This window comes from Accipiter gentilis, chromosome 3 (genome assembly GCF_929443795.1).
Source record: "Accipiter gentilis chromosome 3, bAccGen1.1, whole genome shotgun sequence".
Classification (NCBI taxonomy): Eukaryota; Metazoa; Chordata; class Aves; order Accipitriformes; family Accipitridae; genus Astur; species Astur gentilis.
The window spans coordinates 39921857-40066035 of NC_064882.1; the positions used below are offsets into that span (position 1 = coordinate 39921857).

Consider the following 144179-nt stretch of genomic DNA (forward strand, 5'->3'; position numbering starts at 1 on the left):
AAAATATTACCCCCTCCTCCCTAAGCCACAAGCAAACACTGCTGCAGGTGAAGGCCAGCAGAGGAAGAATGACATCATGAAACCCAAGAGGGAAAGCAAACATCACGCCAGCTCCATGCGCGGGTCAGCCACGGCGCCGGGACAGAGACTTGCCTCTTTGTGACTTTGACTTCTGTGCTCTCTGTGTGCTAGGAGGACTTTTTTGGGGGGGTGGCTGTAAAGCACAGGTATGCTACACACCACAGCTAACTGCAGAACGATCAATCCCTCTCCCGCTTTTCAAGTCCCGGTGGCAAATGGTGCACAACATCCTCACCACCCTGCCACGATGAAGCCATTTCCACGCGAGCCAGCAAGAGGCCATTTAGCTGCGCTCCGACTGCAGCCCGGCATGGCCAGGGACTGTCCCCTTGTCCCCTCACTCCTGCTGGGACAGGGCTTGGGGCTGGCCATCAAAGTGCATCCTTAAAGCATGAAACAATTCATTCCAGGTAGCAAGACTTCTCCTCCCACAATGCGATGCATCTGAGTAGTGCTCAAAGAATGTTCTTTTCTTACAACCACAGGAAATGACCTAAACCCCACTATTTTATTTTTTTTTAATTCTAACAGCGGTGGTGCCAGTCCCAGCGTTGCAGATGTAACCTGCTCAGACACATGCACTCCCATGCCCAGCTACTTAAAACTACAAATGCCTGCTGCTGTAGGCAGGCTGTATGTAGGTAGATAAACAAACGTGCACGCAGAAATCGAGGTGTCTGCGATGCAGTTCAACAGGATCACTTGTAAGAATCCATTAATATTATATGGAAGTGCTGGTAGGATTAGCCCAATGTTTCCCAACCTGCAAGATCCCCCTGCATCATCTGCTACCAGCAAAGCAAGGATCTCCTGAGCTCCCTTGCTCAGCCTCCCCAAAGCCAAACTTGGGTTCCCCTTGCTCCTTGGGAGCCGGGCAGGATGAGGTCCCTCGTGCCCATCCCACCTGGCGCTGGGTGCCCGCTCTCATGCACCCACCTTCTCCCTTTCCTAGCGGTGGGCTCCTCTCGCGGACCTCGCGCCTCCAGCAGCATCTGCAGGGCTGAACGCAACGGGAGACATCCTGGTCTGGATGAAATCCGTAACACGGGCTTAACGAGCAATTCCTGCCCTTGTGCGATTGCCATACGCTTAATCCTGTATGAGAGCGGGGGTTAAATACCTGCATGCACACAATGGCTTGTGGGGATATAAACATACCCACTAAGAAAGAAATAATACTGCTCTTAATCCAAAATTGTTATAAATTTATTATGCATATAAAACCTGTGCTGGCCAGGACTCACAAAGCAGCACTGTAAAAAATACCCCCTCCTGGCACTACAAATCCCAGAGACTAGAAGACTTATTTTTGCAAAGGACCCTCACAACTGGGAATAAATCCCAAAATTTAACAACTTGTTTATTTCTTTTTTTTTTTTTTTTTTTTTTTTGGTAAAAGTAAGTTTGCCATGTTAACAAAAGCAGAATAGTTTTATTTAGTGTTCATCTCACACCTTCGACAGCTGCAGCTGTCAGGCACAGAAATACAGTATTAAAATAAACTGAACAGAGTTGCTCATTGAAAAAAATCACACTATGCAAACCTGTGGATTGTAACATCAACAGTATAAAATGTAACAAAATTGGAATTTTTAATTTTTTTAAGCTTTTAAAGATAATAGTCCAGGCTATAAAACTATATAAGCATTGAATAAGAAATGTTAAAGTCAACAAGTCTACAACAGATACATCTTGTAAAAACTCAATAAATTATATATATATTTATAATATCTAGTAACATTTGAAATCATGCACAGTTTTGTACATTTTCTTTTTTCAGTACAGGAAAACTCAATTCTTCGAGTACTTGGAATGTACACAATTAGCAGACATTTGTAAGAAAATACCAAAAAATTCTTTTTTATTCCAACAAAACAAAACAAAAAATCTATAGAAATCTACCTTCTCAAACTTCCATTGAAGTAACCTCAAACTATAAATTATTTATTTTAGGATAAGGATTTTGTGGCTCTAAAAAGAAAAAAAAAAAAGTCTTAAAATGAGATGCTGTCATCCTGTTATTCTGAAACATTGATATGTAATATGCACCAGAGAAAAATGGAAAGAAAGAATTCAGGATGAAATTTGCCTTTCCTCTTCGTGGTAGTAGAAAAAGTCTTCCGGACAAAAAAAAACCCCAAACACCCAAAACCAACAACCCACCCACAAAAAAACCCCCAGCCCAAATCTCCCCCCTTGTCAGCTTGATCCACTCTAAAATTCCCCAGTTCATTCCTGTGCTTTTAAACAGCTGTCTGACATCGAGGAACAAAACAGCACAGCATTTTGAACACAGAAAATCAGGCATCACTGGCATTTTCCAATGTGTTAGATGCAAAAGAAAGACGCAGTCGTTGCACCTCTCCCGCAAACAGTGTCACTCTTCTTCCTATTTTGCTCACATGGCATTTCTGAAGCCCAAAATACAACGGTACTGGCAAAGGGGAAAAAAAAATTACCCCGCATCATCCAAAGTCAACATTTTGCTTTGCTGCATACTTGTTATTAAATTGACCACAAAGAATACCTTCATTTGAAAATAGAAAAATAAACACCCACGCCCCCTTAATGCACAGTGGTTAAACTGATGGAAGAATTCTTGGCCCTGTTTTTCTGAAATATGTAAAAATCATCTCTCTGCTGCTATTTGTTTGGTTTAACCACTGGTGATGTATTGAAAAATAAACTTACCTTTGCTCACTGCAATCCAGGATAAACTAATAATTTTTAATGAATACATATATATATATATTTATAACATTAAATGTAATTTGTTAAAGTACTGTACATCTATACATTCTTTCAATATTTCCCATAAACACAAAAGAAAAACTTGATTAATATATTTTTTCTCCATTTTTAATAAGTTAAAAAAACACCCTTAAGCTCGGTGAAATTTAAAGTTTACAGTAACGCTACGCTATTTAAACCGATGAACAGATATGTTAATGTCTATAAATAACTTTACAAATATACATGTTAAGGTACAATTTTTAAAACAAAACTGTGAAGATATAAAACAAACAAACAAACAAATCTTTTCTTTTGCCCAGATCAGTATATCCTAGATTGCAATGCTCGTATTTTGAGACTCTCTCAGTACTGCTTTAGGTTGCATTAGTATTATACATTCTTTTTTTTTTTAATATATTTATTTATATATATACAGGATATATTTATAGATATATACACAGATTCTCTGGAATAAACCTTTTTGATATAAGTTAAAGGCTCTTGCCTACAGGTACCCGTAACTTCTTTCTCCGAGTCACTGCACGTAGATGGAGCCAAACCGCTGGCGTCGAGGGGTGGACAGAGGAGCTGCTCCCCTCCCACTCACCCTTGGCAAGCAAAAAATATGCAAACCCCCAAAAGCAAGATTTTTATTTTCCCCAAAACGGCTGTTCCCAAAGGTCGGGATGTGGCTTGAGATGCTGTGTGGGCACGCAGGAGCCAGGTCCCCTGCCGCCCTCGGGTGGGTGACGCTCTCTTCCCTGGGGTCCCCCACGGCCACCGCTGGGTCTCTGCCTGTCCCTGGGGTCTGCTCCCACCTCGGCACGGCCCCATCGCTCCCAGCCCAGTGCAAGGGCCGGTGGCTGCCGAGCCCGGCCAAAGCACTGCCGTTTCAGATGACTTGACTGTCTCTTTTTTTTTTTTTTTTTTTTTTTTTTTTTTCCTTTCTCCATGACGATTTGCATTTTACTTAATTTTTTTTTTTTCTTCTTCCAAAAAGGATTCCTTCCATGTAGCTGGGTAGTATGATCATGAAGTTATAAAAATGACGACAACAAAAATATAGATATTTTTATAAATATATGAATCCCTGCAGGCAACGTGGCTTTTCAGCTCCACCAAAAAGGTTCATGTACAGATTGCATAAGCAAAGAATTTCTACATTCTTTACACTTTTTTTTTGTTTGTGTTTTTTTTTAAAAAAAAGGAAGATTTTTTTTTCTCTTCTTCGTATTGCAGGCACAGAACGGCTACTCTGGCACTCGAAATGCAAGCGCGGAGGCTGGGAGGTCAGCACCCCCCAGGTTCAACATTCTGCTTAGTAAAAAAACACCAAAACAAACAAACAAAAAATGAAAAATAAACAAAAAAAAATCATATATGATAGATCATCTTGGCAAGAGATTAGTTCCTTCAGGCCAAACAGTGCTTCTTGACTTTTTATACAGCAAACTGGAAAAAAAAACAACCAAAAAAACCAACCAAAAAAAAAAAAAAAAAGTTAAAATTTCATTTTTTTCTTTTTACCCTGAACAGCTCGACAACACAAATCTCCAGGCACCACCACGCAGTTCCACTGGAAGATCCTTCACTACGGTTTCGTCCTTGGTGCCCCACATTCGCGCCTCCATGGGCATGCTGCCCACCCGTCCGTCCGTCCGTCCATCTGTCCGGGGAGGGGTCCTCACGTCCGGATGACGCCATTGCAGGGCGGGTGCTTGGGCAGGCAGGGCTCATCAGGCAGCAGGTCATGTGCAAAGACCGAGTCGTCCCCCGAGGAGCAGGTGCTGTGGGTGTCCTGGCCGGCCGGCGAGTACTGCTCGAAGGGCACCGAGAGGTCCAGGTACTCCTGCCAGGGCGACAGACCCATCAACGTTGGGTGCCACCCGCCGGGGACCAAGCCACCCCTCCCTGCGCCCACCGCCCCACCACACTCACGTCGGTGGACGTCACGGTGAGGACCCTGTCCAGGTCTTCCACCAGCTGCTTGAAGGTCGGCCGCTGCGAGGGGACGGCGTGCCAGCACTCCCGCATGATCATGTACCTGCGTGAGGGGAGAGGGGACCGTCACCCATGGTGGGGGCTAAGCGGCACCCACCCACCTGCCCACCCACCCCCAAATCGCCTGAGAGAACAGCTATGGCCAACGCAACTTCAACCATGGTGGCCTTGGTGCATGGCCAGCTGGGGGAGGCAGGAGGAGGAGGGATTTGTGGAGCCACGCTCCTCGTTACCGATCATCTCATGCGTTACTGATCACCTCATGCGTGTCTGAGCTCTCAAAGCAGGAGGAGGCCCTGTCCTAAAGGTGACACACTAGAGCTACACCCCCAACTGCCGCCCACCAAACAAGGGCAGGCATGTTACGTCGCTCGGCAGTCATGAGCTGAGCCGACATGAGTTGGGCTGGGTGAGCCTACCTGGAGATGGCCACACAATCTCACAGCGGGGATGCCCCAACAGCCCAACCCACGGCCTGGGGTGGTATTTGGCCGCAGAAGGAAGGGGGAGCGGGGTGAGGAGGTCACCCCCCACCACACACTCACAGATCGTGGGTGCAGTTTGCGGGTTTGTCCATCCGATGGCCTTCCTTCAAGAGTTTGAAGAGTTCCTCAACAGGAATTCCCGGGTATGGAGACCCTCCCAAAGTGAAGATCTCCCATAGTAGCACTCCAAAAGACCAGCTGGAAACCAAAGAAAGATCTTTAAAATTCAATGAGGTTTTTTTCCAATCCCCCCCATATCCCCTCCCCACCCCGCTCGGCTTTATTTCTGTGCAGCCATGCATAGCTAACAAAGTCATCAATAGCATGACTAATTGCCTAGGCCATTTTTACTAGTTACTTGGAGATCTCTGCTGATCCAACTCAATAGCAAAGAAATCCCAGGCACCAAGTCTGAAATTGAAATGAGCATTTAATCAGATAGGTGACAGCCCATCTATCACCCCCAGCTCTTTGTTAGGTCTTCCACCAGCTCCACTGAATGGAACAAATCAAATTATTCATGCACAGCTTCACTGAATTGCAGGCTTGGAACCACAGGCCACTAATTGTGCAAGCTGATACCAAAACTTGCTTGTTACAACACTCATTTCACTGGCCAAGCTGGGAGAAAAATACCCCAACAAAAATCAGCAGAGCACTAATGTTACACGCTCCAGTCTCACAGCTGTGCTCTGGTTAAAAGTCCTCTTTTTCAAAAATATCTTTTGCCTTCTTCATTTTCTTTTTAAAAACAGGGATTATCTGTCTCTGTTTTGCTTTCATGCACGCTCGCTCTCCCGTTCTCTAGCTTTGATTTATCTGTCATGCCTGCTGCAGCATTACCTAAGCATGGAAACTATGATTTAAGATCAATAAAAGCCAAAGTATGTGAAAAATACAGAAATAGAAAAGATTAATTTGTCCAATTGCAAGCGGCAAGCCTTGGGGAGCCGGCAGGCTGGCTGCTGAATTACTGTAAAAATGCCATTATCAACCAAATATTGAAATAAAAAAGCCGATGTGCATGCTGGGCTACTTCAGCCCTTGCAAAGTTCAGACGGGATACAGATTTACCACCTAACGCGGGCTCTGCTCTTTGCTTACCGTGCAGAGGCACCAAAACTGACAAGACAGGATTAAGAAAAATAAAGGCAAATAAATGAAGTGGTGAAATTAATCTGTGAATATATTTGTTGAATAGTCTCTGATCAGCTACTAATGGTGGACAGAATATTTCAAGCTCATCCCACGTACTCAACTGAAGCGTTAACTGTCTGGGGCAAAGTGTGGAGGAAGCTGAGGGTAATTTTTTTTTGCGTGGAGTTTTTTTTTTGCACAAATTTTTTTTACTGCAGCATGAATCACCTCATCTATAAATTGGACAACAAATACCTGCCTGCCTTCCAATAACTTCTCAGCAGCTCACTAGAGATCCTCGGATGAAAGCAACTGGATAACCATAAAATAAAACCGCATGTGCAAAGCTTCAGCTTGGAATCGATTGCTTTGCTTTTGCATCCCCAGGCACCCCAGCATCGAATGAACCCTGCACGTGCTTAGCAGTACGTTTGTCTTTAAGATATTATAGGTGTTGATTTCCCTGTCATTTTATTTTTTTAAAAAGTGTAGGTATGCTTACACATCGCTCTGGTGAGTATAGACCCGGTCAAACAACGCTTCTGGAGCCATCCATTTCACAGGCAGCCGACCCTGTAATTAGGAAGACAATGGGAACATCCCATCAGCATATTCCCCCAGCCACAACGGCACCATCTGAATCTTCTTTTCTAATCCAGTTTGAAACATTTTCATTAACAACTGCATCTGCCTTCCCGGTCACTGGGCAAAGCAGTAGTGGCCACATATAAACAGATTAGAGCATTTGATCCCTGGATCTTTGCTGACAATCTTTGCAGTAAATGCTCTCTATCGAGGACTGTACTTCAATGCCAAGGCAGGTTTAACGTATCAGAGCATCTAAATCTTTGCATGGGAACAGTATCCATTGCTCATAAATGCAGCGAGCTCTGCAGCAGAGCATGGGACAACACTTTCCATCTCTTTGGTTGGAAGAAGCAGGTTGACTTCAAGTCCAAACCTGGCTCAGGCTGAACTTGAAGGGCAAGTTCCAAGAGTGAAGGCGGCAAGGACCAAATCCTGTAAGAAACAAATCCTTATCCTGCTGGAGGCTAAAGGAGGAGGCCTCATCCCAGGTTTCCAGGGGAACATCCTACATCAGGGTCATAAACATGGGCTGTCACATATGAGAAATATGAGATTAGAAAGACTAGATTAGTCGTAATTCTTTTGGGCTTTGTTTGGCCCCTGGAGGGAGTGAGAAAAGGACTGTTTCGTCTTTGAGGCATAATTTGGCTATGGGAGGGCTTTGTCCTCTTCTGACCCACTGCCTCACTGGGGGAGACAACTAGAGATGGGACATAGGCAGGATGCATAAATGGGATTATGCTCTCAGCTGTCCAACACAGCTTAAACAGGGAAAATCCATATGATTTACAATTAAAATTCCCAAGAATTTTTATTGATTTATGATTAAGAAATCCTGGCAATTAAGAGAGATTTCTGATATGATATTGGAAAGGCTCAGTATGGGCACGGTAGGCTTTGTAGGACTGCTTGGACATTTAGACCCCTTGCTCTTTCAAGACCGGCAGGTTCTGTAATACCCTCAACCTCTTCCACTGCCATCTCCACACGATGTTGTAGTTGCGGCTTTTGCTCTTCTGCTGCAGAGCACTGGGACGTGCTTTGTTCCCTGCAGTGTGGTGGTGATGGGGAGGATGTCCCATGGACTTGCTCAGAGCTCAGCATCTGCTGCAGGGCTTTGAATCATGATACAAGTTGTCTCTCTAGCCCTTCGTTCCTAAATTAATCTCTACAGAAAATACAAATGGCTCCAGGACTCAGCTGTCGGCTGGGACCCTCTTCTCACCCTTGGCAGTAGAGTCAAGGAGCTCAGTTGTAAAAAAGGGAGAAATGCACGAAAGCCAGGTAGCTCCAGGAATACACATAGTGACATTCCTCTGTCAAGGGCTCTGGTGGGACCAGAGGTTGGCTCCTTGGGAACTTTATGAACCGTAGTGGAGCAGACTGGAAAGGGCTCCATTCCTTTTTGGTAAAACCCTTGGTTTCTCTTAGTCTAAAGCCTTCTGGCCAGAGCTGAAACCTCACGAGAGCTGCTAGCAGCGGCAGTATCTGTGAGGAAGAAAACGGATGGTGGGTGGACTCCTGGGACCAGCCTAACTACAGTCCTTCACTAGGTGAGGCCACCGGCAGATTTCTTCCTCCTAAGCCCTTCTAGAAAGGGAGATATAGGACAACGGCCACTTGCTGTAGGGATGGCCGAATTCCCTGCCAGAAGGAGAACTGCATGTGCTTGGCCGCTCTGTACTTACATTGGTGGTTTTCTTGTAATAGTCGATGTTGTGAACGTCTCTAGCGAGGCCAAAATCAGCTATTTTCATCACATTGTCTTCAGTGACTAACACATTCCTGGCTGCCAAGTCACGATGAATGCACTGTGAAAGGTGAGCAAGTCAATAAATAAGGGCTTGTTAGTTGCTCGTGCCTGGAACCAACAGCACCGTGTAGTTTATGAGCTGCCGTTTCATTGACTCCCAAGCTCATAAAGCTGTGGGCACTGCTTAACTCCTCGCTTTCTGTGTCACTGCTCCATCATGCATGCTCAGTGGGAGCCACCTCTTAGCAACACCTAATCGGTAGCCTCAGCGCTGACACAGCCACGCATCTTTTCTCTCCAAAGGGGATGCACAGATGAGAAAGCCAACCCTTCTCTTCTGCGGGTGCTTACTGGGATGTGAAACTGTCTTTCTGTCCTGCTTTTTCCAGGAAGAGGAGTGCAGGTTGATGTTTGAAGGAAAAAAATCCTCAGATTAAGACATCCCCAAATACATCCGAAATACATAGACTCCTACACTGGTTTGGGTTGGAAGGGACCTTTAAAGGTCACCTAGTCCAACCCCCAACATCATAGCTGTTAGCTGAGAAAGAAGCTAAATTAGCCTGCACTGTGCAGAAAGGGAGTTCAAAGCCACCACGAACCATCCACCCTGAACCGCAGCCACAGGATGAACACATCTGAGATCTGAAGCTGAACCGGCTCTTGCCGTAGTGCTCCCTGCCTGCAAAAAGAGGTCACGCCGGCTGGTGCACAGCTTCGTGAACCCAAAGCCCGATTCTCCACTTGCTGATGTCAGGGTAAATCAGGACTAATCCCAGGGTATGATGGAAGTGGAAGCAGCAGCCGGCGCAGTGCCAGCAAAGTGCTCCCCCAGGGAGCATACTGGGCACAGCCATGCATCGAGCCAAATCCACTGTCAGCTCCACTCCCACCGAGCCTACGCGTGCTGGTGACAGCCGCAAGCATGGAGCTACACCCAGCATCCCAGGTTCCTCGTGAGTGCTCTGCATCTTTAGTGATCTCAGAAGGGAGATGGGGGGACAGGGGTGAACACGGCTCCCGACTGTTGCCCATCGTAACGTCTCCCACAGTGGAAGCTCACAACTCGGTGTGATGCTCACGACCTGACCACTGCTGCCCAAGCCTCAGGACTGCCCGTCTGAAAGACAGTTATGGACAGGGACCGAGGTCCGGGTTGCTTGTGCTTTTATATGCATTTGGGGGATGCTAATGGGCCTGCAGTGAGGGCTGTGCAGCTGCATGGTTCATGGATGCAGCCAGCATATGGGAACTTCTGCACACGGATGAAGCCTCCAGCAAAAAACACAAGGTACTTCATAGGGAAAAATCTGATCTCCAAAGAGAGAAGCCTGCAATGCTTTGCCTGAGATTGTCCTACACACACAGCATTGCATGCCTTCGAACACAGCGGACTGACCGACGCTTCTACCAAATGAGGTTTCTCAACTCACTTTCTGAGATGCCAAGTACTCCATGCCTCGGGCCACCTGGTAGGCACAGGAAACCAGGTCTTTAAATGTCAGCTGCTCCTCGGGCAGCTTGCAGGTGTCGAAGGAATAGTCCATGCCAGGTGGGCGACGTGCCCTGAGGTATTCCCGCAAGTTCCCCTTTGACGCATATTCCACCAACACGTAGAGCGGTCCTGCAAGCAAGAGCGCATCAGCATCCAGCGGAGGAACGGCTGACCACTGAAATCTCATCTGGGACATTTTGGGCAGCCAGTGAGTAATTGCACAGAAGGGACTGTCAAACCTGAGGCTCCCATGGCCCTGCGAGCACCAGGCTGCTTTGCTACGTACCATCCTGCGTGCAGGCACCGAGGAGGTTAATAATGTTTTTATGCTTCCCAATCATTTTCATCATTTCCATCTCAGAGACCAGGTCAGAAAGGTCCTTGTCTGTGGCATCATCTGGAGAAAGCAAGAGAGGAAAGCAAAGAAATGTCAGGAAGAAAATAAGTGTTTTGGGAAGCAGTTAATACAACTGCTGCGTAGCCATGTGGGGCTTTGATGGGGAAACAGTACTCAAAATATGGCAGTATTTGTTTTTATTCTACTTTGGGAAGAATCAAAATGAAAACCTACTACAACAAAAAGATAAAAAACCAAATGGAGATAAATGTTCATATGGAAATCAATAAAGCCTTTCATCTTCTCTTTCATCCTGGTCAGTATTAAAGAAAAAAAAGTCAGTTTTGGTACCTGGGATCATTTTGCTTTTCTTATTTGTTTCCCTCCCTCATCTCCAGGGGCAAAACATTAAGGATGGTGGAAGGTCAGAGCTGGGAGAGGGGCTACAGGAAGGAATGGGGTTTTTGCGTGGAAAGCTGCAGTTTTTCTACAGAAGTAGAAAAATGGGGGAAAACCTCCCCAGATTAATGTTTTTGGTTTGGAAAGATGGACATGTTCCTGCTTCCAAAACCAACTTCAGAATGGACTGAAGGAAATGTAAATTAAACAAATCCTTTTCTGATAAGAAATCTATTTATTTTTAAAGATGTCACCCCATGTAACCTCAGCCCCAGGCTGCTCACTGCTAGAGCACCTGCCCTATTTGCTCCTGCTGAACGTCTCAGGGTGAGTTTGTCTGTGTGTTGTCTGTGGTTACCACGCAGGGGGGAAGTATGGGAAACAGAGACTCACCTGGAGACACCCAGTGACTTCCCCATTTTTGGCCTCCATTTAACCTCTCAGGAGTTTGGGATCAAGTTTCTTCAATAAAGAAACTCCTCAAGAAGGGGTTTGTCAACTGCATTTCTCCAAACTCCACCTGAGCTTGTTGCATAAGCTTTTGCTAGAACAGGCAGCGCTGGTTATGGAAGGAGTAAGGAGTGGGCTGATTCACAGAGCTGGCTAGAAGGGAAGGGGGTTCCCCTTCTTCTCAGGGATGTTATTACCCCTTGGCAGAGAACTGGGTTAATTCTCAGTCCCTCTTCCTGATGGGATTTGCACTTTTACTTGCTCTCCAAGGAGACAGCCCTCACCCGCAGGCTGTGTGGGTGAAGGGGAAGAAAGGCTGTTCTTGCTTTCTTCTATTGTGTCTGTTTGTATAAAAGACTTAAAAGACAGGGAACGAGAGGAAACCCCAGTGCAATATGCTGTTCTGCCCTTCGTGGGCTCCCCATACCTTTTAGCATCTTGACAGCAACCGTGATGGCCTTGTTTGGCTTGTCCTTATCGATCCCAATTGCTTCTGCCATCACCACTTGGCCAAAACACCCCTCGCCGAGCGGCTTCCCCAAGGTCAGGCTGGAGAGAGGGACAAGCAGGCACATTAGTGGGTACTGGGGTGGTGACACTACCAGCAGGCACAGGGACCCCGACCCGTGGGTTGACTGACCGAGAGCGTGCCAATTCCCACTTGGGATCGGGAGGCAGTTCCAGCTCAGAGACGTTGGCCAGCATCGGCCCGTCGCTGGAGGAGAGACGCGTGATCCGGACCAGGGGCGTGTTGGAATTCATGGAAGAGTTGGACTCCAACGACACCTGCTTGGGTAGAGCAAATGAAGTGTTATTGCCAACTGTATTCCTAGGGAAGGCAGTGCCTGAGATGGATCACTGAGGGGGTTTGAGCCATCTTTGCCCACTGGCAGCTTTCTGGTAATTTCTAAATGGGAAATCCCCACTCCCACCCTCCGCTTCTCCCCCCATCCTTGCAGAAATGCACTGATCTAGGCACCTGAGGTCAGGTTTTTAGCTGGTGGAAAGGAGGGACAAGTCAGCCAGTGCCCTCCAGCAGGTATATTCTGTTCATTTTTTCTGCCTGCATCTCCATAGCACATACAGGCTCTGGAGTGACTTCTGTTCTGGCACTGTAAATGCCCACCATGAGCTTGCAGCCAAAGCCGTGAAATCCGTATCCATCACTACGTGGTTTTAAACGGTGCCTTTTGCTCCTGCCCCTCTGCAATGACACGTGGCAGAGCATCTCTAACTGCAAGGAGAAAGAGGACCCTCTCCCACCTCCATGAGAACTGGGTCAAATCACCAGCGACCTCTGCGAAAGCAGGACCGAGCACAACTGAACGTGCTCTTGCTCCCCAAATCCCCACTCCACCGGGGAGCCTGGACTAAACTGTTCCCCTGCAAGATGTGCTTTTTGTGGCATCCATGGCTGCACTGCCAGGCCCTCTTGGACAAGGGCGACAGAAACACGGCTGTTTGGGAGCTGCTCATGAACCAGAGTCAGCTGCCACCAGCTACTGCTCCACTGGAACAGAAACAAATGAATAAAAGGGGTTAAACTCATAGACTGCAGCCAGCTATGTCCCTCTTGGGCAATGTTTTTCTGGTAGAGCTTCTCACCTAGAGAGAAAATTTCAAGGAGGGGAGAAAAAAAAAAGAGGGATGACCATAGGGGGGAATAGGAATCTTGTATCTACTTTCTGTTACCTGTCTCTTAAGTGGAAATTTGGAGACTTTCTGCACAGTGGGGGTGTTCATGGCCTTTTTGTTTGGCATTTTCATCCTGCAGATAATCACAATGACCAGCACCAGGATGAAGAGAACAAAGCCAGTGCCGTAACTGAGAATGCCAGCGTACACTGAGCCTGAATCATCCATCTCCACGAGCTCCTCCGCTGCGGGGTGACAAGAGACGGCAGTGAGGACGGGGCGGGCAGCTGCCCGCACGCAACTACACACATGCAGCATGAAGAATTCGGGGAGGACTTGCTCATCTATGCCAATTTGCTGAGTCACTTCAGTGAGGGAACTCTCCTAGGCCAGTGGTTTTCCACCTGTGGCTGTTGCTAAAACATTAGTTTGGTTTGTCTATTTTGGGGTCGTTTTACTGCCCTTTGATGCAGTCCCAGGGTTTCTAAGAGCCTTCAGCCCACAGGCTGAAAACCACTGCTCTAGGCTGAAGGCGTCTTCACGTGTCTGTGCTGTCCCTCTGACCCAAACCTTGTTTTCCCTGCACATCCACACCACATAGCTGGATGCCTTGGATGTGCGGGTTTGCTGCACTTTGCTGATTTGGCTTCTCCAGCAAAGATTTCCACTGGACCGGTGCCTGCCCTGAGGGACCAAGGGGCTCAAAGGGCACCCAGGGTTAAGGCATCACACAAGGAAAAAGCCTCATGAGAGCAATCTGCACAACTTTTTCATAAAAACTTAGTTCTGCTGGGAAGAGGCTGGAAGGCCTGTCCCAGAGAGGTGGCTGAGCCGGGAGGGTGATGGCATGAGCCCATCAGCAGTGGCTACCTGCTAGCAAGACATTTTTGGGACCAGCAAAGCTCAGCTGTGTTTTTCCCCTTGTTCCTTTCAGGACAGGCACATAGACCAGTCCCCAGTGGGACTGGTTTTCTGTCCCCCAAAGGTGTGCTGGCATCAGAGGAACAGTCAGCAGTGGGAAACTTTATAATGAAGTCATGCCAGCGTGGTTAGCTCGCTAACGGCTCGTGTACATCACTGCCGCCCCAAAGCAGCAGGAGCTTTCCCCTGGCAGCAGCAGGCTCCACGCCAGGTCTTCGGTGGCTGGGTCCAGGGGGACATGGGGAAAGGGCTGTCGGTGACGTTGGGGGCTGCACCAGCCTGTGTGCCAGCTGTGCAGGGTCTGATCCTGCCAAGCGGCAATCTCCTCCTGCGAGAAAGGGTTACCAGATCTCCCAGGATCAGGCACTATGGTCGGTGCCACAGCTCTGCTGCCTTGGCTCACACCGTCTCGCCCTCCGCTCCACGTCTCTCCTCCCGTAGCGTGGCCAGGGTTTTACAAGGAGAGGTTCCCCAGGCAGGCTGTATCCTGCACCCTCTCTGCGGGTAGCACTTCGGGGCCTGCTGCTGCACGGACGGCTGCCCTTCACTGTGTCTGACTTCAATATAAAGTTCCGCTTCAGGTTTTTTGGTGGGTTTTCTCCTGCTTATTCTTTGCTTAAATACAAGGCGAGAGACGTTGTAAAACCAGCATAACAGCCGGAGGAGACTGTATCAGAAGATTCTCAAAATAACAGAGACATTAGTCTTCTAACCAAAGGAAACAATTTCTCATCCAGTGGATGGCAGAAGCAGAAACAGGATCAGATCAGCTATTATAGAGCTGGCAAATAAACAGAGAAAAGACCCCAGGGAGCAGATCCCACCAGCAGCAGGGTCGGGCACCGAGGAGACCCTGAGCCCCGGTAAAAGCAATTACATCCGAATCATCCGCACAGATAAAGTCAAGATTAGAAATGCCAAAGTTTCTGGTTCCTAAACACATCTCGAGATGGATGTGTTGTGAGATGAACCCCAATGTGGTCTATGATGGGGTGAGCCAAAGTGGGGTGTACAGGATTTTGGGTGCCCTTTCAGTAAGGGTCTGCTGAACACACTCCAGGTCTGTTCCAGCACCCTCTGCAAGGCACAGCACCCATGAGATTCAACATGAATATTGCTGGTGCTTTTGTGGACCATGCTCAAGCCTGCCCCATAGCCGCAGGCAGATTCTGCAGGTGAAGGGACAGCACAGTCTCATTCCCCTCTTTTGGAGAGCAGGCTCCTCTGTTGCATATTCTGCGCTGGCTTCATTGTCAGCGAGAGCTTTGCATGGGAAAGGACCACAAAATGGAGGTCGCTCTGGCCTCGGGTTTCAAGCCCACTGCAGCTTTCATCGATCCCAGCTGGAGCAGGCAGCATGCAATGCCCCTGGGAGCCAGGACTCCTGGGCTCTCTCTACAGATGACTCTCCTCGACCTTCTGTTTGAGATTGCTGTCTTGGCCTGTTCATCCGTGAAGTGGAAATAATGCTACAGGCGGGGAAGGGTGTACTCACACCAACCACTTATGCATCCAATTTTAGGTTAAGACACGAGGTTGGACAGAAAGGTTCATTCATAAGATGATCCGCAGTCCTTGTCCAATTTAGGTGCCATGGACCATCTGATGGGGAGGTTTCCTTCTCCCACTGGCAGTGTAAGAAGACAAAGGTCCTAACTTTGGCACTTAACAGTCTCCTAACAAAGAGGCTGTGAACACCTCCCTGTTAACCAGGTCAAAAAAGATAGTGGGCATTTTATATTACTACTGCAATAATAATTTAAGTCTTGAGATGCAATGCAAAAAGTGTCAGCTGTGAGTATGCAACAGGGGTCTGCAGCGAATTCCAGAGGAGAGCCCTCCCTGGATAACACCCCCTCTTCCAAGCAAGGGGCGGTCTGCAGGAACTTGGCATTTCTAAAGCAAAACGTCAAGGCACCCTGGAGAGGAAAGAGAGGCCAGCACAGAAGGAAATACCTGGTAGCACCGTCAGCCAAGCAGAGTGATGTGAGAACCCAATAGAATTCCCTGCGAGACAAGTATATTCCCCAGCATCCTCAAAAGTAACATTTCGCAAGTACAGAATCTCTAGCTCCTTATCCGTTGTGTTAACACCTGCCGTCTACGGGGAAAAAAAACACACACATATAGAAAGAGGGAAAACAGAGAATAAGCCACATTCCCAGCAAGTGTGAGGACACCACAGGCAAATTTCAAAAGCAATTAAGGTGGGTTGTTTGGGTTTGTTTTTTTCCAATGGCCCATCTTCCACATTTATTTATTCATTCCCCTCTGCAACCTGTAGTCAAAAGCAAAAAAAGTTCCCTTCACCAGGTTCTTACTCTGTCCCACTAAAGAAGCATGCAAGCAAAAGCATCCAAATGAAAAATTGCCCCCACAATATGACTGACTGTGGGTTAGTAGGGTGAGTACAGGGGTGGGGAAAGAAAGATGGTAAAAGGGGAGAGGAAGGACAGAAAGAAAGGAGAAAGGAGGGGAGATGTAGTGGGGTAAGACTCAAGTGCTGATCAGAGGAACATACAAACATTTTGGTTCATTAGGTAATTGAAAAATATAGAATTTTAGGATTTTTTTAGAATTTTTTCAGACTGGGCATCTCAAAGCCGTGTATTGATTACACAGCCCTTGATACTGTAGTATAACTGGCCGATAACAAGAAGGTACCTGTGAGGAACTTTCCTGCAGTGGCACTGAGCAACACAGCAGCCAGACCCTCCAGGCTGGAGTCAAACCCCAGCGCCCGCGAGATTGCTGCTCTCTCTATTTAACATGTCTGCTTGTATGAGCCAATGTTGATATTTATTTCTCCATTACTTCTCCAAGGGACAGAACTGATTATATCAGTTTTACAGGTGAAAATCTTGAAACAGCTTGGTTTTCCAGAGCTTTGAACATCACAGGTCATTAACATGCAATTCTGTTATCAGCACTCAATTGTAAGGAAGGGAAAGGAATAAAAGCATGAAGAGTTGATAGCAAAATTTGACAGTCATTTTATTGTGGGAATTTTTCCATGGCAATTGCTGTATAGGCGTTACATTCTTGTAAAAAAAAAAAAAATTAGCAAGAAAATAAGATAAAGCCATTCAGCGTCAGTTGACAGGGTATAATACAAAATGAATAGTAATTTTAATCACTAGCTTCTTAAAAATGTTATAGCTCATTCTTGCAGTTGCCAGGGCCTTGGGACAGAGTCTGTGGTTTACCTGGTTTTGGTTTGCGAATGTGGAGCCAAAATGGTTTTTCGGCTATGCCTACGAAATTGTTGGCTCTACACAGATATTCTCCTTCATCTTGTTCTGTCACATTGAACAGATTTAGGTTAGCATCGGCTTCAGCGTTTTTACTGATCCAAGACTGCAGGAATAGACAGAAACCTGAACTTCAGTAAACCAAACAATACCTCCATCACACCTACATTAGCTAGGATTGACTGTTCATGGCTATTTTCTTTTTGGCTGTGGCAACATCCCCAGCTCACCCTGTGGTGAGAGACCTAACCCAGGACCTGGGTGAAGAAGAGAAGTTGCGTTTGGCCCCCAAACCACATGCAAGTGAACTCCCTTCCCTTCACTAGCGGCACACATGCGATTCATTTTTTAAAACAGACCAATTTCCCACTTCTCCATCTGACAACAGTCAAAGGCCCTACGGTTTCTTAACAACTCTGCAGACAGGAGCACCAGAGAAAGGGCTTAAGCAGATATTTGTGTTTGCAACCCGGCTCAGCAAATACTGTTTCAATTATCAGATTCCAAAATAGAATTTGGAAACAAAATATAAGCAGTGGCGGTCTGAAACTCGCTGCTGACTTTGCCTTTCAGAAATTAGCTGTAATTTTTTCCACTGCTTATAGGAGCCTCTTCTTTACTAAATAAAGTGGTGCATATAAATCAAACAAACTTCAGACTCTTAAGCAATCTCTTATATCTCTTCTTCCATGCTGCCACAGCAGCACATCAGTTTTTTCCCTAAACAGTTGTTTTTATTTTGGTTGAAAATGCACAACTGTTTTTGGGTGGCCTCAGAAGTAGCCTAGGGAAAGTCTAGAAAAAATATCAGCTTCGGTTCTGGAAATGAAAATAAAACAATTGCTCCTCTCATTTTTGGTCTTAGGCTCTCCAGCCCAGTCTCAGTGCCTTCAATTTCAAGGCCCGATCCTGCCAATATGACTTGCAGCCCATTAAAATCAACAGGGCTGCCAGATCTGACAGGTTATTGGGAACTGAACCCAGAGGTGGCATCAGAGAGGAGCCCCTGTGTCCATGTCTGATGACAAACACCACCGGTTTTGACCTGATCTCATCTCTAAGGCTTATGTGCTGGGAAATTTGTCTGTCCCAACTACTGGGGAAACATGCCTGCCTGCTGTTGCTGCCTTGTTTATCATTAAACCGGGCATGTTTCAATGCAGAACATACAATTTAGGCTTTAACAAAGCTCGGGCACAGTGTTGCTACACCCCCCCCCCCCCCCCCCCCCCGGTAACTGGAATGCATTTAGTGCTCTTCTGCAAAGAAAAAGGGGTTTCCTTTGATCACAAATTAGCCCAGGCTTTGAGGAACCGATGCAGGTGATGGCTTGGTTTTGTCAAGCTGTTTAAAAAATGGGTTGAAAGTATGGCATTCAATTTATCCATCTGGACATTCCCCCCCCCATTTAGATGTGAGGGGGGAATTCCATGTGCTGAGCACCTCTCTGTCCCCCTCGCTCCGATGGAGACCAGGATACTCCCCTATATACAAACTGCCCCATAGCAGCTCCTATGCTCCACAAAATCTCCTGAAAGCAGGAGGGGAGGGCAGGCTGATAAAAAAGCCTTATCTCCCTGCAGGCACCACAGCACTGGGCAGGAGAGAGCCTTTTCTAAAGCAGCTGTGGGCAGGGAAGGGCTGTTAACAGCACCCTGCTCCAGCAGCACGGCCAGGATGCTGGGTCAAAGCGACAGCACTGCGTGGAACGAGCCCCTAAAGCCAACGGAGCGGCCCCAAGATGACAGTGAGATCATTTTATCAGATCTTTATTTTTAAAAAATAAGCAAACACACGTTAAAAAAAAAAATATATCCCTGCAAAGCTGGGCCTGACACAGCTCCACGGAGCCCCATACTGGCGCACAAAAGATGCATCCCAAAATGGAAATGCTCCGTGCCCCAGTGCTGATGCTGGCATTAATACAATTCAAAGCATTCCTGATTAACCAGAAGTAGTAAATAGACGTGTGCTGGTCCTATTCAGCAAAAACATAAAACCAAACAAAACTTGTGCTTTCAAACGCCTGCCTGTGCTCCCCTTCGAGGAATGCGGAGCCTTTGCCGTCCACAGAAGAGAAGGTATTTGGCAATTCTAATTACCTAGCCACCCCGGTGCCGCTTCAACTTAATTTTAAAACACTATTTATACGGACTATTTATATGTTCTTTGCCACAGCAAAATGGGAGCTTGTGCTTGTGACACAAGGCACTGTTCGCAGCGGCTCTGCAAACTTCCAAAAGGTAGCACTTTATCCCACGGGGACCACACACGGAGCATGGAGACTATACTAGATGGCATGTGACACAGCCAGCTATTCAGAGCTTGGTACTGGGCTGTGAAACCAGGGGGAAATTCAAATATGCATAATTCAAACACATTTGGACAGACAGCGAGAAAATAAAAAGTTTTATCAACTCGCAAGAAGCGCGTGTTGCCAATCCTGAAGAACTGTCTCCAACCATTTCTTCCAACCAATCTGTTATTTCAATCTGGGTAATTATTTCCAGGGTCTCTGGCTTTTATTATCACGTATCTGGCTGAGTTACAGTTTTGTTGATGCTGTCTGGTAAGTGTTTTTTTTTTTAAAACTTCATACAAGGAGAAGTAGGATGTGTGCAGCAGGATGGGCACGGGGAATGTCCATGTACAGGACAACCTCAGCTTGAAACTGCAGGGGCAAAATCTACTTTCAGCTATAACGGCAGAGCCAGAAAAACTCCGTTTGGCCCTATATATTCTAATAAACATCAACACAGGATGCCTTTATTATTAAAAGAAAAATAAAAATCCAATGTACTTTTCACTCTCTATTCTCTACTTTTTATATTTACATAGTTTAAGGGGAAACCAGACCTGCTGGCTTTGTTCTGGCTGTAATCTGGAAGTTCCCTTTCAAGAAAGCATTTTAGCAAAGTAGAGTTTTACTTAGTGAGTTTTTGCTCAATAAAAAAAAAAAAAAAGCTTTCCTGAGCATGGATAATAGCAATGTTCACAAATGTTAGTGGCTGGAATAAGACTATCTTCGCTCTCAGGTGCTGGTAGTTCAGCATTATTTAGTATGTGCACGCTGCAGTATGTTTACTTGGGAAAGGAAAGAATGTGTTTTAGTTGGGAGCCTTTTATTTTAATAAGCCCCAAAAATACTGCTATTGATGCTGTAAAAAAAGGTTGTTTTTACAATTTAGGTCAAATGCAATCTGACAGCTTTTCTTTTATTATGCTGCATTTCTCACAGTTGCCTCAGCTCTTACAATTACTTTGCTTATTCATGCCACTACAGTAGTTGTGTTATCTCTGGCAAACAGAAGAGTCCAGAACATAGACTTTTAGGACATTTTTGCTGTACCCCCTCCAAAAAGCAGAGTATTCCACTGCACAGGCTTAAAAGAAAGAGCAATCCCAACAGCTGTCCTTGGCTTATTCTCATGGTTTTTTTCTTATAGACACAAAACAGTTACAGAAAATGAGACCTCGAGCTCCCAAAAATCTGATTTAAATAATGATTACCCTTGCAGGAACTGTGTCATTGAACATATTCTGTGGAGAGTTTCTGGTTCACATTGAACTGCTAGTCTAAGGCTTATTTATATACATGTAAATGAAGTTAATGGCTTCCATTGATGGCAAACACCTTTACTCAGTGCTGATCTCTCTTGCCGTGTCTACGGCAGTGGGTTTCTTTGAGGAGCATCCCCACAATATAGCTGCCATCTCTGTGACACTGAGACCAAGGCAGAGGAAGGACTGCCCCAAGGGTAAGAAGAAGGAGCATGTACCAACCTTCAACACCGTGACATAGGGCGTCCCATCGGGCCCATATTTGCTGCCGTTGACTTCCACGTGTTTTAACCACTGGATGTGAGGCTGGGCATCGCTGTAGACCTTGCAGTGAAACTCCACATTGCTCCCTACCACCACAGTCTGGTTGGCAGGGAGCCCTGCTTGCAGGATTGGTCGGTGGGGTGACCTTTCTGAAAAACAGAAGAGAGGGAAATCCTAATTTACTTGTCCTTCTTCCAGCAAGGATTCTCCTCTGAACCCTTCATCTCCTGGCTTTTCAGCAGAAAGGGTGCAGACTGGGATTGTCCCCGCTACGTGTCCTGGCCACCGTTCTACCCAGTGCTTCTCAAGCCAAACAGGGAAGAACCACCTGGGAACGGAGGAGGCATCTCAGCCCTGCCATTCCTTCTCTGGCCCCTCTGCAGACCAGCTAAGTGATTTATTGGTCACAGATCTGAGGCTGAATTGTTGGCCAAAAGGAAGCTTGTTGTTGGTTTTAGAATACACATGATCCAGCACTTTGGGAAAGAAACCAAGCTTCTGCTTCCCATATCCCATCACATGCCTGTTCAGCATCACCACAGATGAGCTGTTGAGGGAAAACAGTGAAATCTCACCTAATACATCAAGCTGGTACGTGTGCCTAATGTTGCCATATTTGTTCTCCACAACACAGGTGTAATTTCCTCGATCTGACGGCACAACACTCTCCATGACCAAGCTCCACTGCTGGTGTCGCAACTAGAGGAAGAAATCAAACTGTCAAGCTCTTGGTCAAGTACCATCATCACCAGACTATTCAAATCAGCAATCAGTCAGCTTCTACACGCTTGGCCAGCATAATAGACCCCAGAATAGGCCTGAACATCACAAGGACCCGTTTCAAGGGTCATTAAAGCCTTAATGTGAAAAGGAATTAAGACCAATGCAGGAACAGTGCAACACAATTTAACACACTGAGATTGCAATGGGGACTTGGATGCTTCCACAATAATGACAATAATGAAACCAGCTGACAGGTGAATGTGGCACCTCTCATTAGAATAACGACTTCAGAAGGCATCAACTAAGATAACTCCAATCCGCTGGTCCCCTCTGCCAGACCACTCTGGTCCAGAGACTCTGTCGGCTCAAAATATTGTACTCTCATCTGCAGACCTTTACCAACTGCTACATATAACCCCCAAGATAACTATAAACAATACAAATTGTATTTCTCAACCCATCTATAATATACATCAAAGATGTGTGCTATGGAGGCAACAGGTCATGGCATCTGTCTGAACAGAAACGGGTGTCTACAACAGAGTTAGTCCCCTAAATTCCCTGTAAAAAACAGGAGAAAACATGCCTAGCCTCAAGTCTGGTCCATAGGATGCTTGGTCAGCCCCTCTCCTTTGGCACCAAGTTTTATACTAGTTGGTTTTCTGGATGTGGCTCCTGTCCAGAGCTGTTGGCTGTTCAGTAGCAGAAGGCAAAGCACAACCCATGTCTCCACCCTGACCTGTTGCTCCGTGATCCCAGCTAAAACGTTTGTTTCTAATGAGTATAAAGGAAATAATGGATATGGAAAGCAAATCTTGAATTAATACAGAAAGCAACTGACGGTAACAAAGATGACTTCAGGATGCATAGTGTATGAAAGCTCTCCAAATCTCTGGGTATTAATTTGATGCCTTCTGCCGCTCAGAGCAGAACATTTAACTTTATTAAACATTTTGAATGTGACTCCAAGGACACAGAAGCAAGAGATTACAATAACGCTGTGCCACAGAATGTCAAGGGCTGATGGAAAAAACAAGGGCGTAATTGCTCCTGGAGGTTTCTTGCTGCAGCAGGTGAACTCAAATATGAAGTCATTTAACCTCCTTTGCTACACATAAATTGCATCCACATGCTTTCCTTTAAAGGGCCAAGTTACAATTAAAGCCAGAATTTTGCAAAGAGAAGATTTAAAGTCATAGGACTAGACAGCTTAGTTACAAGATAAGCAAGCAAAAGTCAAAGCTTTGTAGATCTCTGCATCCCTGAGAACAGCACTGCTGAGAACCCTGCTTTTCAGAGACCACTGAAATTCCTTTCATTTCAGGTTACAGGTAAGGGAAGGCTGTGGCTAAAGAGTCTGTACAGAAATCTTAGTCATTGCAGATGTCTGGTCAGGTCTGACTGCACCCTCTGCCCACCCAGGACAGCACAGATGGAGCTCAAGGCAGAACCAATATCACACCTTTTGTAAAGCAACATCCTACTTGGTGCATGTCTGTAAGATCACGGCAACTACACTGTTAGAGGAGCTCTGAGAACAGAGAGCCTGGACCCTGAGTTCGCAGCTGAACATACCAGACCGTCAAGGAAGTTTCAATGCAAATTTGTGGCTGCTCAGTGGCTCGTTTCCATGCTGGCTTGTCTCATAGTTGTGTCTAAAGACTTCTTTTAATCCACTTTTCAGCATTGCAAAGTATTTGGGTCTGGAAGCCCTCGGAGCTACTCCAAGGAAATGGGGCTCCAGTTATATGGACTCCCTAGTCTGACCTGTATTATAAAATCAGGTCCAAATTAGGTGTTTTACTTAGGATGCACTTTCAAAGACGCTTTTATGACACTTTCAAAGAACTTCTCTTCATCAGGTTTGTGTCGGGGACTTTGGACTCTGAACAGAGAGGATAACCTGGGGGGCACAAATTCATGGGGCAGAACTTGTTTGGAAACTCTTCTAGAAGAAACAAGATTATTTTTATATTTTTTTTAGGTTAAGACTGGCATCTAGATACAATAAAAAGGGACATTCTCAAGTTAGGATAGTCGCTGCACTCCATAAAACACTAGAAACACGAAGTGACTTAGTGCAGGCATTAATCAAGTGGGTGAGATCCTGGAAAGCCCTCTTGTTTATTTGGTGTTGTCATTCTTGGCTCTCTGTGAAACAAACATTTGCAGACACACTTGGAACCTCAGTCCATGTTTGCCAGACTGGTATGCAAGTCAGTGCAATGGTCTGGGGAAGGGATAATCCTCTATCTCCCCTCCCCTCAATCTTCCCTTCTAGGGTCATTTAACACACACAGGCTTACGATATTAGAGATTCCAACAAGGATTTAACCATTAATGCTCTTTGGGAAATTTCATATGATAAGTCATATGAATTTCTTTTCTTTACCAGTTAAGGATGAACTGTAACAAAACGAGGTTAGCCTGCGCTTCCTCTTTTCAACACTTGCCCTTCTCTCGTGCAGGCTTTACATCGGGCAACCACACGGGATCTAAACACCATTTACAAACGGCAGAAGTGGCAGAGTGGTCAGCTTTCATCTGCTGACCACAGACCTTTCACTATCAACATCTAAACTCTTCCACACACTGAAAACAAATGAGAACATTCCCAGCTCAAGGATTTCTGGGTTAAGACCAGATCTTGAGGTGAAATAAGCCAACCAAACTCTGCCAGATCTGGATCTTGCCCATTCTTTTCAAGCTGCTTAATCCTGTTATGAAGTTAAGTTGTAACAGGGAATTTAAATCTTAAATACATGAAATACTGAGCAGGTTTTCAATCTCTTTTTCTGGTTCAAATCTCAGCTGATATCTATCCGTATATTTATACTGGATGAGATTTACATTAGACTACTTACATCTAACCGCAGCTCAAGAGCAAAAGCGAGCAAATAAGGGAAGGAAAATTACAGAGAGAGAAAGATGTCTTTATATCAAGAAAGGGACAAAGAACTACACCTAGACAGATAGAGAGCTTAAACCAATCTTGCTGTAATTGGCCTGACATTGCCTTCAATAGCTCTTTTAAGCATCGGCTTGTTGCTGAAGGTGCCCCTAGAGAAACAAAGCACAGTGATGCCAAAGACTCGCTACCGTGTTGCAGAGGATGAAACGTGTCAATTTAAACTCAAGGATAGATTAAAACCACTGGGAAGTGGGTAGGGGAATTGCCTTCAGCTTCAGATTTTATTCTGCAAGCATAATTTAGTGCAGCTGATGTCACATAGTTTTGTAAAAAGCCATTCGAACGGCGCACGCAAGCCTGAAAACACTTCATGATGATCCTTACAGCCTGCAATTAGTAAAAGATGCTTGTGCTTTGTGAATGTTATCTGCCAAAAGGCTGTTTACCCACAGGAGTTGCTTCCCCACTTCTTTTCCCTCCTTAATTTTTCAGAAGATCCAAACCCAAACGTGTCCTCAGCCTTGTCCAGGCTGGAGCAGGGACAGGACTGAGGAGGGAGCTTCAAAGGCTTCACTGGAGCAATCACAAAAGGCTCTTTCAGGAACGGGTCTGAGCTAACAGGAAAGAAACAGCCCAAAACTGCAGGAAGGGAAGACTTCTTTGAATCATTTTCTGGTTTCTGGAGCCCAGAAACTGTGCATGCCTAGCCCCCTTTCAAGAAGTGGCAGGCACCAGCACAGAGCTATTCAGAGTACTGATGAAGGTGCCTTCCTAAAAATCACCTTCTCTCCTTAGCAGTAGCCCAGGGATATGCCAGGGCTGGCAGAGTGCAGGCAAAAATTGTTGCTCAGGAGTCCTTCCTGCTACACTGATTTTGTTATAATCAGCTGCTGCCAGTTTTATTCTCCCCAAATAAAACCACAAAAGGAGTCTTACTGTGACCTTAAGGGGACAAAGTAATAACAACAAAATCAGAGCAGCTGATTTTCCTGTTAAAATCCTGCCACAGTTCGTCATATACAGTAGCGCAGAAACTTCAGGCTAATTAAATCATTTGAGTGCAGTGGGGTTTTTTGTCCCTTAGCTCTATCTACAAACACAAACCAGAGCATTTTCCAGAACACCTCATGGTAGAAAGGAAGGAGGGAGAAGAAAGCAGCCAAGGAGCAGATGCTATTACTCTGGCTACAAGGGAATCCAACGCTTGACCAAGGGTCAGTGATTTATACCACAAGAATGTTAATGACCACCAGCATGACGATCCAGCTCTTTGGTGAGGTTCTTGCTACACCTTCAAAGGATGCCGAGTCGGTTTTCCTTGAAAGCTGGGAGTAGCTACGGCTCGGTCTAACACATCTCAACGCACTGGGCTGATCTCCAGAAATTAGGACAGACGTTTCTGCTCCTGCTTTCTCATCGCTGTCCGCAACGTAACCATAAACCCAGCCTCATTTTTACCTACTCCCTGAAAGGCCACTGTAGACAAAGCCAGAGGGAATTATCCCTCGATCCCAAGGGACAGCAGCCCTTTTTAACACTTTGGTGTTGAGCAACTGCTACGGCTGCGAGAAACACCCCCATTCCCACGCAGGCGGGACTGTGCTCTTACACGCACCAAAGTCAATCACTGTGAAATACAACTGTCTACAGCCAGTAGAAAACGGATAAAAACAGAGATCCAAACCAAGGCCTTACCTTGATGCCCCCAATCCTATGCTCTCCCTTGAACTCCTTGCCGTTTTTCAGCCAGTAGATGGAAGGAGTTGGGTTTCCACCCGCCGGACATCGGAAGCGAACGGTGTTGGCGGCAGGAACAGCCAGCAGCTTCTTCTCCATCTTATCTGGCCGGGTCCAGAAGGGGACACCTGAGAAAGGAAAGGCCAAGTTGAACAGGCCCATTTCTGCCGCAGAGGCTATCAGCTGGCGAGCAGATGCATTTGAAGAGGCTTTGGCATGTGCGGAGTGACAGTTAAATTGCTACCTGCTGTAGTTAAGATAAATGACACAGAAATGCTTTCCAGCTAAATGACTCTCATAGACGTAGACAGGGTGTTTGCATTTTAGGTTTGTGATGAAAGGTTCACGACCAGGTTCTTGTCTGGGTAATGCCAGTATAAATCTAGAGTAGCTGCTTTTAAATCAACAGGGAGAGTTATCCCAGATCAGGATGAGAATCTGGCCTCAGCGTGTAAAACGATACAGATGTATCTTTGGGACAATAGTAGCCAAGAAGCAGGAACAGAAGAAAGATGTTGGAACTGTAGAAAAAAGTTGATGGGCCAGCAAGGGAGCAGAGAAAAAGTGTTAGCTAAGTGCACTGGAAAATTTTGCTTCTCAGCGAGCACAAATGTAGTGTAGCCTCCTTAAGGGAAGGAAAGAAAAAAAAAGCCAGTGCCAAACTGGTTTATCATGTTTATGTTCTTTAAGTACAAGTGATTTTAGTTTTAAAGATTCATGTTACCTTTGAACAGGGATAAGTTTTAAAACACCAGTGTTAGCATGAGATACTTTTTATAATCTGCCTCAAGTACAGCGATGTTTCTTGGCTGTGTTACAAACATTACATATTAACTCCAAATTAAGGCAGCAGCACCAGCAAACTCATTATACTGGGAAGAAAGAAAGAGAAAGTTTTTAAAAAAAGCTTCCCAGGCTTTCATTTCTGCTTAAGGAAACACTGCAGAGCTGCATGTGGGGTGTTCCCCCCACCACGCTGGGGGCCACATCCAGCTCCCCGGGTCCGTGCTCCACACCGAGGCCAAAGGGAGATGGGGGCAGACAGTGTTTGGGCTGCAAAATAGCCAAGAAGGGGCCAAGGAGTGTAACCGGCACCTTCTCTGGATGGGAAGGAAGCACCCAGAGACACAGAGTACCCAAAGCCACCGGTCACAGGGACCTGTATGCTTCTGGCCAACCCAAACTGCCCAAGCTGGTCCTTCAAGAACTGCCTTGGACAACACGATAGCTGGCAAAGCTGTTGGGAAAGCATCGCTGCTGGCCTCTCCTGCAGCGGTGACAATGCTCAGAAACACCACCCAGCACCACAGCCCCACCTCAGGGCTACTCCGAAGCCTCTGCATCCCCTTCCCCATATTGAAAAGGACGTACAAAGTTTCCACTCTTGTTGCATCCCTCTGAGACGCACCCGAGCTGCTCCCTTTCTCCAGTGCTGCCCGATATACTTAGCCCTGATGTGTTTGGCTCCACGAGACCCATCCCGTTGCAATTCCAGAGAAGTCAGTGATGACCCCACCTCGGTCGAAGGGCCCAGTGTCTCCCACGCAGGCTCCCTGCTGCATTTCAGCTCCAATGATTTTGCAGGCAGGGTCACATAGCCCAGCCAAGGCAATCCATGCACCCACCAAGTTTTAGCACCTGCTAACGCTCTCCACATGGTCCCCTCTCCCCAGGGCTTCTTGCGAAGCCCACCTGGCCATGAGGAATTGGATATCAGGAGCTACATCCAGGAGGCCCTCCATTCGCTGGAGATTCCCAGATTCTTCCATTCCCCACTGGGCACATTGCTCTCATGTCTCATCTGCTTTCACACCTCTGCAGCCAGGCGGCTGGATGTAGGTGCCTCAGTAATGCTGTACCAGGGAGGGAAATCCAGTACTGAGGGCTTGCATCTGCCCTCAGACTGCCTTGCACAACGCACTGTGATGCTTATCAGAGTCAGCTCCACGTATCAGAGGGATCTGGTGCTCACCCCTGCCACGCACGCCTCAATTTTTTAAACAACGAAACTGCTTAAGGCCCTTTTCTTGCCAGGATGGCACCGGAGCAGGAGTACAGCTGGCACAAACAAAAGCAAAAGGAGGAATCCCTGCAATTCCCGTGCTCCTGCAAAATCCCAGCTACAAACTTTGCTGTAAACACACGGCACATCCAGGAGAGGCCTAAAATGCTACATGATAACATGGGCTAAAGTGGGACATCACGTAGCCATCTACCTTCCAACATGCGAGCTTAGAAAAATGGTAGAACTGCACAAAAAAGGGAAATATTCCAAAAACTGTTAGAAAAGTGCATGCAACCCCCTAAAGGCAGTGTAGGCCTTGATGGTAAGGGAAGATGCTGCTATCACATACATTGGGAAGGGCAGAAACCAAGCAAAGGCCGGGCAAAAGCCCAGGCAGCAGCAGGGGGGGTGAGTCTGGAGGAGGACAGTTGGGGTGGTGTTGGGAAGGCTGAAGAGGAGGGAGCTGCAGAAACCATGTTGGGAGACATCTGGTCCTTGGTTTCCGAAGCACAGGCTATTTTCTGGCCAAATGCTTCCTTTTGGCAATGCACCCTGATTTCCCGGAGACTTTACAGAAGGTTAACGAGGCTATGGGGTAAAGTTCAGGGAAAGGCCAACCACAGATGGAGAAGTCCCCCTTCACCACCACTAAGAAGGGCAGCTGAATAACCTGCTGTTTGTTGTTTGATTAACATATCTGCCTACAATAAATCCAATTTTGTGGCATCGGTGACACTCACCCGGCTGCCCCCCCAGGACTGGGCTCCTCCTTGCGCTGTGATTTTTTGGGGGGGTTCACCTTTCCACACTGGCTGGGCTTCCTGCAGGGAGACGTTTCACCACATTTTCTCACTCAAAAGATGAGTTTGAATCTCACAGGTTGCAAATTTTGCCACTGAAGCCAAGGGGATTTTGCCATCGGACATCAGAGAGGAGCAAGACAGGGCCCAGGAAAGTTTCAAGCTGGGGATATTCTCCATATCGAGCAAAGGCAGGATCCGCTCCTCCCTCCTGCAATTAGACATGGCTTCTCCCCGAGTGCCTTCCTTCCATTTAGGTGCTCTTCCATGCGATTCGCGGCTTGCCAGGGCTGGGCATCACTGGATTAATGTGCCAAGATTCAAACAAACAGGGCATCGCTCTCAAGTCAAACTGGAACTGGAAGAAAGTGTCTACGCATTGAAAATGGTGCCTTTGTTCTCACTCGCAGGAGCAGCGAACAAAACCTCACTGCTTTCGGTTTGCTGTGCCCCCGGAGTCCTTTCATTACTGCTTTTTAAGGGGTGAAAATGTTGCTAACTCTTCTTTTCAAGCAAAACTTGCAAAGATCCAGAGAGTTTCGTGAACGAGAAAGGGAGAAGGATGAAAGACAGGAAAAAATTCTAGACCCACTCTCTCTAATTACGAGCAATGGTTTTGCATGTGCAGGTGTGAAAAAAAAAAACCCAGGGACCCGCAAACATTATCACCAGCCCTTTCCCATCATCAAACGCTAGGCCCGACGGTCCGTTTTGTTTGTCAAAGACACCGGCCACCCATTGGACTGGAATGACCAATTAAAAAAACCCGAGAGCGATACTTGGAATAATTAATACGGCCAAGCGCTCATTTAGCAATTAGGAGCTGCCACAAAATTCTGCGGCAGACAGAATCAACCCTAATTGTGTAATTTCCCCAGCTGACGCCTCTGAGTACACAGCCAGATTTAATTGGAGATTATAGGGGCTCTTTGAAGGTGCTGGGGCTACGCAGCAGGGTCTCCAAACAAACAGATACAGAGGGGTAGGGAGCACTGGGGCAGAAGAGCAGTGTGTGAAAAGGGAGTTTTGTTTTTGTTTCAGGGCCAGGAAAAACAGCTGTAGAGAACAGAGGTATTGGAAAGCCTCTTTTTGCAAAGGCGGATCGCGGTTTGTGACAAGGCTGCAACAAACGGGCCAATGATTTGAAGCTGCTGAAGTTCCTCTTTCTTCTTTTCCACTGCCCATCCCTAAGGCAAGCCCTGTTTCTGTATGCCCTTCAGAGAGGATGCTTAAAGGAGGGTGAGCAGAGGAGAGCTCTCCACGTGGAGGGCTTGTCTCCGTGCTCTCCAAGAGTTTTTGCACCAAATATTCATTTATTTTAGGACAGATTTCCTCTTGTTCTCTTGCTTTGGTATTTCCAGCTCCCATCGTTCAGCAATTTTGAGTCAAAACCCCCAAATTAACAAGATTGGCTTCAAACTCCTGATGCTATTGGAATCAGCTCTCCAAGCTCTTCTCTATAAATGCGAGGATAAGAAACTCTCTTGAACACCTCAATTATGCCAGAAAATTTTCTTTATCAACGCAAGAGGCCGAGACAAGGGTCTTATTCAGTGACTTGCAATATGGGACCACACAGTGAGCCAGTCCTGGATGGATTACCTCCCTCTAAATATGAATAACTATTGGTTATATTTTTCTTTTGCATGAAAGTGTTTATTGCCTTTACTCCTCTAACTACTGACCATGGCTATGTCTGATGGCCAAGCAGGGGCTCATACACCTCATTAGTAGGGTATCTTTTTGTCACAAGAGATGGAGGACACAGGTCTTTGGGCTGTCCATAGGACATGGCAATGGCTACACCCACGTATCCCCCTGTCCGGGATGGTCCTGTAGTCCCTGTCCCCAGTGGGATGTCCCAGCGATGGTGTTGCCAGGGTTAACAACGTGGCTCCCCCAGACTCAAGAGACGATCTGTGAAGGTTAAGCGGAGGGTCTGACATCAAACAAAGCAAGGTGAAGAACATCCACGTCACGACACACCATGAAGTTTCACCATGCTGGCATGTTAAGCTAATCAACCGTTTTTAAAGCAGAAGAGAATCCAACTTTTTATAACAAGACCTTTAAGGAAAGCCAGTCATTACCTTCTGGTCTAAAAAAAGAGACAGCCTTGAAGTCAAGAAGACCCAGAATACAGGCTATAAATACATGCGGTGAAACGTGTGTTTTCCTTTTCAGCGAAGAACAACATGTCTTTCTGTACCGTAAACCAACTGATGTTTTGTGATACCTGTTGCTAAGAGATGGAGTTTACTACAAACCACATTAAAAAAAAAAACACAGTACGATTAATTGTGCTCATCAGAAGCTGCTCTGCAGCAGGAACAAATCCTGACCAAACCTGACACTCCCTATGCCTCTACCAGGCTTCAGTAGGCATCAGAAGCTCTGAGTACCTCTGCAAAGGTGCCTGCTACCTCACAGGATCTGGCCCTTAATTAGAAGCTATCAGAAAACCACTAACTGCTGCCGATGCGTCGCCTGGCACCGTAACTCACCATTACTGTCCGCATACTGCATGACACAGCAGCACGCATTTATTACAGTGGGAGACCTGCTTTAAAGAGTCCTGCATGTCCAACGCTACGGACAGGAGAAATTTTCCAGTCATGTTGAACTTCTGCCAATGTACATAGCTGATTGGGAGTTCAAATGCAAGACATTTATTTATTGAAAACACATACACACAGGCAGCTTGCTTTGCAGAAATATAAAAAGCATAATAAAACACAACACTAACGCCTCTGAAGCATGTAATGATCCTGATTAATGCTATTGCACTTAAAGAAACAAGCACTGGGATTGAAAGAGATTCAGAGTAAAAGCACCGAGAGGCTCCATCCTGGGGCTCCCCTCCCCACGTGAGTTAAAGGAAAAGCCAGTAAAGCCAAAGGGGTTGCTCCCACTTACAGCATGAGTAAATTTGGCCCTTGGCTAGTGTAAAATTTTGTGCTCTGACTCCAGCCAAGATGCTGGTAAGAACCAGGATGAAAACAGCTGAAAATAAAGCAGGCCAAGGTTTGCAATGGTGTAAAACTGGTGTAACGTCAGTGTAGTAAAAAAAGAAATATGGTCAGTGGGTTTGTCTGGATTTACATGCAAGGAGAATTTATAACTCTAGCTCATCAAATCAAATCCGCAGAATCAAGTCTCCAAAAAAAAATAACCCCCAAAAACGCCACTCCTGCTGTAGGTTATTATAGCAGTGATACCACTCTGGCAGCTATTTCTAAGTTTTTAGATAAATATCATCACAATACCATCCTAAGGTCACCGATTTCAACACGGAGAAAGAGCTGCTGTCCAACCAGGTGACCATCCAGATGAGCTGCTCCGCTTGGGAGCCACATCTCTTTGAAAGAAAAGACCTCTGTATCCCAGAAAAACAAATTACCTGTATCTTCTGACTCATCGTCGTCATCTTCATCATCACCTGACGAAGGGGAATCTAGGAGGAGAAGGAGAGAGTAGTGAAGCAGAAAAAGGACGGCACGTGGGGACACCATGTTGGATGAGGGTGTTGGTGCCACGGTGGGCTCCAGCAAGGGAGGACATCCAAGTGATGGGTCACCCTTCCCTCCAGCTCCACCAGCCTGTCCCTCCCACTCTGCTGACCAAATGACAACTGGCCAGGAGCTTTCTGAACTGGGAGAGAAGTGTCATGAGTTTGCCAGTGCTCTGCCACCAGAGACTGGGATTCGACGCGAAATACTTCTCCCTGTGTGAAGTGCTCTTCTCCTCATCAATACAAAAGCAATTCCCAAAGGGCAAGTTTCTTTTTGCAGAACGAGCTCTCCCCTTTTTCTTCCCTCTAGCATTCACTCTGAAGACTTTTTATTTCACCAAGTCTCAAAATGACAGGTCAGCATTTCTAATTCACTTTCCCTGCATTTTCCTTTTAACTCAATACACCCCTGCCACATCTCCCCTCATTAATTCCTTGCTCAATCACTCACCCCAAAGCTTTTAGAACTTCCCCTTGCAATCAAACCTCTCTCTCAATTGACATTTTGATGGCTACTCCGTGAACCACTTCCCTTTGGTTTTAGTCCTCCTACAGAGGCACCTCAAGGCTGTAATTGAATACAGGTTAACAGGTGGGAATTCTCCATCTGTATCTCTCCAAAACATCCTGAACTGTTTCTCTTAATGTGGTCTAACATCTCACCTTCTCCAAGCTGTCCACAATGAAGTCTCAGTCCCTCTTCCCCTCACCAAGCAACTACTGTAAATGTAAATCCCATTATAAAATAGCAGCTTAGTGTTTGATTTAGTTTACACGATTTAGTATAATTCAGTGTCTGGAAGATTTAGCATCACTGACTTCATATAATCTCCAGGAATTCCTTTTTTAAATAAAGGCAAAAAGCTATCAACGCAGCAGCCTTTATATTCTGAGACAGCGGTAAAAGAACTTGGGCTTAAACACTAGAAAATAGGAAACTTTATGAGTGTTCAACACGTGGCCAGATATGTAAAGCACTACTTTAGACCAAGCCAGGCAGAACCTCCTTCATTTCAAGATGCACTCGAGTTTTCTGCTGTTCTCTGACCAGCTCAGTGGAGGTAAAAATTGGAGGGGGGGGGGAAGGGGAAAAAAAGAAGAAAAAAAAAAGGTAGGGGAAAGGTAACAACAAATACTACTTCTCTGCAGAATCTGGATGGACTTTCCAGATACATTCACCACATATAGGAGCATGTAACACAGGAATCATCTCCCTGCTTTAAACTGCAGCAGCTCATCGTGCTTTGCACCTTTTCTTTGGCAAAGTCTCAAGGAAGACTTGAAGCACGTATCTAACTGCAAATCCACAACTGAGGTCCTGCTGGCAGCAGAACTAGGGAAATGCCACGGGGCTTGCTGAAAGTGAAGTGGATGTTTAGGTGTTTTGGCTGAACCAGCAGGTTTATTCAAGTCCCGGCGAAGGCAGACAGTGAGCCAAATCCCCACCAGCATCGACAGAGAAACCAGCACATTCTCAGCCTTGCACTCTCAGATTTGGTTACCCATATATTAACATGTGATTATAGTTTACCTCTGGTTTCCAACGAACCAATCGTGACCAGAGGAGCAGAATCAATTTTTAACCCAATTCAAAAACATTTCCACAAGACTGAGGAAAGAGTCTTTCACCTTGCTTGTGTTTCAGATGGGAGATGCAGCGTAGGTTTTAAGACCAAATACCCCATGTTCAGAGCTACTGTCCTATTCAGGTTACTAAAACATCACCTTTTGCAAAAGGTGACTAAAAATTTGTTAATTTTTAACAATTTTTAACAATTTTTAACAATTTAACAAATGATATTTGTTAATCATTTACTAAAAGAGCAATCCTTCGCAGAAGTTGACACGTATTGGCATCAACAAGAACTGCTAGATGGTATTCTCAAAAGAGCTTTAATTATGAATGGAAAGGGGCTTAATTTTTTTAGGCACCTGCTTTGAGGAGCTTAGTCTTGGGTATTTTGAAAGCTCTTTTTGCTGGTGCCAGCCTGCAGCCCGTACACATCACAGGGGTGCTGCTCGGCCACTAAATCCAAAGGCTGTTCTGTGTGTGAAATGGTTACAGAAATGGAGCTTCTGCCAGCAGGGCTGGAGATCAGTTTGGGCATGCAGCCTCTATTTGTGATCCTCTTCAAGTGCTCAGGTTTTAAGAGAACAGTATGTTTCTTCTTGTAAACTAGCAAAAGACTCAAGCCCATGTCTGTCAAGGGAGGTATTTGAAAGAGATCAAACCCTGCTATTAATCAACCTGGTTTTCAACCCCGAAATGTGAGCGCCAGCATCTCCTTGCTCTATCTTCAGCATCAAGCATCTCACTGTGCACACTGACAGAAAAAGACAGTCGCTGCAGAAAAGCCAATTTGTTGCAGATTCAAAACTCGTGGCCCCACGTAGGAAAAATCCTGATACGCTCCTAGAATCTGGAAGCATCTCTCAAAATGGGACTTGCATGTATATTAGCTATTCTGAGTTTACCTAGCCTAGTTTTGCTCACTTAAGAATACAGATCAGAGCAATTCCAGTTTGTTAGTACAGATTTAAACCAGTTTAACGCAGAAAACAATGCCATCCCTGAACATTAGATATCCACATAAACACCTGACCAGATACCCGAACTAATTGCTGGCATTACCTTTAAGAAGTGGCAACACAAATCACCAACCTCCGATAACAATCGCATCTCTGCAGTGCCACACTGAGCTATCAATACTAATTATGAAGAAAAATCCGAGCATACGAGAGGCACCACTATTGCCACATAAAGCAGGGCTTCAAAGTTTAAAACAAGTGCTGCTGACAGCTAAAACAGAGACTCCCACATTACCATCACTTTGGTGGTAATGACAGTGGGCTAATAGAATCAAAGACTCATAATGCTGTCAGAAAGCAGGTTCAGGTTACTCGCTTGTTCTTAAGCTGTTATTAGCTATTATTAGTGAAGAGGAAAAACACAGGGGCTTAAACTTTTTAAAAGCAGAGGATTATCAGTCCTTCCACTATTAAAAACAATTTCTCACTTTACGAAATTTTGGGGCTGGCAGCTGTTTCATTTGAGCATGTAACCAGCTGCCCTCTTCTGCCTCCCTGCTGCCCCTTGAACTCAAAAGCATTTTAATGTCACTTAAAAAAAAAAGAGAGAGAGAGTAACGTTTCTAACAACCTGCAGTTCCTTGGATAGTTCCAATAATCGTACCTAGTTAAAGAAAGCCTTTCAAGGGCCAAATACTTCTTTAACCATTTAATTGATATGACCTTGAAGCATTCACAGCAATCTCCAGTAACGTTCAATGAAAAGCAGATGTTGGTGAAGGCTTGCTGAAACGAGCTTTTATTCTTACGATGGTTTGATTCTCTCACTTACACAAAATCCTATTTCTGGCATGAGAAAGCCCTTTATCGAGTGGATGTGATTTACAGTCGCAAACATCTCTGTGTTTGGTTTTCAGACAGAGACCCTTACTTTCTGAGGGAACTCAACTTTTGGAGGCAAGGACCTACTGTTTGGGGATGCTTAAAAAAGCTCCAACAGCACAAGGGCAAAGGAAAGTTTTCAAAACCTTAGATCTATAAGGGGTTAGTTCTTCTGAAAATTCAGGCTTTTAATCTGTGTGATCAGGAGGCTTTCTATCTGCTCACAGGGATGAGTAACCAGCTACCACTGCAGCAGCCTGAACTCATGGAGATGATCTTAGTGTTAGCAGTTAGCTATCTGGGAACAACAGATTTTTCTGGCACTGTCTGTTTAGTGATCCAGGCTTGGACAGCTTGTAGCTGTTCTGTCCTACTGTCCTAATCATGGAAAATATGGCCAAGCAAATGACAGCATGTGCTTTGCTCACACAGCACTTGTTTGCAGTATATGAATCCCAGTAAGTACCTTTGATGAAGCACGTATTTGAGACATACACAGTTTACAGATAAGCTATTTCTGAAGCAAACTAGTAATTTGTGATAACTGGAATGGAGGGAAGAGATTTACCAGCTACAATAGGGAAAGTTTTCAGGAACCTCCAGCTTTTACATGCAATTTTGCCACTGATTTGCCACATAAAGTGGAAAAAGTGAACTGAGCCACAGTCACAAAAGACTTCAAAGCCACATGTAGCATTTGCATCTCTTTGAGCGTTAAGGGACATTGGGCGTTTAATATAACTAGCACCATTTCTAAGTCTCCCTCAGTATTAATATCAAGCTTTAACACTTGGTGTGGACATGCAAGCATTCTTTGATTGGTTTGTTTTGTCAGTCTAATCACTGCCAGGAGTTATCAGGGAGGTAGAGACCTACCAAGTACGGACAAACACCGCACAGCACCAGCTGTGCTGAACATGTGAAGGGGCAAAAACTTAAAAAAAACCCAAAACCACAACACAGAGACAGCTGTGTTTCTGCACGTACCTGTAACTCTGACTGTAAAGTTTCCCAGGACCTCGTTGGAATGCCTTGGCCTGCAACTGTACAGCCCCGAGTCATCATATGACACATTGATTATCTTCAACAATTTTTGTCCAATATGAGTTCTGTTCGTAGGTGCAATCCCGATACCATCTTTAAACCAGAAAACAGACACAGAAGAGCCTTGGGTGTTACAGGAAAGTTCAATGGTATCTCCACTTCCAAACACCAACTCTTCCAGAAAGGCGGTCTCGCTCCTCAAGTATTCTGCAAAGGGAGAAAGAAAGGGAAATGAGTAAACAAGAGCAGGTGTCGGAGAACGAAAGAGCATTTAAAAAAGAAACATATCTTATATTTGCCCTACTGATGCTTCCATGTGGCCAGAATTCCTCCTTGCCAAGGGTAAGCCTTGCCTGCCCCAGGCAGGTAGCAATGCAGAAAGACAGCTGTGCACGCTGCAGTCAGGTCTCTGGCTGATCTACAAGGATGGCTTCGACCCTGTAGTGACCAAAACACAGCCACCCCACAGATGCATCCTAACAAACAGCAGAGACCTCTGTGTAGGGTCATTGCAATACCCAGTGTCGTGTGTGGGGGTGATCTGGCAGAAATAACTGTGTGCTGAAAAGTTCACAGTTCAGTCTCCGGGTCTCGGTTTCTTTATTCCTGTGAGTCTGTTCACAACCCCTGCGAGACCCAGCAAGGCGAGGATACATGGAGCAGAAAGGGGGATAAACCCAAGTTCTCCAGTGTCTCTGGGTGGCCCAAAGGCAACCGCTGTGGGCTGAAGGAAACAGGTGGGAAGACACAGGCTGGAATACCTAAAATAAATGAACCCAGCACTAGGTCCCTGCTGGAGTTACTCTCTGTGCGACAAAGAAGTGCAGAGCCAAAGACTGAGCTGAAATGAAATGAAAAATGAAAGCTGAAGTCCCAATTTCTTCAGTCTACCTACCAGCTGCAGCAGTTTGTTCCATGAGTGATGGCAGTGAACCCTGCCACAGGCTGGAGAATTTTGTTTTACCATGGGATAATGACACAAGGAAAGATTCAAGCTCAGAAGTCTCCCCATGGAGGAACGTGGGGCATGTTTAAAGTGTGGTTCCTGGATCTGATGGTCCTCAGGCTAGTAACATATAAACTCACTCTTGACACTGAATGATTTATCCATCTTTTACACCAGTTTAATAAAGAAGAATTGGCCCTCTACAGCCGCCCTCAACCCAGTTAGATCAACAGCAAGACTACTATTCTGCCCACCTTGTCTACGCTAACCAACGTTTTCCCTTGGCATTGCCCCATCTTCTGGCTTACACCGGCTCTGAGACTGTACACTCCACCAGGAAAAAGTCTTCTTGGGTTTGTACAGTATGTATCATGGGGGATCCTATTCCACGATGAAGACACTTCAGAGCTATGATTACATAATTAGCAAGTAAAAAGTAATTCAAAACAGATTAGTCTGAACCTAATCCCAGGTGGCTTGATAGTAATCAGATAGGGCCAGAGATCCTAATTTTGCATCTTAAGCATATTCATAGATTACAATTTGACTGTGAAACCAATGCAATCACAGCAACTCTGAATACCTGAGGATGTGGCATTGGCTTCAAGCTGCTCTTTTGCCATTGAGCGAAAGAGTTGGAGCAGGTTATAAGAGAAAGATGTATTGCTTTTCTCTTCTTGTCATGCAAGTTTTTATGCTTGTGGAAATGTAAAAAATAAAAATATAAAAATGTTTCAGTCAATAGCCTTGCAGGGTAGAAATAAAGAATCCTGGGGGCCTGAAAATGTAGTATTTCATGGGAGGTATCGTCTTGCAGGAGGCAAAGCCCACACTCATTCGGGGTACAAAGAACCTTTCCTCTGATACCCTGGCAGCAATTCCGACTCAAATAGTTTAGGTTTTGGCCAGAATTTTGTGGTATTCAAACAGTCAAAGGTTTAGGGTGGTGGGGTTTTTTTTTTCTTTTAATGAAAAGATTTTCCCTGAAAGCATGTAAAAAGAAAAAGAAGACAGAACTCCAGCATCTCCTTCCTATCAGACCAGCACCTGTTGTGACATTGAGTGTTCACCCATGGTCTCTTCCCAACTGGGATATATACTTGGGGAAAATACGGTTGAGAAATATTCTGGTTTAACTGTTCCTTTCAGGTTTTTTTCTTCCTTCTTTTAGACTGTAAGGATTTTTTCAATGGTACCAACTCTGGCTTCCAATTAAAAAGCCTTCTATACAACTTTGCACTTGCAGGACTGGATACTGATCTTTGTTTGTTGACTCTGATGGAAGCTCTTGCTAATTTAATCTACTGGAAAACAAACTCCATGCAGCTGCACAATCCCTCCATACAAAATACACAGTTTTACCCAAGCTGTTTGCCAAATGATCAAGACTTGTATATTTTGGCTTTTGTATCATAAACCTACCAAACAGGAACAAGCCCAGACTAAGCACGAGCCAAACTGTACTGTTCAGCCATTTAAAAAGAAATCACTCTTTTTTGAAAGCCATAATGAACCTGGGTTAATGACAAAGCAACAAACTATTTTTCTAAAACACAATTAGGAGGGAATGCTGAAATGAAAGAGGAAATTCACTTTCGACTCAGAGCAGAACAATTGAGGTTTGAAGCTTCTTCTGTAGAAAGAAGCATCATCTCTTGTTTCTGACAACTTTATTTTGGCACCTCTGCCCTCAACCTCCCCAGCCAGTCTCCAGCAGATACTGTGATGCCTCTTAAATGCAAAGTTCAGTCCTAGTGACTTTATTCCTATTGACTGGGAGTACTGTCTGGAAAGATGGAGTGGTGAATTAGAAGGAGCATGTTACTAATGGTTTTAATCTCACTTCTTTAAACAGATTTTCAAATTTCAGTTCGTATGCTTATGGCTTAAAAAAATAAACAGGACCTAAATTGGAGACCTCCACAAAGTACGTAAATGTGCACTTAAGTTCTTAAGCACTTTGCCCAACTGTGACCTTGGAGAATGAAATTTTACTCTTATAATTCCTTGTATAACTTTCAAATACAATGATAAATCCAAAAGAGGAGACAGTCTCATGTCCATGCTGAGAACAGCTGGAGTTTAAAGCGAGGAACCAGAGCTCATGTCTCCCACTGGGTGTCCAGAGCCCAGCACCTCCTTCCTGCCTTCCCGCTGCAAGTGCCTGGTGTTTCCAACACCTTCTCAACAAGAGATACCACAACATGAGTGAGGCATGAAGTTGCCCCCTCTGAGGCCAAGCATCCAGCCATCAGACTGACTTGCAGAAGTCTACATCTCCAACCACGTGGCATGAACGAAGTGGCAGGAGCTGTGTGTGCAGCCTGTGCTTGGGAGGGGTTGGCGAGGGTTTGGCCACCTTCTTCAGCCTGCATCTCCCATTGCTAAATCATAAGGAAACAGTAGAGGGGAGCAGGTGCTGAGATCTCCTGACACGTTTGCTTCTTCCATCTGGTTCTACACCTTTGACTGAGGCAGGCAGAAAACTTCCCACTGCAAAGCAGTGCTGCAGGGAGGAAGGTTTTTGGATTTGCTGGGGCTGAACATACATCTCCTGGATCTCAGTCCCGGGTCCCAAGAAAACCATCCTCGCTGCTGGCAAACGGCTATCCCCACGCATCCTTTAAAACTTTCTTAAAGCGTTTCTATTGCAAGTCAGGTTGCAAAGTTCCCCCCTGCTCCCAAAGGAAATTCCCATTTGGGATCTAACTGACATTAGCAGCATCTTTTTAAAATCCACAGTAGACACAGGTATAAATTACTGGGGAGTTAACTTGTGCAGGGGTTACGGGAGCCCACTCCGTCACTTGCCAGCAGAGCAGGGATTAATGCGTTTGCAGCTTTAATGGGTTCTTAGAGAGGAGGAGGCAATCTAGGTTGTGGGCTCCCAAGATATGACTAAAATTCAACCATTTATTAGTTCAGCCAAAGCAGTAATGAGTCAAGAATCACCAAGAGACGCTTCTGATGGAGATCAGCGCTTGCAGCAGCATTGCTGCTGCTAGTAGCAAACATGCTACAGAGAAAGAGGCAATTTTTAAGCTGTTCAGAGGAGCAAAAAGGCAGCAACTTGCTGGGAAGCACCTTCCACAATGAGGAGCAGCTGGCCCAGCAATGCTAAAATGCTTTTGTATGCATTCACTTATAAGGATAAGACACTTCATCTCTGTAGCTGCTTGGCTCATCTCAGCAATAATTCACTTTCTGTGTGGTTCACAGCTCCAAGTGCTTAAGTGTGTCAGTATTTCCATCAGATGTCTGCTCCTCTTTGACATCAATACTTGTTTCTGGCTGAGCCTGGAAATGTTTTATTTTGGTTTTAATGCAGGCAGCTCTCAAGAACTGCAGAAAGATACGCAGTTATTTATTTTTCAGGCACGAAAGGACGAGGAGGTGGAGGTTGGTGGGTTATTCCTGGGCCGCTTGTGGCCCCCAAAAAACTTCAAGCGAACCTACAGCCTAGCTGGTGCCCTCCTTGGTGTCAGGGGCTATTTCCAGGTGCTGTGGCAGAAAGTATGGGGGCTCTTCCCGGGCGGCGAAAGCCCACAGTGCCCACGGGAGGCTCACTGGGGTGGAGGAAGACACGGGGCCCCGCACTACCTTGCAGGGTGCAGGGTCCTGGCTCCAAGGCACTCCATCCAGTTATTTCTCTTCACCTGTGTTTTTCCTCCTGGAATAGCTTCCCACATTTCTGCTTTTCCAAACACCAAAGTGTCTGGGAGCCTCCCGAGGGACTTGCTTACATGGGGTGCACGCCTCCCCCATCATCATCATCCTCCTCCTCCTCCTTCAGCGAGCATCCCGCACTTCGGGCACATCCACCACACAACTGAAACCCCACTGGGGCACCACAGAGGGCTCGAGGTTCACGACCTTCAGTACCATTAGCAAGATATTCCTCACCCTACTTTGAACCCTGGCAAGCCCAGAGAGGCTTCTTGGGATTGCTTCACAGCCCGGTGGTGGAATGGACTAAGAGGCTCATTTCTAAGTGGATCATATTTTCCCCTTTTCAAGCTGGACAAGCTGTATTTGGCATGTTAACAAGCAGCAAGATAGCAGGACTCCACGCATTTCTCTCTTCAGGTTAATTTGAAAACGTTTCCCGTTCTATGTATTTCATTGCACCAAATCCACCGTGACAGGATATATTATAGGATCACAGAGCAACAACCACGCCAGAGCTTTCCCCTATTGAGTTTGGTATCCCGTTCCCAGGGGGATCATGGTCACAGCCCCCAAACTGGTGGCTAACTGCTGGAAGGATACGGAAACTGCCAGCATCGGTGGGATGAACAAGGCTGCGATAGCAAAGAACACGTAGAGTATCTCAAGCTCAGACCAGCGCCCTGTCCTCTATGCCCCCTTAGCCCTGAGTTACTCTAAGTAAGTGTACCACCAGCGTTAATAGGGGCCCACAGGATTATTCACCCCCCAGAACAGTGTTTTTCCCAATACCTGTGTGGCTGCTCGTGGGACGGAGCTACTTCTCCACCTCACCTCAGGACTTCTACACCGGGCAGAGCAAACCCTGTTGCTCAGAAAGGAAATAAAACACTTTTCTTGCTGAACGCTGTTCATTTGGGACCTGCCTTAATTTAAAAAGCAGTCACGAGGGATGACAAGAGGCTGCAGTACCACCTCCCCGCGAGCACCCTGCCGTCTCCCTGTTCTCCCAAAGAGGCAGACGGGCCCCCGAGGAATATGGAAAACCACCAAACCAGCCCCAGGCCCTGCACTGAGCAGCAGTCCCTGTGAGAGGTGGGCACGATAAGATCGTGGGATCAGCTGTTTAACCGTGGGATCACCTGTTTACCCGAGTACCTGCCTTCTCAGAGCAGATAAGATCGAGGGAGCGGCCCCCGCAGCAGAGAGAGCTCACCTAAAGTCACCACATACCCTCGCTGCACTGCGGGGAGCCACGGGGTATTTTTTTTATATGTATTTTTGGTGGTGCTTTACGCAAGGCAAAGCTTCCACTCCTTTCTGGTGCCAGTGGCGGAGCATCGCTGCCTGGCTACGGCCCTGCCACCCCAAAGGGCATACCACCACCCTGGCACGACAAAAAAAGTTTCTAAAATAAGTACATAATATTATATATAGTGCTTTATGTATAAGATATTCTCTATAATATTATATAAAGTAAAAAGTATTATATAAAATATATATCCTGTCTTCCCTCTTTCCCCCCTTTCTTCCCCCTCCAAGGTCAAGACCCCTCTCGGAGCACATTTCCCAGTGGCAGGCTGCAGCCAGCCTGGGAGGAAGGGGCTCGCTCTGGCAATCACAGCAGCACGGGATGCTTTGCCGAAGCAGTGTCATTTCCCAAAGTGGTGTTCAGCTGGGTTCTCTCTCCTGCTCAGTGGGGCTCACACCTCAGCAAAAATACAAAAATCTGGCTGCTTCCGCAAAAGCCTAAACCGTGATTGAGAAATGTGCCTTTGGGAAAGCATGTCTGAAAAGGGTTTGCCTCTGTCATTTGAAGGTGCCACTTTTATCTTTCACCTATTGCATGTGTTTGCTTGGGGGGGCAGTTCTCCTGGAAAAGCTTAAAATAGCTTTCCTAATAATAATGCAGAGTAAACTGTTTATACTGTATTACCACCGCAGTGGCCTATGCAATTGTTACCAGACAATGTTTCTTCCAAAGATGTTAACAAGTGTGCTGCACTGTATTACCACCCAGTGGGGTTTGGTTTTTTTACATCTGTGTTAGGAGGAAAGTAAACTTTTTTCCTAGAGAACTAGCAGAACAATAACCAGGTTTAGTTCTGTCATATGCAGCTTTCTTCATAAACAAGAGATTATGGAAAGAAAAAAAAAAATCTCTAGTGTTTAGCTTGGCTATCCCCGACAGCGACTTTGGAAGAGCTTCTAGAATGGAAAAGCAGATGTTGCAAATCTGCCTTATCTACGGAGCAACTGTTGACTCTGTTGTGCAAATCCTAATTTACATCTGCATGAAAGGTTTCAGAGATTAAATGGCATTCAAGGAGGAATATTAGCTTTTCTCCCTCCCTCCAGCCCTCCTTTGAATGGATTTACTACTCGCAATTAGCTTTCTGTTCCACCGGCCAAGTAGAAAACAGGATTCATCAGGACTCTACAGTATCCTCCTTTTAATGGACTGTTTTCTCAGATCACCCAATTCAGATGCTGAGAGTTAGAAGAAGAAATAAATCATCACAAAGCTAAAATAGTTACAAAAACACTTTGGCCGGGAGGATTTCCCTGTGGCACTTGGAAAGCCCCGAGGAGGAAGAAAACAGAGAACAAATCAAAGGGGTCTCCTGGCTACACCTAACAAAAATGGGAATGTAGACCCCAAGAGACACAAAGCTTTGGTTGCTGCTGAGAGCCCGGAGCCTGTCCCAAGGACAGCCTTCAGCTGGGGTTTTGCTGGCTTAAAGGAAAAGGCAGTGATGGGGAGTTTTCCTTAAAATCTGGCCAGACTGGGCAATCAAACACTTTCCTTGGTTCCCCACTCAAAACACAAAAGAGGGAAGCAACCACCACCCGTATCTATCTATCTCACCAGTTCTGCACTCCTTCGTTTTTAAAACAGGAACAAAAGAACTGATATGAAACGTCCTCCACTTCATCAAAGGTCCCGAAAGACGGGGAGCAGCGGAGCGGAGGCCCGCCAACATGGGGGTGCTGAGCTCCCCAGGTCATGCTGCTCCATGTGTCCCATGAAAGCTCCTGGCTCGTGCTTAAGCACCTCAAAGGTGCCCATGCGGATGGTTCCTGCTCCCCCAGGTGCCGAAGCCTTTGTGCTTTAATCAAGAGGAGGGCAGCAACGAGCTCTGTCAGATCTCAGCGGCCCACACTCACGGCCAGTCCCCACCGGGCACGTGGGCGAGTGCATCGGTGCAGCTGGTTTGTCCACACGTCACACAGCACATCTCCCCCAAAAGCTGGCCAAATGTGGTCAACCCAGACCGTTCTCCACTCAAGGCAGAGTGACGGGACACCCATCGCGCTGATCCTAAGTGGAGCACAAGACACCGTGTCGATAAGTCGTCGTCCTTTTGGTGTCTGCCTCTTCTTGCCTCTGAGGAATGGTGGCCGACTTGACCCCAGGTTTTGCACAGCACAGCAGGGCCATCCTGGCTTGATCTTGACAGACAGATCCCACCACGAAATGGCTTGACGGTTTACATTCCTGCTCCTCATGCCTGAGGAAGTCCGAAAAAAACGGTGTCGTTGCAGCGAGGAAGCAACTGCCACAACCCCTTTCCAAAGCCGGTGGAGGCAGCTATGGAAACTGAGGCACAGACCGAGGCTTCCCAGCATCCCAACGGACTGGGCAAAGCTTGTCCGCAGCCTCCATCGGAGCAGGATTGGGTCCTGCTAAACTGTGGAGGCCCTGAGCAAACCTACGCTCTTCAGCATCAGCGCACCATGCCTTCCCTCCCGCTTCGCTGGACCAGGTTACCAGGAGGGGTTTTGTGGGTAACACGCACCAAGCAATTAGCAAAGTTTGCAACAAGAATGACAGATTACACAAATTGAGTGCTCCACAAAGCATAAAGAGAGAAATGGAATCTTTGGAAATATTTTTTGCACTTTCTTACAAATGCTTAAAAGAACAAGCATGCATTGCTGAATAATTCTTTTGAGTTATTTTTTCTGGGTTCTTCCTCTACACCTTCATCTCCTTCCTAAAATCCTTCAAAAATTCATTACTTTTGGAGTTTTGACCTCCAGGGTGGGTTTTCAGCTATTTAGTGAATTCTAGCAAAATGTTCACCACCTCTTAAGCGCTCTTGCAGGTCAATTTTTAAGCAATACCTAAGTTCACCAGGACCAGAAGTTTAGGTTTACCTCAGAGGAACTTTTTAAGGGATGCAAAGATTCATGGTCCCTTTACAATTCCTAGGCAGGCCTGGCCCTGGCAGTTACTTGTGATGCTTTTCTGGTGTTTGCGATGCTTTTCTGAAGTGGGCTTTGAGATCACATGGCATCAGAAAAAATTTGCCATAAAGCCCCAACCTTTCCCCTTCGGTTCACAGCTATGCAACTCCCAAATCCCAGCTCCTCTGCATTTCCCTTGCACTTTTAATGTGCGCTCCTCTAATCTTCATTTAATGCAGGCAGCTGGCTGCAAATACCCCCGAACAATGACTTTAATCCTAAGTATCCTGAAGCCCCCCTTTCCTCCCCGCATCAAAACTGAAGGAAAAAAAAAAATAAAAAGAACAGCCTCATGACAGCAAGATGGAGAAATCCAAGCTATCCACTGGGCCAAAGGAGCAGAAAGACACAATGAGCTAAATTTTGCCTGGTTCGCTAATTAAAAACGGAAGCTACCCCACTCCGGAGCCAAGGCGGGGAGGTGGGGGGAGTTTTCATGCTATTCAAAAAATCGGCTTCCAACTGGGACCATATTCACTCCACATTAATTGTCATTCCAACTACGAGTGTCCTAGTTTCAAAATGAAAACTACTCTCCAGTGTAGCTAGTGAAAACTAACACCAGTTTCGAGGCATTAAACAAAATTTATTGATTGCATTTTCCCACCCACTAAAACTTTAATAAGCATTAAACCTCAAACTCCTGGCCCCGTTTCCTCCCTCTACGCTCTCTCTCCATAAAAAGGGTCAGGCTCCTCTATATGGAGATTAGGACTTAATGTTTGGTATTTGTTTATGAGCCTATCAATTGCCTCTATTTCGGGGGGGGGGGGAGGGGGGGAAGCACATCTTAAAAAAAAACAACCCTCTTGTACACGGATTAAGAGAGGGCAAAGGTTTAGGGTAGTTTGGGTGGGTTTTTTTCCAACTGATTGTGGGTTTTAGATATATGACGGATCATGTTCACGTGAATGAAAATAAGTAAATATTCCCCTTCTTGCAAGTTTCCCTTGAGTTACATAAAATGGCATTTTTCAAAGATCCCCATTTCTCAGTAATAAGACACAGAACTTCAAGCCTTCTTTGCTAGCTGTTTTCAGCTGCATAAAAGGAAAAAAAAATAATTTGGGGGCCACTCTGTCTGCATACTTAGTAAAGAAAACAAAGGTCAAACATTTGAAATGCAAAGGTCGGTGATTAAGCCCAGAAATCCATATCTAGGCATCAAAATGAATAGCCAGATTTTGAGAGTGCTTAAGCGATTTAAATGCAGAGCCTGACCTGGCTCAGCATCTTTCAAAACCAAGCCTGTTATTTCAGTGCCTCAAGCGAGATTTAGGTGCCAGGTACCCAAGTTGAAGAAGTTTAACAGTAATCTCCTTTCGGGAAGTCTGATCCACTTTAATCTAAAGTTGCGCATGACAAATGAAGATTTTGTTATTTAGAAAGCACATCTAAGTAAAGCTGCAACACTTTGTCCTTGCGCTAAACTCAAGTCTTATCCTTCAGCGTTATTAGAAAGAGTTGGGAGAGATGGCAAAAGAAAAGTACACGTCAAAAATTCTTTTATTTCTTCTCTTTAAAGAAGGCTGCTAAAGGGATTAGACAGCTTTGAGTTCACTGCTCTGTTAAATCAACCTTACAATATTTTTTCAGCTTGTTTGACTTGCTGTTTCTGTATACATTTGCGTTTTCACCTTTCTGCGTTCAAATCCCACGCTTAGCGTTTGTTCTGTGCTTCTCACAGGAAACTAAGTCAGTTCTTTATTTGTATTAAGTCTACGGAGTTATAGAAAACAGACTTGGAAAACAATCCCTAAATTAGCAGGACTTACCAGCTTCCATGCATACACGCACACACACAGGGCATCACATACCATCCGACCCAAATGTGGCGGTTTATCATTTCCAGCAGCAACAGCAGGGCATCAGGTTCACCAGAACGGACCTTTTAATGGTCTCCTGCAACCGTATCTATTACGGCGGGTTTTGGACTGCGCGTAATAAATTAAGAGAGAGTTCAAGGAAGTCATGCGTGTCTCGGTTCCCGCTCCCTTCAAGCGGTTCTAATGCCCCCAAATAATCATCTTCTACAGACTGTACTCCGTTAGGCTCCAGTAATGCCAGAAGCAGGTTAGACACCTCTAGACACAGCTATTTTAATGCTCCTGTAAGGAAATGCAGACCCTCTGCAGAGGGCCATCTCCAGTGTCCTGCAGCAGGACATGGCTGATCCTACCCGCACGAGCCAGGGACCTTCCACAGGCACTTTTGGACACCTGTCCCATCCTCCACAGCCTGATTTTCCCAGGTTTTCCCTTCCTTCCCCCACCAGAAGCACTTCTAAAACCTCTTTCTCTCTGCGAACAAGCACGCAAGAGTCCAAGTGAGATTGATGCTGTCGCAACAGCAGGGATGGTCGTTGCAACAGGCAAGCCGAGGGAGAAAGAAAATGGCCACTTCTCTCTGGCAGATGGAAAATGGGGATGATCAAAACTGAGCCCAGTAGCCACCCAAGGGCTGGATTTGTCTCAAAATCAGGCACCGAAGCTAAACTCCTGCCATGCTTCCTTAGGTGGGACGGGTGGATGAACCACCACCTCGCATCACTAGTGAAGACGTGATGTCGGACAACCTCCCCGCATATTTATACCTATTTATCCACGTTGACGTATACACCCGTAAATGGAGCAAGAGCTGCCCACTGCATTCTGGCCCCTCCGCTCCCTTTTTGAGGGAGGGATGGCTAATTCAGGGTCATCTCCTCTTCCTCCCTGCCCTGAGACACCACATGTTGCTCCTCCACCTGCTCCTTCTCACCTCCAAAGCGGCCAGGCTTGAGCACTGGGTGAATTTCTTCCTGCAAAGACCGCACCGCTTGTCCGCACCTCATTTGCTATGCACTGGGAGGAGGGGGGCAGAGGGGGAGAAAACCTCCCCTTCAAGCATTTACACATATTTTGAAAGCACCTGAGGAGGTTTCAGGTCCTTTTTGCCAGAACTAACACATTCCACCACAAAATGACCTTGTCTGGAGCGTGCAGATGGCTCCTTGCAGAAAGGATTTACATTGCATGGGGTCACCAGCACCAGGCAGGCAGCCCAGCTTCTCAGGTAGCGACCCACCACCGAAACCAGAGCAGTGGGTACAAACCTGCCCCTTTTTACCGCTGCACTGAGGGAGTCGGGGCAAAGGAGAAACCCCGCCGTCCCCCCCAGCCACCTCTGTGGTTCCCATCCCTCCACAGATTTTCCCAATGGAGAAGCCCACTGCCTTCTCAAATCCCAAGATGCCAGCACGCCTACACATAAAAATGAGGCAGAAATCTCATTCCTTCACTAAATAATACACAGGTTGGAGTCCCAGTATGACTCAATGAACACTTTCTAGAAGTTATTTTCCTTTTTGTCTGGGCAGATCTGAAAGCATTTCTGCAGCAGGAGGCTTCAGGTTTGGGTTTCCTTTGCCTCCTGGTCCAAATAATGGCGATACTAATTCAACCACTGGCCAAAAGAAAATTAAGCGTGAACCTTTTGTCCATACTCTGGGGGTTCCACTTCCTCCGGCAGCTCTCTCGGCTGCCTGAAATGAGGGCAAGAGAAGGTGCCGCTGTCAAGGTGCCCCCTCCCAGATACCCAGGGCTGAAAGAGAGGTGGAGTGTCTGTAACATAGTATCTACACTGTATTTATTTAATCTCCACAGTATTCACATTGTGTCCCAGCTAGGATGGGAGCTGGGGGTGCAGAACCGTTACCCAGTACCTTCAAGACTAATGTCAGCATACCCCAATAGCCGCTTATACCCTTGTTCCCAAGCCAGGGCAATCAGGAGCCTGGAAAGCCTGAAACTTAGTTTTATGCTTAATTACAGATTCCAAGTGCCTGACACCAGGCCCTCGCTCATTACGCTTTTGACACCGATGCCTTTGGGCTGAGCTGGAATAAATGATTTACACTTGCTCATCACTCGCTACGTGTTTAACTCGGAAGAAGGTGGGTGATGGATTTGTAGCAATTTTGGGCAGGGATGCAGAGAGGACACCATCTGCCGTTTCTTATTTTCCTTCCTTTCTGTAATTAATCAATTTGCAAATTGGGAGGCAGAGTTTCCTTGCAGTCTCCTCTTCCGATCGCCCCCGTGAAGCAAAGGCTGAGGACACGCCAGGGCGGCTGCAAGGTCTGAGCGCTGCCTGCGGAGCGTGAAGCAGCATTAGGGCCGGTCAGTGGGAGTGCTGGGCTCCCAGCCCTGCGGCTCGTCCCACCCAGGGGCCTCCCGGGGCTCAACCCACCGCACGCTGCAAGAAAGAGGCTTTCTGAGGTTTCCCTGGAAAAAAAAAAATAAAGTAATGCCTTCACAGAAAGCTGCGAAATCAGGCATAACACACCGGCTGTAAAAAAACCCCAACATTCATTTTTATTTTATTTTTTTCCCCCAACTGCATTTACTCACAGTTCATCTCTCACGCAGTAAATGCCAGCTAATTTATGCACCTCCATTTACCAGCCCCCCCCCCCCCCCACTTCTGCATGAATCCCCAGCCTATTAACATAACTATTTAAACTGGACATGTTTTCTTAAACATTCTTCTTCTTTCATAAACTGCCAAGTGACAGTTGTTTACTGTCAACAAGCCTGGGTACTCTAAGACAGGGAGAAATATGCCCTTTCAAAAGGCAGACATATCGACTACCAAAGGAAGATTAAAATCTTGTGTTTTTCTCTTCTCCCTCCTCAAAAATGCTTTATTCGTACAGATACACATGATACAGATCAGGAGAGATGGTACTCTGCCTAATTCCAATCATTCTTTTAATTAAAGACAGGCTCATGGAGGATTTATCTTTGGTTGCACATGCTAGTTGTCAGGGCACACTCTTAACTCCCTAATCTTCCCATTGCAACTGGTTTTTCCTCTTCACTTTTAGCTCCGATACCCCCATCTCCCAAAGCACATCTCAGGGAATCGGCACGCTCATCTCACACAGATCCTGCTACCGGCTAGAAACAAAATGCTTGCCTGGGGGAATCTATATAGAGAAGTTAAAAAATTTTAAACACAAATCAAATCACTGGTTACTTCAAGACCTACAGTCTCCAAACAAGCTGCTGAAATATTTTGCTGGGAGGGAATTTCTTGCGCTCAAGTCTTGCACATGAAAGGAGGGGATACGAAAAAAACCCCACCCAAACCCTCTGAGAAAACTCTTTTTTCTTTTTTCCCCCTAGCTCTGCCTGCCCGTGAAATGCCGGGAAAGCTCCTTCGCTGGCTCCTGTCTCCGTTCGAGCGGTCCTGGAGCTCGGCAGCCCCAGCGTGCCCTCGGCCCCGGGCTCGCCTGCGGACCCCCGCGGGGGATTATTAACACTTTCCCCAGCGCATTGTGCGGCTCGCAGATCACGGCGCTGGGGGCTAATGCCGGCCGACACTGATACGATGGCAACGAGGATGGGGCATGAGGCGATGGCGGCCGGTGCCGGGGCTCGGCTCCACGCGGGACTCGCGCCAGAGACACGGGGGTCCCGGGCTGTGGCTGTCACCGCCGCCTCCGGCGCTCGCGTTCGGGCTGCGACGCTGCCGCCGGCTTCCATCAAAGCTGGAGTTATAAAAACCAAGATGGGAAGCGAAGGTCTGCGTTGCAGCAGGTTGAGAGGAACGGGAGGTCACGGAGAGCCGGCTCCAGGGACGAAGCAGCACCAGGCATCTCCCCACCCCCAAACCGGGGAGCCCTTTTACTCGCCGGAGTTTCCTCTGCTTGTTAAAATGTTTGGGTCATTAGAAAACTTTCCAAACAATCCCTGCTTATGCTAAATAGCTGCTCCCACCACGATCTGTGAAGGGCTTCAGCCTGCTCCCTTGGAAATCAATGGGGGCTTTTTTGCTTAGGATTCAATAGGCGCAAGATCAGGACCTCATTATTATTTTTACAGGACTACAAGCAGCAGAGAATGGCGAAACCCCCAAACAAAGCAACAACCCTCTGAACCGGGAGGCAAACTTGCCATGAAGGATCTTTACAAGCTCTGCCAAGCATCAAAGTAAAATTAAAAATCCAATTCTTGGGAGCTTTTCAGTTTTTTGACAGGGAAAGCATAAGGTTGATAAAGACTGGTCTCATCATTTGGATCCAGGAACATCTCCCGTAGCTCCCTTTTCCCCAAAATAAAAGCCTTCATAGACGCGTATTTTGCCTTCCTCACGGGGACCGAGTAAGAGAGGATGAGTTGTCAGTCCAGGGTGACGCATGTGACTCTGCAGTACCCCATGGAGCCCAGAGCAGAAACACCTTCAGGACTTCACATGGTCTCCTCCACACCACGAGGAAACCCCCCAGTGAGTCCCTCTACAGAGCCACCACCAGCAACACAGGGGACCAGATGGCTCCTGGGACGTGGGTCCTGCTACGGGGACCAGGTCCGCACCCCGTCTCAGCAGAGGCCAGGTGCCACCTGCATTTCGTGAGAGGAGCCTCAGAGATGCTCTCATCTTTGGCACCCTCCTCGGAGCTCCGTGACAGTCAAGTTCTCCACCTCTTGCCTGTTACTTTGCATTGCTCCTCTCTCTTGGCATCAGTGAGAACTCACCTACGCACCGCATAACCACAAGGTTTGGCCCCTAAGCAATACCCAGCTATTTTGCTGACTCCCTTACACCCAACTTGCCCCAGGTCAACTCCAAAACGCTTCAACTCCCTTTACTCCCTTATCGCAGGGTACTAGCCCAATCCTTGAAACCTACCCGCGATCTGCTCTCCTTACTGATTTAACTGCGTCAGCTGAAATACTTCAGGGGGATTCCTTCTGAACGGCACAAGGTAGTTTGGTGCAATAAAGGCACCACTGCAAAACACTCCACCTTCCAGGGCAAAAGCATTAAATGAAGTTAAGCCGACAAATACTCTCATCAGTTATCAAACAGCAGGAGTCGGGAAGCCAGCCTTGTGGGTCTCTGACACGCCATGGTGCACCATGATCGCCTGTTATTTCCTTTCCCCAAAAACCTCATACTCAAAGCAAGGGACGTAGCGATGGCTTGGCTCCTTGGGTGACAAGGAAAAAAACCCCAAATCATCGTGCTGCCATGTGTCAGCTTGACATTTGGAGGTAGTTCAATAGCTCACAGTACAACCCCTGGGTGCGAGCACCGATGCTGCGGTCCTTGTGCCGCGGCGTTCCCGGGGAAGAGTGCCTTCAGCACACACCACAGCCTGCGGAGCTTCGCTCGCTCGCAGAGAGCGATCCTAGACTGCGTCCTTTCCTCACCCAAAAACTTGGAACCCTTCTCACTTCTGAGTCATTAATACTTTTAACCCCTCACAACCTGCAGAAATGGCACAGCCCCAAAATCTCACAGATGCTGAACGTGTAAGCACATGGTAATTGTTTTGCATACACTTCTGCGTGATAAAGAAATCTCCTTCCAAGTTTTAATATAACCGTTTTATTTAACCAACTCTTTATCTTCCCCTGCTTTTTGGATTTGAAAAAGCAAGGCCAGCACACAAGACCTACCTCCCCCTCCACAATAAATACCACACCTTTTTTTGATGAATACATCTGAAATTGAAAGTTACTGGGCAAATGCTTTCTTACTTGACTGTGCTGCTATTCTTCAGAAAAAAAAAAAAAAAAAAAAAAAAAAAAAAAAAAAGCTTTGCTACATTGTGTAACCTGAATGTCACAGAAAAAAAAAAAATGCTGTAACTACCTGGCTAGTCCTTATCCACCTGAACACGACAACCCACCAGATAGCCTGTCACAATAATAGAGCAGGTTTACATCTGATTACCTTTCACATTTTAACTACTAAGTTTACCAAAGGTTTTACTCCACTCGTATCTCACAGTTTTTGTTTGCTTTTGATATTACAGAAACTTCCTGGTCATTCAAGCCAAGGAGCAGAAACTTTAGGGCTAAGCACACCAGGAATACCGCATTCACCGCAGGAATAAAAGCTCTTCTTCACACATCCAGGGCTTTGAATCATACCTACGGCACTTGGCAACCTGAGCTGTGAGCATATCGGAAAGGGGGCACCGGGACAGTCAGCTCCACTTCAGAGAAAAAGTACTTTTTTTTTTTTTCACAAGATCACCAGATAAACAGCCAAAAGAGGGGCAAGCAGTAAACCGATAAGCTATGTAGGAGGCCAAGGAAAATAAGTCAGGGTGTAACAAGGTATTTTAAGGCACTTTTGGCATCGTACGTGTCTTCAGACATGGTTTTAGCCCAAAGTTTGCAGAGGGGGTGCTATCGGATTTACTCCTCCTAACAGCCCAGACTGCCCGCTTTCACATACCACGAATGGCTTTGCTGAACCACAGTCCCGTTTGCTGCAAAAAAAAGGATGTATGGCAAATTTTTACCAAGCCACCATCCTCTCTGGCATCCAGCCTGGTACATGGAGGAGAATAAAGTTTATTAACTAACCAGTATTAAAAGAGACGAAACGGCAAACACTGAAACAGCTCCATCAAACCACACTATTGAATGGCTTGGAGGGTGCTGAGTCAGCCTCGCAACTTCAAGCTGCTTTTTTTTTTTTTTTGAAGGGTCAGAAAAAAGACAAAACAGGTATGTAGAGCCAGACAAACCTCCAGGACATAGGAAAAACTACAAGCACGTAGCACACTAGGAAAAAGAGAAAAGTCTGTTCAAACAGGGAAACAGAATAAAGGCGGTTTAATTGATCGTCTGTGTACCAGGTCCAGCCTAGCTGGGAAAAAGTGTTCCAAGTGGGGAGGGAATTTCACCTGTATTTTCAGTAGAAATACCTGAATTTGTAACATTCCTGTTAGTTCTACTCCACATATACTAAAAATTGCCAAAAGCTGAACTGTGAGGAAGACACAGCCACTTCTCCACCTACGCTGAAGCCTGAGTGAGGGCTTGTGCCCAGGCTCCTGCACTGGATCCCGCACACTTCAATGACCAGCCAGAAAAACTTAGCAGCAGGCCATGCCCTAACCTTAGCTGAAATTAAGGTTCAGTTAATGCTTTCAGTCACGGCTCTGTTTGCCAACTGACAGATCACCGTCAGAAACATCTTGGTCAAATGCTTTTGTAAACTGGACATGTTATTAACTGCTGAGAAACTGGGGTGATTCCTTATTTTCTGGGGTCTCTAAGTGAAATAGCAGACATACACAGTAAGTTTTCAGGGAGGACAGCTTTCTAAGCATATAGCTGGATATGACAGTGCACTTTCATTGACCATATTTTAAGAGGAAAAATTTTGTTTCCCAGCCTTATAGAGGGGGAAAAAAAAGCCCTCCTCCTGCTTCATGCAAAATTTCAGCTTTGTCCAGGCAGCACACTGGGTCCCACTGGACAGAAACAGTCCAGGTGCAGCAGGGATCAAGACTTCTTTTAGTGCTCACCTAACTCCAGAACCCACGCTTAGGCAGGCTTCGGGACAGGTACGCTTTCCCAAACAGCACTGAAGATTCGTTGGAGGGAGTCGTAAAAGTTAACGTGCTGGTCAGAGTGGCTTACTTTAATTGCATGATTTAATTAGCAGATCAACACTTCACTACACAATTTTCAGATTTACTTTCATCACGTTCCCTACTCAGTGGTTGTTAATAAAGTCTTAATTAAAAGAAAAAAACCCCTCAGATTTAATTGGAGTGACCCTTGTCAATACGCATACAAGATGTGATGTTATACAGCTAGTATCGAATACATTAATGAGTCCATCTCTGCACTGGAACAAACTTTCTAGTTCACTATTTGCTAGGTAAGAAAGAGATTTAAAAAAAAAAAAAAAAAAAAAAGAAGCCATATTTCATTATCCTTTACTCATGTCCTCTTATTTTATTGCTCGGCAAAATATGCTCATCTCAACATTAAAGACTTAATTAGCTTTTTAAGCTGTTGCTGTTAATAAGAACAAATGGGTCAACTTTTAATCTGAAAACTGTATTGCTCAGAGCTGCCCACTGAATCTAAAGCGTTTGTGGTCTCAGGCACAAAGTAGGAAGCACCATCAATATAGAAGAGACTCTTTTTAGAGGGTTTTAACACGTAAAGCCTGAGGCCAGCTCCAGGAATGGTCAGTGCCATTTGGCACTCACTTCAATACCCTTATAATTTCAGGGTGAACTTTGAAACGCTCAGATACACAAAGCAAAGCAACACGGATCGCTGCACCCTGCGCCTTGGACCCTTCGCTGGGTGCACGCTGAAAGGCTACAAGAGCCCAGTTGCCATCAGCTGCATGAAGAAAAATATCTCAACCAGTGCATCACCGGTTCTTTCCAAGCAGAAAAGTCACAGGAATTGGTACATGCTCTCCCATTCAACTTAAGCAAAATCCCGAAACGGCCCCTTTTCCATGCTTTTGCCTTGAAAACTGCCTGTGCGGTAACTCCGGGTGACAATTTGACTCCGCTGCTGCACGAGGAAACTTCGGTTCTTGCTCCTGACAGATTGGGAGAGACTCTCCCCTTCCCGCACAAACCTGCTCCAATGTTAGCAACCCTCTATACAAGTCTTTCAACGCACACAGACAGCTTTAGCAGCTAACTAGTGCAACAGAAATCCCAAGAAGCCCAGACATCCCCTTTTTCATGTATACCCTATGCAGACAGACACATACACACCAGCTACAGGAGACAGGCCAGTTATCAGAAGTTTTTAAAGCAAAACTCTGCCGTTTCAGTGGGTCTGCTCTCTAAGAAAACACCCAGCATTACTTGACATTCACAAATCGTACGAAGTAATATCTTTATCTGAATACTAATGCAAATTGGACGGGCTTTTTTATATTGATGTCTATTCTGTGGCTGCTGAATAGAGTGACCGCATGCTCAAGGCTGCAAAGGAGTTCACTGACCTCCCTAATCATCTCTGTCATAGCCCCTGAATGACATACACATTCAATCCTGCCTCGCCTCTCTACTTTCATTCATAAAAAAAAAAAAAAAAAAAAAAAAAGAGAGAGGGGGGGAAATTTGACATTGTTCTTCCTCCAGCAGCCCCGAGAAAGGGAGAGAAGAGAAACTCAGCCCAGATGAGGCCCCTGGTGTTTTTAGTTTAGCTTCTATTCAGCAACAGCCCCGCCATCTGCCTCCTTCCTGCCAACAGCCGAACACCTCCCTGCGGAGATGTTAAAACCTGCACCCCCTCCACCTCCGCTAATAGCGAGTATTCATATTAGCAAACATACACATACCTCGAGAATGCCTCCCTTCAATGTGTGTTTTATGTAGCTGAGTATAGGCACAAAGCAGTAGCTGTTATAGCCTTCACAGCCCCGTGTGGAGAATTAGATCACTGGGGAAAAATCCTTCCAAGCCCCTTTATGGAAAATAAGGCCTTAGACTGTAAATGCAAAGCCCAGCGAACAACAACCCTCAGTAATGAGCCAATACCCCATGGCCCATTTGACTAGGAGAAAGAATTTGCTTTTTACCATTCAATTCAAAAAGACTGAAAAAGTAAAATGTGTTTTTACTTGGCTCTGAAGGTTTATATTCTTTACAGTTTCTTTTGCACAACCTTTTCCCCCCCAGGTCGGATGGGCAGCGGGTGCCCCCGCACCGGCGGGGCCGCTGGCTTCGGCGCGGAGCTGGGCGAGCGGCTCCGGCTTCACGCTTCCCCGCGCACGTGGGTCGGGGGTGGGAGAGCCACCGGCACGGCAAAGCTCCCCCCGTCCTCGCAGCCCCCCGTCCGCCTGAGCCTCCAGCACCTCATAGCGATGGGGCAACCCTCGGAGACATCGCTGGGGGTCGGGGCTAACGGGAGCCCTTCGCTCAGGGCCGAATCCTGCTGCCAGGGAGCACGGGGCGGCGATGGGGGAGGTTGACAGCGACATCTTTGCTTTGGAGAAAGCCGGCGGAGCGGTTGGAGAGCCTGTCCTGAGGATTGCCCCTGGAAATCCCAACCTACGGCTCAGCTCACAGACATCACCGGAGGGACGTTTCCCTCAGTGTGACCTCCGCGTGCGCCACTTGTTCCGATTCAAACAGCATCCCGAAGCCTTAACTTGCAAAGATGTCTTAGAGCGGGGGAAGGTTTAGCACTACTTGAACACATCAAGAACCCCAAGCCACGGGCTGAAGGTGCGGGTGGAAACGCCGGAGACCACCGTGGCAGCCACCGAGGTTGCTCCCAACGCCCGTGGGCTCAACTGTGCCCGAAGTGACAGCGCCAATACGTACTTCAGGCTGAAACTGGGAAAGCTGGGGACGCTTTGCTTCTGCCGCTTCCCACCCCCGTGACCAGCCCAGGCTGCTCGCTTGCTCCCGCGCACCGACCTCATCTGCTCTGACCAAGTCCCCGAGATGTTGCCCCATAAATCAATTCTTTTGGCTGTGAAAAATGAGCCAAACGAGTTACACCGAGAATCTGGTGTTTTATTAGGACTTTCTCGAAAACAAAACCAACCCCCGGTGTGATTTATAGCTGTAACCAAAAGGGGTATGAAAGTAATGCCCCCACCCCCCAGCCTCCACGAAGCCCATTTATTCCCCTGTCACTTTTTTGGCAAACAGGCTTCAAACCCTTTCCTGAACAATGGAAACTTTCTGCCGGGTACATGCAATCCCGAAGCCGGGGGGCTGCGAGGGGGCTCCCTTCCATTAAAGAGCTTTGAAAAATAAACAGGGACTCAGGTAGCAGCTGAGGCGTATCAGAGAGACACGACGTTTCAAACTCGCCAGATATTATTTGGGGGAAAAAGAAAAACAAAAAAAAAAAAACCAAAAAACCCAAAACCCCAACAGCTTTTGTCCGACGTGATTAACTTTTCTTCCCTTGCAACTCGAGGGGAGATCTGTACCGGCTTCCCCGAAACGCCGCTCCCTTCTCAGCACGGCCGCAGTTATTCAGCTGCGATCCAGCCCGTGCCTTCCCGGGGCTGTCGCAACTCCGGTTTTGCTCCCGAGATGTGGATACAAACGACCCTCGCGTACTTTTTCCCACCCGAACGCCCACAGCCAGAGCGCTTCGCCCGTGCGCCGAGGATGCGCGCTACCCATCTGCGGGGGCATCTTCCCTTCCCCGGCTGCAGTTACAGAGGCAGCCGCGGGTCAAACCCGGGGTGTTGCATGTACTGCTACCGCTGGGAGGGGACTCCTGCGAGACGGGGATCGTCTTAAAAGCAGGTTTCCCCCCCGTCCCCGTCCCCCCCCCCATCCTGGGCGCCTCTGCCGCTTGCCCGAGCCGCGGTGAGAGCAGGACCACGCCGGCCCGGCTGCCACCACCTCCCCGGCCCCGCCGTTCGTAACTCCCGCTCCGAGAGAAGGGAGGACGGGGGGGGTGGGTGTCTCCTAAACCCGGCACCCCCCCGCAGCCGACATCCCCCCGAACCCCCAGCCGCAGCGCGGAGCCCATGTGCGCGGCCGCGCAGCCTTACCTGCCGGCTGCCCGCCGCTCCTCTCCGCCGCCGTCCCGCCGCCCCGCCGCCCCGCCGGCATCCCGCCGACGGCCGCCGCCAGGCACAGGCACCAGACGGAGCCCCAGGCCGCCCTCATGCCTCCGGCGCGGCGCCGGGGCAGCGCGGCCGCCGCACCGCCCGCCTCAGACATCCCCCGGTCGCATACTGCCGCCGGCTCACCGCTCCGCTCCGCCGCCGCGCTGCCGGGAGAGGGAGAAGAGGCGCTCAGGGGGGGAAGGAGGGAGAAAAAGGGGGGAAGGGAAGAGAAAAAAAAAAAAAAAAAAAAAGGGAAAATAATAGTAAAAAGGGAGGGAAAAAGTTGGGGAGCGGGGAGGAAAAAAAAGCGCAAGGGGACGCGCGCAGCCCGGGGCGCCTACCTGCGCAAGCCCCGCGGCCGGCCGCGCACCGCGCATGGAGAGAGGGAGCGAGCGAGCCCGCAGGAGCCGCCGCCGCCGCCGCCCGCCCGCCCGCCCGCCCGGCCGCCTGCCCGCCCGCCGCCGCGGCGCTCCTGCGTCTGCTCGGCGCGGCGCGGGCGCGGAGCGGGGCGGCCGCGATGTCCCCGCCCGCCGGGCCGGGCCGCCCGCCCCAGCCGCCCCGCCCCGCCCCGCCGCCGCCGCCGCCGCCGCCGCCGCCGCGGGGGGCCGCGCCCGCCGCCCGCTCCGCTCCGCGCCCGGCCCCCGGGGCTGCGAGGGGACGGGGAGGGGGGGGGGGGGGGAAGGACTCCGTCCGGGGGGGGAAGGGGGCGGGCGGCGGTTCTGCCGCGGCGCTGTGCCGCCAAGTCGCCGGGGTGAATGAAGCGGGCGCCCTTTGCCCGGATAGATGAGGGGAAAGTTGGAGCAAAACCCCACGGCGGAGGGGGTCCGGGTGGCAGCTCCGGAGGGGCACCGTGTGCCGCGAAACGCGCCCGTGGGTTCTCCTGTTCCGGCCCTGCAACAGCGCCGTTTCTCATAAAAGGGGCTGAAGGGGGTTCCGTGGGTCGGGGGTGGCACGGAAAGCGCACGGAGCACCTGGGCTCAGGCCGAGGACTCCCACAGCAAGTGGGTGCCGTGCCCGCTCCCCCGGCAGGGTCGCCACGCTGCACCCCGAAGGGAAGCCGCGAGCGTGCAACCGGCTTCGGGCACCCTGACTTCACCCACCAAACCCCCAGAATCGCCATGCTTTGGCGATGGGAGCGGTCACAGCCTCCACGGACTCGGCACGTTTGCTGCCGCTAACTGGACCGGCTACTTTAATAAGATCTGATTAAAGGTCACTTGGATCCAGTTATGATTACGATGATCGAGTCGCTATCGTAGTTATCGTTTGGGATATCGCGGTCATCTCAGAGACCCCCGACAAGGCCGAGTTGCCCAAATGACACGCATCAGTTATTGCTGACAAGCGATCCGATCTGCTCCGTACAGAGAAGTCACAGCTCCGCTTTAATCCCCCTTGACGTAGCAGCTCATTCACCGAAAAGAGATGCGAATACTGCCAGCGCCAAAAACGCTCTGCATAGGGGACCCAAAAAAACCCCAACCTGCGGAACGGTCAAGCCGAGGCTGTTCGGGTCAGAGAAATTGGGCAAAAAAGCTGGGGCAGCGTGGAGGTTTGGCTTTCAGCGAGGGCGTACGGCCGCCGGGGAGGGCTGGGAGTTCGCGCCGTTGTCGCTGCAGCCGCGATCTGTCTTGACACCTTTATCAGGCACAGAGACTCTGACATCTCAATACTGTCGCATTGTGTGGGGAAGCATTGAGACGGGGCTGCGGCGAGGAAATCCTACATGTCAGCAGAGACCCTCGCCAGTGACACCGTCAGTTTAAACGAAAACAATGGGGGGAAAAGCAGACGTAGAAAGAAAATGCGGTTATTTCACCGTCACAGGGACGGCTTGGCAGCGTGTCAAACTGCACGACGCTTGCTCTCACAACTGCTGGGCTGGAGGTGCCAGAAAATCGATAAAAATAAAAGCAGCAATAGCAGCATAACCGTAACGCCGCACGAGGAGTTGTTACTGTTGTTATTTTGAAGATGACTTTGGCGAAAGCGGGGCCAAATTCTGACCTCGTGTAAAGTCAGCACCGTAAGAGCAACACCCCGGTATTGTTACTGTGATGATCCCCATTTTCCAAGAGGAGAGCAGCAAAGAAGGGTCGGGAGCTTCCCCTAAGCCCACAGCTAAAATAGAAATGTAAGTGAGAATTCAGGGTGGTTTCTCACGCTGTGACTGTGTTTCGGAAGCACCGCAGTGACTGTTCCACCATTGCCAGGTGAAGGCAAACGCTTTCGTGATGTTCCTGGAGCGGGGTAATAGGCTGGAAACGGCCGATCCAACCCGGGGAGTTTTAAGGTTGCTGGGAGATGTAAAAGGTCTGCATCTCAGACCAAGTCAGCTCAGCCCTTTAATGGTTTTGAACTGGTTTTCATTTGCAGGAAAACTAAAAGCTTATAACATTTGGAAGCCCTTTACAACAGGAAATCAAAGGGGGATTGAGATAGTCCTGTACGAAGGACTTCAAGGTTCGCCGTTTTCCCTAGAGTGGGATATTTTTAGGTTTCCCATTTATTAACCTCTGGTGCAGCACACTCACGTGGGGCTGGGGAGCACAGACCCGATTTAAGTGTGCATTTTCTGATGCTGCTTCGTCACTGCGGTGGCCGCCAGAACAGAGCCCGGGATGTAGTGCTGTGAGGCAAGAACTACAGCTCTGGACTGTGTCTCAGCCACTTTCTTACTATAAAAAAAAAAATCCACGTACGTAGACTAGTAAAGCCTGCGCAACACAATTGCATTTATTTTAGGACTATTATGCCATAAGCCGCATATTAGCCCAAAAGTTTTCCTTCCCCCGCAAGCTAGGAGCGTGCACTCCCCTTCATGCAGGGATACTCTCGCTGCCAATGTGTTTGTTCTCCTTTTACCCTTTATAAACAGTCCCTTCCCAGAACTTTGTATTTGTTTATCCCCTTAATATCCAGAGCTGTCAGTGATGAAAATCAAACCCCTTTCGGCAGCTCAGGGATGGTGAGCGGCTGCCCTTTTCCGAGCAAGCGGCTGAAATACAACGTGGTCAGCGGTGCTCGCGGTGTCCAAGCCTGTCACCGTCACGCTCCCACGACACCTCCATCTGCCCGGACCCCGCCGGGGGCTCGACCACCGAAAGCAGCTGTCCTGGGACGAGATTTGGGGGCCTGCGGGAGTCGGCATGGCTAAAACCCCTCTCTCCCTTCGTGCCTCTCCAAAGCCCTGCCTGGGAGGGAGGCTGCTAATCTCTCTCCCTGAAAAGTGCAACCTGTTGATAGTCTCAAAATAAGCCAAAGGCGGGCTGCTGTCAGCAAAATCGGCTCCAGGCGTGAATGCTTTGAGCAGTCCCTTCTGCCTCTCCGTCCAGAAGATGGGGACGGGACAGGCTGTGAGATGTCTGTCCGAAAACCCTTGGGGCTTGAGGCTCCTCGCGAGTCACCTTTGGTGACATTGCTGGAGGAGAGCGTGCGGTGAGGTGGGGTGCGGTGGCACGAGCCGCTTCCCTTCCTCCCGCAATTCCTCCCGTGCGCTGTTGCCTGAACATCCGAGCTGTCGCATTTAGCAAAGCAGACAGCGGAGCCCGGGGACTGCCCTGCGCCGTCACGGCGCTGGGCTCTGTAAGGATCTTGCAAAAACGATACTGGGGAGCGGTACCCCTCTACGTCCCCAGCAGTGGATCCTTGCAGAACTTGCTTCCTTAGCAGGCAGAAAGCGATCCCTGAATCAATACTGAGTTGGAGCAAAGCAATGAAGTAGGAGAAGCTTCAGTGCAAGTTTTAATACGCTGGGCAAGTTTGATCAGAGATGCGGTCACATGAGTCTCTGAATCACATCAGGTTAGGTACACACAAAAAATATCACCAAATATTTCTTATCAAAACTGGGACTTATTAGCCGACTTGTGAGCCAGACTGAGCGTTGCAGCCCCGCGGTGCTGTACCCAGCTGTTCTTTTGGCCCAATGGACAGTTAGAAGCTCGCGTTAAACTGAATTGAAATATTGGTTTGGAGGTCAGTGTCAGTGTGTGTGAGTAAAAGCCCAAGCTGTCCACCCTTATCATCCAAGGGTTAAACGGTATCAGTGGATGCAGATGCTGGGGTACATTTTACAGAGCTCATGTCACTATCCATTTATATCAATAAGGTGCATTGGAATGGCTAAACCTTTTTTTATTAGCTAGCCAGCCCAAAGGACCGCGATTCCAGGCAGGTTTATTGAATTTCAAGCCGATAGTCGTTGTTGCTAAGATTAAGGATCCAAATGATTGTCAGGGTAAACATTGCAAGAGGTTAAGCCACCCTGTGAAGGCTCTCTCTGTACGTGCACCCTCTGCAAGCTGGTTGCAACACAACCTCGTCCTGTGGGATTCGTTTCCCACCGAACAGCATGGACAGATGAGGAATGCAGGGCTCTGCAAGGGGCGAGTTGTTTGATTTGCAGTGAAATAAGAAGCAGTGAGTGAGCTGGAGAGACACAGCGAGTCTCTTCTGCGAGAGCTGCATACGGGGAGGTGCTGGCAGAAGTGAAATAATTTGGCAGCCTGGAGAGCAAAGCAGATGATTGGAGAAAGCCGGTGGGGGGGGGGGGGACACCAAAACCAAACCAAAACTGGAGAGAGCCTGTGGAGGGTGTGAGAAGCAAAGATTTAAAATCAGACCTTGAAATAATGCTGACTCAGCAGAGCAGCTGTGTGTGCAGCCGGGGACTGCAGCAGGGTCACAAGCGGCTCTCGGAGGTGCCATTGACCGCCAGCGCGGGCTGGGTGTTCCCTGTCCTTGGAATAAACCAAGACAATGCTCTGGAGCCTGGAGAGAAGACAGAGATCACTTCTGCCTGCCAGACCTATGCGTGCCGTCACCGTGTGGGACATTTCCAGCAAACGTGGGCTGGAGCATTGCACTTGCGGGTGTAGCAGGACGCTTCACTTTGCGGGGTGTTTGAAACGAAGCCACAACCTGTTTAATCCCCCACCAGCCTGTGCAGACTGATACCTGCCAGGAGAGACCACAGGCTCCCAAGACGAGTTTCTGGCAGCCCGACGGCTGTACTTAAAGTCTTCTTTCCTGGATGCGACCAGAGACCACCAAAAGGCACACCGGCTGCCTGCCGCTGCCTGCCCACCCCAGCTGCCTGCCCGCAGCAGGGGGGTACGGAAACACCCCTCGTCTTCAGCCCTTCGGAGATGTCACACGTCGGGCTCTTCCCCATGTCCTGGCCCTGCTGTATGGCCTGGTGGCCACATCCCTACCCTCCTTTCTCCGGGGGCTTTTCCCCTGCTCTGCCCCACTCCGAGGTAGGGAAAGGGATGCATCGTGAGCGGTGTGGGAGCTTTCAGGATAAACAGACACATCCTAAAATAAATATGAGCTGAGGGCTTTCATCTACTGGGGATAGCAGAATTTTAGTCAATATTAGGGCATTATTACTACAACTTTCAGGCAAGCTCTTTCTCAGTGGCACGTTGTCTTACTTCAGGGGAAGGCTCAAACAGGGGGACAAATCAGCCTTTCTTAATTCTGCTTTAATACAGCCTGTGGGCTCCTGCGAGACAGTGCTGACACAGTGCTGCGTCTGACCAGCCCAGCCACATCTAGAGCCTGATTTGTACGGCTATCTCCTTGCAATTCCTGTGGTAGTTTTCGTTTTCCAAAAAGCATGGTGCAAGCTCCGCTCTGGGTATATTCCGCTGCAGAGATAGGGTGGGTGGATTAGACACGTATCGGTGTCTTAAATATGCAGCACATGTTACAGAACTGAGCGGCTCTATAGCTTTTACTGGCCTTTGAAATAAGAAGCAACATACATATGTATTCCAGATCCTGTGTGCACATCCAGCAACTTTGGAGTGGAAAAGCAATTGAGGGTCTCAGGATACTTTATAAACAGAGATAACCCTATAGGGGGTAGTTAAGTGTTATTATCCCCATGGTACAGTCGGTCACTCCAAAGCCCAGGAAGGTGAACTGCCTTTCTAAACGCCAACTCCCGGTCTGCAGCTTGGCTTGTGGGACCACGTCCAGCTCTGTCATAATAAAGTGATAACTACCCCAGGGATCTTGTGCTTTTGCAGAAATGTGATTCCCCTCACGCAGCGTGCTGGATGTCCAGATCAAACATCATGAAGAATGCAACCTGTGGTCAGGGAGGTTTGGCCTCCGCCAGCCCTGAAAGGCCTCTGCGTAGTAATTGTGGCATAAATCATTTCATTCATCAATAAGAGAAAAACATTTGTGGTGTGGAAAGCAGCAGTTACATAAGAAATTGGATAGGAGGCAGGTAGGTATTGACTTTAAGACGTTGCATGGAGCCAATGCCCTTAATCAACAAGGGAAATGTTTGAATGTTAATAGAACTAACAATGAAACCGAAGTCGTGTTTTGACAAGTATTTCCAAACATTCCAGGAACACTGCGATGCTCTAGCAGCCTCTTTCCTAGGGAGGGATTTGGTTGCTCAAGTTATAGTGCCGTTTGCAACGCTCAGACAGCCTCGCCAGCGCCTGCTGAGCTGGGATGCTGCGGTGGGCAGGGATGGGCGGTGGTCCTGGCGGCACTGGGGGAGATGGGCAAATGAATATTCTGAACAAATGAGAGCGCTTGCTTCCTAAACTGGACAAACGTCCTGCAGGCTGCTTAGGAGAGAAGTGAACTCAATGCTGCGAGCTGTTCCTGGGATAGAAATTCTGTTCTTTATTCTCCTTTTATATGAAGAAATTGCTCACAATGCATTTTTCCAGAACTCGGTGATGTTCCCCCACCTCTGTTGCATTTTGCCCCACTTTTTTTGTGTATACTTTTAACACAGGTCAGCTCTATCTGTTCCGAAAGAAAAGCCTGAGTCATTTAAAACGTGACCAGAAGAGTGCTGGGGGACAGATCCGTTGTTGAGGATCAGCCCTGCAAGGCCTGCATGGCTTTGCTCTTCTTTTCATGGCTAATTTTGCTTTAGGTCAATAGATCAGATGAATCATTAATAAGCATTTGGAAACAGGGGATGTCAGGTACCGCTGATCTTGAGCACCGTGTAAAAGATTCACCCACCAGTCAAAGGTTTTTATTTATGGAGAAGACCCAAGGTTTACCCCCAGATTTGCCATTAACTGCGTGACTCTAGAAACTCCCCACTCTCTTTGAGCACCTCCTGCCTCTGCAATGCTTTGTCACCCATGTCTACTTCGGTTGAAAAACCCACATAACTTCAAGATAAGTTAGCAAAGCACCTGAGTTAGGAACCTGATGGACCTGTGCTGTCCCTATGGTCAACGGGGAGAGCTAGATACCTCCAGAATATGACTTTTTGAACTTAAATTGCTGCTGGTGGTGCCTGTCTCTGTATGCTGATAAAGGAGGGATCCTGGATGCTCAGCTGCTGAAGGAGGGGTGTTTTCACCCCGTTTTAGCATCCTGCGGTGTTGCTTTCTGTGGGTGGAGGGAGGCTTCAGGGCTTTGCTGTGAGGGTGTAAAGAGAAATAGGATGCCCCGTGGCCCATGAGCACTGGCTGGAAGTGCCGGAGTTGGTCCAAGGTGCAAGATCCACGGAGGCTGAAGGCTTTGTTTCTCCAAACCACCACCTTGCCTGAGGTCAGGGTCTGCCCCCTCCATTTCAAACACAGCGTTGTTTCACTTTTGTGCATCACCTTTAAATCTGAAAGATCGTAGAATCATAGAATATCTCAAGTTGGAAGGGACCCTTACGGATCGTCGAGTCCAACTCCCAAGATCACATTTCTTTGCAAGTCACAAATATATCTCCAGTACTAGTGAAAGGTAAATAGATACTTCTGAAAGCATTTTTACAGCATAACTCCAGCCTTCCTTAAAAATACACAGCCAGAATAGCCAGTGGTTTTCAGTCAGTGGTTTTCAATCTTCTTCATTTGCCGACATCTACATTTTTTGCAGCAGAGCTTCAGACCCTTGTATAGTTAAATTGAAGCCTACTGACAATAGGTTTATTTTTCTTGTTACGTTTTGTAGACCATTCAGAAGAAGTCAGTGTACCCGGAGACCCACAGACTAGAGTGAAACTGGTTGAAAACTTCTATAGACTTATTCTTCTGGAACTAAATATGATTTTTCTTTTCCATATATTTGTACAGACTGTCTACTTCAGTCTCTATAGTGTCTGGAATCTGTGGACCTGCTAATTAGCGGGGACAGAGTTTTGCTCCAAGGCTGAATCTAAATATTATTTAGGCATTTTCAACTTTTTAGTGATATCCCTATGTGAAGTGTAACTACGACAGTAACTGGGAACTAACACTAATGGAAAAAATCAAATTACTCCTCTTAATCATTAGTTTCCTAACTTGATGCAATGAGGGGAAAAAAAAGAGTTTAAACGAATCAGGAAAATAGCGTTAATTGTCAAAAGGCTTAATGTAGTTTACCCAGAAATTGCTTCTTAATTGCTCATGGTGGGCTCATGGGACACAGCATGCAAACAGTGCAGATCTTACCAATTTCTCTAGCCTAGCACTGGAATGCAAACCTCGTTTTTTGGGAGGAAAACTGTACAGAGCTAGGCACTTCAGAAACAACAACAAGCAGGCGGCTGCAGTATCCACTCTGGTTCATACAAATCACTTGATTGTGACAGCAATTTTGTGTCCTTCTCCAAAATTCAGGCGTAGTATTAATCATACGGCATGGTAAGACAAAAGGGCTGCATATTGCCAGGAATATATTAGCTCCTCTTTCAATTGAGAACACAAGTAGGAACTTGGTTGAAAAGGGCATATTTTCTCTGTGGCTGTTGATGCCTCAAACCATAGAAATATGAAAATATTTGTAATAGTTTGTATCTTACTATACAGTGGAAGGGGGGTAATCCACTCTCAGGCTAGTTTCTCTACAGACAGCTGTGCAGCTAGGCTACAAGGAATATCTGTACATGTTAATAGTATACCAAAATCAAACGTCCTGAACTTTGAAAATATATTCCTTTCTGCAGCTGACAGTGCTAAAGTTAACCTGGGAACGAGACACCACTCTGTCTGCAAACCAACAGCAAATTAAAACCACTATTTGCTTCCAGCTAACTGACTGGCTTAGGGTAGTAAGAAAGACAAGAACACTATAGAAAAGTTATCATTTTTTCTTGAAAGCTGTGTGACAAATTTCCAGTCACTTCTTTGCCAAAATAGTTTCATAAATACTGGAGACATTTGATTTTATCCACCTTGAATTCATAGAAATGTTGAAGCATGTTCTCACAGGTAGCCACAGTTAATCTGTGTAATCTTGAAATGGCTTCCAGCTTTTAGAAGTTTACATTAAGTAAAGATTATCCAATTATAGTTTTCTTTAAAGATAAGAAAGATAAGGTTGATAGAAAGACATGCTAGATGAGTAAAGTATGCTACTTATATTTCATACATTTTTTTCACGGTACGCCATGAGATGAGTCTAAAATTAAAACACAGATTTTGACTACGCAGGAGTGTATGACATAACACAGTAATTGAGGCATAAACACAACAAATGGTGACAACCATTGGTCATAAATATTACTGCTACCTAAAACACATCGTGGCACTATGGCTTTCATCCAGAGTTATACATTAGCTTTGAAAATGCCTCACTTCGTATTTTGATTTCAGCCAAGAATTACCTGTGGCCTGACTCAGCCACTTGAAAATAAATGTTGACTTTTCAGTAAATTGGAAGCATTATCGGAAGGTCTGAAGTCTGACAAATGGCTGGTGATGGATCATTTTTGCAGGAGGAATATTGTGTTCGGAGAAATGAGAAGAGCATTCGTAAGTTTGGTGTTAGGAAATGGGCTCATGTGCTAACTTTAAATTCAAGTTCTCTTGGTCTCTGACAATGGGTGAGTTATATTATATTATATTTGCTTCTACCTCACTGCAGCTTTGAAAAGTATTCCTTTTGTAAGCAGGCTCGGATCTATTTAAGAAACCTGGTGAATATTGGTCCTGATAAGGCCAAACATTAAGTTAATATCCATTTCAATTGTGTCAGTAAAGTGTTTCATGGAATGATTTGAAAAATAAATATTAGTGTAATGTGTCAAACTGGCAATAAAAACAATTTAAAATAAGGTGTTGTGGCTTATCATAATGAACCGCCCAGCTGAATGCAAAAGAAAAGCCTACCTGCAACTAAAAATACAGGGTATACCTAAAGGAAATGGTGTTTCACCCGGGGATGCTGAAACCCTGGAGCATCATTTCCGTCCATGGAGGGTTGTCCCTGCAGTTGGGTGTACCTGCTCTGCCGCATCCAGGAGAACAGCTGCCCAGATGCTGCCCTGAGCTGACCCTGCTCTGAGAACCTGTGTGGGCAACTGCTGGAAATACATGAATTACACTAAACAAACAGCCTGGCCACATCACCAATGGCTCATCTGGTTGGAATCAGCAGCTTAAGGCCGTGATTTCAGTCCAACATTGGTCTAAAAGGCAACAAATAATAATTTGCCATGGGGATTCCTTGTGCTTTCCTCTTCTTTTCTTCAAGTTCTCTGGCTTCCCTTTCTGATCAACGTCGAATTGAAGAGGCTCTTTCCTTTAGGGATCTTCTGCCGATGTCACGCTGTGTGTTTTGTAGATGGTTGAAGGGTTTTCATGTTCTTTGAGAAATGGCTGCCTCATTGTTTGCATCTGGGGAGCCTCGGCGATGGCCGGTGCCCATTGAGCAGAGCTGGAGCAATCCCATCTCCAGCCGGTCCCTGGCTGCCAGTGGATGCTGAAATGCTAACCATATGCTTGGGTCTGAGAGTGAATAAGGAAAATTCCCCAAATCAAACAGTGTCTTGCAGCGTTTTTAACATCACAAGTGTTTATTTTTTTGCTTGATGATGTTGGAAAACTTTAAAAGATCTGTGAATTTAACTGAATGGGGTCAGTGAAATATTCAGGGCAAAATTCATTCTGCCAAGAGACTGACACTTATTTGGGGAAAAAACGAGAAAGGTTTGGACTTTGACTGTTTCCTTGTCAAAGGTACTTGGTGGAGGAAGACTGAAAAATGTTATTTTTCCTTTGGTTATTGTGCGCAATAGCCACTTGTCCTTATTCTGGCTCCTTTTATTCTGTCACACTCAGTCTTTTTCCCAGCCTGTACTTGAAATGCCTCAGCCTCACCTGGTGTTTGCAACGACCCACATGAAAGCGAATAAAAAGGTTGTGCCATTGTCACGCCTGCAGACTTAACTTTACTTATATAAAGCCTCTGTATTTTGGGAGCTGGCTGTGCTCTGACAGCACGGGTCACCTCTGGCAAACTCAAATTAGAAGACCTGATGTTCTTTGGGGAGAAAAAGATGCTGCTGGGCATTACCTTCCCCATGGCAGCAGGGAGCACAGGGGCATCTTGAGGACTGTTATGAGAGAGGATCTGGGGTCAGAGGTGTGAGAGATCCATGCTGAGATCTGCAAAGAAAGCAAGTGGCCTCTAAAAAGGAGAGGTCTTGCCTTGCCAAAATCACCTGGTGTTACTTTTGGGGTACTTGCTTCGGTACTTGCTGTTTTCTGTGTGTCCCACCTTGGTCTGTATTATGTTTTTTACTTCCTGAGGATGCTAAAACCTTAAAGGGAAAGCCTGATGTCTGCAGCTCTGTGAGAAGGCGATAAAAGCTAACCCTTCTCTTCCCCAAAGCTGTGTGTATGACCTTTCCATGTGGGCAGAAAATACAAGAAGTGGACTCCAGGCAATTTGGGTCAAAATTGGTGAAAAGTTAGCTTTCACTTCTCATCTCTTCATATTCACAATAAGTTTAGAAATTGCCTGCACCAACTCTATTTTTAATTCCAAATGAAAGACAATGCAGGCGGAGGAACTGAGCCGAGGGTTCCTCAGAAAAGGGAGAAGGCGCAAGAAAACAGGGAGAAGCTGAGTGGTCAGATGGAGTGAGGGTCTCTGCTTACATATTCCTCACAAGGGATCATTTCCACCCACCGACGCAACGCTATGCCTTGGCGGTGCAATGTGCCGAGGGAGTACCAGAGCTTAGCAGAAAGGTGAGGATTGCGTCCCGAGTCAGCGCAAATGTGAGAAGAAAACAGCACAGGCATCAAACCACTACGGTGCTTCCTCACAAAGCAGCCAGCCGTTGCCCCTGCAGTCTCAGGTGCCCTTTGCCCACAGATCTTCCTCACGAAGCGGAGAGGAGGGTTCAAACACTGTCGGTCTCTGCCTCCCTGCTACGACTTCTTTGGGATGCTGTGAATCTTCTAAGCGAGGAGAGGGTTTGATCTTGTTTGTTTGCAGTTATTTTTCTCTGCAGCTCTTCCTCAGGATTTTGTTAGCATTGCAAATTCCCATTTCACAATCAGCATTCTTCCAGCAAGACGGACAAAGGCATTCGAAACTAGCTGCATTTATCACTAATGCTCGAGCTGGATGAAACACAGGGCTGGATCCTCTGAAGGGAGGTTACGCCATAAGTCCATCCACCCCAGGGGAGCTGCGCTGATTTACCACAGCTGAGGATCCCCTTGGTGGAATTTAATCTGGTGAAGCTTTGGTGATGCTCCGATCAAAGGCAGCCCCTGCGGAGGCCAAATTCAAAAGGCTGAAGGAGGGAAACACCACGCTCTTGGGTCCTGCTTCCTTAGGAGATGGCCGGAGAGTCCCGGCTCAGCCTGTTGCACAGCAATGCTGTTGCAGATAACAACCATCTGCATACTTGGCAGTCTCTCTCCAGTTGCATGTCCACCCCTGAGGCAATCGCTGTCCCTTGGATGGCCTGTTAGACCAGGTTTAGGCAGTACTGATAAGATTAAAGAGGTGAAAGAAAAGATAGGGCGTTCGCCCTTGAAAGCGCATTTGCTCAAGGGCCATTACACAAAGCAGTGCTGGGGAAGCCCTTTGCTCCCGGCTCTGCGCCTGGGCGGCCGTGTCTGCCTGGAGGGTTCCGCACGCAGGACCAGGCAGGTTGCTCCAGCAGCTGGGAGCATAGTTGCGTCCATGCAGGCGTGTCCTCGGGGGTCCAGCAGGTTTTAAACTCTCAGTTGATGCTCCAGCATCAAACTGGTTGCAAATGAGGAGCTAGTGGTGATATTTTCAAAAAGTGGGCTGGTTTTTGGTTTGGTTTGTGTTTACCCAGCTGAGCTTCAGTGTCACTTAGTTTTAGCTCTGAAGGCACTGAAGGGCAGTAGTGGAAATAAGCTGAAAAATGAATTATTTCCTTTTGTCTTCAGTGCTTCTGCTTAGCCACTTACAAGACTTTGAAGAATCTGAATTTGGATGCTTCCCTCACCATCAGGCGCTTAAGGCAACTTCTTGGTCATCCCTGTCTAGCTTGAGCTGCTCTTTGCATGTCCTCGGAGTTGCTTAAACCCCATAAATGTTCCCTCCCAGCTTTCTTTGATGAGTGGCTTGCAGCCATCCCCATCTGTGGTTTTTTTCCAGTTGTCTGGTGGCAGGACGGTCTCTGCAGATTCCCTGCTTTCATTTTTAGCACATATCTGCTGTGTGCCTCTCCCTTACTGGGTGATGCTGGAGACTCAGATCTGATGAACTGTCAGAGTCCACTCTGCCATCACTGTTGTGGCCGTAGCACAGAGCAGACTGATCCAAACCATGTATCTTTAGCAGCAGGTGCAGGTTCAAAATAGTGGCAAAACCCACCCAAAGAACAGGGTAAGTATGGGGGTAGTTACCCCCCAGTGCTGTTGGGTTAGACTGCTGTTGATTCAATGTTTAAAGCTTCTTCAGGGTATGTCTACTACAGGTTATCTCCACTATAGAGGAGCCTTTGATCAAGTTCTGCACTGTCTGCAATAAGTTCATTTAATCAGATACATCATTCTTCCCAAGGAACTTGCATCCAAAGTAATTTGGCTGGCTCTCTCGACCTTCAGAGGGCTTTTCTGGTTTTCTACCCATTTCTAAACATGGGAATAACATAGGAACTGGAGCCTCAGTGATGGGACATTAAGCTGTAGATTTTTGAGGCTCAAATCTTGGTTAACACTGCTGTGCTGACTGCAGATGTGATTTCCTTCCAGACATTCCTACTGAGCTGCACATTGCTGCCAAGATATGTAAATTGCCTCACTTAGATTCCTTTGCTTTCTAATATCACATCGAGTTAGGCATTACCTGGCTTCTCGTTAAGTTTGCTTTTTTTTATAGCTAATTATTTAACCTCCTCCTTTGCTGATCTGGACAACATTTTGAGCTCTGCTTATATGTCAGTACAGCTTTCTTCTAAAAAACTGCACTGCTAGTAAAATCTAAGTGATGTAGGGTACTGCTGCTGAGCCACAAAAGGCCTGTGTTGCATCTATGTACGCTTTTTCTCCCGCTGAAGTCCTGGGCAATGCCAAGGAGGAGAGGTGAAGGAAAACATCCTCGTGTGACGTCAGTGCCCGTGTGAAGGCATTTGACTACGCACTCTGCACCTTGATGTAAAACATTAATAATGCTCATTCGTTTTGCTGGCATAGGGAAACAGGGTGAATCACCACAATGACATTAGCTGAGACAAATAAAGAGTATTTAACAAGGCCTTCAAAGCCAGTGACCTCTGTGGATATGCCACAGCTAATACTGCTGGTCATATTTTACTAGCATCATTCATACAGGGAAGCATCTCTTTCCTTAAATAGACCAGCTGACTTTAGGGAAAGAACCTGGAAGAGTAAAGTCCAGGTAACAGTTTGAAGGTGAATCTCTCTCCCATGGAAACAACTAAGTTAAGCACCTCAAAGCCTCAAATGGGAATCAGTTCGAGCAATCTGAATCTGACCTTGAGTGATTGTTCTTCTTCAAACCCTGTGTGGCAAACACGTTAGATTTTCTTTACAAAAGGAAGGTGGATATTTGATGACAAAGCTTTTTTCTCAGTTGTTTAATTAAGACAATTAATGATTAATTTCATCAGCAGTTTCTATTTTCTTTGCTGGTGGCCTGTGGCTGAAGGACAGCAAAGGTCCTGCTGGCTCAAAACATCTCAGTGCTGGGAACCACTTATTGCGCATTTCGCTTTTGTCAGCATTTCCAATAATTTGACCAATTTCTCATATGAATTATTCACCCTCCCTTTTCCCCCAGCAATCGATATTTGTAGCAGCGTATTTCTTTGGGTAAGCTGGACCTTTCCGGTTAATTTGGGTGCCCGTGGACTATGGCTGGACCACAGCGGTGTGCTTCTTCAGAAGAAGAAAATAAAAATGAAAGTCCCAGGATGCGCAGATCCTTTAAATGCTTTTGGGACCCTCCAGTCTCCAAAGACCATGGGTCTGCTTGGAAGATTTGTCCATATGCCACTTGTTCTTGCTTATGGAAGTTGTATGTTTAACTTCTGGGCTTCCAGAAAGATACCAGTGTAAGAAATGTTGCTGAAATCTATGTTTTACTTTAAGTTCACTATCACGTACAGCTTTGAGCACTTTAGAAACTCCTCACCTAATCAAAACTGAAGGTAAAACATTTCTGTAGGAAAAGGTACTCAGGAGCACAACATCCACCATCCCATGGCTCTGTCAACCCCCCTGTTGAAGCTCTGTCTATAGCAGTGTCTAAAGCCGTACCCCATCATGGCTGCAGGTTTGTTTTCATCAGGGGGTATGGGTAAGTGTGTCTCTAAGTATATAAACTACAGTCTTGTATCAAAAAATTGATTGGATGTATCTCTCTCAATTTTGAGTGACTACAAGTTTGTCTTCAAGAAGTTACTTTATAGGGGTAGGCGTCCCCTCCAAAGGGAGCAGGACTGGTGTCCCCGACAGGGTGAGTGGCAGAGCTCCTGGGACCTGATGAAGGGGATTTTCAGACTCCTTGGATACATCCAGGGAATGTCCTTGACTGAAACATTGCTGGCTTTAGGTCAAAAAGTTGATTCAGTAGAAGTCTAAACTTCTGTCCTTATGGTGTTTAGGAAACATCCTGATTTACTTAATTTAAACAAAGGCAGATATCCGGTTAAAATCCCTGGAGCTGCAGCCAATAAGTGCCTTATTTCAGCACTGTGCTTGCAACGACGGCTACCCACCATAAAAACACAGTTCAGGGGAATAAAAGTATTAAGAAAATAAGTGGATGTAATACTTGAATTAGATGCAGATTTGAAATATGTGAGGAAAGATGGAGCAAGTAGAAAGAGCTGACAAAGAATAAATAGACAGAACCTGGTAACAGCATGCTTAAACCAAGCTGCTGCATAGGGTGTGTTTTTATCTTGTATATGTGGTTTCTTCCCTCCCACTGAGTAGGTGAGAAAGGGACTTGCACCACTGGCTGCCTCAGAAAGAGTCTGTGAAAGGGTGGAGAGCATGAGGGGCTGCAAAAGGAGCTGCAGGAGAAGACCTCGCTGTTGTCAGTGGATGCACTGATGAAGATTGGCTATGGGCACATTAGGGACAGTGATGAGGTGATTTGAGGCACATTAATGCCTTCTCAGGCTACACCTGCAAATTGACCATACCTGCTGGCCAGCCAGATACTTCATTGTCTCCAGCACCATTATCTAAGTATCTCACTAACATGAATGGGTCTGTCAATACACATTATCATGGTTTTGGAAAGGTGGGGAGAGGTTAGATGGTCCTGCCTGGGCTCATAACGGAGATCTGGCATAAACCCCCAATCTCCTCAAACCCACATCTTAAGGAAACGTGTATATGAAACTGTAAAAAATTTGGGTTGTAAAAAACCTCGAGAGGTCAATGAGTCCCAGCCCCTCCATTGCTTAATGAAAATAGTCGGTCTTGCCCGTCTCCTTGACATGGCTCTGGGTCAGGGAGGCAATGGGTGTTGATTCCTGCAGCCTTTCTGCGTGCCGGGTATGTTCTGAAAGCTGTGGCTGGGCATCTACCTACCTGTGGGCAAATTATTTCTCTTCTTTAGCTGAGTTAAAGCAGAGCAGCAAAGAAGATGCAACTGCTGTAGTGAGGCTGGTGTTTTGGCACAGCCTCACCAAGAGATGCTGGTGCTTCAAAAGGTCTTGTGTCTTTAGGCCTGTTCTTTGGATTAAAAGCACTTCAGACCATGCCTTCCTTTAGCCTGGTGTCAACAGAAAGGGAAACATGCCATGGGACAAGTCCTTCCTGCTTTCAGAAATGAAACTGGTTTGGTAGTGGGCTAGGTGGAGGAGGGTGGTTTCTTGGCTTATTTTCTGTCTCTAGTGGCTGGGGTTTTCCAAGGCACTTCTCCAGTTAGGAAATCACGTGTGAGAAAACAGTCTGACTGCAGCCCAGAATCTCACCCTTTGTCGTTGCTGTTGTTGGGACTGAAGACATCATCGGAGAGTCGATGGGTCTGGACAGATGGCAGGATCAGATCTGGTGTCCCCTGCTTGGGTGCTTTGTAGTGAGCGACTCTAGCACTGCTAGACTTGAGTCATGTTCTTTCCTTTGCTTTAGGGTAATGATACTCGCTGGAGTCATCCTGGCTCTGAGGTTAGACTCATCTGGTATAAAAAAAGGCGAGTTCAGAACAGGCCACCCTCAGACTCTAAACAAGAATGCTGTCGCTCGGTTTATGAATTCAAGATGTCAGGTTTTACATCCCGAGATCTATTTTCTGCTATGGTTTCTATTCAAGAAGGGCTGTGCCTGTGTAATGAGTAGCAGCTGATGAGGTCTTACAGCTCAGCATTACGCAACCGAAATCAATAGCGTGTATGCAGGAGCCCCTGGCATGGCACAGTGAGGCATAAAACCTGGGGCCAGTCCCATTTCTGGGGCCTCCACATCATCCCTGTGCCTGTCTGACATCTCTTGTGTATGGACAGGGACAGGGTTTTTTTGCCTTTTCTCCCAAACAGAGGGCAAGCCATGAAACCCGATCCTCCTGATTTTCTTTCCAAAACCCCTAAAATCTATTGGTAGGGATACTACGGTGCCCCTGGGGACAGAGCTATGCCTTAGCAGTGACCGTGCCTCATCCTCCAGGCAAGGTAAGTCTTGTGGGTGCAGATAATATCATTTATTAGATCTTTTAGTTTGGTCTAATAAAAGATCTTACCTCTCCCCACATCTGGTTCGTGTCCTGAGGGCACTGTGGGTACCACAGCACCTAACCACCCTGACTGGGATCAAAAAGCCGAGACCCCACAGGAACCCTCCTCGCAGCCAACTCAATGTGGTCTCTCTTAATCCCCTTGATCTTGCTAATTTCCCCCCAAGAAAAGGGTGCCAGGGAGCTGATGAGTTGATCTAGGTAAATAATGGCATTTCAGGTTCCAAGAATGATAAATAAATTGCTTCAGGTCAAACCAAAACAAATTATCTGCATTTTCTTGGCAAACTGGGAAAAAAAAAGGAAAAGATCCCTGTAGGGTCAACCCCAAATAGTTTCTTCAGTCCAAGCCCTAAATGTTTTATTGTATTTATTAACCTTTTCATTTAACTTTGTTTTCTTTTAATTTATATTTGTCTGTAAAACAAAAAGGCTGTTTTGAGACACGAATGTGAAAATGTTGAAATGAAACATTTCGGTATTTCAGAAAAAACCCAACCCATTTTGTTTAGAAGATGTTGAAACAATGTGTTTCGAAATTTTTTCAAAATTCCCCTCCCACTCTTTTCTCTTTCTTTCCTTCCCCCCACCCTTCCCCCCTCCCCCCCGGCTGAAACTATTAGGTCAGATCACCCTGAATTTGCAAAGAATTTAATCTTCCAAAATCTTTGATTTCTGGTGTACTTGCTGTTAGTCAAAAAAAAAAAAAAAAAACCCCAGACAAATAAAACCAAATAAAAAATGCCCTGTGGTACCTGTGAGAACTGGTTCTGGATGTTGCTGTGATACCAGTGAGGGAGGGAAGAGCGGCTGGGTACCTCTGAGATGGTGGACATTCCGTCAGCCCAGGTCATGGGCAGTAGATAGCTCTGCCTTCAAAACCTTTCTGGCAACCATTACATCAAGATAGATTTCCCCCACTCTGGGAGGTGAATGCCAAATTGGTGTGGCCTTCCTGTCCCCCTCTTCAGCAGTCCAAGCCTCCAGCAAACCTGGTGGGAAAGGTGACTTGCTTACTAGCTCAAAGCGAGGAGCTCCCCAGCGATGTAGGAAGGGTGATGCAGTTGGTGAGATCGTTGCTTGGTCTCGCTGAGAAATTCTTGAGGAGTAGCAACTCCAGCAGGTTTTTTGGTGCGATGCATTTACATGTCGAGTTTTGTTGGCCGTTTGCAGAAGACAGGGTTGTTCCAGAAAAGCCCGCTGCTGCTTGGCAGAAGGTGTCACGTAGTTTGCAACCCAACCCAACACGTGCAACACCAGCCATGGCCCCAGACACAGGTGGGAGGTGTCTGTGGTTCGATATACATCGCAAGAAGCATGCTGCTGGTGGCAGATGTAGGACAAGTGAGCTTGTGATAATTATGTTTAACCCATTTCCACAAGCCTCGCGGCCCTCAGATGCTGTGGTGCAATCTGTTTGGAGCTGATCCTGGCCATTTGGCCTTGCTGTGTGGTCAAATGTGTCTTTCGGATAAAAGGCCCTGGGATGTCACCGCCTTGGAAAGCGCAGTCCAGGATGCTCATGAGCATCGCAGCCAGCTTCATCATGTGTTATGCCCTGAGGGGTGCAGCCCTGGGTTATATGTCTCTAAACAGGGTACCCTCTCCTCGCAACACCCAAAATGGAAAGAAAAGAAGAAGGAGGAGGAGAAGGCGAAGGAGCATGACCCCTGGTGAGATCACTGTCTTGTATCATACGGGCTATGAGAGACGAAAGCCAGCTTTGAAGATGACTGCTTTCACTCATACCCAGCCGCTGCTCAGACCTTTCTCTCTTCTCCTCTGTGCTTGTATTGCCCCTGCTCTGTTCTTGCCCACAAGAACAATGACATGAAATATGAGAGCGAGGATAAAAAAAAAAAAAAAAAGAAGTGTTTTTTTCTTTGAATAAAGCAACAAAGTAGCCAACAAATTGGTTCTTTGAAACTGATGGGGTGGAAGGAGTCAACTGGAAATAATTTTTGCTATACAGCCTTAAGACCTTTTCCCTGGCAAACAAGTCCTGTATTTTCTTTTGCATTTATAAACACCAAGTTGCCTTTTTATTTCAGTAAGTTTGGGCAAGTAAGAACAGATTAGTCTGTGGGGCAAAGGGTGGTGGCAGTGGTGAGGAGTATAAGTGTAGTTACTTTGTTTTTACTCTGGTGTGAGAGAGAGCTTAGTGAAGGGGGTGGGGGGGTGATGGGGAGGGATGAGGTTGTTGTGTATGATGGTGCTGCGTGCCTCTCACGCGTGAGGAAAAATGAGACGTCCGTGGTCCTAGCTGGCGTGCAGGGCGACCCCGACCATCTGCAGCTCCCCCAGGGAAATTTTGAGGCTGTGTCCTTGTTGCTGCCAGATTTTTACTTTTCGTCTCTATATTCATAGGCAAGAGTATCTTCTGCCACAGCAACAGCAAAGTTTGGTTACAAACTCCGGTGAACCCCTGTTCTAGGGGTATTTGCTGTGATGGCTGTAGGCACACGACATGACTGCGAGGACAGGGAATCCTATTTCACCCCTGAGAGAAGAGTTTCAGCTCCACAGAGGCATTTAAGGAGCAGCAAGTGGGAAGATGCATGGCTCAGCCACGGCATGGGTGCTTCAGGGTCTGCCAGCCCCGTGCATCCCACCTTCACCGGCAATTTGGACCTCTGGACCTCTGCCAGGGCCCTGCCATCCCACCTTCTGCCGAAATTAAGTGACTCAACCAGGATCATGCAGGAAGCTTGTGGCGAGGGGGTAAGCCCAGAACCTCCCTCCTTCCCTTCCCCTCAGTACTAGTCCTTTTTCTTTAATCTGCTGATTCACATGCAGCACAGTGGCGCACACGTGCATTGAAGGGGTGTAGGATATGCCTGAAGGAGGATACAAGGAAGAAATTCGGTTTCGGTAGCATTTCACGCCCACATCGCACCACTTGGAATAACTGCATGCAGTGCAGAGCAGTGGAGAAATAGGCTCCCTTACCATGGGACTATTATATTACATATCCCATAAAACAAGCCCTTCATTTTGTTCATTAAAATCAGGCGTGCTTGTTTGTTGGAGTTCAACTGTACAGTATTTCTTCTATTTGTGGGTTTAGCTATAAAACCGAAAGAAAACTTTTCTTATGGTTAATTTTCCTTTTAATTGCTTGTAGTGGAGTCCTTCTGACTCCAGACCATTTCTATAATTACTGGACCACATTCTTCCCCCTGTACCTCTTTTATAGGGTAGGAGTACTATTTGCCTCCCCTGCGTCCAGAATCCGTGTTGAGATGAAGCTGTGGAAATGTAACCACAAATTAAGGCTGTCAGCTCTCGTATTCGTGTGTTTGTTATTCCTGTTGCCAAGTTGAAAACGGCCTTCACTTTTTTTTTTCTCCAGAAATAGAATAAAATTTTAAAAAAATCTAATCAAGCCAACTTTCTTGCAGTCTGGGTCTGAGGTTGGATGGAGAGGCTGTGCTTTGGTTACAGCGAGAGGATGGGGACTCCGAAGCAGTGGGGTGAGAGTCCTACCTTGCCCACCAAGTTGGTTTTCAGGGATGGTTGGAGATGTCTGCTTTTCAGGGCAGGTGAAAGACATAATAGGAAGGCAGTATTTGGGACATTTTTACTCTGCACTCCCACTGCAAAAGGAAAGCAGCACCTCAGCTCCAGCCCCAGCCAGCCGTGTCTCTGTCTCTCATCAACCTCCTTCCCTCTTTTTGGGCTGTTGGTGCCTCAAGTAATTTTTTACTGTGCCCCATGTGCCAGAGACTGTTCTCTGCTGAGGGCTCAGCTCACTACAGCTATGCACAGTATAAGGAAAAATTGAATTTCACTCTCCACTCAGTGCCTTCGTGTTTCCGAATGTGATCTCAAGGCATGACTTCAAGACTGGATTAAACCAACCCGCAGGACCTGGACCCTGATTTTGAACAGTCCGAACTGCACTGAATGAAATTCCCCTTGGTTTGGCTGAAGTTTGGTTGCTGCTGCCAGCAAGGTGGCAGAGGACTCCCCAGGACTGAAGAATTCCTGCCATGGGTTAGATCAGCCATGCGCAAGCATGACTGGCAGTAACTTGGGTGAAATAAGTCGAGAAGCCCAGGTCAGCTCCTACCTCTATATTCATCTGCCCCTATAATTACAGGAAAAGAGCAAGTCTGCCACAATGGCGTAGCAGGTGGGCCAATAAAGAAACATCATGAGGATAGACTCTCCCAGAGCATGCAGGGAGACTCAGCATCTGCTCATGATATGAGACCATCTAGTGATGTCAGTCTGGACTCCTGTGGGATTAAAGCCTGGAGGAACTGTGGATGTCTTTCTTTCCAAGAAAGCGCAGCAAGCCTCCGTGGGCATCTTACTGCAGAGATGCAGCGGATGGGGCAGGCACGTTACAGCTGAGTGCTTCAGAGGCATTTGCCCCAACCAGAAACAGCCCAGATGTGGCTGGTCCTGTTGAAAATGATGTGGTGGCCATGCTGGTTGGGTTGGAGGTAGGTGTCTCTGGTCACCCTGCAGTGGGGACCACAAGGGACACTGCCCAGTCTGCACATCGGATTCCTTGGGCAGCAGTGGCTCTAAAACCCAGTTCTCACCCAGCCAGGGAGGGGATGTGACTCGTCTAAGGGTGCAATACCAGGAGAGGTCTCTGATGGTTCCCATTTTTCACCTTGGTCTGCTGTCTGGTCTCAGCTGTGGATCTCGAGTGTCTCTTCTTGCACTTTTGCCATATGTCTCTGAGCTTGCGACAGCTTGGTTCATGCTCCAAGGTAGTGCTTATTTACTGGCAGTAGGTTCAGTAGTTGCTGGGGTAGGCAAGTTATTTACAGAGTTCCTATTTCCTAATAGTCTTATAATGCTGCCCACTGTTGACAGTTTGTTTGAAAAGTCACTCTTCATATATAAACATGTTCCAGTCAGTTATTATTTGCTTTTCTAACTCCTGTTATCAATAGAATTTATTATTAACACCCCTCTCCACTTCATTAGAAAATGTTGTTCTGGAATATTTGTGTGTCTGCAAATGATAAATATTGAGATTTCTGCTTTTTATATTTGTGAAAGGGCAATTCATTTATTCAAGTACTCAACTTTTGACCCGATCTTTGGAGTAGTCACTTCTGCTGGTTGAATTATTCATTGTGAATAAATTATCCCATGAATTTATCCCCCCCTGCCTTTTTTTCCCCCCTGTTTGTGAAGCGTATGCTGAGTGATCCTGATTTCTGAGAACAGAACAGTCATTTGCGAGAATTTGCTGAATAGTTGCATACCCGATGCTTTCGGCGGCAGCTGCGGTCTGGTTGCCTCCTTCCCCAGATGCTTTCATGGAGATAGCCACGCGTCTCTGTAGACTTGCAATGGAGGGAGAAGATTAAATACAAGACCCTCTTGGGGAGAATAAGACCACCCTACCTGCACATGGCTGGTTGAAGTGGCCGAGATTGCAACCTGCAGCCAGTGGAGCAGACCCTGCATCCCACCACCATCTCCTTTGCCTGCAGCTGGTCTACCTCTGCATTTGGCCCAACGTGTATAATTTAAGTCCTAGGGATAGGGAAAAAAAAGAAAAAGAGCACAAAATCCAAATATAAATCCATTCTGCAGACAGCCACGCTTTCAAGCGAGGTCCTAAGGAATGTTTTTCGTCACTCCCAGTGAAACTCTAGGACTTTCATCTCTAAACGCTTGCAGAGCTGCAGATGAAAGGCTCCTGACTGGAAGCACTTGAAGCTCAGCTTTTGATCTCCGCATCGCCTGCATGCTTGGCCGAGGAGCGCTGCTGCAACCCTGCATCCCTCTTCCGAAAGACAACAAGTGTTTTCTTTCCCTCTCCCTGTTTAATATTATCCCTCTTTACCCAAGGGATGGACATTCCTATTTTCTGAGGGTCAAATATTATGACAGCTTTGGATATCAATGTTCTCGTAGTACCTCTGGCAGTTGTCTTCCAAAATAACTTCACTGGTCCTTTTTAAGGAATAAGCTTTCCTAGATAGTTCAACTTTGATTCTCGCTGGGTTTTGGGGAGGGCTTTTCTCTGAGGGGTGGGGAGAGGAGCTTTATTTATTTTTTCAGAGGAAAACTGGCTGTTGCTAGATGGCTTCTAAGTGAAACATGAAGCATTGCCAATCCCTGTGGGAGACAAACGACCTGGGATATGCAGAACTATCACTTACTGTTGGAAATGTGAGGGCTGAGGATTAAAAAAGTGAAGTAGCAAGCATCTGAAAGGAAAATCCTGTGTGGGTATATAAGGTTCACTGCTGGGAATGGTCTGGCAAGCGGGGGCTGCTCCTCGTCTTAGAGGTCTTGCAGGTAAAATCAGGGAGGGAGGACCTGATTTTCCACTGCTGTATATGGTATCCTTTACTGCTACAGAAATTGAACATAAAATGCTGCCATGCCAGAAATCTCTGCTCGGGGGTTGGTATTGATTTACACCCACTTAGCACTCAATTTGTGCTGGTATAAAAGTCTATGTAAGGCAGTGGCAAATCGGGATAATTTTGTGGTAGTCCTGAATCAATAGTGTAATTAAGAGTAATGACCATGGAGGACTGGCTTTTTTTGTACATGCACTTACTCTTCCTCCTCGGTGGAAAGGGAGGAAGGAGCAGCGGGAGCTCGGCACTTGCTGCCACAGCGCATCTCCCCGGCACAGCGGTGGTCTCCCACCTCCAGCGGCCGAACAGATTCGTCATCCCATGCTCTGCTGTGAACTAAATCCCTTCATAAAACAGCATCTTGGACCCTCTGCCTGTAAAAACTATGACGCCAAAGCAACTTGATGCAGCAAGCTGGTTTAAATTAGAAGGAAAAGTGTATTTTAAAAACATTTTGGCTAATGCATCCTAAAGACTCCCAGAGAGGGGACAAGTTATATTCTCACGCCTGCTGTGTTACTGCGGGGAAACTCCCAGGGTTGCTCTGATCAGCTAATGTTAATGCACAGCTTTTACCTGTCTTAATTAGGACTTTTGGCAATCTTCACTAATAGATTATATGCATTTTTAAGCCCTGTGTAGTCAGACCCTATGTCTCCAGTAGCGGAAGGGAGGAAAACTGGTTATAGGTTAACTTGGACGTGAGAGAAAACGCGGCAGTGCCGTGACATGAATCTCTGGTTACGTTTTCCAAAGTGGTTAAAGAAAAAGGGGGTATGTCTGGTCTTACATTAGTCGTGCCATTTCTGGACCATGCTGGGAGGACATCTGCTCACTCCTACAGGGCTTCTACCTTTCCCTCGCTGATCGACCACAGTCACAGGTTGTTTATGCCCTCCTGAGCCTTGCCAGCTTTTCTCATATTCTCCCACTGGGGCTTCTTCCAGGCTTCCCCAAAGTCCCTGCAAAGGCACAGGATGTTCACTAATATCCAGAAGAGCCAGTGAGTGAAATACCATAGAGTCAGCATGGATGCACCGCTCCAGCCCTGAGCACCTGGTGTAGGGTGCATGGAAAGGGCTGTGCTCATCCCATGCCTCCTGTCTCACAGTGAACCCAAATTCTGGCCCATTTCAGTCTCCCTCTTTGCTGCGGGATCCTCAGCACAGGCTTGAGCAGCCCAGTTCTTCCTCCTCTGTTTTGTGAGGACAGCAGCACCATGCCTTCCTTGGGGGTTGCGAGGACACCCCAGGAGCTCTTAGATGCTGCCATAATGGCACCCATGTAGCTCCTTGTACTCTCTGTGTACTGAAGGCCTGGGATAATTTTTGCAGAGACAAAATACCATTCCACAAATTAATTGCATCAAGTGCTGTGGAGTTTTGCTCAAACTCCCCTTTCAGATTTATAAGCCTGACAAATATAATTTTTTTTTCACAGCTTGCTGGCCATCTGCTGATCCTCTGTAAATGTAGCTGATTTAGTGCTTTGTCTTAAAAAGAAGGCGACACACATTTACACTCACAACCCATAAGATTGCGATCCCAATGAAAGGTATTAGGAAATATCATAGTTGGCCATGAATCACATGGAAGAGTAATATAGCTAGATGTGTGTGTTTGTGTGTGTGTGTGTTTAGTTTACTCTGCCAGGGGCTGAACACGCTCCCAAGACAGCCCATATCAACCATCAAAGGCCATACTGGTGACATCGCTTAGGTGTCTTTCCTGGTGGGATTCAGCATCTCTGAGAGTGGTTTTACCCAAAGCAGCTTTCACCCTTCCAGTGGGACAGAGAGGCACCCTAGGTCAAAAAAAGGGAGAAAGGAGGAAAAGGAAGGAAGGAAGGAAGGAAGGAAGGAAGAAAAGAAGGAAGGAAGGATGGAAGGAAACCCTCAACAGGCGAAGGGTGTGAGCTCTATGAAAGAGGACAAGAAAGTATTACATATGTTTTCCCGGAAGCTGCTACGTGTTTTATCAATTTGTGTGCACACGGGAGATGTCTCATCTCTGCAGAGATGAGCATTCAAACATGCTGGGTTTTACAACGGCCCATCAGCTGGAAGCACCCCTATCACCACGCAGATACCCCCAAACCCCTGCTCCTCCTCACCCAGGCTGCACGCAGAGTGCATTATCCCTGGGCAGGATGCGAGCCCCTAGCATAGAGACGTGTATTCCTTTTACATGGCTCACAACCAGGAGCTGCAATTTTTGGATATAAACATCTCCTCCTCTGCTTCTGGCTATTGGAGCTTTGGATGCATTTGCTCTTGGTTTTTTTGCAATAAAGGCAGTTCCTGGCATTTTATTTTCCCTCCCTGACTTGTGAATCAACTTGTTGGCTTCTGGGGAGTCCCTGCAGGCACAGCATCTCCCCAGGGCATGAAGATGTGGCCCTTGGCTGGTTTTGTAGCCTGAGGAGCAATGGCCAGACCCTGCCAAAGGATGGGAACGAGAGGATGGGGGTTTTTCTCTGGGGAGCTGGGACTGTGAACGCAGCCTGATGGCACCGGGCTGGAGCGCTTCGAGGCAGCTCCTCTCCCCAGGACTTGCCTGAGCCAAGTGGGCTGAGTGACAGGTTTCTCCTCTGAGGCCAGTAAGGAAAAAAAACCTTTCATTGCTGCAAAGCAGCCTCAGGAGAGCAGCTCCCTGGCTGCTTCTCCAGCCTGGGACCAGGAGTCTCAGCCGTTCTTTCATGTCTCTGTGTGAAGGTCAACGCCAGTGTCCCTGACCGGGGAGGATCCCTCGGCCCCGACCTGCCCTCTCTGCGTAAACCCCTAAAGCGCGCCAGTGTCCCGGCAGATGTTCGTGGCTTCTACGGCACTCTGCAGCATCCCGAAACCCCGCAGGCAGGGCCCTGTGTGCCCGTGGAGGGGGAGACGTGGCCCATTGTGCATTGACAAGGACTGGAAGACAGTAAACAAATAAATCAAAAATAATGGAAATGACACCATGGGAAATAACTCCCTGGGGCTTGCAAGCAGACAACTTCTTCCCAAGGAAAGTTACTGGGGATGCTGCCTTGGAGATGTCAATGTAATGAAAACAAAAACAACCCCCCCCCCCCCCCCCAAAACCAGGGAGTGTTTTACTTTAACTAACGGGTCCCTTTTAAGTGTAGGATATTGACATTGTGTTTGAATGGGGGCACCGTAGGAGCCCAAACTTGCCATACATGTATTTCCAAACCTACCACCTTCTGTAGAAACATCAAGGGAATACATTTGAATGGAAATAAATTCAGCTAACGCCTATTGATGCAAATGGGTAATTTCAAGTGCATTAAAGAATGCGGCCAGAGACGCTTCAGCAAACAATCCAGATCATGTTTTAATTAAGGTATTTTCTTTCTTCTTCTTTCTTTTTTCTTTCTTCCTTTTTTTCCTCCCCTCCATTTGTGGGCACAATAGCAAAGAATCCTCTCGGTCCCTGAGAAGACAAAAATTACACCTAAAAGCCAAGGCCGTCTAAAAACATGTGCTTTGATAAACATATATGGACATGAATTTAATTGTGCCCGTGCGCTTTCACTCTGCAAAGGTGACAGCTGAGCCAATCAGCTAACTAATTAACATACACTGCAAACGAGATTCCTCTTTTCTCAGGACTGGGACAGATGGCCTATGCCACTCAGCCAGCTTCCTGCGCCTAATCCCCTGCTCCTATTTGCTCCAGTGGCTGCAGATATTTGCATTCACTCAACAATAACCCATTGAAACAAATCACTCCCTTTTTTCTTGCCACCTCCAAGAAAGCACTACAGGCCACTGCCAACGTGGAAATGCTGCCACAAAGGAACCAGTTATTATTTACAGAAAAATATCAGAAAAAGGAAAAAACAGGATTGCTGCTAAAAATAAAACAAAACCCCTAAAAAAAGGCAGGGGGGGGGGGGGGGGGAATAAAATGACATCTTTGAAAAGGGTCTAGTTCATAAGAGCTGCATTCAGAGTGCCTGGAGCAGGTTTTCATATTTTTTTTGCCTGCTCCTGTTGGCATTGAATCTGATAGTGTGCTTTGCTTGTTAACATGTTTTATGCTTTATTTTGGACAACCGTTTTATGCCTTGGCCAACAATATAGATTCAGATTTGTTTTCTAACAATCCCTTTTCCAATGGCCCACCCGCTGCCAAGACTAAAAACAGTTGTAAAGCAAGATTTATTTTCAAAAATATCTTTTATCTAAACACATCCCTAGATGCTCCGTGGAGAAATCCAGGGTGTGACTGGACAGCCTGAGGCTGCATTTTGTATGTTGGAAGATGCTGGTGCTGCAACATCCCCAGCTGCTTCTCCACAACTGTTGCTGTCCCCGGGGGGTCCGGGGTGGGCTTTCAGGAGTGTTTTGTGAAGGATGTACAGACCTGAGAGCGAGGTAACACAGGTGCTTTTGCTCATGCTGATAGTTTTGGGAACCCCACTACGATCCGTCCCACAGCCCAGCATTGCAGAGGTCTTCCCTGGTTTCTCAGAAATCAGGCTGTAATGGTTTTTTTGGATCCCATGGAAAGAGAGGTTTTAAAAATACTGTTGCGTGTACTGTGATGCTCTGCAGTGTGTTTGCCAAGACACAGAGGCTTTGCCGTGACTGCGAGCAGAGTCCTCATTCAAGCACTGGAAGGAGACAGCTCCCAGAGCCCTTTGGCAGTGTAGAACAAGGAGGGGGCAGTGATGGGGAGGAGAAAAGTTAAAGCAACTGGAGATTTGGGAGATCAAAAAGAAAGTATTTTGGAAAAATTCTCCAAACTTCATTGATACAGTCTAAGGAAAAGGTACGTCCAGAAGGGCTTTTTCAGTTGATCATTACAGCTTGGGTCCAAACCGAGACTGAAGCAAATGAATACAGTTCCGGTAGGTCCCAACAGCACACCTATGACATGTCCCAGTGTTGGTAAAAAACATTGCTAGCTGCTTGGATCAGGTATAAAAGGATTGCTTTGGTTTTTTTGCAAATACACAGAAGATTCAAAATATCTGACATCTAAAATCCTTCCCTGCGTGCATCATTTTTGGGATAACTTTAATCAGTTCCATCACATTTATGCTGTACTTTATATCAGCTGACTGAGATGGTCCCAGCCATTAATTCAAGTGTTGGCTGATGTGACCACATAACTGAGTCTTTTTTTCTGGGTTGTGAGAAATGGCTAGGTAAGAAAATGTCTGCTCTTGGGTGGGGTAGCACAATTGGTTATGTGGCTTCATGTTAGGCTATTGGTGCCTTGAGTCAGCCTTTCTGGGAAAGGAGCTAGCTTTCCAATATCCATCTGCCCTGGTACAGTGGTTCACATAGTGGGATCTCAATCCATGATGGGTTAATACCAGCTTTAAAATAGTAAGTGGTAATCATACTCAAGAAGGAGCACTCAGTGACAAACTGAATAGCTTCTCTCCCTCTTGCTGCCCTGGTTCAGTAAAAACACTTGCGCTGGTTCTGGGGATTACCAAACTCAGAACCTACTAAATACACAGGAAAACAGTAGTTCAGATGCAATTCCAGAGCAAGGACTGGCAGGGAAACTCCCCAGCAAATAATTCCAGATCCATCGAAAGAACTGAATGCATGAAAATTTCCTTCTAGTTTGAGAAAATCCTTACATATGCCTTGTGTCCAGATGCTCAAGTTCTTTGCTGGTGACATGAGGATTTGCACAGATGTGAACAGCCTCTCCTTGTGGGCAGGTAGGTCCGGAGACCTGGGCAACCTTGCCCCCTTGGACGTGCCCCAGGAGTGCCTTTGTAACACAAAGCAGAGCTTCCCAGAGATCCCAAACCCCAGCTACTTTTACTTGTTTTCCCAAGATGTAAATTTTCTTCCTGTCTGTTGCCAGATTCACACGGAGAGGCCGAAGCAGAATAGGAGAGACTTCTCCATATATCTCCAGTTCAACCAGAGTGATGACAAGCAGCCAGCTAACATCTGAGCGGGCTGGGATGAAACTTCCTCCCTGGCCGTGCAGTCTTTCTGCTTTCACATCAACGGTCACGCTACAGGGTCCTCGTTTGACCTGCAGCTCCACAACCTCAACCCTCAAAGGCTGGGCGGCCTAATTAAAACAACAGACAGCAAGAATGCAATTTTGCACGCTGCATCTCAGCCTGCAAGTTGGTTTGAGCACTCCTAACACCTTCTCCACATCCACCCAGCAGAGGAACGGTTACAGGATCATTGCTAAGAAGCCCATTTCAGGGGTGCTGGGCCCACTTGTTACTCCCTCTTATCTTTCCACTGGATCCAGCCCCTTCACAGAGGCAGGAATCCATCCCTGCTTCCCCGCCCAGCAGTTTCCTCCTCTAGGCATCGAAATGAATATGCAAGGTGGAAAGATTGCAGCCCGGTAAAAAGCTGTGCTCTCCTTTGCATCTTAAATGACCACCGATCTCCCTGTAAAAATACCTTCTCAGAGGAGCACGCAAATCCACTAGCTGGTTTGCATGCAATTAAAAGGAACCCAACAACAACAACAAAATCCCCTGTATTTTCGAGACAGAGTTATTTTTCATAGCAGAGCCTTAAAAGTCCTTCTAAATGTAAGATGCCAGTGGTTTCTCATGCAAACAAAAGATCCCGGGGCTTAGCTCTCTGCTGAGAGCGGAGGAAGCGCCAGGGTAGGAATGAAGGAACATTCAAACGGGCTCCTCTCTGACAGCTTTATAGCCCAGATACAATGGGCAGAGCCTCTCTACTGATGAGTCTAATTTAGGCAGCTCTGGCACCCGCCCCCCATGGCTCTAGTGCACATTCGTGCTGTCTCCTTCAATTCTTCTCCCCGGCCTTACCCAACAAATCGGCGTATCAGGCACAGCGGCCCCACGCACCAGGGCCCCGCACACCTTTGTCATCCTCCCTGCAGAAAAAGCTGCTGTTTAACAAAACAAAAGGACTCTCATAATCTACTTATTGTGCCTCATTAGGATTGCGGGCGCCCTCTTCTAATGGGAAAGTTATAGGATCAAGCGGCCAGTGCACTTCAAGGTTACCGTTCTGGGTAATAAAGACATTTTTTTCCCCGTTCATGTCCAAGCATGACAAGACACAGCGGCTCGCTCCCAAGAAGCCGCTTGACATCTTCATTGTTCTACCTTCGCCGCTAAGCATTTTTATTTTTTTTTTGGCACTCTTTTTTGGGGTGGGCACCGCAAAACCGAGCGGGGCTTTTTTTTTTCCAGGGAGAGGTGGTTTGATTTGGTTTTTATTCTGCTCCCAGCCGCAGAAGCCAGCCCGCTCGGGCAGGATCTCTGCACATTTTCAAAGGAGAGTCCTGGGCAGATGTTATCAGGGATAGTTTATATAAATCTGAGCCTAGGTTAATTCAGAAAATATGTCCTTTCTGCAGCAGCTGTGAACCACACAATGTTATCGTGCTCCTGATATGGGGGCACTTAGATAACATGACAGTCCCTAGGTGATAGGGTCGTATCAAGCTTTGATGCTGAAACACATGCAAATTCCCTTTAGAGTTGGAAATGCAGTGCTTCTGGGGGCTGTTTAAAGAAGACATTGTTCACATAGTGTTTCTCACTGAAGCTGCAGTTTCTTATTTCCAAAGGAGAGGAGCCAGCTCTGTTGGATATTACAGAAGTCCCTTAGAAACTTTTGAGAGATAGCTTAAAAATAACCCTTATAGCTCTGTTGAAATGGATTTATGGAACATAAACAAAACAAAACAAAAACTTGGCTTGTTTAAGAAACCGTAGAGTCAAAGATCTGATGTGTTCAGTAAATACAGCAGCCAGTGTCATGCTGCAGAACACATTTGCTGCAAAATGCTGAGCATTTGACTTTTACTTCATATGTAACTTAACTTTGATGGACCATATTGTGTCATCAGTTTTGAAGTGAGAGTCCTTGATGAAGTCTTCAGGGAAAGGGCTTAAAAAAACGGTGACGCGGTAAGGACACAAGCATTTCAAAGCCCTTCAGCAACCGAAAAAGGCCTCAGGCCCGCACTTTATTTAGGCAAAACGCAGATGTTTCCAGCATCAGAACTCAAGACTGATCACACAGATTGTTTCAACCAACATTTAAAAACAGATCTCCCTCATAGGAAGCACATCTATTATTCAATGGTTCACGACAACGCTGCATTTCAATTTATTATCAGTGTTGAGGACTATCACACCCGGGGAAAACTGGGGAGGGAATTTTGGGAGGTGCAAGGTCATTCCTGCTTTGCCTGAGATAAACCTCCCCCTTCCAAACTGCCCTCATCTTTCCCTGATATCCCAGTGCTTACAGAAAATCACTATGTCCTCTTTAAGACAATGAATGGTCAGCATTTGGTCTACTTGAATGTGAATTCCAGTTTATAACCTCATGTGAAGAGGAGCTATCTCCATGGTGGTAAAATAAAATAAAGTATTAGACCACGATGTTGATATTAGACCATTGACATTGCCACTGTGGTCATACTGAGGTGGATTTCACATTTGGTTTTTTCACACCTCTCCAAAGCACCCCTTGCAAAAACGGTCACTGGAAGGAGGTGCGATAGGCTTTCCGTGAGGAATTACAGTGCCGAAAAGCTTTGCTGTGAGTGACGAAGAGCCAAGGTCTCTGAGCCCTGGCAGTGCTGCTGCCAGGTGACACATAACCCAGTTCTTCTAATCTCGTGCAAATGTTTGCTGACCAATAATTCTAATTTCAAATGCAGGCAGTGCTTACATGCATGAAGTGCATCAAGCCTCAGAGCAAAATGTTGTAGCCAGCAGATATGGCCTTCCCAGGAATGCAAGGAGGAACGAAGTGCAGTTGCTGTTTTTTGGAAGCATTTACTGAAACAGCCTAGCTGGGAGAGCAATAGCTGGTGAAGAACTGCCAGGGAGCGTAACCTGGGAAGACGCTGCCCTTTCGGACAAAGCAGATGTATTTTGCAGGGCTCTAGGCAATGACAAGTCTTGGAAAGTCGTAGCTAATGTTTCACCCAGTAGCCTGCAAGGAGACCAAATTTCTTGGAAATAAAACATTTCTCATGGGTGTCTCATAAACAAATTGTTCTGGCCACATTCACTGAGCTGTCCCTTTCTAGGAAAGCAAATACAAGACGAATCCCAACCAAAAATGAAGCCAAGCTACCCTGGCACTGAAAGAGCGATGCATGGGCTGAACCTGGAGTTATGCCATTTTCCTTAATCTGTTTGTAGGGAGGTAACAAATATCCAGTTTCACTCGTGTATCAGCAGCTTTGAGGCCTCTTTGTAAGCAGAGCTAAAGTCAAGTGCATCTGTAATGCCTGTTATTGTGGCAGACACTACAGAGGGAGCATTAGGAGCTCCCTCCTCGCCCAGGGAACACAAACCAGGGTGTGTTTATAGCCCAATAATTGCTTGTTTGTGCAAAGTAATGATGTCCCTGTTTGGCTTTTAGGCCAATTAGTAGAATAAAGGTGGTAAAAACACCAACATAATTAGTCTAATGACTATAAAACACTGACACTAAGTGTAAAATCTCTAGCCTTTTTGACACCCCAGTTTTATAGTGCAATATAAGGAGGGCAGTAACATTTGGATGTGGAGGAGTTCCTCTGCTTTTCTAGCTGACTTTGAATGCCCCTGCATGATCAGATGTGTTTGGATTGCCTGGGGTGGCTGACTGTGGTCTCATATTAACAGAAAGTTGCCTCTGCTAATTATTTCTTGCACTGCTTTTTCCCTTTGCTAATTAAGAGTGGCAAAGAGATTTGATTATCATTTTTTTTACCTAGTAGTTAAAAAAAGACAAAACTGAACCCCAAACCACTCCAGGTTCCCAGGCTGAAGAAAATACTGTTCCTCCCATCCGGGGTTTCATTATTTTATCAGTACCTTACCAGCTGAGTTTGCTGGGGACTTACTATGAGCAGTCGAAGGCACCAAAAATCAGTCTTCTAGCGTCAGCCACAATGCCAGGGCTGTGCTTGGTGGTTGAACAGAAAGGGAGTTATCTGGACATGCAGCTTTCCCTGAAAACATGAACAAGCTTCATTGTGGCACTGCTGCTCCCTTCCCGGTGCAGTTAAAAAGGGACCGTCAAGATTGGGAACGCCAAAATTCAGCCTAGGATAATTGTTCACCCAGAGGCTCTCTTCAGAAAAGCAATGCAATTCCTTTTGAGGGTTTCTCCTGTTGGCATGAAAGCCCCTTCGGTTAACCGATGGCTGTTATTTCAGTGCAGGAGCCAAGCCTGTGCCGGGAGGGCTGTGCTACACCATTGGTGTGCGTCGCACTTATGGCAGAAAAACTGCTATTGCTAAATCCATCCTTCTCTAGTGAGCTGACTTCTGCTGGTAAAATCCACTTTTCAGTGCACAAGAAGAACACAACAGGGACACCCTGCAGCACTGCCCAAGGGCACTGTGTGCTCAGAGCAGTGAGGTTGTCTCATGTACCTGCCACAAGAATTTGGTCCAGTGGCTGAGACTGGACAGACTTCATCACAGTGCACATTGCACAGCATAGAGGGGATTTTCTGATGTGTAACCCATGGTACTGGCTGATCACAGGCTGGGACAGTCTGCAGTTATTCCAGTTTTTCCTCATGAGCAGGGGGAATGAAGAGGCATTGCAATCCCAACTTCTCTTTCAGAGTCCCTAAATTTGCCCCTGATGTCCTGGACATACTCACCCTTATGACCCCTGATTTTGTCCCAGTTCCACACCACAGCACCTGCCCTGTGACTCCTGGCACAGCTCCCTGAAGAAGGACGCTCTTGTGTATGTTTAAGGCCATGGGGGGAAACTAGTTGTCCCATTTCAGCCTGACATGAGTGAAGCAATGGCTCATCTCAACCTCACTTTTAAGTCTGCCCACAGAGAACTCGAAGGGCATAGGAATATCTGCAAACAGCAGAGAGCTTAAAAGCCAGCCTTAATTCCCAGATGTTGATTACTGCATCCGCTGCTGGTTCTGTCACCCAACAAATCTGCCAGCAACATTCAGTTTCCTCCTGATTCACCAGGGAAGGTGGTCTTTGCACAGGAGCAGACTAATGAGTGCTCACACTGTCCCTTCCCTTCAGCTCACCGGAGTCCGGGATGTGCTGCAGGGACAGGGACCTGAGGGCAAAATGTCCTAAACTGCTCCGGTGAGATGGGCAGGAGAGTCCTCCATCGTGCCCCCACTCTGAGAGTCCTTAGAAACCGCACAGACAGATCAACAGCTGGGTCATTTTATATGGCAAATGATGTAGTGATGCTTAAAAGGCAATTTTTCTTCTAAGGACACAGCTAATAAAAAGGAATTAGGAGTGGTAACATTTTGACCTTAAGTTTGAACTTCTTCCCAATGCTTAGGACTCCAGGCAGAGGTCTATAATTCCCTGAATTCAGGCTAGTTTTGCTGGGGTTTTTAAGCATGTTTTAAAATGGTTTCAACAGATGTAAAAAACATATCTTGTTGAATTAAAGAGGACAGTAGAGAAGCTATCTCCTGCCCAGAAAGCTCAGCTTTGGGGTTTTGAAGAATTTATCTTCGAGCAAGAAGTCCCCTCGCTTCCAGCCTCTGTTGAAGCTCAGCCTTCGTGCTCTGGACTGCTCTCTTTCCACGGGTTATCTGAAAAAGGTTCTGCCTTCCTTCACTCTTCTCAGATCAAAGGGAACACTATCGGTTTACAAAGCATCCCCTGTTTCTTCCTGTCTCCCAGCACCTCTGTCTCACTCGCATTTTCTCCAGGGGCGAGGGATTAGGACCCACGCTGCTGGGCAGCACTGCATCCCCCGGGACAAGCGCGGCTACGGAGGTCTTCTGCACTGGGAATCAGAAAATCGTGCCTAAACTTCGTAGTTCCAGGAAAAGTTGTTTAGTCTGATCGTTTGGGCCACCAAACATTTCTGGTGGAACACCACTGAATGGAGGGAGTTCCCTAAGGGATCAATCTGACCCCCTGTCCTTTGTTTGCACTGTGGGGAAGAAAGGAATAAAAGGCATAAAAATGTAAGTTAAAGACAGAGTGTCACCCTTTGCTTTGAATTTCCTGCCTTTTGTCAGGCTAAGTGCTCAATGCTATTTAAATGCAAGTTTTCTATAGGAGAATCCTCCCCCAGCCAGGCTTTCATGGGAAGTTTTGCAGTGCCCATTGCTCTCATGGCTGGGGGTTTGGGGACAGTTCATCCAAAATCTCCTGCCATCAGAGAGTTCACTCCACCTCCAGGTTGCATTGTACTTGGGTGATGCTTCCTTCAGCGTCGGAGCAAAGAGAGAAGCACTTCTGCCTCTACCACTGACTGATTTTGTCCTACAGTAGTGCCACGTAACCACCTTCTACGTCAGCTTAGCTGTCAATTCAAGGGTTAAATAGTGCTAGTATTGTGGGGACATTACAAATCCATAACATTTCCAAGTGCCTGAACATGCCTTGTGGGCTACGTGTAGGTTGGAACAACTTCTTCAGAAAGACTCTTTTGCTAATGGTGCATCTTTTCATCTTGCCAAGATGGCCAGATGGCTCCTAGCTAAAAAAATAAAATTAATACTCTTTTTTTTGCTAGACTCTCATTACAGTATGTTGCTGATAGAGCACTTGCTTCTTAAATATTTTCTCCCTTCTATCTATCCCACCCCTGTTTTACCCCTAAACAGATTCTCAATTAACCATGGGAACAGATTCTCAATTAGGAATGGGCAAACCTCGCAAGCTCATTTTCACATATTTATATGGTTGGTCAATGTTTTTCTGTCTCAGATGATATTTCTGATTGGTTTTCAATTAAATAAAAGCATCTGCTCACTGGAAAAATGCTTCAACGTAACTGAAGCTACAAACCAGTCTTGATCTTTCGTAAAATATGTAGTTAAGTCTTTTTTCTGTTGATGATGCAGATAATAAATTTCTGACCTTAATTTTTCCAGAGTTTATTGAATCCTGAAATTTTCTGTGGATTTTATAAGGTATGAGATAAGAAGCCGCTCTAAAAGCCAAACAAGTGAAACTAAGTGAGGGTGCAGTTACTCAAGTGTAGGCACGCCTGCTTCTGAATCCTGCATTGATCGGCTACGACGGTGTTACACCTGGTGAGTACAGGGGTTCTCCTTCAGCTTTTATGCTTTGGTGGAAATCCAGAATAACTCCATCAGACCGATGGAGCTGTACCCAGAGAGGCCACGTGATCATATAGTTGAAATGCTTGCCTGTGCAAATCACTGTGAATTGTGCCGTGACATGGAAATGTAGTGGAAACGTCAGAAGTGCTGAAGACCAGGTTATCCCAGAAATACCCCCAAATGGCCTCCATATGGGTCACTCGTTCTTTCTAGTTGTGGCCCTGAACACGGCCCAGGAAGGACAGAGAAGGATTGATTAATTAATCTTCAGTGTTGCAGAGCTCATGCAAACCCCAGGACAAACCTGGTTCCTTTGGAAGCTCAGACAAAAAAAAATTTCATTTGCCTGCCCAGGCGAGGCCATCCTTCCTGTCAGATTTTCATATCTGAAAACATGGCCTAAAGCCTTGTTTCAGAGTTTCAGACAGCCGAACCCAAGTCACCCCCGGAGCACCGGGAAGGTGGGACAGCCTGTCCCTTGGCGCGGGGATCTGCGGCCGAGTTTAAGCACCAGATTAGCCACAGAATAGCTAAGCTCCTATAAGGCTTGGGAAAACATGCTGCCCTTCCATGCTTAGTGGGTTTGCCAGGCTCTCCTGTCACTTAGAATGAATGGGGAGAGAAATCATTATTTAATTATCTGGGAAGCCCTTTAAAAGACTAATCAGCAAGGAATTTCACTCCAATAGTAACAGCTGGCTCTCACACTATGAGTCACAAAGAGAGATATTAAAAGGCTGTGTTTTTCTCAGTTAGTGAACTTATTAACTGTGCTCTCCTCTTTTATAAAAATGCTGCATTGTTCCCTAACAATGGTCCCCAGCCCTTGAGAAACACGACAGTATGCCGAAGGGGACGGGGAGCTGCCTTACTGTAAGCTGGGGCTTACCTCGTCCAGGATCTCACGCTTCAAACCCCGGTTTTGCTTTTTTTGGGGGTTCAGGTGAGGTTCTTCCCTGCAGCCAGGTGGCAAAGGGGTCTGAAATGAGAGGTGTCAAAGGGAGGAAGCACCGGGAAAGGGCACAGCAATTCGTGCTGTGACAGCCAGCGATTTGCTTCCCCGCCACCCCTGGAGCCAGAGAAAAGCAGATCGGAGCCAGCTTCCCCTCGGAGAGGCAGCGGTTTGCCTTGGCGCTGCGGGAACGGCAGAGCGGAGCCAAGCTCGAAGCGTTGGGTTGGGCAGGGTGAGCTGAAATGGATCTTGCTGAAAGAGATCGGGAGCTCGAGGATGGAAAGGGAGGGAAGAGGTGTCCTCTCCAGGACAATAGTTCTCGGCAGATGCTGCTACTTGGGGCTGTGAATCGTCACCGAGTCAGGAAGACCTGACCCAGCTCTGCTGTAAGATCCCACCGGAGACCCTCTGTGCACCAGTTCCCCTCGTGCCAGTGCCCGACAGTGGATTCAGGAATGATAGCAGCCACATTAAACTTCAGTGCAAGTAAACAGCTTTAAATTCAAGTGGCAGCTTAAATGAAATTAAATGAGGGAAGCGATATCTCAGCTGGTGTAATTCCAGGCTACCTGTCGCCATCCCTGGGTTTCCACTGCTTGGGCACCAGTTTTGCTCTCTTCTGCAATCTGCAGCTATGTAACGAGCACTTCAAAACTCAGCAGGCCCCATCAGCCCCTCCAGGTCTATCAACCAGACCCTTGGCCTTATCAGACCTCTGCAGAGGGAATAGCCGCCTTCCTCCTCCAGGCTTGTCATCTCTCCGACAGTTTAAACATGTAGCTCTCCAAACACAACTGCTCCAACAGCGCAATCTAATCTCTGTGGGAGCATGGGGATGGGGAGCAGATCCCTCCCGCAAACAGGGGCACAAATGACTGGAGAGATGCTGGTTGTGGGGGTGAGCAGCCGGGCGGGGGCCGGGCGTCTCCTCGGCTCCGGGGGGGACCAGAGGTGTTGGGGTGTACACACGTGTGTGGGTGTATCTCTGTGGGTGGGAAGGAGGGGAGGAAGGACAGAAAGGGAATGGGATTCCAGTTTGCTGAAAACCCATTTCCCATACGCACAGTGATTTGCCGCGTTCAATTTTTCTTAAGAAATCTTTTTCTCTGTGTGTGTATATAGATTTCAGACCCCTAAAAGAGCCTTCCCCTTGCCCAAGATCAAACATTTAACTGTGAAAGATATTTACAGGGTCAAATGAAATTCCCAGCATTTGAGCCAGTGTCTCAGCACGACAGAGCAGAGGCATCTCTGTCCAAGGGACTCTGGGCTCTCTGCCGCAGGGGAGAATACGCAATAATATTTACCTTGCACAGACAAAAACTGTACGAACACAACCGTCCTCTCCTCTTCTGGGGCCCTTGCTGAAGACAGACAGCTCAGCAGTCTGGCAGTAATGGATGAATCTCAAAGGGCAATATTTCAGCTTATACAAGGGGATGGGGCTCCCTGCCAAGAGAGCTTCTACAATTTACATCAGGGAGGATTTGGCTGGAGATAAATCAGGTAGTCATTCCCCCGGAGGAGCTGCGGTACCAGCAGCGCTCACCTGTCTGCCCAGCATCAGAGCCAAGCCCGTCCCCCCTCGGGCAGCTCCAGGTATGAATTGCACATTTGGGGTGCCCTGGGAGAAGTAGGCACTGATGGTGATGAGAGGCAATGGCCAACTCAGGCGTGCATAAACACTGGAAAAATAGGTGTTCAGCTGGAGTGCTTTCCCTTATAGAGGAGAAGGAAGGTGTCCTGCCAGGGGGGTGAATTGCCCCAAGTGCTCTATGTTCAGCTCTCTGCTTTGCCTCTGTCTTCTTGTGCTGTCAGTCTCTTGGTGTTGGTCTGCTGCCACCCAGCACCCCGTTAATTATCCTGGGCTGTAGGTCCAGAAGGGAGCGGGACTTCCCGTGCTCGTCCTTTCTATGCAAGAGATAGGACGGAAAGGATGGTGAGCAGTGAGCGGTGGTTCCAGCTCCCCTTGCTCACATACCCCCCCGGCTGCCGCAGGGGAACACACGCCGTCGTTTTGGGGCTGGTGCAGGCTTGCTCTCCACTCCTGCTCCAGGATGAAGCTGGGAGGACTGGTGAGTCAGAGCTGTCTGCACCAGAGCTTGCCCTGGGACTGCTCTGATGGAGCTGCTCGCACACAACCCTCTCTTACGGCCCTGCCTCCAGCTACAGCTGAAGCCCCGCTGGTTTGGTAGCAGAGACACGTTTCCAGCTCCTGGCTGTCTGCATCTGTTCAGGAGGGGTATTTGCCTCTGAGTTTTTGCTCACGCATCCGCCACTTGTTGTAACACACAGGCTAGCAGGGCGCAAGCTGCAGCACTCTGGTGCAAACACAGCCTGTGCTTCCCCCTCTTCCCTTCCACTAACTGGATCCCAGTGCTTTACCTGGGACTGCTGGATGGGGATGAAGCCCTGCCAAGCTGAGGGCAGGGCAGGCATTACCTGATGCTCACAGGGAGGACTTCAGCAGCTGGAGGTGGAGCTTCCTTTGCCTCTGCCCTGCATGCCTGTTAGCTTTGTTGCATAAATAAAAACCAATTTGCTCCTGGTTGTTTGTATTTTGTTTTGATACTCAGTGCACTCACAGCATGCGGAGGAGGTACACGTGTGGGGAGTTCACCTGCCTCCCAAGGAAGACCAATAAACCTTTAATCAGTGCACTGGGAAAGAGCTCTCCTGTAAGTTGCTTTTGGTATACGCATTACAGAAGAACATAATGGTACCCGCTTAGAAGAGTGCCCTGCCATAGATCCCATTCCCAGATCTTGCAGGCTGTTTTAAAAAACAAGGAGGAAAAGGTAGTTCAAGTTTTGTAGACCGCAACTTGATACATGGAGGATTAAAAATTCAATCTGACGGCCTTGGTCTGGTCATCTGTTGCCTCTGGACAAAGACTGGGAGTATCTCATACACCTGAAGGGGACCAACACATCAAACAGAAGGCTTTGGGCCATCTGTGTCCTTCTGGAGGCTGGAGGGACACTGAAGGCCATGTCCGATGGCACTAGATGCCCATGCATAAGCAACTGAATTGAGCCGTAGTAGGATGTCTTAAATCAAGTCACTGTCAGACAGAAAGACTGAGCCAAGATCTCCTACAACAAAGGCTTGTGCCTGTTTCTGTAAAGAGCGCTCACATTACTGGATACCGTACAGTATCAAAGGGTTTCTGGCCTAGGCTGCTATGAAAGCTCCTTGACAGATAAGCAAATATGTCTTTATATTTGCCATTTGATTGTGTAAGGAGACATTTTAATCAGCATTTGTCAGCCTGTCTGATATATAAATAGTATTTTATTCTGTTACACTGCTCTTATCAGCATCCTACAGTCTGTTCGCTCACAAACAACAGCGATCATCTTTTCTAGAGGAAAAGTGCGACTTTCTTAATTGGGGAAAATTCCTACTAAAGTTATGTTCTGTCAAAATCGATGGGTCCCAGACCAGGTGAGTGTCCTGGGGGAAGAAAAGAAAAGGGGGCAGACACAGAAGTTTGTCAGAAGCTAAATTCAGAAACATGAGGACAGGCTGGTCCATGTAAGGGGCCCAGGAGACAGTCACTGCATAGGAGCTTCCCCAGGGGCTGCGGACCCCAAGGGTGTGAGCCTGGTCAGGCAACCCTGGTGCAGCTGCAGGCTGAAGGGTCAGCTGCAGCAAAGAGGTTGAAGATGATGGCACTTGTGAGATAAAGAGGGAAGAAACAGCCCTGGAGAACTGCTTTCAGCAAGCCTTTCCTCTCCCTCCGTCTGCTTTTGACCTGTGCAGCGAGTCTGTGCATCTCCCCGTCCTGTCCCAGCACCTTTACCCATCTCCCCTCTGTCACTGGCACCTACAAATCCTACATCCACCAGGACAAGTGGATGAACAGTCCTGCTGGGATCTGCAGAGGGCTAGCCGATGCTTTTCCCACCCTAGGTAAATAGACGTTTTGATGCAGGAAGGCACTTTGCGGTTACGGTGACCTTGAATATGTTTTGTTCAGTAATTAGCTGGAGGCAGCTGTGCCTCCTGGAGAGGTGATGCATTCTAGACTATGTCCTCACCGACTGTGTCCTAAAATAGTTCTGCCAATGGGGATCCAGCCACGATCATATGAGTGCTTTGTCTGTTCTGGGCCCTGCATCATGGAGGGAATGTTTGTACAATAAGTCGCTGCACGTCCTTCAACTCAGATACACAAAGTCTGCAACACCTCAAGTTAAAACCAGGTAAGCTCCAAGCGGCATTGTGGTTTGCAGTTTTCAGGTAGAATGAACATTTATGATGTTCAGCTATGTTGGTGCTGCCTACAAATTCCTCTTTGCTTTTCTTTCTGATAACTTGCAGTGTGCCCAGGGCTGATGCTGAGGATGAATCTGGTTTGTGCTATGAAGTGTTGTAAGCAATGGGCACTTGCAGCTCAGTGCTTCAGCGCAGAGATATAAACCTTCCGCAGTCTGAGGGAGTTCTAAATTCCAACTAAGTGCCTGGTGGCCCCTATTTCGGCAAAAACAAAGCCAGACACCAAAGCCACCTGTTTAGGAGCTTTCAAAGCACACTGCAAAACTCTAAGGCTGTGGCTGGATGTTATTTCTACTCCTTCTGCAACAGCTCAGTTAAAAGGCATTTTTGCAGAGGAAAATGTGACACTTAAAAGGTAACGTATTCTTTTCACCTTCCAGTTTCCAATTCAGTTTGTAACTTAGCCCCAGAAGCGATCAGGACAGCTTTCCTTTCAGCCTAAAATCTCTTTTTCATGCACTGGATGTCAGTGCTCCCGAAAAGATTAAATAAGGCAGAGGTAATGTAGATTTAAAGGATTTTCCAGATGAAGTGCCAGAGCACTTTGAACTGAAGAAGAAAAGCGTTGCTGTGCGGGGACTAGTTGGTATGGGGGGAAGGTGCCACGGAGCATTATCCTGCATGGTGCGTGCGGGTAAACGTGCCATGTCCGTGGAGTCGTGGGATCTGGAAGAACACCATTAACTCTGCACTGTGAGACGCTTGCAGCGTGCTGGCAAAAAAATGTGTAACGGGGCTGTGTGTCCAGTAATGACCCTGGGGAATGGTCCTTCCTAAGAGGTATGAGGCCCGCTGTTCAGGATCGGGGAGCTGGAGGGACCTTGCTCAGCTGCCCTGGTGCTACTACATTGAGTGCGGTGGGTATGCAACCGTGAGCGACGCTGATGGGGGAGAGGGGACCTCAATCCCCCTTAGCATTTGCCCAGAGATCTGACTATGTGTCAAGAGCAAAACCCCTCCGAGGGGATGCTAGCATGGGAGGAAGAGCTGCAAGGCCAACGTACGTGCTCCCTGTGTCCGTTCAGCGGCTGTCTCAGCTAGGGAAGGGGTATCGGACCTCAACAGAGTCAAATGTTGCCGCAACCATCAGAAAAAAAGGCATCAAGAGCAACTTCTCCTGCTTGTCCTCTAAGGGTGAGACCCCACCCTGCTTTAGCTCTGAGGACATCTGGGCAAGAAGATGAGCTGCCAGAAAGGATAAATTATTCCTGTTATCTCCAGATGGATCAGGTCTCTGACAGTATGATACCAGCCCTTCAGGAGGAAAGTTCAAGGGAGATCTGTGGAAGCACTCACTCTGCAATGCTCTCAGAAGGTGCAGTTACATTCTCGCCATGGGCAGTGGGTGGAGGGAGAGGTAGGGGGAGGAACAAGGTTTAATAAAAATAAAAATAATAATATTAAAAAAAAATCCCCTTTGCATTTCAGTAGCAGCTCTTCCAACATTCCCAGACCAAATTAACTCATAAGAAATTCCTGGCAGGTCAGTATGAATTCCATAGATAGGTGAAAAGAGATTTGGAGGTAGAGTGAATAAACAGCTTGGAGTCATGCAAAATGGCACTGGAGTGGGTAGAAAAAGAACCCAGGACTCCAGCTCCATTTATCCTCTCTGGCTGTGTTCTCCTTGTGCCATTTGACCTTCAGGAATACCGTATGCTCTGTGAGTTTTATATCTCTACTTGGGGCATCTTTATTTAAAGAGCTACAAAGCAGCATGGAGAGCTGTCAGGAGACTGAAGCAATTTGGGTATCTAATGTCATTAAGCAGATACTCATCTCTGCCTGTTCAGGCTTGTTCACCCTTCGGGATACGTGGGTGTGTATGTGTGGGGCAGTATAGGATTATTTGGGAGCAGAAAGCAACATCAGAAGTACAAGTCTTGACAACTCAAGGGCTGATTTTCAGGTGCTCCGTACCTGCAGTTGGCTTGCTTCTTTCAGAGCCCTTTGTCACCCTCCTGGACAAACTTGCAGGGGCTGCTGACCTGGCGAACTCTGGTGAAAACCATTTATTTTGAAATCTGGCCATGGTTCGAATGGTGAGCTCTTGGGAAGTTTGAAAGTGATGCATAGCCAGATCAAATACAAAGCCACTGGGTGTATGACAAGCAATGTCCATATCCTGCTTCTGTAGACACATACAACATGGCTGTTGAGATAATCTTGGGTTCTTCTTATCAATTCTGGGTGTCCATTTATTTTTGTTTTCTTTTATTAAGGAAGCATCCTGTGCTGTTTACCTGTTAGCGGCACTCTCTGTGCAATATTTCTGGGTATGCAGGCGTAAGCTGTTGCATAGTGTTTGTACAGCGCCTAGCACATCTGTCCCAGTCCTTAGTGGAGTAAATAGGATGGAGGCAGAACTGACAATACGCACGCTGATGCTGAGCTCAGTCCTCCTCCACCACAGGCAGCTCTGCAACAGATGTCCAGTCCCAAAGCAGCCACTGAATAGCTATTCCACATGTCTTCACCTCCATGGGACAAAAACCGCTGCCCTGCTCCCTATAGCAAACTTCAGACTCACAGTCAAAGACTCAAAGCTTGCGTTGTAAGATGCAGGAGAGCTCAAGGGCATCTTCAGTCATGATGTAGGAGAGAAATCGTTAAGTAAAATTCTCCCTCAGCTCTACAAAAAGGGTCGCAGCCCTTACTGCAAACAAAAGGAAAGAACACCACAGCTCCTGCCAGTCTGAGCTGGGGGAGAAGGATTCCTCGTCCCAAATCTGGTGCCAGGACTAGCTCCGAGTGTGTGATCCAAGAGAGCCATTGTCCTAGGAGTGTTTAACACCTCCAGGAGGACCAGCCCTTATGTCCTTCCCTGCCTCCCCTTTCTGGCCCTTGCCAATCTCAGGTGCCTCTGAGGAAGGTGAGGAAACCCCAGCAAAAAAGGAGAAAGAAAAGCTCCTCCCAGGTTCTGCAGGCACCCATGAACAGCCTTGGGTGACCATCAGTCCCATGGGGACAGGGACATGACCCTACCCGGTCCCTTCTTGGACACACCAACAAATGGGGCATTCATGGATTTTTCATCATTTTGAGGCAGCAAGAGCTCGATTTTTAGAGTGCTAAGCATCAGCACCCACCAAAACCTCAGCCCCAAGCCTTCCAGGAATCACTGCCCCTTCTCAAGTGCAAAGAGGGTAGCCCCAGGCAGGCAATGCAGAGGGCAAAGGCCCAGCGCTTTTCAGATGTAGCCCTAAAAATTGCAGCACACGTTGGATTTTACCACTCGCATGGGGCATTGCATATGTCCTTTAGTACCCAGGATCAGACGGTCGCATCCTGCTTTCACTGTGTCCTCTCCCTGGACCCTTCATAAACACAGATGTTCCTTCTCCTCTGACAAAAATCATTCATGAAAAATTCAATGGGACAATTCTTCCCCCTCTTTCTCCCTCTCGTTTTTGTTGTATTCTTGACAAGCTTGAACTCCATAGGGGGGGAAAAGAAAAGAGCAGCCCAGCCCCTGGTTCTCCCCGCATCCTGCAGCAGTGCCCATTTTACATGGTACAAAGGTCATTTAGCATAGCATGAAGCCCTCAGCAAGTTGCACAAGGCAATTTCATCTGATCCGTGATGGAATTCCACTCAGCCAAAGTCCTTATTATTATGCATTTTTTACACATTAGGATTTTCCTTTTGTTGGCAGCCAGATCTCTTCATGAGGTGTTAAAAAGTGCAGAGGGGCTCTCTGCTCCACTTCGGGTAGCTAATCCTGCCTTTAAGGCTGGGATAACTGTTTCATTACAGGATGGGCTCAGCTTTAGAGCTGCTGACGTTTGCTGACAAGGATCTCAGAAACCAGCACAAAACCTGTGGTGGAAGAAAACGCATCTTTGCTTCTTGCAGGACAACCGCATCCCAGCAAGGGCCATGAGACTGACTGTAATTTCTTCTCTTTTTCTTTCTTTCTTTCTTTCTTTTTTTTTTTTTTTAAGTTCTAGCCCCTAATTTTCTAAATGTTTTCCAAGCTGGCAAACATGTGATGACTCATTTGCACCTGTGAAAAGCAATCCTCCCAATTTGATGGATGATATGGCAAACCTTAAAAAATAAAGGTTAACCAGTAGAGTTAAATAAATAGATTCTCCCCCAGCACTGAATGGAGCGATGTCGCAGGCAGAGCAAGCATCTGCTTCGTGCCAATCATGGCCACATGTCTCCTGGGTAGTCAGAACAACCACTTTATTAAGTATCGTGGTCCTTCAAGTACTAATTAGACTATACCTGAATCTAAAAAAATATGTAGCCTTTGTTCATAGCCCTTATAAAATAATACCAAGGTCTATTATAATGCTTCTGGCTGGAAAAATAAACAAACCCAGTCCTTCAGTCAGGGGGATAGTTCAGTGATTTTAAACTGTTTTGACTTTATCAGAAAAGATGAATTAAAACAGGAACAGGTGCAGAGAAAAGCAGCTAGGATGGAGCATAATCAGGGCCTGGAAAGCCTGTTTTATGAGAGAGGACTAAAAGAGATTGGCTTGTTAAGCCTAGCAAAATGAAGGGAACATGATTGCTGTCTATAAATACATCAGGGAAGTAAATACGAAGGAGGGAAAAGAGCTATTAAAGCAAAAGGCAGGGTTGGCACAAGAACAAATGGATATAAACTGGTCACTAATAAACATAGTCAGGAAATTAGAAGATGTTTTCCAGCCACCTGAGCAGTGCAGCTCTGAAATGGGCTTCCAGCAGCAGCGGAGGGAGCGAAGGCTGGGCTTAGCTCGTACGGTGCTTGAGCAGTTTCTGGCAGGGATGGCATGTCCTGAGAGCCGGGGACTGAATTCAGAGCCCTGGGAGATCCCTGCTGGTCCCACCTTCATCTGTCAATGCAAGTATTTTGTAACAAGTGAGGGGAGAAGGAAAAAGGATGGAAAATGTTAACAATGCTGGCAGTTTGTTGGGAAAATCCTGCTTCTGGGGAAAATAATTTCTCAGGGAATAGAAATAACCAGTGACAAAATTGCAACCAGCAAGATAAGAACAGATAATGAAATGTGCTGTAACAGTGAAACGATTTTTCTGGTTAATGTAAGAATCAGCAGAGCTGGGAATGGCCCTAAACTGTATTTCTTGATGACAGTATGAGTTTTCTTCCCTGAAATGTAACAAAATCCAGAAAAGCTATATAGGACAAGGTCCTGTAAGTCTGGAAAAGGACCGCCTCAGTTGTTAGCAATGAGCAGACAGCGTTTGGTAAGTTATGAAAGGATAAACTGAATTTAACTCTCTCTTCCTCCTGCCTTCCTCATGACCAAAGTTGAAAATGTGGGCAAAGATGTCCCTTCGACACACTACCTAAGGAACACGGGGTAGGGGTAAATTAGCACAGCTATTTAATTCCCTTGCTGAAAGTGCCTTTTTTCCCCTTTTGATTTAGATGAACTGAAAAGTTTAAGCGAATTCAGCAGTCTGGCACAGTGTCTCTGGCTGAAGCATATGAAATCCTTTAACAGGCTTTGGCTCAACAGAAACACGCTGTTTTTGTTTTTTGAGTAAACCCCAAGTGTTATTTGGAGTCATCCTCTCACAAACGCAGACGCAGAGCAGAGGGTTTTGGTCAAGCTGATTCTGTTCCCGCCTGAGCAAAAGGCTTTGGGTTAATGGGTTTTTAAGTGATCTGATGTTCAGTCGTCATCTTGTGAATGATGAGAGGAGAAAAAGCTGTCTGGTTCTGGTTTTATTTACAGACCAGGAGAACCTCTTGTACTCCATGGAGATAGGGCAATACAGAGGGAAATAATGGGGAGGAGGTCTTGGTCCCGTTCTCAGCAGCTCCTCTTCTGAGTCACTGGTGGCTCTGTAAAAGCAGTACAGTTTCCCTCAAGACATTGTTCCTATCCTGTTTTTCTGGTTTCTCAGGTACCTGTCCAACACTTTTTTACAATTAAGAACATACTGGTCCCCCTTCAGTAGTAATAAGGGCAAAGACAGGTAATGCAAATAGTTACCAAACGACCAAAGGGACTAAACAAAGCGTGACACCTCTGAATAGACAAGTAACCCCTGGTACTGTGACTGCAGCCTATCAACACAAGCATACATCAATATCAGTCAATACCGCAACATAAGCCATTACCATATGTACTTCAGCCACCCAAAAGTGTCCCAGGTGTCCATCTGGTTACATGACACACCACGCTCCCTCCCCGCCCTCCCCTTGATTCAGTTGTTAACTCAGGTAATGCCATGGAGAAATTACTCAGACCCAAAATTAGTAACCAGGTAATAACCTAGCCCTAATGGTTCAAATGCAAGATCAAAGTTGGTTAGGAAGGCATGGGCAAGGAAGCTGCTGTGTTGAAACACAGTTACAGGTGCACGACAACCCATCGCTAAGAGACATTTGCTAAGTGACATTTACTCAGAGACATTTACTGCACATGTTAGCAGGGATAACGCAGAAAGAACATATTCATTACCTGGGTAATGATTTTACTTAAGTATTTGCCTTCAGTGGTTTCACTCCAGAAATGATTTTTGCCTTGTCCATATACACATAGTATTATTTGCCCCTGTTCGCGTTTATGAAACTCAGATCTGAAGTGAGACTTGAGGAACAGCTAGGCAGAATATAGCGATGTGGTAATCGCCTTAAACTCTCTATTTGCTAAAAAGTGAGATAAAAAAGCACTCTAACATGCTTACAGACTGGGTAGCTGTCAGGATGTAAAGAAGCACTGGTGTTACAGAACTGCAAGCTTGGTAAAGCCTCATTAATGTTTTGAGGGTTGAGGGGTTCAATGAAGGTGGTGCAGTAAAAGTGGCGTGACAGTTGCTTAGTCCCATCAATCTCCCCAGCAATGTTTTTGAGTGAAAAATCATCCATGGTACATACTATACAGAGAATAACTGCTTGATTAGTGAGTTTCCTGTTGAACAGGTGCACTGATAAAATGCCATATGTATCAATTAATGATTAGGCTGTTGCAGGAACACTTATTGATTTCGTTTGTAAAGTGCCTTTTCTTCTTGTCCCAGAAATGCCCTTGCTGCTTTTGTCTATCCTTTAAAGTGAAATTCTTTTAGAGAATGGAAACCCTCAAACCGCTCTTCAGTTTAGGCTGGTTGACTTCACGTTACTTAGAGTTTCTATGACAATTCTGAAGTAAAAAAAAAAGGGCCATCATCTAAAAAATGGGACAGGGTGTGTGCAATTTCATTTAGAATGATGGAGAGAAGATGGGAAGGGTGGGAGGGAAGAAGAAGGAAGAAAGGAGAAAGCTGGAGGGAAGGAAAACTTATAAGGACGGATCAAAAGTGTCAAGTTCAGATCCAGTTCTGGAGCCTGGCTGATATATGTGCCAGTCCAGCTTGGAATAACAGATTTTCATGGTGTGAGGTGCTATATATTGAAATGATGCTTTTGGGTTGGTCACAGACCCAGAGCCCAGTCACAAAATGCAGGTCAAGCTACAAGTTTGGATTTCAAGTGTCCTCAGATTTGCGTATGTTGGTATCCTCAGATTTGGGTACGGGTATGATTTTCACTACTGCCCCATGCCTATATGGACCTCCCTTCCTACCAACATCTTTTTTGTCCTGTACTGCAGAAAGAGGATCGTCCTCTTTCAGCCTTTATCCCATAGCCCTTTCTCTTACTTGAAGTCAGTAGGAGCCCACTGTAAAAAAGGACACGTTACTAACACCAGCCTGGCCAGACACCCATTGGTGGATAGGTGATGATCCACATATACCAAAGTCCATCTAAACAGTTTTTTTGAAGTGGTGCTACAGCAAAGGACTTGGGCCCTTGGCTTTAAGTTGAGGATGGCAGAAGTTGCACTGGCTTCACCTTTTTTGCAGATTGCTCCTTGGTAATCACTTGTGGGCTATTTTCCACCTTTCAGAGCAAGCCTCCTGGGGTGCAGGATCCTCACTGCACCGGTTTGGGCATGAGCCTGACTCCACACAGGGGAATCACACCTTGCAAAAGTTCAGGGTGAGCCCATCAGACAGAGCTGCAGCTACATCCAGCTCTGGTGTTAGCCCATGGCCAGCCTGCTGATAGACCTGCCATGAAGGTTTGCGGCTGCTCTGTCTTATTTCTGGTCTGGGAACTTGTGTAGGCTGTCCAGGCTGGAAGTCAGATGGAGGAACAGGGTAATGCCGCTTTGGGGTCTGTTCCCGTGAGATGCCAGCCTTACGTGGCATAAATGTCACATAGCTGCTGCAGTTACAGGGCTCCTTGCTTCATGTTTCAGGGGTTCTCGCTGTACCCAAACTACAGTACGAGAAACAGGTGTCTTCTGGTTTGGATCTGACCTGAAAGCAAAACCAGACGGTATGTTCAGATCACCAGAGCTCAGAGGGCTTCAGCTCCACTTTTGATCTTTTTATTATTTATTTATTCCTCATATTCACTTAATCATTTCCACCAGATGTTAAAGACCCTTTGTGTCATCTGAAACTTACTGAAAACAAACTGAAATGTGGCTAATAAATACATATATGCATAGTACTGCATCACGACTGCCTGCTCCTACATGATTATTGCAGGGACCCCAGATTTCATGCTGGTGAAATGTATTTAAACATGAATATCAATTTGAGACTTCAGTTCTGATCACACTAGATGACTCTTAACAACCATGACCAACCTCTTCTCAAATCATTACCATTCGTATAGCCACAAAAGGCAAACTTGATGAGAGAATGAGAAGCTAGTAGGGTCTCAGGCTAAGCATACAACAGTGGGATAGCTATAAATGAACCTTTTCAACCATAAATTACATGTGGCCAGTAATTCCCTTTTCTCCCTCTCTCCCTCCCTCCCCATCCTCCCCCTCCACTCTGAAAACCCTGGGACAAAGGCTTGCCTCTCTGAAGGATGCCTTTCTGGAGGATTAAGCAGCTTTTGTTGACAAAATACAAATTACAACTCCTTTGCTTGGTGTCCCGCCTTCTCAGCTGGGCTCCAGTCCCTGAGGGACAAGGCTCTATTACCCCTGCGTAGATGAAGAGCTCAGAATAGGCAGATGTAATTATTAACACCATTCAATGGGGTGTCTTTCTGAATTATCAATTAAAAATCTCTACTGTTTTTCCCTCGTACTAAATAGAAAGCTGATGGCAGTTAATCTATTGTGCAGCAGAGCTTTATATGCATATTTAAACAGTGTGCTTCTCTGCTTTTTTATTCCAAGGGCAGTGTAGGGTGAGAGGGACTCCCATGAGGTAGCACAAAGACCCCTGTCATTTGATTGAGAGAAGAGTCTTTGGAAAAATATTGTCGCCTTCCACCCTTGCAAACAGGTCCCGTGGAGATAGCCAAACAGGCCAGAGATGCCCGATATTGTGGAAGATGACAAATGAGCGTTCCCTGCTCATACACCAAAGTGCATCTAAACAGCTCTTTTGACGTGCTGCTATTAAAATGCAGAGTTCACGGGCAACAGACACATGAGCATGAAGTGAAAACAGAAATTAAGCAATGTGATTAAAACCAACAGCCATGCCGAGCCAGGCTGCCAAGAGCTGTCAGCTTTTGGCTGAGGGAGAAGGCTGATGCACCAGGTTTTAGGGAAGGGGCTGCGAGGGTGGCTCAGGAGCAGGAGATCATGGGTAGAGTTTTGTTAACTCTCCTGCTGACCTGCAAGTATGTCTCCAGCTCTCACAAAGATAAACTTCCCTGCAAACTTCCTGAGACAGCTTGTTTCAACTCTACTGAGAGCTTCAGAATTTCCATCAGTGCTACCGGGGTGTTGAGCTAGCACTTCTCTTTGACAGCTCCAAAGCCCAGTCCTAGCATTTCCAAAAATACTAATTTTCTTCTCAGATCCCTTTTTTTTTTTTCTTGTGAGCAACTTCTCTCCAGTCATAGAGTTGGGCCTATTGCTTGCATAGAGCAAACTCCTGATTTATGGGTAAATTATACCCATTTTTTTCCATTTGTATGTGCTGTGTATGTTGCCTTTTTCATAACTGGGATTCCCACCAAATACACAAGTAGAGTGAGATATGTTTTTAAACACTGGAAAAGTGACATTATGCACAGCAGGAATTTCAGTTCAATAGCTTAAATTTCCAAAGTAGTGTCAGCTAAAAAAGCACCCAAAGACAAAACAAACAAAATTTGGGACTATCTCTGGTTTTGGGGAAGTAGAGTTAAAAATGCTTTATCGGACAGAAAAAAATAATAGCTGCTAAGGAACTGGAAAGCATTTGGGGCTGGACATGTGCCTTCTGCAGTTTAGGAGCTTATTTTATTAGCTCTTAAGACCTAGAAGTAGCATTGAACTCCTGACATGTTGGATCACTTCCATCTATTGCCTAATACAACCCCTATTCTCTTTTCTTAGCTCTTCGGAGTCATGATTACCTAATAGCACGCAATACCTGGGATGTCAGGTTTTTTTCCTTTTTCTTTCTAATGATTTGACTCCCCTTGCCCCCAAAAGCTGGGTGACCATAATGGACCCTAATGCACATGCAAGTGTTTCCAAGCTGCATTGCTCTGCTCAAAAGCCTTTCTCCAAGATGAATAGCATTTGAACTTTGTCCAATTTTTCTTACGCGGTATGTGCCCTTTATTTACTCCGTCATGTATATCTCACTCCATTTAAAATATTCACAGTTTGTTTTCAGTGCTATCTGGCTGGCCTTCAGTCTGGGTTTAACAAATGTTAGACATTATATTCACTTGCATATTTCAGGTTTGTCATGAACCAGAAGGGGAAAAAAAAAGAATTAAAAAAAAATTGCCAGCACCATGGTTTAAATAACATGTTCAGACCCTTTATTTTTTTGTTTTAAATGCCTTCATCTCTTGGCCTTATAAGGTGCAGACTGTCTCACACTGAACTCTAGCTGGGTGGCCTCAGTCAGCCAACAGCCCCGCAAGCTCATCCCATTAAAGTCGTTATGTTTACTTCTTATTTCAACAAATCAACCTGGATTTTAAGGCAGGAAAAATTGAGGGAAGAAATCCTAGGTCCATTTCAGAGTTAAAGAGTGTGAAATTCAGTTGCCAAGAGGTTGCAAAATGGGAGCTTTCTGCATTTGCTGCTAAAAATGCCCTTTTTTTGCCACTGGTGAGGGCTGTTCCTTTCCTTATAAGATCTAATGCACCAATCAGTTCATGGGCAAGACATTAAAAAAAGGGATTGCCGGCAACCAGAGCAATTTTGTATCTGAGCACCACCACTTAGAGCACCTCTTCGCCAGACCTGTGGTCCCACTCCAACCAGGAGAGTGTGTGCCTCCATGAATAACACTGATAACCTCACTGAAATGTTCTCACTGGTTGGGGAAACAGAGGCACGGACCCTTACTTCAACAGAAAGTTCCCGGACAAGTCAGGAAGCAGACTCCTGTGAGGAACTCTGCCCTGGAGAAGGGCTCAAGGCCCACATCCACCACCAAGTAGCACGTCTCACGCTGCGAGCACAACTTCACAACTTCACAATGCCACGTGTCTCTGGTGCCATGTAGACGTAGTGAGACTGTGAATCAATCTTCTCCCAGGAGTTTGTAGTCTACAAATCACAAAGGACAAGAAACTGAAGACATCAGACCTTGACGCTAAAGGTGCCAATGCAAAGGAAGATGAGTGACTGGCTGTGTAAAGGGGAATGAAGTCATGAAAACAAACATCGGTTCCTGGTAGAGTGCTCTGGTTACTGGGCTGGGCTCACCATCCTCCTTCTGTTACTGAGTGGCTATGCCATCATGTCACTTTATTTCCCCATAACACTGCCTACGTGCTCTCCGGAGCAGGGACGGGTTCCCAAGGGAGTCATCTGTAGACATTCGTCTGATCACCCCGTGGGACTCGGCACAGGGTCCACCATACCCTGGGCCACAGAGCACTGACACCAATATGAGGATGCTGCAAATGGTGTTTATTCAACTGCGTCACGCCCTTATATACTGTCTGTCGGTCATCCCGCCTCCTTTAACCCTTCTCTTCCCGTACATCGCGAGATCTTCCGAGCGCCAATCCCTACAGTCATCCAAGAAAGAAGCCCTCACCAGAATGGTCCCCAGGATCTCCTGGCTCATAAAGAAAAAAACATGAGTGAACACTTGTGATGTGCTGGGGTAATCTCTCCAGAGCTGGACACAGCCCCAGCTACCTGTGATTTCCCTGGGGTGGCTACCGTATACCCAATTTCCCTCCTGTCCCCCCCCCAAAAAATAGGACAATAAAAGGAAGACTGAATGACAAGTTGACTTGATGAAGTGTCCAAGTACATTCCAGGGATACCGGGCACTACAAGGGCTTTTCAAATTCAGCCAGAGAGCAGCACAACAAGAACCAGTAAGAAGAAGCTTAGCCTGGAAGTTAAAGGCAGTCAAATTCACAGGGGAAATAAAGCATGTAAAAAAACCCAATTAAAACAGCAAGGCTGATTAACCCTTAGCACAAACTATGGAGGGGAAGCAAGACATTTTCAAATCAATACTGAATGCCTTTCTGGAAGCCATGCTTTGATCTAAAGAAAAATAAAAGTGATTTGGCTCAACAGAAGGAAACCAGGGTGAAATTCGACAGGGGGGTGATTTCCAGAAGACTTCCCCAGCTGAGCAAATGGCTTTTCTTGAGTTTAACAGTCTCTTGAGCTCTTTATTATGGAGTTTTATTTTTATAAGCTCAGTCCTATCAGTTGCATGGCAAGAAGTGTCAGCACTCGCCTGGCAGTTCACGGGAGGACTTCCATCCTTTTGTGTCTCACGAATGTCTCTGTGCACAGGGAGAAAGAAAAGGAGGGGAGGAGAGAGTGCTGGAGTGACTCACTCTGCAGAGCTGGAGAAAAGTCCCAGTAACCGTCTGGTGGAAGGCTGCACGCTGCCAATGCTCACAGCCACAAAGAATTGCTTAGCAAGCTCTTATGAGATGAAATAGCAAAGCAGCAAATGCAAACGGGTGAGCTGGATAAACAAAAACATCTCCCAAATAAAAATATGGGAAAATGGATTCAGGCTGCTCCATCCCAGGGCTGTTGACTGCATTCCTCCCCAGCAGCAGGATCTAGCCTTGCTGCTGGAGGGCCTGCGGCCGCGCGGGAGGCTCCAGCCTGTGTTTGAAGAGGCTTCGCAGCCACACTGTAGCTGGGAGGAATGTGCTCATGTACCAGCTCAAAGACAGTACGAGTCCCAGCACTTCTGCAGCCTCGAGTGAATATTGATGTGCTGTTTGTAGCCGTATTAAGAGCCATGACCTCATGCCTCTGCCCTGTGGAGGAGCTGCCCATCATTCACCCACTTGACACCTAAGTTAACAGATAGATGGTTTGCCTGAGGTCCTTGCGGGCAGAAGTAGGAGCTGAGCAAAGGTCTGACCCTCCATAGCCAGACTCATCCACTTTGTCCCACAGCTTTCAGAAAGCATGGGCTGATTTTGCTGCCTCAGGAGCCCTGCGCTGGATTTTTCTTCTGGTTTTGGGCTCTATACCCATATTCACGCTGCATACAGACTGATGAATCTCTCCCTGCGATTGCCGCAGAAGAGCTAATTCTTCAGCTTGTGTTTGTAGGTGAGGTGGTGCCTGTTTCCTCTGTTCAGAGGCACCAAGCACAGGCATCGCTCCGACTGTCTGCAGGTCGCTCACTGATATAGGGAACCATATCCCGAATCACAGTGCTTGGTACCGTATTGCATCCTGCAAGTATTTGTGTAAGCATACACGCCTGTGTCATCCTGTGCTGGTGAGGACACTGGGGACAGATGCTACCTGCACCATAACTCAAGGAACAGGTACTTACGGTGGAGGAAGTGGAAGGCTGCAGGTTTAAACCTAGTTACAGACTCGTACAAGTGGTAAAAGGAAACGGATTTCAGAGATCTTGAAGTATTCATTGTGGGTGTTTTATACACATCACAAAATCTCAGCTTTCCTGTGCAAGGATGCTGTGCTAGCCTTTGATTTATCATTGCCACTTTAGTGTGAGCTCTTCCTTTAAGACCTGGGCTTGGGACTCAGCTGCTAGGTGGGTATAAGTGATGATTTAGTCTCAGTGTCTCTGGATGCTCTGAAAGCACCAGAACTTGATTTCCTACAGTAACCTTCCAAACAGCAAGGCTCAGAGGTGTATAACATTGAGCCTGCTCCAAGAGGAGGATGGGTCTGAGGATGACACACTCCAGCCAAACCTTTCACTTGGGAGAACCAGTTTGAATCCAGACTGCTTTATTTGGGATTGAATCCCATCTGCTGGGGCTTGGGGACCCTTCCCTTTGTAGGAAGGGGAGTTTGCTGCAGCCTCAGTCCTGCCGGGAACCCGCTCCACATGGTGCTGTTTACATGGCAGCTTTAGGATTCAGACTTCAGCGCTGCTTGAGGTGAATCCAGGCTGTGCATTCTTCATTGCAGTCATTGCGTCCCAGGTTTGCAAGCCAGGCACATCATTGCATTACACCAGTACAGTGGTGTAAGCAATTGGGGATGCTTCTGGGAATGCTCCCAGAACTTGCTGCTGTTAAGACACAGGGTTTTTTTAATATGCACAGACAGGTCTGTGTTTATACACTCCCTCCTGTAACAGAGGCACATGTGTAAACCAGCGTCCTGCCTGTGCAACTAACTCCAGACCAGATTTTCCCCAGATCAACTGAGCATTTTGGAGTACCACTAACATCCAAACCCTAAAGGTCTAACCACTGAGCCAGGCCTTCAGGTCCAAGGGACTTGCTCAGAAGTTTTGACATCTCACTGTAAAAGTCATGCCTCTAAGATCTGAATCACTGTCTGAGCCTCAGCCTCACACATACGAATATTTCTCTGTAATGTTAATGCCTAGAAATTCCTTATTATTTTTTTTTAACTGAAAGCTGAATTTTCATACACATCTCTTTATTCTAGGTGGTGGACCTTTAGCAAAAACACAGAACATTGAGAGACCTGTAGTAAGACCATGACATTTTTGTCTGCACGTATCTGGGTAAGCAGCTGACTAAACCAAAATCACTAGTCTCTATGAATTTTTTATGACTGTTTTCCTATGGGCAACTACACAAGAATTCACCTTTTAATGAAAATGAAAATACAAATAGCTGTTGCAAAGAAGAGGATGAGAATATGAGCCATGGTGCTTTAATCCTTTAGAATTCAAATTAGTAAAAGTCTTTTGCTAAATTCTCAAACATCTCATGATTTTTTAAGATGATCTTGGGATTTTGAAAAGCTTCATCTATGATTTTTCAACTATGGAGTAGGTGACTTGTGGACTCTGAAAATACCCAGGTTACTACAGCACCCAAATGAGCACATTAAACATGTTTTCTTGCTATTGCATTCAGTGGTTTCCTTTGCGTACACACATGTTTTTTTCAAAATCAGACCATTCATGTCAAAGAGATTGGAGACAGAAAACAACTTTCAGCATGGGTGATGGAAAAATGACTATGCTAACACTGCCAGCATTTGCCACTTCTGTTTCCAAGTGACTGAGACTTTCCAGAGACAGACAGTGCCCTTGCGCTGCAGAGAAACAGCTTCTTTATCCAGGCAGTTTATGTGGTAAATTGAAAAGAATAGTTATATTGCCTAGAAGGCTGCAGATCAAGTGACACAAGCCTTGACGATGCAGCTCCTCTCCCATCTACCCTCGCATCAAGGACCTGAGATGATTTTTTTCCTCCTCATAAATGGTTTGCTATGTCACCGGTGCTCGTGTGTGTACAACCGAACACAGGCAAGCTTGTAATCATCTAGTGTCACATTTGGGAACTGTACTCCTCCATCAGCTTGGCTTTTAATTTAGAGGGCAGGCTGTTTTGTTTATGATTTATCCTAGGCAATTTCCAAACTCTTCAGTGTCCTGAACTCTTCCTAGGAGGCACTTTGCATGATATTTACTAAAGCAGATTGGCCAAGGTCAGGCAAACATTATTACTGTAGCTGCATATGCATATTTTTCATTAGAAAAGAAAAATATCTGCTTTCTTTTCCTATCATTAAATCTTGCATGATTACATGTTGGTAATCTATTGGCTGGAGGGGTGCTTGCCATTTGTCATTTCATGCTTGTCTTTAATAGTTTGGGCAATATGACACAGCGAACTTATGCCTAATCCTCACTAGCAGAGCGGGGCAAGGAAGGGTGAGGGGTTGGTTCAGCCTCCTTTGACTCCTCCAGAACATCTTGGCATTGAAAATGACGGAGGGCTTTTCAAAATTCAGGGCTGACTGTTGCAGTCCTGTGGAAGTGAAGCCATGTGGTTTCAGCAGGGCTTTCTTCTTTCCAATGTCTGTAGGTTGAGTTAAGGTTACGCTCCAGAAACCAAGTTGTGCATAGAAGTGTAGAACAGTTTCGGCCATTGGGATGCCTTTAGTTTGGGCTCACACTGGGTATCACGCTTGGAAAAACAGGAATCTTTACAGCCAGGCTCAGCTTTCCAGCAGAAAATTGAATCAGATGGTACAAGTTTGGAGTAAATTGCGGTAGCAGCAAGGACCCCACAGCAAGAGCTTTGGTGACAGCATATGAACTCTCCTGGGACTGTGCTATTTACTCACAGTGCCATTGCTAAAGTCAGCGTCACCATATTGTCAGTGCTGTTGTTAACAGCCTGCCTAGATTGAGCTATCATGACTGCAGTCACGCCTTTCGCTGAGTAGACAGTCCCAAATTCAGTTCCTGTGGATAAGACAGAAAGGCTAGTTTATAAACACACAGGGATCAGTGCTCCACCTAAAAGAAGACACATCCTTTTTCCTGAAAATAATACAGCCTCATCGCTCACACAGATTTACAGTTATTATAGCATAGTATGAATGAAGCATTATAAGAGCGCAAGAACATAAGAATTATTGTATAAAGACCCTGGTAGCCCACTATCCTGTTTCTGAGCCTGGGCGAGTACCAGATGACTAACAAAGAGCATAGGAAAAGGGTAAGCATACAGCAGGATTCAACAGTTCCTCAGCCTGGTTGCATCTTTGCAAATATGTAACGCTAGAATAGTCACAAATGGATGGTGGGGTGGGGGAAACGGACTTCCAATTGCTAAAAAAGTCGAAAGTGATTTGACTCCCATGAGTCACGAGGTGAAGAATATAGGTACAAAGTCAAGGAAAACCAAGGTGGGTGGTGGGTTGTGGGTGTAGCTGAGGATCTGTAACGGAGGCAGAACATTGCCATGCACTGCTGGGTAGGGGAGATGGCACCAAGGGAAGAACAGCAGCCCGGCAGGACATCTCCTGCAGCCTCAGGAGACAGCTCTGCAAGGGACTAAGGACTAAGGTCTAAGCGAACCAGTGGAAAAATTGTGTTGCGTTTAATTTGAGTTTGACAGTCCTTCTCTTATTCAAATCACTGCAGAGTACCATATGAGGAACCTCGACCATTTAGGCAAACGTAATTGAGTTGCTTCTTGGACTCGGTGATCTTCCGTGTTAAGATTGTCAGCTTTAAACTCAAGTATGTTGGCCCATTTTTTTAATTGCATCTTTTGGTCCAGGCCTCCAGTCCTTGTCTCTAAACAACATTACTAAGAGCTGGTGAAAAGCATTGATCCTCCCCGGTTGTCCGTAGCTCTAGCCATATGCAATGAGATGAGCCAAAATAAACACAAACTGGGCAACTTTTCCAAGAATAAAAACACCTCATTTGTTGAACCTCCAGGTCTCAAAGACACTTTGTCCATTTTTACTTCAAACTTTCCAGAAAGAAAAGCTTGTTCTTCCAGAAGATCATGGATGTAAAATTCCAGATGGATTGTTGCAGACTTCAAAAATTAGGGAAAAAAATTGTCTGAGACTGGGAAAATACTGTAATGTGAATACTGTTTTGGACTACTGTCTCTCCTCAAAATACTCCCCAATATAGCAGTGGTGGGCAATATGATGTATTTGGTAGTTTGAACAAACCTGCAAAGGGATGGTATTTTCAGGGTTTAAATGATACAAATTGCATTTCAGTGTAATAGAAACACTGAATGCATTATGGCACATTTAAATAAAACATTTTACGGAGTATTAAATGAGGAAGCATTCAGCTGGTTTTGGCTGGAGATTGAGAGGCATGCATTTAGAAAACCTGAGCTTTTTCACACACTGTAATATTATTTATTTGGCAAGAGACTCTCTAAGCCCTCATTAGTAAGATTGCTGATTTGGCAGCAGTGAAATGCGTCTGTTTATGAGTAAATCCTCACATTATCTTCCTCTGCTCTTCTTTTTTGCCCTTTTCCATTAAGTATTTCTCTCTGGAGCCATCCCACTGCTGCTTTCCTCCGATAACCCGTTGGCCCTTCTAAATGCAGGACTTCCTGCAGGTGACGAATGGCTCCTTCCAAAGGTCACTAGCTACACAAAGCTTTGAAACCAGCCATGCTAAGGTGCCCATCTCCTTTCCCTTTCTAGTGATTTAGAATTTCAGGCAACAGTCAAGCCAAGACTAGCATCTGACACTTGTGTGTGGGAGGAGGTTTTCCCCAGGGGTGATGTATAAAATTTACTTGGGTTTTCTTTTTTTTAGATCTTTAACAGTCCATGTTCCTCATTGTGATGAATATTTCTGCCAAAGTTTGACGTTTGAGTTCTGTGTTCAAGGGTATAAAATGAATTATTATTTGCTTTGCCCACCTATGAGAGTACTGCATCAGGAAACTCACCCACACATGAAACCTGGATCTCTTTGATGGCAGTGTGCCGTGGGTTCGGTCTTTCCTTCACTTCCCTCCACTTTGGTCGCATAAGCTGAAAGCTGGTAGGGGCGAAATGCATCCGTCAAAAAGCTTTTGAGTGGGATATTCTTCCTCCTAGAGCAACACTGTATGATTCAAACGTGTGCAGTTTAGGAGCACTGTTTACTCTTCCACTCTGTGTGAAAGGCTGTAGGGATAATTGATCTAAAAACTAAGTCTAGTCCATGCCAGCTAATGTGAATTAGCAGTCACTAATGTATGAATGTGGGAGAGGGGGAAAGGAAAGGTCATTTTGACCCATTCTACACCAAAAGCTTGGAGTCTGTTCAGAAAAACTCCTGCCTACCAAGACCCACTAAAAACAGTGCTTTGATCTCTGTACAATGCACTCAATTAGAGGGAGGGAATTCTCAAACAAAAGCTTTTTTAAATTTCCTTTAGAATGAATAATTTTGAGGGTGGTGGAGGATGGCGGCAACAATTGAAGGAAATCATCGCTCGCTATTTGCCCAGACGTTTTGCTAAAACATAAAAAGCCATGAGGAAGCACCTTTTGCAGGGTGGGTGCAGGTATGAAACTATTCAGCGCGTGCTGAGGTCTGTGTGTGATGCGGAAGATGACATATAGCCCTACATACATGGCTTTATATAGCCCTTGTCTCAAAGTGTTTCACCCCATGGACCTTGCTTTCTCCAGCAAAGTTAAGACATGCAAGAAGTGACCTCAGCTAGAAACCAGAGTGGTTCTTCCTCAAAATGCGTTCACCTACCATAAGTCTCACATTAGCTATGAAGAGAGGCAGAGCCAGAAATGCAGATCACATCCCTGCGCATGGCATCATTTCCATTGGGAGAGCAGAGCAGAGCTCAGCCTGCTCTGGTGCCCCGAGCCCCAGGTCTGGGCTCATCTGATGCTCTCCTAATGTTGTGAGTAGCCTTGCCTTGCAGCCTGGACCACGGGGGACACAGCAGACCGGGGTCATCCTCACAGCTCATCCTCGTTTTTCTTAATTCCTATTTATATGCTGCCTCACTCTGACTCTTTCTCATTTCAACTTTGCCAGTTTCAATGCCCAGTTGACCGCAGCCCCGTGTAAGTAAGTTTTTCCTTTCTTTTCTTCCTGTCTTTTGACAGTATCCAGTAATTTTGACAGCCATAGATTAAGTTAAACATGAACCATGGGCCAGTGTTGTCAGTCGCTGCAGGCAGCTGTCACCCAGTTGCTGCAGGCAGGGTGACAGTGAAACACCGCTGTCCTGATCTGGCAGCATTTCACAGTAGGATAAAGGCTGGAACAGTGCTGGCGATGGCAAAATCAGTCCATATGGGTTTAACAGCGTTTTCCATACGGGAGATTAAAATCAACATGCTGAAAGGGAGGGGGAATCTCTTCAGAATGAGTGCATGGAGTTCAGATTAAGGTTTTGGCTGAAGAGACTTGCATGCAAGTGAAATGATGGTTACTGGAAACAAGCTCGGGACAGGAGCAAGCCTGTGGAGATACATGGCATCCATGTCAAGCCTTTTCAGAGAGTGAGTTACAGATAAGCCTGTGGAAAATGTTGTTTATGGGCAATGAAAATGCTTCCAGGGAAATGTAGGTCTTAGCAATCCACCTACAGCTCATGCAAGGCATTGGATTTCTGTGAGAAAGTCTGGGTGTGAGGAGCAGACTGGTGGTGGTGTTAATGGGGAACAGCATGACAGCTCTCCTTCCACCCAGCAGCTCGGAAAGGGAAAGACATGATCTGGCACTTGCTGTCTTTCAGGACACGAGAAGGTTGGGAACACAAAACTCAGCTGGTATTACTTGCTGAGCTTTGTAGCATTTTAAAACCAAATGTGAATGCAATCTGTAACTGGTTTCCTGTATGTTTGTAAGTCCTGCCACCTTTTGAAACGTCCCTGCTCTCAGAGTGTGGTTAGATGTGGTGTTTCCAATAAGTCAAGACAAGGACCAGAAGAGGACATGCAGATGGACTGCAGGTAGAGATGGTTGTAAGCAAATTCATGAAGGACATGCCTTGATCCCTCCTGACTCAAGACATTTGGCACTGGGAACCTCAACTTTCCCTCTGGTCACAGACAAAGCATGGCACTTCCAGGGTCATGACCATGACATCTCAGTTGGCCTCTGAGGGTATCTCCTTAGGTCAGTTTGCTGAGGTGCTTGAAGTTGAGATGCATATGCCTTCGCTTCTGGGAGGAATGTTCCTAAGGGCAAAGCTCCCCAAGCTGGAGGGGCCCACGTAAGTGGTCATTGTATCAAGTGAGAAAGGAGGTAAATACCAGAAAATGTGATGCAAATAACTTGCTGGGAGACTTCCTAAGGTGTTTCTCCAAACTCACAGCACAAAAGCACTGTGGCTTTCAGAGGAACTGGCGTAAGTATGAAGGGAAACACTGTCTCCTGGTACCACATGAAGGCATGAGGCACTCACTGCTCCAGGGAGCTGCTTAGCCATATTCAAAAAAGTATATTCCTAGCAACAAGGAGGATACCCATGAGTAAGTTACACATCATAACAGCACGTACATTTGAAGAGCTAGTACACCTTCTGGTTCAGAACTGAAGTAATTCCTTAACTATTTCAGTGCAGGTTGGGTATTCCGAGAGAGAAGATTATTTCAAATTTGCCTGCGGTCATGATTTAATGCAGTTATCTCAAGTATTTGCCACTGGCTACTGTCAGAGTCAAGATACTGGATTAGATCAGTTTTGGGTCTTTTCTAAAATGTCAGCTTCTGTATTCTGAGGATGGGGGAAGACAATCTGTAGATCTGTAAATGAGATATGCAGAAGATAAATACAATTTTCATGTCTTTCCCTTACGCCTCACTGACTTCTCTAATGTGGCATGAAGAACAAAGGGTATCCAAACCTATTAAGTGTTTCAAAGGCCAGCTGCCTCTGCTGTCTGAGAGGGGCTAAAGAAAGTTGTAACCAGTATTTGGATCTCGTGCTTCTGTTGAGAGGTGATTTTACCAAACGACGCATTTCAAAGCCAGACACCATCTTACTTCAAGTGGAATTTCATCCATCCTACAAAGGTGTGCTCTGGCCTCCCCAGGTCCTCCCGTCACCTGTATCACACCTGTATCACCTCTATTACCTGGGCAAGTGGGATTCTGATACCTTCTACAAAGCTGTAATAGAGACACATTTTCCATAAGGACTTTAGTCCCTTAAGGTCTGTCCATCCATGAAAGGGCCCCAAATCACTAACTTTTATTTCTATCCTTGAGCAGCTACCCACCACTCCAAGACAAACAAAGGGTTCTAGCTCCACAAAGCTTACAGTCCCCGTTTTAATGATTTTCTTAGGCTTTGGATGAGGGGCACAATCAGCATCAAAATAAGAAGTTAAAGAAACAAATGCTAACAGGTTAAAACAACAACAACTCACAAGAACATAAACAGAACCTGACTCTGTTTTTTTTTTTTGAAGTGCGAGAGACTCAAATAATTTATAATGGATGGAGTTCTTTTGATCTCTGCACTATCCACTTAAACTTTTCCATACAGTTGCTCAACCATGCAGGGCATAAGGTTAAAGGAAGAAGATTTCCATGGTCAGATGGAGCAACAAGTTTTTTGTCTTTGAGCGTTAATTTTTTTTACACAAATGTGATGACAGCAAGTATACAAAAATGCACCAGCTCATGAGTTTCCCTCTCCAATCTTTGATAGATGACATGTGTGCATATATCCCAGCTGTTACGTAAATAAAGCTGCATGTATACGATATGTCAGAGACAGCACAGGCCAAACTATGAGGCAACTACTTAAGATGCATAGGCTAAAATCCATATTTTGCCTCCAAAAATCCTAAAACAAATGAAAGTGGCCCAAACCAAAACACACAGCAGCCTCCTTCCAAACCACAGGAAGATCAAGGTTCAAACTGACACTTTTGTTTTTTATGGGACATCTGTTTCCCCAGTCCAGTCCCAGTACTTTCTAACTGGCACTCTAACTGGGAAGTGGACTTTAGGCCTCTCTCTTATCCCCAGGGGAAGTCTAACCTGTGCAAGTAATTCTGTTTGTGCTTACACATGCTGGCTTTGGGACCTGTCCTTATGATGGGACAAAGGAGAGTTATGAATGTAGAATCGCTTGTAACCCAGACAGGCTAGGGCATGCCAAAGTTGCTGTTGAAGAATGAGATAGGGAACAGCACAAAGTTTACCCACTTACAGCAGCTGGGTTTAGCAACCAGCCGGGGAGCTTTACGGCTGAGTGTGCATCTCTCTGTTCTGCCTGATTAGAGATGGGACTATTCATCATTTCTTACCAGGAGAGAACAAGTAAGCCAACAGTCTACACAGAGCTCACGTACCGAACAAGACAGAGTCATCTAAAATTGCAAGTTGATTTCTTTGTGGCTAAAACACATGGCTGAAACCTGGGTTCTTAGATGTCCCACTGCTGCCTTGTACGATCTTAGACAAGTCACTGTGTTTCCTGCCCTCATTTCCATTGACTCCAAACTCCTCCCTCACTTTTAAAGGGTAAAATGCTACTCTGTCCTGCTATTTAGCACATAAGGCTTTCAGGGCACTCTCTCTTTCTTTTTGCATACCAGGCCCCTGTGTTTACCCAGGCCTCTGGTGACCATCATTGTGGTATCTACATTAAATCAAGATGCCCTCTGTTCCACAGATACCAGCAGCTCCACTTCATTAATCAATTAACCTGGGAGACCCAGGAATGCGGCAGCAAAGACAGCATGAAGATCCCAGCCTTTTACAGATGAAAGAGTTAATGAAGAACAACATTTTTGAACATACCAAGCCATGATAAATGGATGTAGGCAAACACAGGTCTTGACACTCTCTGTCAGCACACAAAAAAGGCCTCGCTGTAGTTTCTGATTCACAGACCTGCCTAATCTGCGACTCCAAGCTGACTTGGAGTACATGAAAATCCCCACTCACCCATCTGCTGTGAGAACATGTGTGTTGAGGGTTAGACAGGTGAAACATCTCGTATCTGTCAGCAATGCCTGCAAACTGAGAGGGGAGGACTTTGTGAGTGATTTGCAGAGAGTTTCTGGCTCAAATAATGCTAAGCTTCAAACGTCTGCAAGCAAGTCTTTACTGCTGAAAAAAAGACCAACAGCAGGTAAGGAGAGAGAGTGGGAACTGCACGTGGAACAGACCTTGAGTTGTGTCATGTCAAAACAAGAGCTGACATAATCCAGCAATAAGTACTGTCAACCTGATAATGAGTCACCTGCAAGCAGAGCATCTCTGCTTCGCATTGTGCAGCCTTCTGCAAAATGGGACTGCCCCGATGCTGGGCATAGATGAACAAAAAACAACAGGAGAGTCCTTTGCCAGTGATTTCAAACGCAGCCCCAATCAAACCCTCTCAGGGAGGAGTTTTCCACATTCATCATCTGGCTTATCAACGCTGTCCCGAGCAAAACCTAGATGTGGGCTTTGTGAATGCCAGAGCACATGAACAATGGTTGAAGCTGGGAGGGCGATGATAAGAAGCGAGTGCAAAGCACATGCTTCAAGTTCTACCTTTTTAAGCAAGTGTTGGGGCCGGGGAAGCTGGGCTCGGGCTGAGTGCCAGCATTCCCTGCAATTTAATCCTAGCCCTCGGAGGAACAAGCTGTTATCCTCGCTCCATGCCAGTGTCTCCCCCTTATCTCACATTCGAAATTCTTTAACCACTTCAAAACAAAATATCTCCAAGGAACACTTCAGAAAATGTGTTTTCTTTTGTCTCCTGAAAACACCGATGAGAAGAAAAGCTCTTTTGTGTTTTGTGTAAGGAGCCTTTCAACGTCTGGGCTCTAAGTGCTCTCTTCTGTTCATTCACTTTCCCCCAAGTCTCACTCAGTGTAAGACGAATAGTCCTTTCCACATGGAAGGCTGAAAACCTGAGAGTCCCGCATTGAAGAAGAGGAAGCTTAGGCAATGGGGAGAGCATCAGGCATACAAAAAAAACATTAAAGCAGCACCAAGGGGCTAAAGAAGGCCCGCAAATGTGCTGAAGCGGAGCCGAGACACACCTTGACACCCCTTCTTTAAGACTTGAAACCAGCAGCCCTTGCGCTGAGATGGCTGCTTGCTTTGCAGGGCGATGTTGTGTCCTTTCCAGCTGTGATGCTGGCGTTTGTCTCGTCTGGCTCACGGTGCAAAGGGATACTGCTGAGCTAAACCACCGGGGAGTGATCAAGGAGGTTTGTGTGCAGGAGCACTCAGAAAACCTGAAGGAGAATAGAGTGATGAGGGACTCGGAAAGCTGCAAAGGCTCAGGGAGTTAAGGGTGGACTACAAAAGTGGGATTTGGCTTGAAGAGGGTCTCGAGGAGAGGGACTGAAGCCAGTTCCAGGAGGGGCTCAGGTCTGACTCCCTGTTGTTTTTATAGGCTTCTTGCAAAACCAATGCGGGATTCAGCCCCACAGCAATCAGTGGGAGCCTTTCCTTGGCCTTCAGGGTGCGGATGTATCAAAATATCCAAACAATTCTGTACTCAGCCTACTGCAAGCACAGTCCTTCAAAGGATAATATAGGCAAAAAGAGAGAGGGTTAACCCACTACTGCAAACTTGTCACGTGCCAGACCGCTGATGTAAGGCACAAAACTGATAAAGGAAATATTACCAGTGATAGCAGCTAGCCTTAACACAACCTGACCAACCCTCTTTGGACAAGGAACTGTCTGCTGCAAGAAGACTTTGCTTTGGCTGCCTGTGCTCTAAGACAGCCATACCCAAACTGCCAGGTCTTTGCTCCAACCCAGGGGCTGTTGGCACAGAAGTGCATGGGTCCGTGTCCCTCCGCAGAGGCTTGGGGCTCTGTGGTTTGGCTGCCTTCAGTAGTCTCATGAGTGTTCCCACCCTGTCCAATTGTGTGCTTGTTCTCTTGGTGTCCTACTCTGTGACATTGGGGCCAACAAGGAAGACCAACAGTGAATTCTTACCTGTGCAATTTCTCAGCAAAATCTTTTCTTAACCATGCTCTTTTTTAAGATGTTTGAAAATAACAACTTGCCTGAATACTGTTCCTTTGCAACCATACATTCCCCTGTGACTTCAGCCAACGTCTGTGGACTACCTAGCTTCCTGATTTCTCTCTCCTTACCTGAATTTTCCTACATGTGGCCATAATTTGGGTTCCTACCCAGAGATGGCACCGGAGAATCTTAAAGATTCTGCAGTCTTTAAGATAACATAGATGTTGTGTTTGAAGCAGTTCGTATGGTTGAAATCAAAAAGATAGATTTGTTGCAGAAATTATTAGGCAAAAGGTGTCCAGCTTGTGCTTCTCGTTGAAGTTTGGAACAGATTTGCCAAATCAGCCTCTTTGAGACTCATACTCAGTGCATTATGGAAGACTACCTCTAGTTCATATGATTGGGAAGTGGTATCTGATGCCGGTTCAGAGAAGAACAACGAGAACAATCTGAGGGTTGAGACTGGATTTATGAACCACTAGAGCTTTGATACTGTAATGGCTTTACCAAAAAAAAAAAAAAAAAAAAAAAAAAATCTAATTAAATGTCAGTGCAATTTAATGTTTCTCTGCATGGAATTTTCTATTCGATAAGATAGAAAATCTAAACTGTCCTGCAACATATTGGCGCTTAGAGGTATCCACATGATTTTTAAATTTCCTAAACTTAAAAAGAAGAAAGTGTTTCTCTCCTAGCTGAGGAGTTGCGTGCAAAGTTCCATCCTATGGTAAAATTTTATATCTGATTTATAAAAGCCTTACAAGACTGTGTTTATGATTCAAGTGCTGGCAAAGTTGTAGCTCATCATACAAGGTCTTTATCTGGGAAAATATAGACAAGGTGGCAAAGTTGCTAAAGTTTAATAATGTCTTTTGAGCACAATTTGTTTTTGCACTCCCCCCCCCCGCCCCCGCAATGGTTTTAAAGTCACGGATTCACACCGTGTGAGCAGCCGCTATTGTGCTCTGGCAGAGGAGTGCTTATCTCTCTGAAGGAGACCTTGCGGTGACTGTTTACGAACAAACCACACAAAACTTGGCTAAATCTTAATGGGCCTATTGACGCAGTATCAAGGGTGAAGTAGACTTGGACCCCACAGCACGTTCAAATTACATGGCTTTAAGTGAATTTAGAGCTTGTCAAAGGAGCTGGTTTGACAGCCCAGGAGACTAAAATCCTCCGTTTACCTCCCGAACAGATATCACATGGACCACTCACAAGTCCCCCTCTGTGCTAATCCGCAGAGGATCGGAGTTGTTACGGCTCCCAGCTACGCAGCCTGGCTCTGAACCTCAGCCTGCAACAACCTGGGCTTTTAGCTCTGGAGGCACCTAGTTCAATCCCCGTGTGTCAGCCAAGACAGAGGCCATAACAAGCTTCCCTAATGTGTTCCAGTCCGACCCTAGAGAGCTCCTTCTGAGGGCTGAACAACATTACTCTGTACCCAGTGAGTCAGATACCACTATGGCACTAGTACGGAGAGGAAACATTAAAAAAAAAATTAGGGGTAAGATCGCAATGGGCAGAAAGAAAGAGAAAAGGGAATGAAAGAAAGAAAAATTAGAATTAAATAGTAGGAAAGGTTGGAATGCCTCACACTTTCCATAGCAAAATTATGAAGGTAGCTGTGCTGGGGAGAGCTTTGTATTCTTAGATCCAGGACACCTCTGCAGCTTCACTTTCATTCATAGCAAAAAAAGACCAAACTTTCAAGATCCCTTCAGTGATGGAATAGTGCCCCCTCCTCCTTCAATGAAAATCTCTATGAAGACTTTCTTACCCCAGGGTTTGGTTCTTCTGGAAAGGGACTAGTTAGTTTTGTGTTGGCTGGGAAAGATAGATTACCGGCCATCTCTTCTGTTCAGAGGCAGAGGGTCATTTTTGACAATTCAGGCTAGAACCAGGACGGCTGTTAGGAAAAATGCTTGCTTTGGAGAAAAAAGGTGGATATAAGGCAGAGGGGTATGCTGGGAGCTCGTAGCCTCTTTGGGCAAGTAGGTATCCAGCTAGCCACAAACAGGCAATGCCTAGACAGCAGCCCCACATTTTACCATGTTTTTCTGGTGTTTGGGTCCAGTTGAGCTGTTGTTAGACCAGTGGAAGGATGCCTGCAGATTTCAATAGGGTTTGGGTTGGCTACATAAAGAGACCTGCTGCATCATATGGTTTCCAAGCTGCCATTGCTTGTGCAAATCCAGATGTAGCTCTTTATTACCTATCGAATGGTGGAGTGAGACCTTCATAAGGTCTGTGTGCAGCTCCCTTATGTTGTATGGTTGGTGTTGCTCTCCTTAATGAGATGTGGCTAGAAGCCCCCTCAAAAGGGGGGAAATGTTTCTTTGTTTTGGCACTTCATTCCAGTTCACAAGCAGCCAATGGAATTTTCCTCTGGCTTTTTAAAGAATCCAAACTCACCTTTGGTCAGAAATGAAACATGGAAAATTTCAGCAAAGGTGGTTGAATTTTTTGGAAAGTTTCAAGTCGATTAAAGAACAAAAATGTATGGAGGTGGCTGGTAAAGCAGAGCGTGCAAATAGAGGTGGGGGAAATGTGCATGGCCCCCATGGATTTGATGAGGCAGATTCATAGCGATAAAAGTGCAGGGCCCTTCACTGTCAGCATAAGGGTGACTATCACTTTGTGCAGCTCTGAGAAAACAGATCATTCGGCAGTTCCAGTTTCTGAAACCTGGAAGGAGGCAGCTGCTGTCCACTCTGAGCATCACCCAGTTTCTATTTGCTCACTGTAGTGGTGATTTCATGGCAGTCAGTGGAGCTTCACTGGCGTAAGGAGAAGCAAACACAACGTGCTGTGACAGAGCTGTGCATTGAACCAAACCCTATTTACTCTTATGGCAAGAATAAACATGAAGACTGGAATATTTTCACTTCCTGCTCTCCACCCCAGTTTAGTTTCTTCTTGGGGACTTTTATTGTTTTCCCTGTATTTGAGCTGCAAATAGAAAGAGATAAAAATATGCTTACAGAAAAGTAAAGCAAAGCAAAGCAAAGCAAAGCAAAAGCACCTCTAAGGTCTTGCATTGCACAGGTCTGATTCTGATCTCACAGAGTAAATTTGGAGTAACTCTACTCAAGTGAATGGATTTATTCTGGAAAGTCAGAAGTGAGTCCAGTCCTGTATGTTTTGTTTTGCTGGGAAGCAGTAGTAGGGCTTTAGAGCAAGCATTACACCCATTTGTTTAATGAAAACCCTCTTTCTTACACAGTAATCATGGGCACCTCTCTCTTTTTAATTGCTTTTAAAGTGTAGAGACTTGGTGAACTGCAGGGGTAATTTTATATCCTGGCTCTGTTTGGCCTTGATTGCATCAGTAGCAGGTAAGAAGGGAGGGCTGAATAGTGTTTCACTGTTTGGTAAAATAATTACTGCTCTGGTTCAACATTTCAGTTAATCCTTTCAGTGCTGCTGGAAAATGCTTGTGCTTGTGAGTTCTAACCACACTTCAGTGGAAGGGTCCTTCCTATTCACCCACAAATAATTTTCTGTAGAGTCCCTCATGCAAGTTGAGATAGTGAGTGAGTAAAGAAATGAAGAAGAGAAAGAAAGTAATATGATAGGTATGGAAAAGGAAGAAAAAGACATGTTTGGAGGCATGTCCTGAAAGTGGAGAAGAGCATGCTACTTCACATTGCTGTGGCAGAGAAAAGGGCAGGTTAAAGTGTCCTTTTGAAGACCTAGAGGTTCTCCACCTGGGCTCAGCTTTGGATCTCACAGGGTTGCTGTTGGTCTGGAAATTCCCACGAAACTGCTTCCATTCCCTCATCCTGGGGCTCCTCAATGGTCACAGCATGGTGGGACAGGGAATGAGGTGTGAAGACCCACAGTCTGGTGACTGGTCTGCAAGAAATACAAAAGCAACCCCCCTAAATCCTCGGTCCCAGCCAGTCGGTGATAATGTACATAGGGCTTGACCCACACAAGGGGCACCACGCAAGGGTGTTAGTCGCAAACTACTCTCAAATGGACTGGTGTCCTCTGAACCTACTGCTTTCCTTGGCATTGAGGTCCTCCTCTGAGTACTGCTTTGCTTCTTGCTTGGCCAGGGCAGCCCTCCCAGGTCCCCACATTGCACTGGGCCTTTTGCAAATGCTGATGCTTTCCCAGCATGAGCCGTGCAAGGCAGTAAGGCACTTACCTTTTAGACAACAAGAAGTTTCTCATCACTGCAGAAACCTTGAAATTGAGGACTGTGGGGCTCAGCTGTCAGCAAAGAAAAAAAATAATCCAAAGACTAATTACTATTTTTTTGAATCTCGTAATTTTTAATCCATTAATTTTTAGGCTTGGCTCAGTATTCTTCAGTTCTGAGGGTTAGTTATATTACATAAATGAACTTATCCAGTAATAATTAGCTCCACTCAAGATAATTAACAAAGACAGGGCATAGGAACTAAACCATTGCAGCGAAACAAACAGCGGTGGTGCAGCACTGAGCCCCACGTCTGCCTGAAGTGAGAGAAAAGTGTTGGAAATAATCTAGGAATTTTATTAGGTCTGTGTTTGTGACCTTTTCAGAGAATACTTGCTCTGGAGAAGCTGGAACATATGAAAGTTCACGTAGAAAAGTGACATTTGAGTCATTCATTTTTTGAAAATGGTCTGAAATTAATTTAGAAGAAATTAGAAAAAAAAAAGTAGTTTGTAAAATATAGGACTTTTGATCAGAAACAGAAACTTCAGCACAGTCTGGCTTCAGCCTCTTCCCACCACAGCAATCCTGAAAGCATGTAAGAACTGCTTGGCCTGTTTATGCTCCATCTATAGTTTATGGAAACAGCCGCTTGTCCAGAGGACAGCCCGTCCCTTCTCAGGTGGGAGAAATGAGTCCAGGAGAGAGTGTCTGTGTGGACATTTCATTTTCTTGCCTGGCAGTGAAGAACTTTGTATCAGGAAGATAACAATTTTGTCAGAAAAAGATGTGGTTCTGACATCGTGATGCTCGCTGAGACACAGCAAGACCAATTTGGCTGTAGAGTCCCTGTGTGAGTTGGTACTGAGGGTCTGACCCTATTAACCTCAGTCTGCCGTGGGTAAGGTGGAGGAAGCGAGTTCCCCACTTCACAGAGCTGCTGCAAGGATCAGTTCATTGCTCCAGAGATGTAAATAGACAACAGCCATGGATATGGGTCACCCTATAGACCGAGTATCACACCCTGAATAATGAATTTTTGTAACAAATAGATGATAAGCCTCCCTTGGGCTGAAGCGTGTTCTCCTGAAACATTTACTGGGTGATTTTAAAGAGAGAATAAAGTCAAAACAACAGAGCATTCACAGTTGATTTTATTTTTTTTTTTAATATTGGAGGACCACCCTTCTACCACTAAATTTTCCTAGTCAATTGTTTGCTGCAAACTGCTCACTCGGCTAATCCCAATACAAGGCAACTTTCATATTGCATTCACAAGAGCGTCAGCCTTGTTCGGAGTCTGTCAGCACAAGGGATTTCTGTTTGTGAACAAAAGTCTTTACACATTCTGGCTCCGAACGTGTGCGCTGTCCTTTCGAAGCCAAAAAGACTCTCTCCCCGTGCCAGTTTGTGTTTCCAAAGTTGCTCTGCGTCCTCTCGTCATCAGCCAAGCTGTGCTGAGCTACTGAACTACGTTTTTGGAATTACAAGGAGAGCTCGTCTAAAGGGGGAATGAGGACAAACTCCACAAGCTCTGGGCCAAATCCTTCCCAGGCGGTACGTGCCTGTGTCTACAGGGAAGGTTCTGCCCTGTGCAGACGCAGAAGGATCTCCGTTATGTTGGGTTTAAGGTGCCGATGTGTTCTCTGCTTCTGTCACACAGGTTTGGGTTTATTCTGGTGGAAATGGGAGCAGGGTCGGCTCTGCCCACAAACATTCCTTAACCCTCCATGGGTGCTTTTCTCTGGGAAGTCACAACGCCATTTCCAAAGGAGCCCGGCACTCTGCTGCGTCATTTCTCAGAGGCACAGAGACACGGAGTCGCCTGTGGTTAGAGACACGCGCGAGGCCCCACGTGTTTGATGTATGGATGAGGTGACAGCATCCACTAACTGCTGGACCAGGCTCCCTGAGGCAGAGGAGCAGCAGACCTCACACTGGCACTGGCCGCACGGTGCCTGTTTTGGAGATACGTTTGGTAATTTGCATGAGTGTTGAACCGGCTAATAATTCGGTATTTCACATAAAGGTGTATGTGTTGGTATAAAACACCTTGCTCGTAGCGTGAGCACTATATATCGTTATATTTTATAGAGAGAATGCTGCAGTTTTCCAGCAGAAGACAGTGAATCTAAATTCTGCTATTCCCGCATGACCACCGCAGAAATCTCTCTCCTGAGTATTATTTCCTAGAAGGGATATAGATGCCAGTTGTGTTTCAGAAACCAGTGTCCTTAAAAATTCTGCCATCTAAGAGAGCTGAGCACAGGGGGAAGCTTGTGAGGTATGATATAGATGAGATCTAAGTAGGAAAATACCAGGAACAGTTCTAAAAATATTTGAAACCAAGAAGCCTTAGTGAAACTGCTCATACACAAAAGGGCATTGAATGTCAGGACAGTGTAGCACGTATATTTTCACCAGCAGTCTCTTATCAGATAATTAATAAAGAGGTGGACAGTGTTACTGCTGTTCTGTCCTCCACCTCACATATACGCCCGCAATCTCTGCTGACATACAGGTGTTACCCTCATACTGAAATTACCACAGCAGTGATGTGAAGATAAATCAGATTAGTTTTACAGTGATTTGTTTTGCACATACAGAAATGAGAAGGGTCCCTGGAATCCCTCAAAAACTTTTTCTTCTCTCACGTGCACTGTTTTAGAACTTACCCACGCAGTAAAGATATAGAAATAATGAATCATCTCATTTTTTTCCTCTGTTCTTCCTATTATGTTTGAGAAATGTTGGGCTTCACTGTAGAAATTGGTGACATTTTAAAGTAAGCATAATCTCTGCAATTAAGAGTATTGCTTACACCAAAATTTTATGAGATGTAAGGAGCTTCTGGATTTTCCCAGTGGAGATATTTTGGAGATGGCAAAAAGTAACTCATCATTCCTGTAGCCTAGAAAAGGACAGAGCAGGTCTTGCATATTTCTACATATGAAACCCTAGAAGAGAAAAGGGATTTATGTGTGTACCAGCAACTTACTTGGTGCAGAAGAAACATAGCAGATTTGCAGAAAGGCCACTTGCCTATGACTTGCAAAAAGTGTGCACTATCATCCCAAGTGCCAAGCTGACCGTGCTGCTCCAAAAACTGGAGATCTTTGATAAATGGCAAAATCCCCCTTTTTTTTTTTTCTGCCCAGTCAAAATTTTCTGAGGGAAATACTGAGTCTCCTGTAGGAAAGCAGGTAAACAGGAACACTAGCAAAGTTAAACAAACTTGCAGAAAATATTGTACCTGACTGCTGTACTGAAATGTGAGACCAGGGTCAGAGGAAGAACCCTGCAATGTCTACTGACTGAAATCATCTTGGTCTCTTACTGAACCAGAGAAGGAATGTGGGAAAGCTGGTTCAAGTCCCTGCTCTTCCACAAAGTATCTGTACAGCCCTGGGCAAATCCCTTCTCTGCTCTGTGCTGTGGTTGTTCATCTACGAGTGGAATCAAAAATACACTTAAAACCTTTGCACACAAGGGGATAACTACACCGTGGATTCTGAGGTACTTAGATAGAAGAGGATAAAGAGCTGACTGTTTTCAGACTTACACCCAAAACCAGCAAGATAATTTTTGGGGGGACAACACAAACCTGATTTTTGAGAATATTTAGCAAATTAGCTTATTTGCTTTTGGGGCATTTCTAATGAAGTTAGAGGATGAGTTCATAAAATCAGTGTGAAATGGCAGTGATTAGAATCCTTTCCCACACAATGGGAAAACCCAGGTTCAAATCCCACTGTTGCTTGATATGGAGCTAGTGGTCCCACACCCTCACGGCCTATTTCTGCTGGGAGAGGAGAGCTTTCTATGTGCGGGGACAGCAAAAGGTGCTCAGCGGGAGGGAAGTCCTCTGGGAGAGGATGCCAGCCCCATTTCACAAAACCTTTACTAGTTCTGAGGGGTTTCCTCCTGCACCATGACAAATGTCTTACCTTCTGAAACATGAGCAAGAAAGAGGATTTCCCAGCTTCCCTCTCTGGCTTGTGGTTCAGCTACCACCGGGATACAAGAAGGTGTAGGTTCAAGTTGTTGTCTTCAATGCAAGTCTTCCCGTCCCCAATGACTTCTCTTCCAGGCAATTGGAAAGTATCTCAGCCTCCTCTCATGAAGTTCGAAAGTCAAGTTTTCATCTCATCCTGTGTGTTTCTGACAAAAAAAAAAAGTTTTAAAATAATTCCATACCAGTTGCCCTTCGCACTATTGCCAGGTTGTCCTTGTTTCCTGCACAATTTGCCAAGAGAAGCATTGGCGATATCTTTTAATGGCAGCTCAGAATTCTCCTCCCAAAGAAACCATTTCCTCTCTAAGCATAAAAAGGGGGGAAAAAACCAGTCAGAATGATATTAGTAACAATTGTGAAAATAATAACAGGCTGTTAGATTCCATGAACTGTAATGATCAAGTGTTCATCCATAAGAGGGAATGGGTTTGCCCACCCTGTTATCAGGGCTATTTATTTCATCGTGAGGATGCAAATGTCTAGGCTTTCCTGCTGGTTTTCTTTGGGAACCTCTGAGCGCAGGACTGCCTCATTCAATTCAGGACGTGTGTATGTGTGCCCTACAAATAGCTGAGCAAAGGGTCTCCTTGGTGGGCAATACACCAGATGGCCATCCTGGCTGGCACTGATAGCTCGTGTAGGGCCATACTGTTTCTGCTGATGCCCATCCTTACTCTGTTTCCAAAGGCACGGCTATGAAGCTATGCAACTATGAAGGACATTAGGCATCAAGGTGCCAGTGTCCACCGGTGGGGTCAGTCCTGACCCAAGCACTTTTGGTGCAGAAGCAGCCCCAGAGATGAAAGTGCACCTATAGCAGTTGTCATTATAATGACAGAGGGTTTTTTCCTTTAAAAAAAAGGAAGTAAGAAATAAGAGCTGGAAAAAAATCCTAGAATACCCCACAATGTGGCAGGTGATAAGCAGAGAGAACAAAGGTGGAAAAGTCTTTCAGAAAACTAAGTAGGAGAATAAAAGTTCGGAGAATGAAAAACCACTGTGCTCAAGTGTGACATTTCAACGTTAATGTCACTGCCACAAATTAGTTTTGTCATCTCTAAGAATTCAGCAAGAGGTTAGCGATGCCCACATGAATTATTATAACGTAGCTACATGCAAGTAGTTGGTTTTTATTATATATTCACCTGAATTTAATTTTCTTCTCTTCCGCAATCATCCAGTAGACTGTTCTCTAGGGAGACGTTTATATTTTGACTTTGAATGTACAGGAATTTCAGCAGAGGTGGTGGGTTTTTTTGTTTGTTTGTTTTTTAAGTGTATTAAAAAAACATTTTGTGATAAAACACAAGATTTCCTATATTCACCAGCCACTGTGAGGTCTGCAGCCATTCTGAAGTGATAATGATCTCCAGGGACATTATAAACGGTGGTACATTACAGAATAACCTTTTTTCTTTTAGCAGATTCTTCTCTGGAGACCAAGCTGTTAATTTAGGAGTTTATTCCCCAGAAATCATATTTACAAAGGTGTCTGTGCCTTTCTATCAGTTACATAGCAAGGGATTTCAAGCTGAGGTGGGTGGAAATGAAAACCAAATTAGGTGTATGGATGAACCAACACAACAAGAGAGTCTACATTTTGGACTCTATAGCTTATGTTCTCTTAGACGCTACTTGCTAACCCACACCAGGTGCTTGGCATTCACTCACGCTTGGTGAAGACAAAACATAGCAATAAAGGGAGCTGCCATCACAGCAGCAGTACTCAGATTCTGGAGAACTGGATTCAGTTACCTGAACCAGCCTAAAATGACCTTGGTAGGACAGTGCGTCCAAGCCCACCACAATGTTTAAGGTGTTTAAATTCTCTTTGAAATCTCTGGTGTGGTCAGAGGCCTGCGATCTCATGCGTCATGACTATAGGCTGCTTCCAGATATATGTCTTAACTTCCATTTTTCTCAGGAAAATGGAAATAGCAGACACTCCCTTCTAGGCAATAAAAAGTCTGTCTTGACAAGCTGAATAAATAGTGATATCCATAGTTAGCAGCAGCTAATCTTATTCTGTAAATCCAAAAATGCAGCTTATATCTCAAATCAGCCGGTAGCCTGTGAGAACGGAAACAAGGTAATGAGAAATGGAAATCTAGCGTTCTCAAATTCTTTTCTTCGCAGTTGCATAGAAATAAATCCCTTTCGCTATCTGACAATCAAGCAGATATCATTCTTGATGCTGCAATGAACAGTAACATCTCGGACACTTCCATGACCACAATTCCTCAGAGCCAGCTGATAAAAGTTTTAATCTAAGTCAGTCTCGCAATATTCTTGTGAGGAAGGAAAATACGGTAGGTACCTCCATTTCACAGATGAAGGAAAAAACCACCAGAGGCTCAACTCCACAAGAGGAAATTAGAGCCTATGTGCTGTCCAGGTGTCCCTGGAGGAACTTTTGTCCAAAATTCAGATTCCTGCCAGTTGTCTCCTGCCTGTCCTGGAGGTGACTTTGGACACCTCTGTTCCTTCTTTAGCATGTAGGAAAACCAGTTTTCGCCGACATCTAATCCCGAGGCAACTTTTGAGTTACTATTAATTAGATGTCTCTTATTAGACCTATTAGTCTTGTACTAATCTTATTAGACTTCTTCCTTACATTTTCTGAGAAAATGGCTTTCACTTTGAGTTTGTAGAACCATGACCATTTGTGGAATATTTACATGAAAGACTGAAACTAGTTGGGAAAAGAGGATTTTCTGTTAGACTGAAATTTTCTTTCAGTGGAAATGACATGCTACAAATCAAACTATTTAGTTTATAGGTGAAACAATCTTTCTAATAAATTGCTACAATTTAACTGGAATACACATGAATTATTATTTTTTTCTGATAAGATAATTATTGGAATCCTTTCTACATTTCCATAGGGCTTCTTTTATGAGCCATAAGAGGAAGAATTTATTTCACTTCATCATATCTTGCAAATACTTCAAATTTTTTGAAATGGCTCAGTGACTTCTTTATTGACATTGTACAGCATTTCTGGAATCTATTAGTGTATTGTTGGGCTCTTTTCTCATTTTTTGCTGTTATATACTGAAGCTGAACCGAGAACAAGATGTTCATTTAGGTTGGAAATGAAGCAAAGCAAGTTTGTCCAGATATATTAATGACTATTTTTCCCACAGAGGAAACAATAGCAGAATAACTGAGTGTTCTTCAGTACTCTTCTCTTATTTCTGCAACTAAACCTGGACTAGAGCAATGTGTGAGACTCCCAGTTTGTCCTGGATTCCAGAAATTAGTTGTTCTATCACCATTACTAATCTCTCTGGAAGGCAGATGGACCAGAAAACTTGCAAGAAAGCCTCAATATAACAAACTCAGGACTTTGGGAGCATTTGCACATTTATTCAGGAATTTGGTACTTGACCTAAGTCTAAAATCTGAAGGCAGTGAGTGGTCTCCTTATTGAGAGAGGTCAGTTAAACCTGAGCATACTGAGCTACTGAGCATAGCTCTGAAATTCCAGGGTTCAACCACTGATTTTCCTAATAACTTCATTTTAGTTATTCTTTATCTCTTGCCAGAACCACAGCAGATGAAGAAAGTAAAATTTCATCATCCTAGCTGTTCAGTGAATACAATTCCTGCATTTATCAAGTACCAGATAACTGACACCAAGGCAAACAAACAGGCAAACATGAGTGTGTTGCTCTATCTTTCAGCTCCCTCCTTACGTATCTCCCCAGGGGTCAAAAACTTATGAAAGCTGAAGTGTTCTCACAAGGTTTTCTTTCTAGCTCGATTAATAGCTCTTTAGAGGGCTCCTTCACCACAGGCTTCTTTGGACACCAATGTTTTGTTGAACTTGTACACCCTTCCTCTGAAACGGAGGTTACTCGATAACCATTTACAACACTCAGTGCATTGATGTACAAGAGCGCAGAACACCCGTCACAGATTTCTAGAAGCGTATCCTCAGCCAAATCACAGACAAACTCCTGAGTAAATATCTATCAGCCTTTCTTTCTTATACACTTCACTTAAAAATTATCTGAGATTGTGAAATGCTGCATTAAAGCTTACAATTCTGGGCAGAGCCTCCCACCATTACAGCGTTGAACCGTGCCGTAGGTAAGGCTCATTTTTCACTCAGCCAACCTACCTTAGAGCAGAAACAACAGATGTGAACTGATGGTGGTTACCTTGAATTTCTCTATGTTGGTAGGTAATGTTGATGCTATACACATTGTATGACACGACCTCTGGGCAGCAGTGCTTCGGCTTGAAAGACAAAGTGGTTTTTATATTCAAAGATGCAGCTTTGAAGTCTTTCTTCTTAGGCGCTTCTTTCTTATAAGGGCCTCTCTTCTGTGACTCATTTCCACCTTTCCCAGATGAAATTCATAGTTCTTCAGACATACCTCCTCAATGTTTGTTGGGTCTCTTTTGCTGAAATCTCCTTTGTTTAAAAACAGTGCCCTTAAAAGGTGTAAAACAGGAGCCAAAAGGATAAGGAGAGGCGGCATGTGAGTGGGAGTGAGCATTAATGCCTTTTTTTTTGTCAGCCTCCTTGTTTTCTTTATAAGATACCCTTACAGAAACTTTTAGCTTTGTATTGTTGTTATGCAGAAATTAAAGCAGCAATCCTTGGCGGGGGGGGGGGGGGGGGGGCAAATCCTGGGAACAGTACTGAAGTTGGAAACCCACTGAACTGGATGGGACAGTTTCTCCAGAAATAAGGAAGCTGCTGACGTGAAGAGAGAGGGATGATTTGTTGTCTGTGTCCACACCTGATGGAAAAAGGATAGGCTTAAAGTGCAAAAATCCAGGTTAAACTTCCTTTCCCTCAGTCTTGGTGAAGCCAGTCACCCAGCAAGGCAACGGTGTTGCCATTGCTTGAGCATCAAATATCGCTGTCATCATCTACCTCATTGCAGCTATCTCCTTCCAGAGCAGTAAAGTGAAGTGTTTCAGTACTGAGAAAGCAGCTAAAATGTTCCTGTAGGCAGGATATGAGATAATACTGAATTTAAAGAGTTACTGCCTGTTTTGCTGGTGCCTGAAGGAAGGCTAGTGAATTCACAGCTACAGACTTGCACCAAACTGCACCAAGCTTGTTCTGCCACTTTCAAGAAATTCCTGACTTTTTTCTCAGCCCCGTTCTTCTGGATTTGCATTGCTCCCTTTCAAACTCTGACAGTTGCCTTTAGCTCTTTGCAGTTCCTCCTCTTTTTCTCACTCACCCATCCTCTCCGACTAGTCTGAAACTTTTAACTTTTGAACCGGCCACTCAACCATATCCTTGTTGCATCAGCCCTACCATCATTGCAGGTAAGTCATCTGCAGACTTTGACTGCACGGTAGTTTGCACCTCACCCCTTAAACAAAAGCCCAAACAGAAAAATATGGCATTCTCCCCAGGGGAAAAAAAAAAAAAAAAAAAAAAAAAAGTCTTTTTCAGGCTCCTTGGAGAAAACTTGAAACCTTAGGCTGAACAACCACTTGCAGTTAGAGATGTTTTCCAGCAAAATGGTGCACTCTCAGACCACAGTGGGTCCCTGAACCAAGACCTGCCAATAGGGTCTCTGGATTGGGAACCCACAGGAGATGACAGTGTATGGCTTACCCTGCTGCCACCGAGCTGGAGAGCCTTGAGGACCATGGGAGCATGGGAATAGGTCTCTATTTTGGCAGTCTTTGGTTGCATTGGCTCCTTGAGGCTGCTGGTAGCTAAGGTGTAAGCAGAGAATGGTTTGTCACATAGCAGTACCAGAGCTGAGGAAGAAAAAACACTCCGTAGAGGATTAAAATCTCATTTGAATGTTTTTTTTTTTCTGGAGAAAATTGCTCACAGGCACAGGAAGCTAATGGCAGCAGACCCCGAGATGACATCCTGGGCCAATCCCTTAAACACTGCTCAGACCTTCCTCAGGCCTTAAGTTCAGGGAAAATAAACTTCCTTAGACTTACCTAACAGTGAGCCAATACAGTGGGGGTCACAAATGGAAATGACGTTAAAACCCAATAATGAATAAAAACTTTAAAAGATCTTCTTTAAAAGATGCCGGCTGCTTTCAATAATTAAATAAATAGCTGCAGTGCTATTATGTCTGCAAAGAAGACATTTCGTATGGTAGTTATGGCAAATGCAAGGAATTAATGTATGTACTAAAGTAGCTTTACTTAGCGAGGTGAAACAGCCAATTCTTAAAGGAGCACTGCTATATAGATTGTGAAAAAAGTCTGCCGTGAGAAGGAAGCACAAAATTGCATCCTGAAAATGAGAGGCACTCTGAAGGAGAAATTCATGGTAATGTAAACTGCAACTTTTCTTCAGAGAAATACTTGAAAGGAAACTGCTCCCTTCTCCTTCTTCTTCCCAAGCTGCTGACACACATAAAAATGTATGTTTGACCAGCAGCTTATTTGGAATGTTTTCTCCTTCTCTAACGAAAGTGTGTTATTTCTCTAAACAATATGCCACTTAATACCAACAGAAGACTTCTTAGCAGATAGGACATAGTCGCAAGACTACAACCTGTGCCAGGGTTTGGATTGAGGAAGAAAACCCTGCTAGACTCAAGTATTTACTTATTTAGTGATTCTTTCCAAGGTCATATTTTTAAGCTGTAGGGGAAACCATCCTGAAGAGTAAACTGAGTGACTGGGAAGCTGAAGTACAGAAGCTTGCTGTGACTGAGTTAGTAATGCTCTCTTTAAACAGTGGCCCCACTGAAGAATTGAACTTAAGTGCCTCGGCACAGTAAAGCCTATGTGTTGTCTTTGGGAAGCATTTCCAGCTTAATAGGGACGAAGTTTCCTTTATGCCTGATGCAGCAGCACATTTCGTTTCACAAATTTCCTTTTCCACCCATTTAAGCAATTAACTTGGAATGAATGAGATGCCATATGAATATTACTGCCTTAAGAATCAATAGCTGCTTCTGAGGTGGCTCTGGAGAAAAGAGGGGTTTATATTAGCCAGCTGTGCGTTTTGACGTCTTGCCAAAGCCACGCCACCTCAGCAATTACCTCAGCAGCACCGTACCCATGCCTCTGCGTGCCCCATTTCAGCAGCAGTTTGTGCCCTCTTATCTGCCTCCTGCTCCGGCTCGTGGGAGAGGAATGGTGACCTTTTGGGATGAGGGAGCAGAATGGAGGCTTTGCAGGCTCTGTGCCTTACTCCTCGCCCGTGGACAGGAGGCCCCAGGGGATGTGCACTCTGCAGCCTGGGCACGTGCACCCTGGGCATGGGCAGATAGCATAAGTAAAGGTGGTGTTAATTACTCCCAGTGCCACCGTACAGCTTACGAGTCCTAGCGGCATCTTCTTACCTGGCAAAGCTGTCCCATGTGTAGTCACCAGCCACTTTGCTGCTTCCCACAGCTGGTGTGAAAAGAGATGAAAAGTCCCTTGTGTGTAGATTGAAACCTGATGTCCCCTGGGATAACGCAGATGCGCTTCCAGGTGCCTTGTTCAGCTCCCTGCCCTCACGTGGATCAACTTCTGATTCGATGAGTCGGCCCCTGCTCTTCAAGGGAAGAGAGCTGAACAGTGGTACCCCTATGGTGCCTTCTAGCAGTAGTGAGGGGCAGAACTGAATAAGGAGTGAGGTTTTGACATTAACAGCTCACTAAGGGTGTCTAAAACGTGCTGATGAAAGCACATGTAGCGAATTGTTGGCCCTGATAAAGCAGTTCTTAGGCACAGAGATGGAAACTCTTCTGGGTCATCCTTCACCAAAAGCATTGTTAAATATCTTCCAGTTGTAGGATATTTACTTCTGGAGGTGCCTGACCTGGAAAGACAGGATCAGATTAAACACGAAGCACTTGGAACAGAGGGCTTCACTCCAAGGCACCATCCCCACCCAGGCAATAAGGGACAGATTGGAAGGAGAAGCTTACTTGCCAGATGAATATTTGCCAGCTGAGTAGTTAAGGCCATGAGATGCTGTGACAAAACAAGGAATCTCCCCCTGCAATCTGTCAAGGTTATTTTCAGCACAGGTCAGCACTTTCAGGCTGAATTTTCAAATGTGGATTCTTACACTGTCCTAGCAAGACATTTGCTCGCCCGCCTCAGGAAGCAGGTACTTACCGCTGTGGTTATGTGGTCTGCAAGAGCAAAGCCTCGTACACACAGGAAAAGGCATCCTGTGCACTTCTGACAGTCCATTTTAGGCAGTGGGATCAATTCCCTTGCAGGCTGAAAAATATCGCTTTGTCCTTAAAAACTGGGCAAGGCAGTGAACGGGGTCAAGAGAGAGGGGAATCTGCAGTGAGACTTAGCTGGGGTGGCTGCCTGTGATGGTGTAGCTGCACGGTGCTCCAAAACAGGGCCTGGGATGTACATCACTGGGTAAGTTCATGCAGATCCCATCCCTTTGGAGAAGAAAGCACGGGTAATACCGCTAGAAATTCTGCCATTGCAGCATTGTTGAATACGGCCTGATTTATGGTGAAATGGGTTGCTCGTTGAGCCCAGGGCTTTTGGGTTTATAAACTATCATACAATAGTTGTTTAATCCA

The 144179-nt window shown here is 46.2% G+C and overlaps 1 protein-coding gene across 4 annotated transcripts; it reads right to left on the bottom strand.

Annotated features, from left to right (window-relative positions):
• Positions 1–2871: 2871 nt before the first annotated feature.
• Positions 2872–59864, bottom strand: FGFR3 (fibroblast growth factor receptor 3). Of its 4 annotated transcripts, none has more exons than XM_049793142.1 (18): positions 59791–59864; positions 59393–59613; positions 37177–37440; positions 32668–32721; positions 26421–26590; positions 21667–21790; positions 21050–21240; positions 15972–16116; positions 13152–13339; positions 12100–12245; positions 11887–12008; positions 10560–10670; positions 10212–10402; positions 8714–8836; positions 6940–7010; positions 5361–5498; positions 4753–4858; positions 2872–4663 (listed from the first exon to the last, which is right to left on the bottom strand). In XM_049793142.1, exons 2-18 carry the CDS (start codon positions 59562–59564, stop codon positions 4499–4501), a joined length of 2481 nt encoding a protein of 826 aa, XP_049649099.1. In that variant the 5' UTR covers positions 59565–59613; positions 59791–59864; the 3' UTR covers positions 2872–4498. The 4 variants fall into 4 exon arrangements, with proteins under 4 accessions (XP_049649099.1, XP_049649098.1, XP_049649097.1 ...); XM_049793141.1 differs by having other exon boundaries at positions 12100–12248; XM_049793140.1 differs by lacking the exon at positions 15972–16116 and adding an exon at positions 17222–17372.
• Positions 59865–144179: the final 84315 nt, after the last annotated feature.

Bases quoted from the DNA above. Each gene is read 5' to 3' on its own strand.
- FGFR3 (XM_049793139.1), bottom strand. From the start codon at position 59,564: ATGTCTGAGGCGGGCGGTGCGGCGGCCGCGCTGCCCCGGCGCCGCGCC. The intron at 21,791-26,420 runs GTAAGGCCTTGG...TTCTTCCTCTAG, and splicing joins ATAGGATTGGGGGCATCAAG to TTGCGACACCAGCAGTGGAG. The intron at 21,241-21,666 runs GTGAGATTTCAC...TCTGTTTTTCAG, and splicing joins GTACCAGCTTGATGTATTAG to AAAGGTCACCCCACCGACCA.